General features: G+C 42.7%; 4 protein-coding genes across 6 annotated transcripts; 1 reads left to right on the top strand and 3 right to left on the bottom strand.

The window, feature by feature from the left end:
• The first annotated feature begins 13955 nt into the window (after positions 1–13955).
• Positions 13956–17471, top strand: lhx8a (LIM homeobox 8a). Its single transcript, XM_038963283.1, has 8 exons — positions 13956–14018; positions 15218–15367; positions 15683–15804; positions 16210–16430; positions 16662–16759; positions 16869–16964; positions 17051–17237; positions 17395–17471. Exons 1-8 carry the CDS (start codon positions 13956–13958, stop codon positions 17469–17471), a joined length of 1014 nt encoding a protein of 337 aa, XP_038819211.1.
• Positions 17472–34022: 16551 nt separating this feature from the next.
• LOC120020431 (choline transporter-like protein 5-A) lies at positions 34023–97009 on the bottom strand. The gene is made up of 22 exons (XM_038964091.1): positions 96927–97009; positions 58243–58291; positions 46585–46658; positions 42079–42163; positions 41074–41158; positions 40544–40672; positions 39657–39717; positions 39459–39582; positions 39255–39338; positions 38274–38386; positions 37983–38114; positions 37630–37729; positions 37432–37524; positions 37112–37199; positions 36729–36991; positions 36445–36539; positions 36247–36350; positions 35998–36071; positions 35830–35900; positions 35581–35669; positions 35404–35488; positions 34023–35104 (listed from the first exon to the last, which is right to left on the bottom strand). Exons 1-22 carry the CDS (start codon positions 96961–96963, stop codon positions 35010–35012), a joined length of 2130 nt encoding a protein of 709 aa, XP_038820019.1. The 5' UTR covers positions 96964–97009; the 3' UTR covers positions 34023–35009.
• Positions 97010–103948: 6939 nt separating this feature from the next.
• On the bottom strand, positions 103949–121009 carry LOC120020430 (epidermal retinol dehydrogenase 2-like). Of its 3 annotated transcripts, none has more exons than XM_038964088.1 (7): positions 120883–121008; positions 114036–114367; positions 111915–112046; positions 111546–111645; positions 110771–110915; positions 108952–109077; positions 103949–105177 (listed from the first exon to the last, which is right to left on the bottom strand). In XM_038964088.1, the coding sequence occupies exons 2-7, from the start codon at positions 114354–114356 to the stop codon at positions 105081–105083; spliced, it is 921 nt and encodes a 306-aa protein (XP_038820016.1). In that variant the 5' UTR covers positions 114357–114367; positions 120883–121008; the 3' UTR covers positions 103949–105080. The 3 variants fall into 3 exon arrangements, with proteins under 3 accessions (XP_038820016.1, XP_038820018.1, XP_038820017.1); XM_038964090.1 differs by having other exon boundaries at positions 120889–120982; XM_038964089.1 differs by lacking the exon at positions 103949–105177 and adding an exon at positions 107264–108045 and having other exon boundaries at positions 120883–121009.
• A 6495-nt stretch (positions 121010–127504) lies between these two features.
• On the bottom strand, positions 127505–131174 carry LOC120019867 (proenkephalin-A-like). The gene is made up of 2 exons (XM_038963281.1): positions 131037–131174; positions 127505–128050 (listed from the first exon to the last, which is right to left on the bottom strand). Exons 1-2 carry the CDS (start codon positions 131172–131174, stop codon positions 127505–127507), a joined length of 684 nt encoding a protein of 227 aa, XP_038819209.1.
• Positions 131175–144179: the final 13005 nt, after the last annotated feature.

The following is a 144179-nucleotide window of genomic DNA, read 5'->3' as shown; positions in this document are numbered from 1 at the left end:
GTGTAGAGTCATCCGCATAAAGAAAAAGACGGCAAGAACAAGCATCTTTCATATCGTTAATATACAATAAAAACAGCAGAGGCCCAAGCACGCTCCCCTGCGGAATGCCACAACTCATGGTTTTGCCTGAGACAGTGAACCATTAACCTCTACTATTTGCTCCCTACCTGCTGGAGCGCATGCTACTGGTGGGTGCTGCTATGGTGACCAGTGAGCTGAGATAAGGCGGGGCTTTACCTAGCAAAGACTTATAGATGACCTGGAGCCAGTGAGTATGAAGCGAGATGAGAGCATACAGGTCGCAGTGGTGGGTAGTATATGGGGCTTTGGTGACAGAACGGATGGCACTGTGATAGACTACATCCAATTTGCTGAGTAGAGTGTTGAAGGCTATTTTGTAAATGACATCGCCGAAGTCAAGGATCTGTAGGATAGTCAGTTTTACGAGGGTATGTTTGGCAGCATGAGTGAAGGATGCTTCGTTACAGTGACGTAGTCCCCATGCGTGACAGAACACTGAGCCAATCACGGCGCAACACTCCGTATATTCTGCTGGCTTGCCCCACCACAGAAAGCACTGAGCTAGGCTGAAACGCCTGCATTTTGGAGCTGCCTCACTCAAGAAAATGTTGTATGCGGCTTTATCTCAATTATATATATTATTTTTACATTGTTTGCAAACTGATATGTGACACGTGTTAATGCCAAAATAACATGCAAAACAGGCAAGCCCCCAAAATATGTGGGGCGCCCTGAATGATGGGTCGCCCCTGTGTGTGTGACTGCTGTCGCCGGTCTATCAGCCCTGTCTTTGTGTTTGACCAAAACTGTCTCTCCTTCAGCGCCATGGAGTGCACATGTATTATGGTCACTGTCCTTTCAGCACCTGTCACCTTTGATATGACACTGTTGTTGTCGCTATTGCTGACAGTTTCTATTGGTTAAGGTACCATAGGTTGTGTAAACAGTGTATGGTTTGGTTTTGCTGCACGCGTTATTTTATGTTGTGTGTCACATGCCGGTTCAGTCTGTGTGTGCGGCAGCCTGAAGTGCGGCCAGGCCTGTTTGATTCAGTCATAATGTCATCAAAAAGCATTCACTAGAACGAGAATCGTCCAAAAACTGAAGATATAATGTCGGACGCATTAGGTGATGCTATGTTTTTTGTTATTTTCTTGATTTTCGAGTTTGATACAACGTATTGGAAGATTTGTGGTTCCTCTGTAGGCCTAGGTCCTATATTCACAGTTCTCCACTGCCATAGTGTATGATTCTCCTCAGACATCCGTCGCTGAACTCTACCATTTATCCCCAGGTCAGGAGCACTGAGGAAGGGTGCAGGGTCAGAAGGTCAGGCAGCTTTGGTGAAATGACACGTGTAACAGATCATACCTGTCAGTAGAGGCCCAACTCAGTGGAGCAGGATAGGAATGACTGCCAGTCAGCTATGTTTGGTTACAGAGCAGCTCAAGTGTTTTCTGAAGGCTCGATCTGACATATCTATTTCAAAGTATTTTAGTAAGTCAGGTTTTAGTTGTACTTACAGTATATGCATGTCATTTTTTTATGCACCAATAAATTGTAACTACACACATCGGATGATGTCATGTTCTTAGTGTGTGTGTGTGTGTGTGTGTGTGTGTGTGTGTGTGTGTGTGTGTGTGTGTGTGTGTGTGTGTGTGTGTGTGTGTGTGTGTGTGTGTGTGTGTGTGTGTGTGTGTGTGTGTGTGTGTGTGTGTGTGTCCGGCCCGTCACGTTGTCGATTTGCTTCTCCCCATACAGCCGCACTGAGGTGAGGAGTTACACCCCCCTCCACTCCATGTTTCTCCTCTGGGGCAGCTGGGACAGGTGTCAGTGGTGCCTGCATTCCCTCTCGCCTTTGTTGTCATAGCTGGAATAATTGTGCAGATTACTGTCATCGGCCTGCTTCATGCCTGCCTTCCTCTCAAAGCTCGCCTTTACACCCTTTTCACTTGTCGTGTTTACACCTTGGAATAGGAGGGGGGGGGGGGGTAGGGTGTGTGTGAGGCAGGCATACTCCTACCTGTGTGTGTGTGTAAGCCGTCTATTTATTATGATCATGGTTCTTTCCTCTTACATCCCTACAGAAACATCCAGAATAAAGGGAGCATATAAACAAGACCTGAGATTTGTGTGGATGTATTGTGAGGGCTGATGATGCTGGTTAGTTGGTGTTTACCTTCTTCACCTGCCACAACACAAATGGCATACTTGTGGTTTCTGACACCATGACAACTATGTGGTGTGCAAGGATGTACTCTATAGTGCAAGGATGTACTGTTTTGCTTTGCATTCCAATATGTATTTTCTTCACTGTCGAAGAAGTAAATAATGTGTGCCCTATAGGGTGCTCAAGGGTGTGTTTCAGGTTTCAAGTTTTACTGTCACATGCACAAGTACAGCTCTCTCTCTGTGTTTGTGTGTGTGTGTGCTTGCACATGCACTTTGTAAATGTGTTTGAGTGTCTTGGGGAGGGGGATATGCCTCCGTGCATTTGGATAGGTGTGAATGAGACCTATGTTCTGAAATGTTCTGATCAGATATTATTCAATAGAGAGAGTATCATCACATATTCCATTCAATGCACTCAATTCACTATAAATGTGTGGCCATCTAATGTAGTCAATGAACAAAGAATTCAGCAAATCCCAAACTGGGGTAGCAAGGTACGGGAACTCGCTTAAAATACTAACCTTAACACAGTTACTGTAACAACCCTCTAAACTTAACTTAGTCTAAACACTGAAAGGAACCCTGCCTGAAGGCATTCTATATGCCCAACCACAGGCACTCCTCACCTCAGGCATGGAGTAATCAGAGCACTCCCCTGACTCTCCATGTACACTAAACTAAAATATAAACGCAACATGTAAAGTGTTGGTCCCATGTTTCAGTCAACAGCCTGATCAACTCTATGCGAAGGAGATGCATGAGGCAAAATGTTTTTTTATTAAGGTATCTGTGACCAACAGATGCATATCTGTATTCCTAGTCATGTGTAATCCATAGATTACAGGCCCTAATGAATTTATTTAAATTGACTGATTTCCTTATATGAAATGTAACTCAGTAAAAAAATATATTGAATGTTACATTCATATTTTTGTTCAGTGTAGATCAGCTCGACCCTTTCTCTCTCTGCGAATGGCAGACGCACAATGACTTAAGGCCACGGGTACACTGGACAACAAATCACTCCCAGATGAGGGCAGCTAGGCTGTGTGTGTGTGTGTGTGTGTGTGTGTGTGTGTGTGTGTGTGTGTGTGTGTGTGTGTGTGTGTGTGTGTGTGTACTACAGTACAAAATACAGTAACATTTCCTCTTTCTTTCAGAGACCCCCCGCCACCACTACTCATGGCAGGGAGATGGATGTGGGTTCACAAAACAGACTGTTGATCACAATGCAAAATTAAGAGACATACTGTAAGAACAGTCTCTGTAGTGAGAGATGCAGGCTCCACAGCCTACCTTGTGTCATCATCAACAAGCATCATTGGAAAAAATTAATTCATTGATAGATCATTCATATAAACTAGAAATAAAATAAGAGCTCCAAGAATCGATCCCTGTGAAACACCATACTTGAAAATGAGGAGCGAAATGAAGGCATCAGAAAAGGTTTAGGGGTCGATTCAATCCGTAGCGCTGAAGATCTGCGCTACAGCGTGATAGAAATGTAAAGACAATGTTCCTGCGTTAGCGGAGACTGCATTGTCTCCGCTAACACTGCATATGTCGGCTCAATCACAATACTTCTGAATTTCAATCGTGCTATAATGCTGAACTTTGACGATACAGATTGAAGGTAAACTACTCATGGCAAACATCATCAACTTCACTACATGAAAAAAATCATCACTCATACTTACTCTAACTAAGATGTCTGTTTGAGGACATACAAGCAGTTTTATTTCCAGCCCTTTCCTCTGTGTATGCGAATATCCAAGGCCTCAAAACTTGTCTCTCCCATACCTGCCCAGGGACTGCAGTTGAAAATTAGCCGGCTAGCTAATACCAGCACTTTTACTGAAACGTTGATCAATGTGCACTGTCTCTGTAAAAATAAACTCATGAACTCCTTTCAAACGGGACCATGTTCCAGCACAAGTGTAATTTAGCAGTGCGTGCGGCTGCCCCAGAGGGGCTTCCCTGGCTTACGTTCCCCAGCCTCTGTGACTAAGCCCGGGCCAGATGAAAGCAGGTTGGGCCCTAAGCACTCTACTTACATCCAGGCCTTTTCATACCGGGGCTCTGTAGCCCAGCCAAACCAGCCATTGCTCTGTGGGTATAAAGTGGGGGGCCGTAGCCCAGCCAAACCAGCAGTTGCTCTGTGGGTATAAGGTGGGGGGCTGTAGCCCAGCCAAACCAGCAGTTGCTCTGTGGGTATAAAGTGGGGCGCCGTAGCCCAGCCAAACCAGCCATGGCTCTGTGGATATAAAGCCGGGGGCTATAGCGGATGTGTAACAGTCCAGGGGTGGTTGCTGTCGAGGGGTGAGTAAGGGGGCGTAAGGAGGTATAGAATGGAACCAGAGGGGTGAGTAAGGGGGCGTAAGGAGGTATAGAATGGAACCAGAGGGGTGAGTAAGGGGGCGTAAGGAGGTATAGAATGGAACCAGAGGGGTGAGTAAGGGGGCGTAAGGAGAAAAGCAGGGCTCAGCATATGTGGGAACTCCTTCAAGACTGTTGGAAAAGCATTTCAGATTAAGCTGGTTGAGAGAACGCCAAGAGTGTGTAAAGCTGTCATCAAGGCAAAGTGTGGCTACTTTGAAGAATCTCAAATATAAAATATATTTTGATTTGTTTCACACTTTTTTGGTTACTACATGATTCCATATGTTATTTGATAGTTTTGATGTCTTCGCTATTATTCTACAATGTGGAAAATTGTACAAATAAAGAAAAACACTTGAATGTGTAGGTGTATCCAACATTTTGACTGGTATTGTATACTGAACAAAAATATAAACACAACATGTAAAGTGTTGGTCCCATGTTTAATTAGCTGAAATAAAAGATACCCACATTTTTCCATACGCACATAAATCTTATTTCACTCAGATTTTGGTCACAAATTTGTTTACATACATGTTAGGGAAGATTTCTCTTTTGCCAAGATAATCCATCCACCTGACAGGTGTAGCATATCAAGAAGCTGATTAAACAGCATGATCATTGCACAGGTGCACCTTGTGCTTGGGACAGTAAAAGGCCCCTTTAAAATGTGCAGTTTTGTCACAACACAATACCACAGATGTCTCAAGTTGAGGGAGTGTGCAATTTGCATGCTGACTGCAGGAATGTCCACCATAGCTGTTGCCAGAAAATGTCATTTAAATTTTTCTACCATAAGCCACCACCAAAGTCGTTTTAGAGAATTTGGCAGTATGTCCAACCGGCCTCACAACCGCAGACCACGTGTAACCATGCCAGCCCAGGACCTCCAAATCCGGCTTCTTCACCTGTGTGATCGTCTGAGACCAGCCACCCGGACAGCTGATGAAACTGAGGAGTATTTCTGTCTGTAGGGAAAAACTCATTTTGATTGGCTGGGCCTGGCTCTCCAGTGGGTGGGCCTACGCCCTACCAGGCCCACCCATGGCTGCACCCCTGCCCAGTCATGTGGAATCCATAGATTATGGCCTAATTAATTTTTTTCAATTGACTGATTTCCTTATATGAAATTGTTGCATGTTGTGTTTATATTTCTGTTCAATATAGTTGATAACATAGGTTCAATCAGTAAGATTTGTCTGAATGGATAGCTCACTTTACTGTTTTCGGTAAGCACAATACAATTCACATTGCTTCCTCTGTGCACAATGTGCATAGTGGGAATGTATATGTTAGTGTTTACAAACATTGTCATCATCATCAGAGCGTCATTTCTCCCTTTTCGATTTGCCACATGCAGAATGTCGTTCAGCTATGAGCACGGCATAATAATGAGCACGGCATTCCTCACATTTGCTGTTCAACCTACGGGCTCACTCTTGAAATTATCACCTTCGTTTCTCTCAACCAATGGACATAAATCTTGGTATGTATTTTTATATGTCAAACTTACCCATGTTCTCTTACTTGCTGTGTTACAGCAAAAGTTACAGACAACCCGCCACCTCCTCACCACCACCAGCTAAGTCATTGGAACTCCTGAAGCCCAGTGGTCGATGCCAGATGCCCCACATAGGGCTACCTGCCATCAAAGCATATGGCTCTGAGGATTATCCCTCAGAGATGAGGCCATTCCCCAAACTATTTCAATAAATGTTAATTGTTGCTTTTTGTCTCTGTTGTTCATTCAGTTAAGCATGTGTGCAATTGAAATAACCTTGCTTTTAGCAGCACTATGTTCCAAACAACTGAGCCATATGACAGCCACTAATTGTTCAGGAGGTCAGTAATGGTTTAGCAGGACACTCCTCTTAAGCAACAAAACAAACACCAGTTCAGAGACGGGAGGTCTGGGCACGGTTGGCAGACCCAGAGGAGCGGGCACTGAGGGCACGGTGTGTTTTGGGTCGGACTTCCACGTGGGAGTGATGTTGTATTTTCTGTTTCCTGAGGCCAGAGTGATAGTGTCTCTGTTATCGGCTCCATTTCCTACGACCACAACAGCATCCTCCAGACCCAGGCCCTGACATGAAACAAATCAGGAGAAATGCATGTTCCTGCCAGTCTGAACAGCCACGCCAAGCCAAGCATCAACATGACATGTAATGTTTATATTTTCATCCCGGTGTAACATTGTTTCAATCCTATCATCAAAGATTACATTTGCCATCACAACACAACACACAAGCCTATTTCATAAGTTGTCTTCATGTCTTTTAATCACGTCTAAAAACACCTAAATCTTCACATGAAAAGTGTTGGGCTCAGCATTGAGATGTAGAGTGAGACCTGAAACATACGCCTTGACGCCAGTGGAGATTTCTCTTCCTCCCAGAAACATGACCTCTGCAGCCCCCCTCTGCCCCCTCAGGTTAACCTGCCAAAGCTCATTACTGGAAGACAGGCGCTCCGAGGGCTCTATACCCCCAGGCCTACAGGATCATATGACTCCTGCCCAACTCCACCTTCATTTTCTATATTTTGTGTATTTGGTCAAAAATGGCAAATAGCCTCCTGTTGAATCTCCATCTTTTGGATGAACCTCTCTTCAGCAAGGCCATTCTACTGCCAATGGTTGTCTATTTTTTTATTCTTTTTTTAAATGTATTTTTATTTATTTCACCTTTATTTAACCAGGTAGGCTAGTTGAGAACAAGTTCTCATTTACAACTGCGACCTGGCCAAGATAAAGCATAGCAGTGTGAACAGACAACAACACAGACAACACATGGAGTAAACAATAAACAAGTCAATTACACAGTAGGGGGAAAAAAAGAGTCTATGGAGATTGCATGGCCGTGTGCTCGATTTTCTACACCTGTCAGCAACGGGTGTGGCTGAAATAGCAGAATCCACTAATTCAAAGGGTTGTCCACATAATTATGTATATGATAGTGTATCATAACCTAGCCTAAAGATTAGACTAAATGCCACAGATGTCTCAAGTTTGGAGGGAGTGTGCAATTGACATGCTGATTGCAGGAATATCCAACGCCCTGCCTAATATATACAGTTGAAGTCGGAAGTTTACTTACACTTAGGTTGGCGTCATTAAAACTCATTATTCAACCACTCCACTAATTTCTTGTTTACAAACTATAGTTTTGGCAAATCGGTTAGGACATTTACTTTGTGCATGACACAGGTCATTTTTCCAACAATTGTTTACAGACGGATTATTTAACTTACAATTCACTGTATCACAATTCTAGTGGGTCAGTTGACTGTGCCTTTAAACAGCTTGAAAAATTCCAGAAAATGATATCATGGCTTTAGAAGCTTCTGATGGAATGCTTTTCCAACAGTCTTGAAGGAGTTCCCACATATGCTGAGCACTTGTTGGCTGCTTTTCCTTAACTCTGTGGTTCAACTAATCCCAAACCATCTCAACTGGGTTGAGGTCGGGTGCTTGTGGAGGCCAGGTCATCTGATGCAGCACTTCATTACTCTCCTTATTGGTCAAATAACCCTTACACAGCCTGGAGGTGTATTGGATCATTGTCCTGTTGAAAAACAAATGATAGTGGGACTAAGCGCAAACCAGATGGGATGGCGTATTGCTGCAGAATGCTATGGTAGCCATGCTGGTTAAGAGTGCCTTGAATTGTAAATAAGTCACTGACCGTGTCACCAGCAAAGCAACCCCACACCTCCTCCTCCATGCTTTACGGTGGGAACCACAGATGCGGAGATCATACGTTCACGTACTTTGCATCTCACATGGTGGTTGGAACCAGAAATCTATTAAATTTGGACTCAGATTTCCACCGGTCTAATGTCCATTGCTCGTGTTTCCTGGCCCAAGCAAGTATCTTCTTCTTATTGGTGTCCTTTAGTAGTGATTTCTTTGCAGCAAATCGACCATGAAAGCCTGTTTCACGCAGTCTCCATTGAACAGTTGATGTTGAGATGTGTCCGTTACTTGAACTCTGTGAAGGATTTATTGTGGCTGCAATTTCTGAGGCTGGTAACTCTAATTAACTTATCCTCTGCAGCAACTCTGGGTCTACCTTTCCTGTGACGGTCCTCATGAGGGCCAGTTTCATCATAGAGCTTGATGGTTTTTGCAACTGTCCTTGAAGAAACTTTCAAAAGTTCTTGAAGTTTTACGGATTGACTGACCTTCATGTCTTAAAGTAATGATGGACTGTCTTTTCTCTTTGCTTATTTGAGCTGTTCTTGCCATAATATGGACTTGGTATTTTACTGAATAGGGCTATCTTCTGTATACCACCCCTACCTTGTCACAACACAACTGATTAGCTCAAGCGCATTAAGGAAAGAAATTCCACAAATGAACTTTTAACAAGGCACACCAGTTAATTTAAGTGCATTCCAGGTGACTACCTCATGAAGCTGGTTGAGAGAATGGCAAGAGTGTACAAAGCTGTCAAGGCAAAGGGTGTCTACTTTGAGGAATCTCAAATATAAATATACTTTGATTTGTGTAACACTTTTTTGGTTACTACATGATTCCATATGTGTTATTTCATAGTTTTGATATATATTTGAATTAAAAACAATAGCCATAGGTAAATGTTCTGTGCCTGTCCATCAACAAAGAAAAACCAAGACATAACTTCCTTTAGGTTTGTTATTCTTATATGGCTAATGATGAGATGCAATGATTTGAAGGGTATTGTCTCACACACAGGAATATCTGTGGACCCAGTATATCTCCAATAACACAATAGAGAGAGCCCTACAACAGACGTAACTGGAAGAAGAATTGCAATGCAAGAGGAAAGGGGGATGTGAAATGTTTTCAGACTGTTTTGAGGGAGGAAAAACAGCAGCAGAAGTCTTAAGTAAAGGATCCATTTCCTATTTTTTTTTACACTTTGATCACATATCAGCTCACTTTGTAGTGTCTATCATTCACCAGTTGTTGTATGTGTTACATTTTCTACTGTGTGTAAATGCTAGTCCCTCCTCTGACTTCTGCTTCCTCCACGTATATGTGTAACAGGATGGGGGTTTCACTATGATGGGAAATCGAAAGAGCGCCATGAACACAAGAGAATGGAGGAACCAAGTCGCCCATTTCCCAACAACGTTCTAGAATGTGGCACAACATCAGAATTCAGAGGGCCCCTCCACTCTCTTTCGAATACACAGAATTAGGATTAGTAAAATGGAGCAGACTCCCATTTAAGTCAACGTTTCAGAGTGGATACACTGGCATCCATATTTTGTGTAACACCCAGAAATCTCTGGACTGACGAGCTTTGTCCATTTTATGAATTATATTTCTGTGGTTGTACCCACCCAGAGCTCAACATGATATGCGCTTGGTGACTCACACATAGTAGAGTGAAAAAAGAGAGGCAGAGGCCAAGGAACAAAAAGGATTCAATCTTCAGCTGTGCTGCAGGACTTGCCCAGGAGTTGTGTACCTTGTACATGTTGTTTATTTAGCAGGTGCCCTTATACAGAGCGACTTAGTAAGTACTGTAGCAAAGAGTAACACCGTGCACTTTGGTGATCACTGCAGTTCTATTTGAAACCATTTTTGAGTTTGGTGTCAGAGAGGCAAACACACACTGATGTCAAGTCAATCAACAATATTCCCCCAATGTCTTTTAAATTATGTCACCTGAAATTATACACTACAATACCAAAAGTATGTGGACACCTGCTCGTCGAACATCTCATTCCAAAATCATGGGTATTAATGTGGAGTTAATGCTATAACAGCCTCCACTCTTCTGGGAAGGCTTTCCACTAGATGTTGGAACATTGCTGCAGGGACTTGCTTCCATTCAGCCACAAGAGCATTAGTGAGGTCAGGAACTGATGTTGGACGATTAGGCCTGGCTCGCAGTCAGCGTTCCAATTCATCCCAAAGGTGTTTGATGGGGTTGAGGTCAGGGTTCTGTGCAGGCCAGTCAAGTTCTTCCATACCGATCTCAACAAACCATTTCTGTATGGACCTCGCTTGGTGATCAGGGGCATTGTCATGCTGAAACAGGAAAGTGTCTTCTCCAAACTGTTGCCACAGAATCATCTAGAATTCCATTGTATGCTGTAGCGTTAAGATTTCCCTTCACTGGAAAAACAGCCCCAGACCATTATTCCTCCTCCACCAAACTTTACAGTTGCCACTATGCTTTTGGGTAGGTAGTGTTCTCCTGGCATCCGCCAAACCCAGATTCGTCCGTCGACTGCCAGATGTTGAAGTGTGATTCATCACTCCAGAGAAAGTGTTTCAACTCCTCCAGAGTCCAATAGCGGCGAGCTTTACGCCACTCCAGCTGACGCTTGGGATTGTGTATGGTGATTTTAGGCTTGTGTGCAGTGGCTCGGCCATGGAAACCCATTTCATGAAGCTCCCGACGAACAATTTGTGTGCTGACGTTGCTTCCAGAGGCAGTTTGTAACTCGATAGTGAGTATTGCAACTGAGGACAGATGATTTGTACACGCTACGTGCTTCAGCACTCGACGTTCTGTTCTGTGAGCTTGTGTGGTCTACCACTTTGTGGCTGAGCCGTTGCTGCTCTTAGACATTTCCACTTCGCAATAACAGCACTTGCAGTTGACCGGGTCAGCTCAAGCAGGACAGAAATTTGACGAACTGACTTGTTGGAAAGGTGGCATCCTATGACGGTACCACATTGAAAGTCACTGAGCTCTTCGGTAAGGCCATTCTACTGCCAATGGTTGTCTATGGAGATTGCATGGCTGTGTGCTAGATTTTATACACCTGTCACTAACGGGTTTGGCTGAAATAGCCAAATCCACTAATTTGAAGGGGTATCCACATACTTTTGTATATATAGTGTATCATAACCTAGCCAAAAGATTAGACTCAATACACCTTCATCTGAGCTTTGTACACAATGGTCTGAGTAAGAGAGAGCACTAATTTAGCAAGATGACAGTTTCGGCAATGATGTCAGGCATACATTTCTTTATCTCTCCAATGGACCCTTAACAAACTATCACAATAATAGTAGGGCGGCAGGCGGTTAGAGCCTTGCGCCAGTAACCAAAAAGTCGATTACCCAAGCCGACACGTTGAATAATCTGTCGATGTGCCCTTGAACAAGGCACTTAACCCTAATTAGCAATTGCAGTACAGGGTGCATCTATGGCTGACCCTTTAAAACAATACATTTCTCTGCACCTATTTGGTGATGTACGTGACAAAACATCAATTTATTTTTTCGAGACAATACCTTCCTCTTTACAAACTCTAGAAAACCTGTCTTTCTGTCAGTCTTTCTGTCTGTCTGTACATGATTAAATTAGGTGAATGTCCTCATATAATATACTGTAGGGAGCTCCAAGACTTTGAGAAAAGTGTTATAGAAAATGTGATCCACTATTATGAGGGAATCAATTTGAAAAAATTGTGTCATACATGTGATGGACTATACATTATATCTAACTAACTAATAACATTAACAGCGATTACCGACCAGGAAATAAAGTTCTGAAATGGGCCATTAGGTTTGTTACATGGTGAAATTCCCTGACGAAGGATTTAAATCATAGGGAGTTTACAAGTATATGTTACAAAAAAAAAAAAAAACATTTTCCCCCTGAGTCTGAAAATTGATATTTTGAACGCTTGTGGCTTTGCTGTGAAATGTCCACATAGGGAGAAACACAGATGAAGGGGCTGATATTGTCAATCACACACTTGAAAAAAAAATGAATCATGCTTGCATATTTTAATAAGCATACCGTTCATTTGATCCGATTCAGTAGGTTTCAGTAGTAGCCCAGTGAGAGGTTTAAACTGTTCGGTCTGCTCTTGTGAAATAACATATTCTAGTTAAGGTGAATCTAATAAAATTAGACATGCATGTTAACTATAGACTACCGAATGTTTAGTCTCGGCAAATTTTTCCCATGACGAAAAAAACCCATTCGACAAAATTTGGTTCAAATCGAATTTCTCAAATTATCATTTAACAACGTGAAAAATCATAATAATAATAATAATAATAATAATAGGCTCATTTGGATTAATTTAAAGATATTGGAACGTTTACATTAGGACTATCTGAAAGCAATATGTTGCTGTTAACAAATAAATACAGCCTATTTGAAAGAAAGAATAGTTACATTTACAAAACAAATAGTCTTATAAGAAAAACAATAACTTTGCAAAAACTAATCAAAGTGCGATCAAATCAAATATATAGGGATGCCTAGTTTGCACAGGCTATCACAATTTAGGGAAACGTAGGCCTACAGGAAATAATTAATATCAACAACAAAAAATTCAAACAGGATAATTCAACATTAAAACAAGATTGAGTTGTATTATGCTGGCTATTATTCGCCTAAACATTATAATAAGCATGTATTTGTATTATGAAAACGAAAAAAATTGAGTCCTACTGAAAAATCTTGGTACCATTTTTTTTTTATTCCTGCAGTGGGCCATAGCCAACATTGCATAACAACTTATAGCAGAGGCATGATGACAATTATTATAATGCTGAAGATTGCACATCTCTTTTTTAAATCAGATACTTCGAACTGTAAGCTTTCCTATTGAAAAGGGTCCCCACGCCTTTTATATATGGTTTTACTAAAGCTTTGCACGTGTTTACCATGGCAAAACAAAGAAAAAATGGGCACACACTAAATTATTTAAAAATGATAGGGGTTTCACAAACCTACTTGTATTTAGCATTTATAGGGCCCATCGTTCATTGAACTACCGTCACCATCATCAGCTGCAGGCAGCAATAAAGATGCTGAACTCAACTACGAGACAATAAACCCAATTGGGCTGCTGTCAGTTGCTCTCTGCCCAGATGCTATCGGTTAGTCCGAATGGGATGGATTAAAAACGAACTGATTGCCGCAATGCGAGTTCTTTCTTTTCTGAAACTAAGGTTGCAAACATTGGGCTATAAATTGTAAGAGCTGAACAAAGCCTAAATGACCTGTTACATTTGTTTTAGTTTATTTTCACCTTTAGCAGCAGCGTGTGAAATAAAACGAAATTATGAGCATCTTATCATGGAGGATTGTTGTATTATGTATAAATAACGAAAATAAAAAGCTATATCGACAGATGTGTTATCACCTCTGACGTATTACTGAAATACTTTCCCAATGTATAACATCTCATATCCACTGCAAGGCGGGCATATGTGTCAAGGAGGTGCGGCCAAGACAGTCAAAAGGAAAATGGAGAGGAAAAAGTTCCAACCTCACTAATGCAAAGATTGCTTTCGCTAGAGCATGGGGTTGGTGCAGCTGCCTCTGACACTGGATGGAATCTATATGGGACTATTATCCTGGTGGATTTGCGTTTTGTTCTAGGGCTACAACGTAATGTATTGGAAAAGCGAACAAATGTTGGCTTGCCCCGAGGTGGATGACATTGAAAATGGGTTTAACTCGACCTTCGACAGCACGGTATGCCTATATCCATATTAAAAGTTTGAAGAAATTATCGAGCATTCATTGTTTAGCGAATTTTTCGATATTATATGGTGCTATTAGGCCTACCATTTATTGTTTAAACATCCAACATTCGGTAAAATGTTAGGCTACTCCAAACCGACGGGCGACTGTTTCAAATTAATAATTTTAGATTTGAGCTGGCCACCCATTCGTTGTCTCTGCACAAATCAGTGCATTACCTGAGGGAGGTTGCGTTACAGGCTAATCAAAATACATGGCTGCCTGCGCGTTGGTTTGGAGAAAGCTGCCATGCTGATAACTGCCAAACAAATCTGTATGTTTGATTTGGCATTTTTGTTCAGTCATTCGTCCTGAATGTGATCATTTTACAAGAATTGCCTTTCTGCAGAGAACTAATGTGATTGACAGCAGAAATTGATAGGCGTTGAACCATGGACGTTATTTTGTTGATAAGTGGTTTAACATTTCAAGAGTTTTGGTTCATGTGTACCAAAACAATTATTAAAGGGTTCTTGAAGATGGCATTTTAGTCCTATTTTTTTCGTCGTGGTTGTCATAGCAAGCAGAAGTGGAGGTAAAGGCCATCCCCAGTGCATATTTTGACTAGTCACTATGCCTAAGGAGGGATGTGGAAGGGCATCTTCCGATTCTTTGAGTATACTTTTTTTAATTTAACCTTTATTTAACCAGGTAGCCCAGTTGAGAACAAGTTCTCATTTACAACTGCGACCTGGCCAAAATAAAGCAAAGCAGTGAGACACAAACAGTTACACATGGAATAAACAAACGTACAGTCAATACGCCGACAAGTAGCATAAGGAAGGGTAATCAAACGGGTATACCGGTAGCCTATTTTTAATAGTAGGCCTATGCGTGAAACCTTACCAGTGGAAATTGGGCCTATACCTATGCCTTCACGGGTGCCTTCATTTTACATGTCAATAAGCAGACTCGTAACCAGAGCGATTTAGTTTGTGCATTCATCTTAAGATAACTAGGTGGGAAAACCACGTCAGTCAAAACTACTTTAGATGACAAATGTATGTACTATCAGGAAAGTCCGATGGTAAAGCGGAAAACCCAGACATGGATAGGCCTGGTCAAATTTAGGCATATGAAATTGTTAATTTATGCATGGAAAAGTTTGCCTTATGTCAATCATGTCTTATTTTTCTGTTTTATATATCTAGGGCACATCGGATTACATTTTTGGAGATGAGTCGTATTCACCATCCTCGTCTTTGTCTTCCTTGACACCGCAGACGATGGCATCAGCCTCTCTGGGGAAAAGCCTTTGTACAAGTTGTGGTTTGGAGATAGTTGACAAATACCTACTCAAGGTAAGTTGCCGAGCCTATGACCGGCTTAGATATTCAACCAAGGCCTAAAATCTGTATGTACATTTTTTTTCTCCCCCAACGTCCATAAACGCATAGGCCTAGGATCCCTAAAGCGTTCACATTTTTAACTGTGACAGGATTTTTTTTTTTGACGTAGGCCTATTTGGTAAATAAAATGACGTTTTAAGTTAAGCAAAATTGTTACTATTAACATCGAATGGTGTTCACACTTGCCTAATTTTCGTGGCTAAAACTGTAGACCAGGCTACTCTTTCGGGCAAATAAATCTGTTTAACTGTTGTGGCTACATTTCAGGTGAACAACTTGTGTTGGCACGTGAACTGCCTCTCGTGCAGCATGTGCCAAACTCCTCTAGGAAGACATGTCAGTTGCTACATCAAAGACGAGGTGGTTTTCTGCAAACTCGACTACTTCAGGTAGGTGAAAAGGGAGGCCTCTTCCATACAGGGAGGGTTCTAGCGCGATTAGCCAAGTAAAACTCAACTCCACGATGTACTTCACGTCAACGGAGAGTTGAGTTTAGGCTACATCTGAAGTTGCAACTTTGACATGACATTCAATTGTTATCTAATGATGTTAATGAGACTTTCTACAAGGCAAGATAAATGGCTGTTAACCTTGGGACCTCTAGTATTTATAGCCACACCATTCATAGTAGGACTTCTCTACAGCCTTCAATTTACATTAAATGCATTTTTGGGGGACAACCTTGTATTTCTAGATTCATGATCAAATAATTTTGTTGATTTAAAAAAGTAAATGACTACCCTGCCTTTAGTGGTTTTGATCTGTAGTTTGTTTGCAATCCAACTTTCCCACAGGAAGTATGGAACTCGCTGTGCCCACTGTGGCAGGAACATGCACTCCAAAGACTGGGTGAGGAGAGCAAAGGGCAACACCTACCACCTGGCCTGCTTCGCCTGCTTCTCCTGCAAGCGCCAGCTCTCCACGGGGGAGGAATTTGCCCTGGTGGAGGAGAGGGTGCTGTGTCGAATCCACTACGACTGCATGCTGGACAACCTGAAACAGGCCATGGAAAGTGGTAAGCAACATTAAAAGGTGTGTAGAAAGAATAAGGCCTGCATTTTTAAAAATGTGTTAATTGTACACTAACTGTTTTTCTACACATGTATGATTGATGTAGCAATTTAATTTAGGCAATTTAATTATTTTGAAACAATTGCTAAATATGAGATTCTAGATTTGTCAATTAGCCTTCCTCATTTTCCTATGCAATGTGATGACCTATGTGGTCATGTGTTTACATGAAAAGGTGTTACTGTAGAGGGAGCCCCGCCATCAGAGCAAGAAGGGTCTCATCCCAAACCAGCTAAGAGGGCTCGCACTAGCTTCACCACAGACCAGTTACAGGTGAACATTTATTACTTTCCTGTCACTCCAGAAATGACTATCCTGGATGTTTGCATATGAATGATATGATTGTGTGACCATCTTACATTCACTGTATCTTGTCTGTCAGGTGATGCAGGCCCAGTTTGCTCAGGACAACAACCCAGATGCTCAGACCCTCCAGAAGCTGGCAGAGAGGACTGGCCTCAGTCGCAGGGTCATTCAGGTGAGCTCTCTAACAGTCTAGTCAAACAATTCTAGGTGTCCCTGAAGTTACAAATGAAGCTTAACCCATCCCTATTGAATGTCCAGGTTTGGTTCCAGAACTGTCGAGCTCGTCATAAGAAGCATGTGAGCCCTCAGCACCATGTGCCATCTGCAGCGATGTCGTCACTACAGCAGTCCAGTCTTTCTCCGCCTCTTATGGAGGATCTACACTACACATCCTACATACCAACAGACACACCCGTGCTTACAGCACTACACACTTACATGGATGGTGAGCAAAACCAGCACATCACAGGTTCATCTTTTTTATGTCTTGTGGGTTAAGCTTTCTTAGTAACATCTTATTAGTTTTGCTTTAGAATTCAGTGCAAAGATCTGAAATCACATTATTTCATAACCCAATGGGCTATTATGTTTGTTCTTCACAGTGCACTCTCCCTCCTCCCTGGTGTTCCAGCCTCTTTTATACCATTCCATGACACAGCTGCCAATCAGCCATGCCTGATTTTCACACCCTGCGGAACCGGCCATTACCATTGGTTAGAATGCTGAGGAGCCAATGCGATACCCCTGTCCATTAAAGGGTGGGGTGCAAAATGATCTGCTATGGGGATTTATTGAAGGAGATCAAATTCAGATGTAAAATAAGGTTAATATGTAAACTTGTTGTTGATGTATTGTACATATTGGTTGGCATTTAATTTATTTGAGGTATGTGACTGAGCACTTTGTAAAAAAATAAATGTATTAATAGATTAGTTGTACACTGAACAAAAATGAAATATGCAACAATTTCAAAGATTTTTACTGAGTTACAGTTCATAAGGAAATAAGTCAATTGAAAAATTATTTGGGCACTAATCTATAGATTTCATATGACTGAATACAGCTATACAGTGCCTTCAGAAAGTTATTCAGACCCCTTGACTTTTCCCCAAATTTTGTTACATTAGCCTTCTAAAATGGATTAAATAAAAAATCCTCAGCAATCTACACACATGAGGTAATGACAAAGCAAAAACAGGTTTCTAGAAATGTTTGTAAATTTATAAAAAAATAAACATACCTTATAACAAAGGGTCTGAATACTTATTTACATGAGACTCAATTGAACTCGGGTGCATCCTGTTTCCATTTATCATCCTTGAGCTGTTTTGACAACTTGATTGGAGTCCTCCTGAAGTAAATGCAATTGATTGGACATGATTTGGAAAGGCACACACCTGTCTAAGGTTCCACAGTTGACTGTGCATGTCAGAACAAAAACCAAGCCATGAGGTTGAAGGAATTGTCTGTAGAGCTCCGAGACAGGAATGTGTCAAGGCACAGATCTGGGGAAGCATTGAAGGTTCCCAAGAACACAGTGGCCTCCATCATTCTTAAATGGAAGTTTTGAAGCTGTCCGCCTGGCCGAACTGAGCAATAGAAGGGCCTTGGTCAGGAATGTGACCAAGAACCCGATGGTCACTGACAGCTCCTCTGAGGAGATGGGAGAACCTTCCAGAAGGACAACCATCTCTGCAGCACTCCACCAATCAGGCCTTTATGGTAGAGTGGCCAGACAGAAACCACTCCTCAGTAAAAAGGCACATGACAGCCTGAATGGAGTTTGACAAAAGACACCTAAAGACTCTGACCACGAGAAACAAGATTCTCTAGTCTAATGAAACCAAGATTGAACTCGTTGGCCTGAATGCCAAGCATCACATCTGGAGGAAACCTGGCACCATCCCTTCGGTGAAGCATGATAGTGGCAGCATCATGCTGTGGGGATGTTTTTCAGCGGCAGGGACTAGACAGGATCGAGGCAAAGATGAATGGACAAAGTACAGAGAACGCTCCTTAATGAAAACCTGCTCCAGAGCGCTCAGGACCTCATTCTCGGGCGAAGTTTCACCTTCCAACAGGACAACGACCCAAAGAACACAGACAAGACAACACAGGAGTGGCTTCTGGACAAGTCTCTGAATGTCCTTGAGTGGCAGAGACTTGAACCCGATCGAACATCTCTGAAGAGACCTGAAAATAGCTGTGCAGCAATGCTCCCCATCCAACCTGAGAGCTTGGGAGGATCTGCAGAGAAGAATGGGAGAAACTCCCCAAATACAGGTGTGCCAAGCTTGTAGCGTTATACCCAAGAAGACTGAGGCTGTAATCGCTGCCAAAGGTGCTTCAACAAAGTAAAGGGGTCTGAATACTTATTTAAATGTGTTGGTTTATTTAAAAACATTTCTTAACCTGTTTTTGCTTTGTCATTATTGGGTATTGTGAGTAGATTAAGGGGGAAAGAAACTATTTAATACATTTTAGAATAAGGCTGTAACCTAACAAACATTTGTAAAAAGTTAAGGGGTCTGAATACTTTCCAAAGGTACTGTATATCTGTTGGTCATGAATCTCTTAAATAGAAAGGTACAGTATGGGCAGGGATCAGAAAACCAGTCGGTATCTGGTGTGACCACCGTAAGCCTCATGCATATCTCCTTTACATAGAGTTGATCAGGCTGTTGATTGTGGCCTGTGGAATTTTGTCCTACTCTTCAATGGCTGTGCAAAGATTTTGAATATTGGCGGGAACTGAAACATGCTGTCAATCCAGAGCATCCGAAACATGCTCAATAGGTGACATGTCTGGTAAGAATGCAGACCATGGAAGAACTGCAACATTTTCAGCTTCCAGGAATTGCGTACAGATCCTTGCCACATTGGGCCTGTGAATTATCATGCTGAAGCATGAAGTGAAGGCTGCGGATGAATGGCACAACAATGGGCCTTAGAATCTCAACAGTATCTTTGTGCAATAAAATTGCCATCGATAAAATGCAATTGTGTTTGTTGTCTGTAGCTTATGCCTGCCCATACCCACACCACCACCACGGGGCACTCTGTTAACAACGTTGACATCAGCAAACTGCTAGCCCACACGACGCTGTCTGCCATCTCCCGGGTACAGTTGAGACCGGGATTCATCCGTGAAGAGCACAGTGGCCATCGAAGGTGATCATTTGCCCACAGAAGTCGGTTACGGCACCAAACTGCAGAATTTTTTCGGTTGTGCAAACCCACAGTTGCATCAGCTTTCCGGGTGGCTGGTGTCAGATGATTCCGCAGGTGAAGAAGCCGGATGTGTAGGTTCTGGTCTGGCGTGGCAACACGTGGTCTGCAGTTGAGGCCGGTTAGAGGTACTGCCAAATTCTCTAAAACAACATTGGAGGCAGCTTATGTGTAACGGTCTTCCTCCTCCTCTTCAGACGAAGAGGAGGAGTAGGGATTGGACCAAAGCACAGCGTGATAATTTGACATAACGAAGTTTATTAAAGTAAAGAACGAAAACCGAAAACACTTCAACAAACTACAAAATAACAAAACGACGTAGACAGACCTGAACATGGAACTTACATAAATACACGAAGAACTCACGAACAGGAACAGACTACAAACAAACGATACAGTCCCGTGTGGTAACATATACGGACACAGGAGACAATCACCCACAAACAAACAGTGTGAACAGCCTACCTTTATATGGTTCTCAATCAGAGGAAACGTCAAACACCTGTCCCTGATTGAGAACCATATAAGGCTAATTACAAATGACCTAAACATAGAAACACAAAACATAGAATGCCCACCCCAACTCACGCCCTGACCAACTAAACACATACAAAAATAACAGAAAACAGGTCAGGAACGTGACAGAACCCCCCCCCTCAAGGTGCGAACTCCGGACGCACCACCAAAAGTCTAGGTGAGGGTCTGGGTGGGCATCTGTCCACGGTGGCGGCTCAGGCTCTGGGCGTAATAAATCCCCGCTTTTTTATCCCCCTCTCAATGACCACCCTCCAAATAACCCCACCTAAATTAAGGGGCATCACCGGGATAAGGAGCAGCACCGGGATAAGGGGCAGCTCCGGACTGAGGGACGGCAGCTCCGGACTGAGGGACGGCAGCTCCGGACTGAGGGACGGCAGCTCCGGACTGAGGGACGGCAGCTCCGGACTGAGGGACGGCAGCACCGGACTGAGGGACGGCAGCACCGGACTGGATGGCGGATCCTGGCTGGCTGGCTCTGGCGGATCCTGGCTGGATGACGGCTCTGGCGGATCCTGGCTGGATGACGGCTCTGGCTGGTCATGGCTGGATGACGGCTCTGGCTGGTCATGGCTGGATGACGGCTCTGGCTGGTCATGGCTGGATGACGGCTCTGGCTGGTCATGGCTGGATGACGGCTCTGGCTGGTCATGGCTGGATGACGGCTCTGGCTGGTCATGGCTGGATGACGGCTCTGGCTGGTCATGGCTGGATGACGGCTCTGGCTGGTCATGGCTGGATGACGGCTCTGGCTGATCATGGCTGGATGACGGCTCTGGCTGGTCATGGCTGGATGACGGCTCTGGCTGGTCATGGCTGGCGGAAGGCTCTGGCTGATCCTGTCTGGCGGAAGGCTCTGGCTGATCCTGTCTGGCAGAAGGCTTTGGCTGCTCCTGTCTGGCGGAAGGCTCTAGCGGCTCCTGTCTGGCGGACGGCTCTGTAGGCTCATGGCAGACGGGCGGCTTTGAAGGCTCAGTACCGACGGGCAGTTCATGCGACGCTTGGCAGACGGACAGTTCAGACGGCGTTGGGCAGACGGGCAGTTCAGGCGCCGCTGGGCAGACGGGCAGTTCAGGCGCCGCTGGGCAGACGGGCCGTTCAGGCGCCGCTGGGCAGACGGCAGACTCTGGCCGGCTGAGACGCACTGTAGGCCTGGTGCGTGGTACCGGAACTGGAGGTACCGGGCTAAGGACACGCACCATCAGGCTAGTGCGGGGAACAACAACAGGGCACACTGGACTCTCAAGGCGTACTATAGGCCTGGTGCGTGGTACCGGCACTGGTGTTACCGGGCTGAGGGCACACACATCAGGGCGAGTACGGGGAGAAGGAACAGTGCGTACAGGGCTCTGGAGACGCACAGGAGGCTTTATGCGTGGTGCCGGAACTGGAGGTACTGGGCTGGAGACACGCACCACAGGGCTAGTGCGTGGAGGAGGAACAGGGCTCTGGAGACGCACTGGAAGCCTGGTGCATGGTGTAGGCACTGGTGGTACTGGCCTGGAGCGGGGAGGTGGCGCCGGAAATACCGGACCGTGCAGGCGTACTGGCTCCCTTGAGCACTGAGCCTGCCCAACCTTACCTGGTTGTATGCTCCCCGTCGCCCGACCAGTGCGGGGAGGTGGAATAACCCGCACCGGGCTATGTAGGCGAACCGGGGACACCATGCGTAAGGCTGGTGCCATGTAAGCCGGCCTGAGGAGACGCACTGGTGGCCAGATATGTAGAGCCGGCTTCATGGCACTTGGCTCAATGCTCATTCTAGCCCTGCCAGTGCGGGGAGGTGGAATAACCCGCACCGGGCTATGCACACGTACAGGAGACACCATGCGCTCTACTGCGTAACACGGTGTCTGCCCGTACTCTCGCTCTCCACGGTAAGTACAGGGAGTGGGCGCAGGTCTCCTACCTGACTTCGCCACTCTCCCTTTTAGCCCCCCCCCAAGAAATTTTTGGGGTTTACTCACAGGCTTCCTACCGCGTCGTCGTGCTGCCTCCATTCGCCGGTATCCCTCCTCGCACTGCGCCAGAGAATCCCAGGCGGGCTCCGGCACTCGCCCTGGGTTGATCGCCCACCTGTCGATCTCCTCCCACGTAGTGTAGCCCAGATCCTTCTCCTGCTTCCGAGCTAGCTCCTCGAAACGCCGCCTCTCTGCTTTCGCTGCCTCCAGCTCAGCTTTGGGGCGGCGATATTCTCCTGGTTGAGCCCAGGGTCCCTTTCCGTCCAATATTTCCTCCCAAGTCCACGAGTCCTGGTTCTTTGGCCGCTGCTGCTGGTTCCTCTCACGCTGCTTGAACCATGGTTGGTGGGTGATTCTGTAACGGCTGTCCTCCTCCTCTTCGTCCGAAGAGGAGGAGTAGGGATTGGACCAAAGCGCAGCATGATAATTTGACATAATGAAGTTTATTAAAGTAAAGACGAAAACCGAAAACACTTCAACAAACTACAAAATAACAAACGAACGTAGACAGACCTGAACTATGAGAACTTACATATAACACGAAGAACGCACGAACAGGTACAGACTACAACAAACGAACGAACAAACCGAAACAGTCCCGTGTGGTGCAACATACACAGACACGGACGACAATCACCCACAAACAAACAGTGTGAACAGCCTACCTTTATATGGTTCTCAATCAGAGGAAACGTCAAACACCTGTCCCTGATTGAGAACCATATAAGGCTAATTACAAATGACCTAAACATAGAAACACAAAACATAGAATGCCCACCCCAACTCACGCCCTGACCAACTAAACACATACAAAAATAACAGAAAACAGGTCAGGAACGTGACATTATGTAGAGAAATCAACATTTAATTCTCTGGCTACAGCTCTGGGTGGACAGTCCTGCAGTCAGCATGCCAATTGCATGCTCCCTAAAAACTTAAAGACATCTTTAAGCATTATGTTGTGACAACTTCACATTTTAAAGTGGCCTTTTGTCCCCCAGCACAAGGTGCACCTGTGTAATGATCATGCTGTTTAATCAGCTTCTTTATATGTCAAACCGGTCAGGTGGATGGATTATCTTGGCAAAGGAGAAATGCTCACTAACATGGATGAAAACAAACTTGTGCACAAAATTTGAGAGATCAGCTTTTTGTGCACATGGAAAATTTCTGTGGGACCAACACCTTACATGTTGCGTTTATATTTTTGTTCAGAGTGTATTTTTGTTTATGTATAAGTGTATTTATGTTTGGACACACCTCATTCAAGGGTTTTTCTTTATTTTACTATTTTCTACATTGTAGAATAATAGTGAAGATAAACTATGAAACACATGTACCCCCCCAAAAAGTGTTAAACAAATCAAAATATATTTGAGATTCTTCAAAGTAGCCACCCTTTGCTTTGATGACAGCTTTGCACACACTTGGCATTCTCTCAACCAGCTTCATGAGGAATCACTTGGCCAGGTCATCTGATGCAGCACCATCACTCTTCTTCTTGGTCAAATAGCCCTTACACAGCCTGGAGGTGTGTTTCGGGTCATTGTCCTGTTGAAAAACAAATGATAGTCTCACTAAGAGCAAACCAGATGGTATGGCGTATCGCTACAGAATGGTGTGGTAGCCATGCTGGTTAAGTGTGCCTTGAATTCTAAATAAAATCACTGACAGTGTCACCAGCAAAGCACCCCCACACCATCACACCTCCTCCATGCTTCACGGTGGGAACCACACATGCGGAGATCATCCGTTCACCTACTCTGCATCTCACAAAGACACTGCGGTTGGAACCAAAAATCTCAAATTTGTACTCATCAGACCAAAATGATATACTGTATTTCCACCGGTCTAATGTCCATTGCTCGTGTTTCTTGGCCCAAGCAAGTCTCTTCTTATTGGTGTCCTTTAGTAGTGGTTTCTTTGCAGCAATTTGACCATGAAGTCCTGATTCACGCAGTCTCCTCTGTACAGTTGATGTTGTGGTGGGTCTCTTACTTGAACTCTGTGAAGCATTTATTTGGGCTGTAATCTGAGGTGCAGTTATTTGCCAATTTCTGAGGCTGGTAACTCTAATGAACTTATCCTCTACAGCAGAGGTAACTCTGGGTCTTCCTTTCCTGTGGTGGTCCTCATGAGAGCCAGTTTCATCATAGTGCTTGATGTTTTTTGCGACTGCACTTGAAGAAACTTTCAAAGTTCTTGAAATTTTCCGGATTGACTGACCTTCATGTCTTAAAGTAATGATGGACTGTCATTTCTCTTTGTTTATTTGAGCTGTTCTTGCCATAATATGGACTTGTTTTTTTACCAAATAGGGCTATCTTCTGTATACCACCCCTATCTTGTCACAACTCAAATGATTGGCTCAAACGCATTAAGGAAAGAAATTCAACAAATGAACTTTTAACAAGGCACACCTGTTAATTGAAATGTGTGCAAATCTGTCGTCGAGGCAAAGCGTGGCTACTTTGAAGAATTTTAAATCTAAAATATATTTTGATTTGTTTAACCCTCTTTTGGTTATTACATGATTCCATATTTGTTATTTCATACTTTTGATGTCTTCACTACTTTTCTACAAATATCTATAAGTCCCTGCTAGGTAAAGCCCCGCCTTATCTCAGTTCACTGGTCACGATAACAACACCCACCCGTAGCACGCGCTCCAGCAGGTATATCTCACTGATCATCCCCAAAGCCAACACCTCATTTGGCCGCCTTTCCTTCCAGTTCTCTGGTGCCTGTGACTGGAACGAATTGCAAAAATCGCTGAAGTTGGAGACTTATTTCCCTCACCAACTTTAAACATCTGCTATCTGAGCAGCTAACCGATCGCTGCAGCTGTACATAGTCCATCTGTAAATAGCCCACCCAATTTACCTACCTCATCCCCATACTGTTTTTATTTATTTACTTTTCTGCTCTTTTGCACACCAGTATCTCTACTTGCACATGATCATCTGATGATTTATCACTCCAGTGTTAATCTGCTAAATTGTAATTATTCGTTCCTATGGCCTATTTATTGCCTACCTCATGCCTTTTGCACACAATGTATATAGACTCTTTTTTTTCCTACTGTGTTATTGACTTGTTTATTGTTTACTCCATGTGTAACTCTGTGTTGTTGTCTGTTCACACTGCTATGCTTTATCTTGGCCAGGTCGCAGTTGTAAATGAGAACTTGTTCTCAACTAGCCTACCTGGTTAAATAAAGGTGAAATAAAAAAAATATTTAAAAAACTATGTAGAAAATAGTAAAAATATAGAAAAACTCTTGAATGAGTAGGTGTGTCCAAACTTTTGACTGGTACTGTATGTATATGTGTAAGTGAGGACTTGGTGGTCTGTATATTCTTTTGGTTAGGTTTTCCTTAATGTGTTCGCTCCCGTGTGCTGGTAAGGGCACAGAGGACAGACAGGTAGGATTCCAGTTGAGGGGGTTTAATAACGCTGAAGATGCACAGGCACGGAACAGCACCGCACAGTGTATGTAGTGTGGATGAGCAACTTGCTTCAAACAAAGTGTGTGTGAGGTCTGCAAGTAAAGAGAGAAATAAAGATACAATAGTGAATGACAATAGAATCTACAATTCACATCTCATAAACAATATGCTTGGATATAATATTACTATAATGACTTAATGCTATACAGCGCAATACAACGTGACTGTACTAATTTGAGATCAAAATATAAAACATGCTGGGGGTCATTACAAACACAGGGTTAAATGTCCAAAATGACAAGACAACCAAACTAGAGCTAGCTAGCTCGCAGTATAAACTACTAATTAGCATAACCATACATATGACATTATAGTCACAGAGTGCATCTTCAGACAAACACCGGGAACATGTGAAAGATGTACTTACATATCAACAAGGATGCACACAGCTAACTGGTGGGAAAACACAAGGATGGCTGGAATTCTCTCACTTGACTACTCTGGAGCTGATCTTCTCTGAGCTGGAGATCGCCCAGCATGCTCTGCTCCACTTCACCAGTGGGCGGAGCTACAGCTCTGATATGATTAACTACAAATACTTCACAGCCTTTTGTTATTTATAGATAGATATCTATTTTGGAAGGCTGTGAAAAAATCTAAATGAAAGCCATATGATCACTGCTGAGAGGGACTGGACTTCATAGATGCGGTCTTGTTTTGACGGTCATGACAATCGTAATGCCATTTGACGCGCTTTACAGTTTAACTGACTGAATAGACTGTTTTGTTGTATGAGGCATGTGTGGGCACTCCAAAGCACAGGGCTGCGTTCAGTACGTTTTTACGTTCTAGAGCGTTCAATTGAACCAAAGCGATGCTGTAACGAACAACCAGTTGAAAAACTTTACGGATTTGGTTGTGGGTCGGGGAACACTGTCAGCATAGCCACTGCCCTTTAAATACGTCACCCATAGCTTCAAGCCACACACACCAAACGGGAACAAACGTACCTCAGTCTGTTCAAGTACGTACAATAACGTTTTGGAGAAACGTGTCGTTCAGTACAAACCGCTCTGCAACGTAGCAAACGTTCAAGCGAACTGAACGCATCTCTGGTTCTCAAACATCTCCTCCGTGACCCTCAGACGTTTCACAATGATGTTGCCCGCTTGATTAATCTACTGAAGTGTCATGTCTAGAAGGGATGCTGCTAATGTCATAGTGACGTCAACACTTGCGAGTTACATCTGAGAACTTTTGCATTTTAGCTAACCCTTTTCCCAACTTTAACCTCATTATCTAACCTGCTGTGTAAATTCTAACCTGCTACGAAAAGTCACTTGACATTAGCGGCGTCCCATCTAGTCAAAACCCTATCATCAAGCACTTAATAAATTAGTTAGCGAGTTGAATAAGGTGTGCTAGCTCTGGAGCTCCAATACATGGAATGGTCGGGGATCCTCGAGGAGATGTATTTAAAGCCCTGCTCCAAAGTATGTGTAGACGTCACATTTCTCTGATGCTGGTAGACAAGATGCTTGGGCGTTGGCACTTGCCCATGGGCAAGCATGCTGCTTGAACTTTCAGGTGTATTCTCTCCTGAATATTTTATTCTCCTCTTCCTACTACCTCTGTCTCTTTATCTGGTGACTGCGGAGCACCTCCTCAGAGTTCTAGTCAAATGCCCGTATTCCGGCACCGACAGAGATGGCCGCCTCGCTTCGCATTCCTAGGATACTATGCAGTATTTTTTATTTTATTTTTATTATTTCTTACATTGTTACCCCAGGAAATCTTAAGTTTTATTACATACAGCCGGGAGGAACTATTGGATATAAGAGCAACGTCAACTTACCAACATTACGACCAGGAATACGACTTTCCCGAAGCGGATCCTCTGTTTGGTCCACCACCCAGGACAATGGATCGGATCCCAGCCGGCTACCCAAAACAAAGGGGCAGACGGAGCGGTCTTCAGGTCAGGCTCCGTAGACGGGCACATCGCGCACCGCTCCCGAGTATACTACTCACCAATGTCCAGTCTCTTGACAACAAGGTAGACGAAATCCGAGCAAGGGTTGCCTTCCAGAGTGACATCAAAGATTGTAACTTTCTTTGTTTCACAGAAACATGGCTCACTCGGGATACGTTATCAGAGTCGGTACAGCCACCTGGTTTCTTCACGCATCGCGCCGACAGAAACAAACATCCCTCTGGTAAGAAGAAGGGCAGAGTTGTATGCCTTATGATTAACGAGACGTGGTGTGATCATAACAACATACAGGAACTCAAGTCCTTTCGTTCACCTGACCTAGAATTCCTTACGATCAAATGCTGACCGCATTATCTACCAAGAGAATTCTCTTCGATTATAATCACAGTCGTGTATATTCCCCCCAAGCAGACACATCGACGGCCCTGAAAGAACTTCATTGGACTCTATGTAAACTGGAAACCACATATCCTGAGGCTGCATTTATTGTAGCTGGGGATTTTAACAAGGCTAATCTGAAAACAAGGCTCCCTAAATTTTATCAGCATATCGAATGCACGACCCAGGCTGGTAAAACCCTGGATCATTGTTACTCTGAATGCGCCACGGAAGTTAAAGCCCTCCCCCGCCCTCCTTTTGGAAAATCTGACCACGACTCCATTTTGTTGCTCCCAGCCTATAGACAGAAACTAAAACAAGAAACGCCCGTGCTCAGGTCTGTTCAACGCTGGTCCGACCAATCGGATTCCACGCTTCAAGATTGTGTCAATCACGTGGACTGGGATATGTTCCGCATAGCGTCGGACAATAACATTGATGAATACGCTGATTCGGTGAGCGAGTTTATTAGCAAGTGTATCGGTGATGTTGTACCCACAGTGACTATTAAAACCTTCCCCAACCAGAAACCGTGGGTTGATGGCAGCATTCGCGCAAAACTAAAAGCGCGAACCATTGCTTTTAATCAGGGCAAGGCAACCGGAAACATGACTGAATACAAAACAGTGTAGCTATTCCCTCCACAAGGCAATCAAACAAGCTAAGCATCAGTATAGAGACAAAGTAGTCGCAATTCAACGGCTCAGACACGAGAGGTATGTGGCAGGGTCTACAGTCAATCACGGACTACAAAAAGAAAACCAGCCCCATTGCAGACCACGACGTCTTGCTCCCAGATAAATTAAACAACTTCTTTGCTCGCTTTGAGGACAATACAGTGCCACCGACATGGCCCGCTATGAAAACCTGCGAGCTCTCCTTCACTGCAGCCAACGTGAGTAAAACATTTAAATGTGTTAACCCTCGCACGGCTGCCGGCCCAGACGGCATCCCTAGCCGCGTCCTCAGAGCATGCGCAGACCAGCTGGCTGGTGTGTTTATGGACATATTCAATCAATCCTTATCCCAGTCTGCTGTTCCCACATGCTTCAAGAGGGCCACCATTGTTCCTGTTCCCAAGAAAGCTAAGGTAACTGAGCTAAATGACTATCGCCCGGTAGCACTCACTTGCGTCATCATGAAGTGCTTTGAGAGACTAGTCAAGGACCATATCACCTCCACCCTACCTGACACCCTAGATCCACTCCAATTTGCTTACCGCCCCAATAGGTCCACAGACGACGCAATCGCAATCACACTGCCCTAACCCATCTGGGCAAGAGGAATACCTATGTAAGAATGCTGTTCATTGCCTACAGCTCAGCATTTAACGCCATAGTACCCTCCAAACTCATCATTAAGACCCTGGGTCTTGACCCCGCCCTGTGCAACTGGGTCCTGGAATTCCTGACGGGCCGCCCCACAGGTGGTGAGGGTAGGAAACAACATCTCCACTCCGCTGAACCTCAACACTGGGGCCCCACAAGGGTGCATTCTCAGCCCTCTTCTGTACTCCCTGTTCACCCATGATTGCGTGGCCATGCACGCCTCCAACTCAATCATCAAGTTTGCAGACGACACTACAGTGGTAGGCTTGATTACCAACAATGACGAGACGGCCTACAGGGAGGAGGTGAGGGCCCTCGGAGTGTGGTGTCAGGAAAATAACCTCACACTCAATGTCAACAAAACAAAGGAGATGATCGTGGACTTCAGGAAACAGCAGAGGGAGCACCCCCCTATCCACATCGACGGGACAGTAGTGGAGAAGGTGGAAAGTTAAGTTCCTCGGCATACACATCACAGACAAACTGAAATGGTCCACCCACACAGACAGCGTGGTGAAGAAGGCGCAGCAGCGCCTCTTCAACCTCAGGAGGCTGAAGAAATTCAGCTTGTCACCAAAAACACTCAAACTTTTACAGATGCACAATCGAGAGCATCCTGTCGGGCTGTATCACCACCTGGTACGGCAAATGCTCCGCCCACAACCGTAAGGCTCTCCAGAGGGTAGTGAGTCTGCGCAACGCATCACCGGGGGCAAACTACCTACCCTCCAGGACACCTACACCACCAGATGTCACAGGAAGGCAAAAAAGAAAAAAAGATAATCAAGGACAACCACCCGAGCCACTGCCTGTTCACCCCGCTATCATCCAGCAGGCGAGGTCAGTACAAGTGCATCAAAGCGGGGACTGAAAAACGGCTTCTATCTCAAGGCCATCAGACTGTTAAACAGCCATCACTAACATTGAGTGGCTGCTGCCAACATACTGACTCAAATCTCTAGCCACTTTAATCATTAAAAATTGTATGTAATAAATGTATCACTAGGCACTTTAAATAATGTTTACATACCCTGCATTACTCATCTCATATGTATATACTGTACTTTATACCGTCTACTGCATCTTGCCTATACTGTTCAGCCATCGTTATCCATATATTTTGTATGTACATATTCTTATTCATTCCTTTACACTTGTGTATAAGGTAGTTGTGAAATTGTTAGATATTACTGTATGAACTATAAGCACAAGCATTTCGCTACACTCGCATTAACATCTGCTAACAATGTGTATGTGACAAATAACATTTGATTTGGTATGCTCGAGCTGCTGAACGAACCATCATGGTACCAAAGAGGAAGAGAGGCCCAACAAGGCAGAAAATCTGTCTCCCTCAAGCAGGTGGCGTGTTTTCGTTGTTTTAGCCCTCCAAGCAAGAACTTTTTGTATGGCGGTCAATGAGTGTTGAATTTGGTCAACAAAAAAATGTATGGTTTATTTGATCGAGTTGAAGTTTCCAAATGCTTAAGTTGTTATGAGTGTACTGATTCACTACACTCTCATTCCATTAATATGGAGTTGGTCCCCCCTTCGCGGCTATAACAGTCTCCACTTTTCTGGGAAGGCTTTCGACTAGAGGCTGGAACATTGCTGCTGGGACTTGCTTCCATCCAGCCACAAGAGCATTTGTGAGGTCGGGCACTGATGTTGGATGATTAGGCCTGGCTGGCAGTCAGCGTTCCAATTCATCCCAAAGGTGTTTGATGGGGTTGAGGTCAGGGTTCTGTGCAGGCCAGTCAAGTTCTTCCATACCGATCTCAACAAACCATTTCTGTATGGACCTCGCTTGGTGCTCAGGGGCATTGTCATGCTGAAACAGGAAAGGGCCTTCCCCAAACTGTTGCCACAGAATCGTCTAGAATGCCATTGTATGCTGTAGCGTTAAGATTTCCCTTCACTGGAAAAACAGCCCCAGACCATTATTCCTCCTCCACCAAACTTTACAGTTGGCACTATGCAATCGGGCAGGTAGCGTTCTCCTGGCATTCGCCAAACCCAGATTAGTCCGTCGGACTGCCAGATGGTGAAATGTGATTCATCACTCCAGGGAACGCGTTTCCACTGCTCCAGAGTCCGACGGCGGCGAGCTTTACAGCACTCCAGCCGACGCTTGGTATTGCGCATGGGGATCTTAGGCCTGTGTGCGGCTGGTTGGCCATGGAAACCAATTTCATTAAACTCCCGACGTTGCTTCTGGAGGCAGTTTGGAACTCAGTAGTGAGTGTTGCAACCGAGGACAGACGATTTTTACACACTACGTGCTTCAGCACTCAGTGGTCCTGTTCTGTGAGCTTATGTGACCTTTGCGGTTGAGTTGTTGCTCCTAGACATTTCCACACAATAACAGCACTTACAGTTGACCGGGGCAGCTCTAGGCAGGGCAGAAATTTGAAGAACTGACTTATTGGAAAGGTTGCAACCTATGACAGTGCCACGTTGAAAGTCTCTGAGCTCTTCAGTAAGGCCATTCTACTGCCAATGTTTGTCTTTGGAGATTGCATGGCTGTGTGCCCGATTTTATACACCTGTCAGCAACAGGTGTGGCTGAAATAGCCCGAATACTCTAATTTAAAGGAATGTCCACATATTTTTGTATATGTAGTGTATAAGTAGGTCACTTGAAATCCCGGCAACTTTGAGAACTATACCAGAGTTGTCGAGACGGCTATGCATATTAATGGAATGTGGCTAGTAGCATAGCATCTCTCTACATTGAATACAGGTGGTTGATGTCAACAACCCTCATTGAATATTTTTAAAAAGATGACAGTAAATGAGATGTATACACCAATCCAAAGAAAGGATTGGCAGGAGCTAGACAGCCCACCGTGCCACTTTGTGGACAACGACTTCCATTGTTAGGGCGGAGAGACGAGTACCTTGTCAGAATTTCCATAATCTTTGGTTGTACTCTTGATCCAGCACTGGAAATAAGGGGGCGATTCAATCCGCATTGAGGAAGTTCAGCTCTACAGCTGGGATGAAATTTAAAGGCAATATTCCCACTTTAGTGGAGATTGCATTCACAGTAAACGCTGCATATTTTGGCTCAATCGTAAATTACCTTAACATTTATATAAGAGAATCTGTAACGCCTTCTGCTTCAGCGTTTCAGATTGAATAGAGCCCTCAGAGTTGAAAAGAAACTCAAAATGAGGAAGAATAGACGGGTAATTTGGATTTATGGATTCTACAGTGATTTTGATGTTTTAGCTGCAATAGCTGTAGCTTTGCACAATATTTAAATATTGGCCATGTTTTCACACTTGTTGGTGTAAACGCATTACATGGCACATCAAATGCTGTAAGGCACATGGAACTATTCAAATGTATTTTATTTATAAAGGTCACTTCACATTCTCATTGACTAAATTTTACAAAAGAAAATCCCAAATGAAATATACATTAAATATTCATCCCAAAATGTAGAAAAGAGCATGTACATGTAATTGACATTATAAAAACATAGCACTTTTTTCAGCTGTACTACCACTGAAGTACAAATTCTACCAAAATGACATTGACATCCTTCCATTACCAGGAGTCTAAAAAGGTGTTTAGCCTAAAGTAAAAGCCTCCATTATCAACCAGCTAGGCACATTAACTAGAACCTGCAATTAAGTCGTACATAAAACCTTATGCTCAGCTAGGTAAACAGCATTTATTTTTCAATGGATCTTAAATTGCAGTGACACAGACTTATCTGAATCTCCACAGGATCTGCCATGGCCTTCTGTTTAATATAGTGGATACTTTCGTGCAGTGTTTTGTACACATCCTCTGTATTTGATAGTCTCCCCAAGTATTTGCCAGAGCCAGGGTGGTCATCCAGGTAAAAGGAAAAATCAGCACTTCAGACAACTGTAATCCACCATACAGCAACCAAAGCTATGCATAGGGATTTTTGTTTGCTTGCAGGTTTTCCTATCACACAACATACAGTATGTCTGGATTATGGAGAGTAGTCCATTGGCCAGGGAGTAACGCCATTCAGTTGTAATGAGATCCTATCAGGACCCAGAGATGACATGACTTCAAAATCAAATCCTGATTTGAAAGTGAAACCATCCGGTTTTGACGAAGTTGAAACAGTAGGATTCAATATTCATACAGTAGGACAGGAGCATATCAGATATACAGAAGCCCTTATTCGGAACAGCTAGTCCCTCCAAACATACATCAAAGGAGGTTGGTGGCACCTTAATTGGGGAGAACGGGATCGTGGTAATGACTGGAGCGGTATCAGTGGAATGGTATCAAATACATCAAATACATGGTTTCCAGGTGTTTGATGCCATTCCATTTGCTCCGTTCTAGACATTATTAGGAGCCGTTCTCCCCTCAGCAGCCTCCACTGACATACACGTACAGTGTAGTATCACACACACACACACACAATACAGGCTACCCGTGCTGTACCTGAGCCCATTTGTGGGTGTAAAGGTGACCACAGTTTCACGTTTTGACCGCAAACTGCACTGTTGACTGCAGTAGTGTGACAGGGTAGAATTTTCTCATGATTGTCCTTGACACTGTTGTTGCCTAGCCTTTAGTGGCTAAGTATCTGGAACTCCATTAGTAATGAATATTGACTGAGTAGCATAAATCAACCAGTTTGAGCATTAGCTAAAAGACAAAGTCCGCAGAACAAGTGTTGGTCAGACTACAATTTAGGGTTCTGTCAGAGTCTGCTGCACTTGTCTTTGCAGTAAGGTCCCTTGTTCATGTAAACTGCAGTTACAGTATAGCTGCTGAGGATGAATGAAGATGATAGGGACAATAGTAGTGTCCTGCAGGTTGGATATGCATAGCCTCTGATGTGTTTGGAGCAAACCAGAAGTCTCTCCCTCTCTCACTGCACCAGAGAGTTACGAGTTTGTTGGATTATCTGAACAAGTCACAGTGAAGTCTGACCACCTGACCTTGTTCCAAAAGAGTTGCTGCCTGCAAATTCCTAGTCTTGAGGTAAGGCAGTAGCAAAGTCTTCATGCCTAATAGTCACATTATTAGTCTCATTGTCCGTGTCCTGTACTTCTAATAATTATTTGAATGATCACAAATGTCATAGTCAATGTAAGAGTTCTTAGGAGGAGTCTCATAGTCCCTCAAAATCACAGTCAGTGTTCATTCTGAAGAGTTGAGAAGGTTCTTGAGTTGCAATAGTCACAGCCAGTGGTCTCATCGTCCATTAGAGACTGATATTACTTGCTAGCTGATAGACAGCATAGTGTAGGTAGCTAGTGTTCAGCTCTGTTGAGTTTAAAGCATGCTAAATATCTCAGAAGAGTAAAGCTATTAGTTTGTAGGACAGTTTTGTGTCCCTCAGTGGTGGTCAGTTTTTCTCAGAATACTGTGCAGCCCAGCGGACATGAGGAAAGGCTTCTCAGAGCTCCCATCATTCCTCTCCAAGTCCTCACCTGGAGGGGTGTATGGGAGGAGTGGAGAGAGGGATGCAGGAGGAAGGGAGAGGAGAGAGGGGTTAGAGGTGCTCAGATCGAATATGAAGCAAGTGAACAGCCATGGTGGTTTTTACAGTTGTAAAGCAGCCAAAGCATTGATATTGAGATCGACTGAATAGCCAATCAAAGATGCCAGGATGAGAGCAGGCGTATTCTTTCAGATGTGATTTTTTGCATTCAACCGAAATGAATTATCAACCAATACCACAGTGTTTTGGAAGCATATCTATGAAGAGGAATACAGAGGTTTTACTTACAGAAACACAGAAACAGTGTGTCTACACACATTGCATATACACTGAAGAATCCATGAGCAATCAAATAGGACCCGAATATCACCGTCTGCCAATGATAAGACACAATAATACACCATCAATACCCAGCTGAATGTAGGATATACCCACTGCTATACCCTTTCTATATGGGCCTCTTACCAGTAAAGGTACCCAGTAGTAATGCAAGGTCGGCACTTCTTCCTGAAAGATGGGCATTTTGTGTGTGAAGAAAAAGAATGCTATGACGCCTGCAACACACAAACAACATTGTAAATACCCACAGATACGCTTCATCAAATATTTATACCTTTGACTGATTTCAGTCAAAGAAAATATAAATTCTCATAACCTTAGACTAAAACGGTTAGAAGTCACAAGTACAAAAACAATTTTTTTGCAATGACTCACCTACACTCCCTGCTATTAGCACTTTCCCCAGGAACAGTAGGAAGTCAGTCACTCTGTCCAACACCGCCACCCTGCAGTAGAGAGGGGGGAACCCAGTGAGGTTAGCTCAGTAAGGTGTCACCAACTGGGTAGCCTAACAATCCAGCCCCTGGCTTCAGAGGGCCTTACCTGACTACGTTTCTCATCAGTAGGCAGAAGGCATCTCGAGCTGACATGCAGAAGCCCTTCCCATATATCGCAATCTAGAGTGAACACACAGACCATGGTACCATATTGAGTTACACTATAGCCTACAATTGAGTTGTGCGGTCATATTCAGCTACCCCTGACTCTGTTGCTAAATTAGCACCACTTCACACCGAGGAACAGCTATGTAAGTGTCAGTGCATATGGACCCCCACAAACCACCATACTCACCATAATGTAAGCATTTCTGTTCATGAATTTGACGAAGCGCTCTAGACACCAGAAACAGCATTTGAGGCAGCAGAGCACGAAGCGTGCTGCCATGTTATTGGCACCTGAAAACAGACCATTAGTGACGAGTTACTCCAGAGTCACATTCAGGACTAGATGATGTAATACTGTACTATACTGTCCTGAAGCCAAACTCACCTTTGAGTTTAGAATCTAGATACTCCAGGATAATTCGGGCCATCTGAACCACGGCCAGAATTAGAGCACCAAACGCAAGTGAGCCTGTGTGATACCTGTAACCCAGACGCGCACACACGCACATCTGCTTTAGTCAGTCTATCATTAATAAAAATCATCACCTCCCAAACCCTCTAAACACATAAAGAACTGGTTCAAACAACTCCTGAGTCATAATGAAAGTAACTTTTCCAGTAACCCTGCTAATCTACTGTATTTGTAGCCTGGTATGGAAGGCTCCTTACCGTATGGCCCTGCTAAATGAAGAGAACAGGGGACAGGGGGGGATGTCCTGGGGCTTCCTCCGGGCCCAGTAGTAGGAAGCAAAGGCCCCAGCCAGGGTACACTGTCCCAGGGCAATGGTGAAGTTGACCAGCCACAGGAAGATGAGCAGGTTGGACAGCTGGAGGATGAAGAGGTAGCGGTGGTAGGGCGTCTCCCCGCCGTAGAACGCAAATGTACACTGGGCGCCCGGACATGCCTTAGACACGTTGGTCTTGTTGAACGTCTGAGATGGAAATAGTGAAAATACCGGATTACCATCCATGCAAATCTGGGGTACTCAAAACCCGAGTTTCTGTGTGTGTCTGCAGGATACTTAGATTGAGTGGAGAAAAAGGGGACTTACGTCAGGATTACATGTCTTGTTTGCGTATATGCAGTTGGGCTCAGCAGCCATTACTTTATAGATGGCATCTCCAGAGGAGGCCAGGAATCTGGGTGTAACGCTGATTAAGGTAAAAAAATGTTTTGCTCTTGTACAATAATACACAATAGAACACCACTTTCTTCAATTAATTCTGTGTCTCTGTATTCCATAAGGCATTCAATACAACAACTGTATAGAATCTGGGAGTTTGGTGGTTATCGTGAACTGCACGCTAAACAAAGAAATGCAAAAACAGCGCCCTCTAGTGGAGAAATACCACACCAGTAAGAGTAAGATACACAGAGGTGACGGCAAAATAGGAGCTGCAGACGGCCAGCAGCAGGAAAGTGATGATTGGGTAGAAGAGTGTTGACATGATGTAGCTGACGGCCCTAGAGACCAGAGGCACAAGAAGATCATCAGTCATTGAAAATATACTCTTGAACTAAATGAAGAAAGTGAGAGAATGCTGAAACTGTTACTATTAGTTGACTTACTTGCTTCCCTCTCTCAGTAGAGCGATAGCCACCCGTACTCTCCTCCTCAGGAAGATAAGAATAATCAGGATAGAGGCTTCTATGGTACCCAGAGCTATCACTAACAGAGAGAGTGGGGAGGAGACAGCAGAAAGTTAGAGAGTCTGAGCCAAACCATAGTATCAATCCGAACCAAACATTTTCTCAATTTGTAATGTGTAAAGTAAATGAAAGAATGTATTACAGAACAACCATATACTTTGTGAAATGTTTTACTTTTACTGAAACGGGTCATCAGGCTAAATGCTTTGAAAGAGACTCAGCCCTGAGATAAAGCTGAGAGAGAGATCGTCATGAGAGAGGTGATGACTCACAGAAGATGAGCCATGTCTGGCTGAGCTGCAGGTAAACCATGACATCTGTCTGGAAGCCGATGTCTACGATGGTTACGTCTGCCCCGGGCTGCTGCCTCAGCAGGGAGAACTCCAGGTAACAGTGCCATATTCCTACAGAGTCACAGAAAGCAGAGGTTAAAGAGGTGAGAAGACACTGGTAACACACACGGCTACACACGCATGCACGTACGTATGCACAATTGCACACATTCACATCCACACACCCGCAAGCAAACATGTAGATACACACAGGCACACACACATACTGACCGTATGCAATGACCAGTATGACTGCGATGATGGTGAACCAGAGGAGGAGTCCGGCAGTGAAACGTAGCAGCAGGATGAATATCAGACTGACCACCAGAGCTATCACCAGACCTCTGGAAATATAATATACAGTACACTCTCTAAATATAGCATTTTACAGTACCGTAAAAGTACCATACAGAACAATTCATTGTCCATTATAATAACTCAAACCACTATCTCTGCCAGTAAGAGTTCACAAATGAAAAAGTACTATAAATACTACAGTATTACCCATTAGTGTTTTTGTAGACTTTACTGTAGTATTTACAGTTAACTGTAGTATAAATTCTGTAGTAAAATAAAAGCGTAGTATATACTATTGTAATTCATGTAGTGTTTTTGTAGACTTTACTGTATTATTTACTATAGATCATGTTTTTCTTTTCTTTGATGAAGATGTGCAGGCTACTACTGGAGAAATACTAAAAGAGCACATTTTCCATAACCTGTGGTAGGTAGGCAGGTAGGACTGGGGTCTGAACTGATAGTTCATAGCTACTATTCTTTTCTATAACCTGTAGGGAACACAATATATGGGCTATACTTGGCATTTAGGTTTCTCACTTATGGGTGGCACAAATTGGGAAATAGGGGAGGGGAATGTGCAGGTTATATGCAAATTCAATACTGAAGTATTTATTATCGGGTTTTTGCGGACATTACTGTAATATTTTTGTGGATAATACTGTAGTGTTTAGTAGATTATATACTAAGTATTACACACGATAGAGGGATACTACAGCATGTAGTAAAGTATTCTACAGTTTACTACAGAATTCTATAGTAAGTACTGAAGTATTCTAGTTTTCATGTAGGTTCTTACATTAAGATCCAGTTCCATGAGGCGGCGTAGTCCTCCACAATCTAAAGTATTCTACAGTTTACTACAGAATTCTATAGTAAGTACTGAAGTATTCTAGTTTTCATGTAGGTTCTTACATTAAGATCCAGTTCCATGAGGCGGCGTAGTCCTCCACAATCTTCATCCCAACCTCCTTAGCATCCACCAGACCTGTGATGCCACTGCAGGAGACAATACTATTCTAAAACTGCAGTTCTTACAGAAATGTCTCTGTGTGTTTGTGTGTGTATGCATGAACACGCACATCAACATGTGTGTGTGTGTCGGTCTTTGTAACTCACTTGGCAGCGTCTCTTAGTTCAGTCACACTGCGGGCTGTGTCCAGGGCATCTTTGAAGTGGGTTCTTTTGGCCACCGTCAGGGTTCCATTCAGAGTGATGAAGTCAGGAAAACAACGCTGCAGGACTAGTAGACAAGACAATTCAGTACCATCACTTCACAATTGCCTGCCAGTTGCCGTCTCTCCCCCCTGTACTTACATGGTCTGCTAGGCACGATCATCGATGGACAGTCCTCGTCTCGTAACACTTGTGCAACGGGCTGAAAATAAAAATCAAAGATCAAGATGTTGCATTCAATGGAAACACAGTTCACATCCTAACAGTATCCTGGCTACACACTGCCTTTGAGAACCAGTATACTCACACATCCTAACAGTATCCTGGCTACACACTGCCTTTGAGAACCAGTATACTCACACATCCTAACAGTATCCTGGCTACACACTGCCTTTGAGAACCAGTATACTCACACATCCTAACAGTATCCTGGCTACACACTGCCTTTGAGAACCAGTATACTCACACATCCTAACAGTATCCTGGCTACACACTGCCTTTGAGAACCAGTATACTCACACATCCTAACAGTATCCTGGCTACACACTGCCTTAGAGAACCAGTATACTCACACATCCTAACAGTATCCTGGCTACACACTGCCTTTGAGAACCAGTATACTCACACATCCTAACAGTATCCTGGCTACACACTGCCTTTGAGAACCAGTATACTCACACATCCTAACAGTATCCTGGCTACACACTGCCTTTGAGAACCAGTATACTCACACATCCTAACAGTATCCTGGCTACACACTGCCTTTGAGAACCAGTATACTCACACATCCTAACAGTATCCTGGCTACACACTGCCTTTGAGAACCAGTATACTCACACATCCTAACAGTATCCTGGCTACACACTGCCTTTGAGAACCAGTATACTCACACATCCTAACAGTATCCTGGCTACACACTGCCTTTGAGAACCAGTATACTCACACATCCTAACAGTATCCTGGCTACACACTGCCTTTGAGAACCAGTATACTCACACATGCAAACAGCTTACATACATGGTACATGCCTTTGTTGGGTTGTTGAATCCTGGTTTGCAGAACTGCCTGTAGTAGTCCCAGGGCGCTGCAGTGATTTGGTATTGCAACTGCACATCTGTATAGGTGGAAAATTTGTCCGGGCACTTGGAAACACACATCTGTTTGGAAACACACACACATACACACATTTTTATTAAAAGTCAGTAAGATGATATCATAGGAGGCTGGTGAGAGGAGGACGGCTCATAATAATAGCTGGGATGGAGTAAATGGAATGGTATCAAACTCCTGAAGAAGGCCGAGTGATGCCGAAACGTTGGTGATTTACCCAATAAATTACTGGGAGTGCGACTATATTTATTTTTAATATCAAACTCATGGAAACCAGGTGTTTGATACCATTCCAGTAATTCCGCTCCAGCCGTTACTATGAGCCCCAAGGTGAACTCATACTGTGGCTGATATGACCCCCATGTCTGAACAGCCACTACATTTGAAATACTCCATTACTCTGTTATTCTCTCTATCTGATATCACTTGACCAATATGTTATGAATACCTGAGTGGTCGGGCACTGTAGGTTGATGAGGACAGCAGGGTTGGCACATTTCAGGATGTTGAAGTAGAACAGTGTGGATTTTTTTCTATAGCAAGAACAAACATGGACACGGTTTAGAACTGATACAGTACTACCACTAGGTGGCTGTGGAGCACAGAGGACAGATTCAGAGAAAAGCCCTCGTATAGTCTGTCATACAATGATGTTAAAAAAGACAACCATCTCTCCCCTTCCGTTCCTAATATCCGTCTTAATTTTTGTAAATTGTAGCCTGTATGCTCCAGTGTTTCAGTATAATGGGTGAGAGAGTGATGTAGTCTCTTCTCTACACGTGTTTCAGGCTAAACTCCATCACAATCCCATAATCCTGGGAGAAAAACACAGTGCTAATTATGAGCTGCTGAGATCTGAGGGCTCTAGCTAGCTGGGAGTAAACACACTACTCCCTATCGCATAGCCCGGTCCCACAAACAGCCTTATCACAGCTTTACAGCTGTCGATAAAGAACAAATCTTCGCCATGGTTACAGCCTGTCAATCACGCTTGAGTTCTATGAGGGGAATTCAACACCGAGCAGTTTAGTGTGGGGATGCAGTATTAGACTTTGGATTCACTGGGTTTGATTTCACTGACAATGGGAACTGTGTGTGGGGGTGAGGTGCCTTTTAAATTGTAATGGTCAAATGGTCAATTTAATAGCGTTGAAGTACTTAGTGCTTAGATAAAGAACCAGCCAATGGTTCAGAGGACCACACTAGGCTAATTGGAAGTTAAAGTTAACAACAGATCTAGGATCAGATGATCCTTAACTGAATTCAGGGGGATGAAAAAGTATCTGACGCTGTATCAGTGATAGGCGAAACCTCTGGCAGGTGTGTTAATTGGCAGGTAAGCACCAATTAATAGCAGCAAATAGGGCACAGGGGAATTATCATGACCTCAAAAGGATCTACGGCCTATTCAGTACTAATGGTATGCTAATCACTCACTACAGTAATTACTCACGCGTTTGGAGTGCCCTTCTGCCCACAGAACTGTCCGTAGCTGTCTGTAGGGTAGATCACCTTCCTGGGGTCACCTTGTAGCCACGCTGGAGAAAAAAAAAGAACGAGTGAGAGAGAGAGAGACACGGAGACACAGAATGAGAGAGAAAGAAGCAGAGAGATCGAGAGAGAAATGGAGAGAGAGAGAGAGAGAGAGAGAGAGACACACACAAAGAGGGAGAAAGAAGAAGATGGAGAGAGGAAGCGAGAATAAATCATCCTCTTTTATCTCTGTTTTCTAATACCGAAATAAAATAAATATAGATGAAAAGTCTGGATAGACTGAAGTCTTATTCCCACTCCCTGAATCAAACGGTTCAGTTTCTTTTGTATTGGAGAATCTCAACGTGTTCTTCAGCTCCTCTGGCAGGGTTTTAAAGACGAGGTCATTGTGTGTCTAACTGCTGCTCTGCTGTAAAAAACGCAATCACACTTCTCATTCCAGAGGCTACTGCTCTTCTAAGGCTTATTTTCTGCATCGTTTACAGCATTGTTCAGGAAGCATACAGGAAAGGAGATTTTGCTTTCTAAGACACCATGTGTGTATGTGTGTGTGTGTGTGTGTGTGTGTGTGTGTGTGTGTGTGTGTGTGTGTGTGTGTGTGTGTGTGTGTGTGTGTGTGTGTGTGTATACGTGCATGTTTGTCTTTGTGTGTCAATTCGTTTTGATCAATAGTAGTACCTTTTCTCTATCAATGAGAGGCTGTCAGTGACTACCTCAGTCTAACAGTCTGACTGACTAAAGGAATCATTAAGGTAGTATTCCAGAACCATCCGATTCTAAATTGAATGCTTCTGTACAGTATCTGAAACTTAGTGAGTGCTAACGACAGACTTATAAGGAAATATAGAGATGGATGGGCATGTGCGGACCTAGCCCTGTTGATATATGGTATGGTTGCAGCTGCTCTACAAATCAAAGCGAATCAGTAATTATGCTGAATAAATCATACACTGAATGATGTTAGAATTAATCTTTCTAGTATGGTCAAAGTTTACTGTAAATCAGCACAGCCAGAGGATTTCCCCCAAACCACACAAGATGACTCTGGGATGAGAGATAAATTGTGTGTGTTTTAGTGATGCCAGCTGTTTGTTCATCCGCATCTGCCCACAATTCCTAATAACCCATCCGCAACCTCTTGACTATATGTGATAAAGTTCAAATCTGAGGACCGCACCTGACCCTAACCCGCTAATAGGGCGATAGAAAATGCACTGTTCAGTCAGAGACGGCAGAATAATTTGACAGGGGGTGCAGTATTTTTGTTGTTGTTGCCGGTTTTAAGGAAATTAAAAGCAGTGAAAACGACCCAACATGTTTCTGATAAGATTTCAGTTTCGGCTTGGATGCATATTTTGTGTGGTAGATATACTATCAGCTTTTATGATGCTGATAAGATAGCACCTTTACAGACGGTCCCTAACATTCTGAAATAAATAAATAATATTTCTCCACTCCTGTTCCTGTGTCAATTTACATTTGATGTATACATTTTACTGCAAGAAATGCTTAATTCGGCAGGAGTTAATATTAAGACAATGTGAGAGGTTATAAACCTCCAGTCAGTGTCCAGATTTCAGTTTCCATTTAACCCATCAGAACAGTAGGTTAGAGTTCCTTGATGTGCTATAGGCCTTTTTGAAGTCCCGTTTTGTGACTGTCTAATATATATATTGCCTCACAATCATCACACACAACAGCCTCTATCATCCTCTTTTACCACTTCACCAAATCTTTACCAAACATTACTTTTCTGGGCCCTCATTCCCTTTCTTTTCAACTCTCCATTTCGTAGCTTTTCTCTTCTTGAATTAAACTCTGACATTGTCATTTTTGCCTCAGTGGATCGACATTAAGATTCTGCCCAAGTTCCCAAAAGCATTTGGCGATTGGCGTGTATTTGGCACACGTACGTACAGTAAGACAATAAAGCTTAGGCTTACGCACTAATGGCAGATCAAAAATTACGAGAAAAAAAACCCAATGTAGCCTATAGATATGAATTGCACAAGAATGATACATTTATGGACTTTTAATGCATTGATCTTTTCTCTTTATTCAACCCGCTTGCTACCCACCCGCACTTCATCCATACAATATTTTATGACCCTAAACCCGCCCGCGGATATAACCACAGGGACTGCAGGTTATGAGTCAACCCGAAAATCCTGACTGTGTGTCTGTGTGTGTATGTGTCTGTGCAAGAGAGAAAGGCTAAGGCAGAGAAAAGAAAGAAGATTGAAGAGAGTGTGTGTTCCTGAGAGGATGAAGTCATTATGGATGTTTGTGGGATGTAGAGGGGCTTGGAGTGGAGTAGATTGTAGTAAGGTGTGTGTTGTGTGTGTGAGAGATTTTGCACGTGTGTGTATTTTGTGTGGGTTTATGCATATGAAGGAGGGGGAGGGGGGCTCTCCTCTCCTGATGGCATGAGGTCATTGGTAGCTGGCAGGCGGTATGAAGAGTTAAGAGTGACTTCATCATCACTCCAATATCAAGCTCTCTAAACGCTCTATTGGTTTTGACTGCCAGCATCCCTACTGCTCTTTAAAGAATGAGATCACACTAAAATATGAGACCAGAGCTCCACACGCCTTTACCGAGGTGAACTCATACTAAAACATGAGATGGAATGGCCGTGGCATATTGAAAAATAATGAACTCATACAAAAATATGAGTCTATAGCGCTGTGTTGCAGCAAAAGGGGACAACTTATATTATAATGGGTCTGTATGGCAAGGTTAAATAATGATATTGGAAGGAATAAGGCCAGATCGGCAATTAAAGGTCATGGGTAGCTGATGGCCAGTAAGTTGCTTCTATGAACTTGAATCAGCTGCATCAAAGAAGGGTTAGGATTGGGATGCTTCTCATCTCAATGTTTCAGAAGCTGAATATATCAACAACAACAAAAAACTGATGCCTGCATTCACTTATTCTGAAAATTTGAGGGATTTATTTGTGTGCTGACTTGCCAAGGCCATTCTCTGGTTGAATTTGGCTACAGGACTAAATGTATGTTTTTATAGTGTGCAACTAAGCACTGCAAGTTAGGTTTTGATTGAATGAAGCTCTACGTTGTCAAAGGCAATGTCACAGTAGGAAACGTTCCCTTTTTCAACAGAGACCCCATGTTGCGACTGTCAAAAGGCCTGAACCAAAAGGATTTTTGAACAATGGCTTCTCTCTTCTCTCTCTGCCTGTTCTTTTCTGAATATCACTTTATTCAACACTGACCAGATATCAGTCATAACCCAACTCTACTACAAGAATCAATACACAGGATTGCTGTATTTTCCCTTTCTGCGTTTTATCCTTCTCTCTTTTCTCAACGATACATCTTCCTTTTATTGGGCTACAGTTGGGCATAGGGAGTAGGGCTGCCTATAACGTTTGCACCTAGTGGGAATGGTACTATAAGGGGAACAATTGATTGCATTAATGAGTAAGTATTCACAGGGGGGGGGGGGGGGGGTCCGCTAACAGGGGAAATTGTAGAGTACAGCATGCATAGTAAATAGCTGCTTCTATTCAATTTTGAAGCAACTTTATCTTCAGTGCAGTCACTCCTAAACCTACACTTTTAATTCTTTAGCTGTTTACCATTTCTGAGATCATTACTATGAGAAAACGTACACAACTTTTGAAGCAGAACCAATCACTGAGCGATGGATTGATCTTTAGCAGAAGAGGGGAGAGAGGGAGTAAAATAATAAAGAGATAAGAGAGGGAAGCCCAGAAGCGCTTCATAGAGCTGTGGGAGGAACATGAAAACAGTCATTTCTACCATCTTCAGAGGTGATGTGAACCCAACGTCTTCAAACTGTCTTTGAATAGAACAGATGCTACACACCTCTCGCTCTCTCTTTGTATCTCTCTACAGCACAATGTATGATCTGTAGCTATGTTCACTATCTCACACTTGCTACTTTCTTTCTTTGCTACTCTTTCTTTCTTTCCATCTCTTGTTTCTCTGACACAAACACACCCTTTCTTGTGTTCATCTTACTACTCCGCCATCTAACTACGTAGTTAGAACCGACTGCTATTCGGGTTTATCTTTCTCTAACATGGTGGTGAGTATTGATGGTGGGATTTCAGAGCCCTCTGATCAAAGGTTCATCTACTGACTCCCACTCAGGGGGACAGTGTAGTTGGGTTTGGGCCACTGTGGCATTATCATTGCTTACAATTAAAATGTCTAAACACAACTCATGTAGCATCTCCTTTTCATTGCTTGTTTACACTGTTTTGAACGTAACAGAACTTTGACTCCACTAGGACGATGAAATAAAGGATAATACTTGTCTCACATTGGCATCATTTCTAGACATTTGGGAATGCGAGACAGCTGGACATCGAGTTTTGTCCAATGCATGTAGACCTATACATCATGAAGAGTTGTGAGTTCCCATGTATAGACATCCTTCCACTGTTCTGGTAATATAGTGGTTATGGTCCACTCACCCACAGCCCCCAGTGCTATGTATCCAAGGATGACGATGACGAAGATCACACAGCAAAACAAGTCTGTGCAGCTTCTGTAGAGAGGGAAAAAAAACAAAGGGAGAAAGAGGTAGAGACAGATAATCTCAATTGCACACTACTTCTCAATACCCATTGGATGAGAAAGCAAGAGGTCCCTCCCTCTGACCTTCTTCTCCAATGGGTTTTGAGAAGGAGGCAAGGGGAGAGGATCCGAGGAGTATGCAATTGAGATTCTCCCATTGAGATAGGGAGAGAGAGAAAGAAGAAGAAAAGGTCAATATCCTTGAGGCTTTCAACATACCCTGAGAGAGAGAAACGAGAGGACAGAGAGATAAATACACACCAAGGCCTTGCTCATTATTCTGGTAAAGATCAAAACAGCTGCAGAGGGGACCATGGTGATGAGATATTAATATTAACCTCAACAATCTGCTGCTATGACTCTCTCTAGACACATCACATTCCCATACTCTTTCCCAGGGTTTGGCAATCAGAATGGCTCTTGCAGTGTGTATACCTGTGTGTGGCAAGTGCTTACATCTTTCTATCCAACCGGGGACGGGATAGTGTCACATATCCACAAACAGTAGTGCGTGTGTACACATGTGTGTGTGTGGGGGGGGGGGGGGGGGGGGGGGGGTGTATATGTTGTGTACACATGTTCCGATCCTTATTGTCAGCGTGGTTTCCAGGAAAATCCGCGACCTACAGTACCAGTCAAAAATGGGACACACCTACTCATTCAAGGGTTTTTCTTTATTTTTACTATTTTCTACATTGTAGAATAATAGTGAAGACATCAAAACTATGAAATAACACATATGGTATCATGTAGTAACCAAGAAAGTGTGAAACAAATCAAATTATATTTTATTTTTGAGATTCTTCAAAGTAGCTGCCCTTTGCCTTGATGACAGCTTTGCACACTCTTGGCATTCTCTCAACCAGCTTCATTTGGTAGTCGCCTGGAATGCATTTAAATTATCACGTGTGCCATGTTAAAAGTTCATTTGTGGAATGTCTTTCCTTCTTAATGCGTTTGAGCCAGTCAGTTGTGTAGTGACAAGGTAGGGGTGGTATACAGAAAATAGCCCTATTTGGTAAAAGACCAAGTCCATATTACAGCAAGAACATCTCAAATAAGCAAAGAGAAACGACAGTCCATCATTACTTTTTGATTTTATTTAAGTTTATTTCACATTTATTTAACCAGGTAAGCTGGTTAAACAAGTTCTCATTTACAACTGCGACCTGGCCAAGATAAAGCAAAGCAGTGCGACACAAACAACAACAGAGTTACACATGGAATAAACAAGCGTACAGTCAATAACACAATAGAAAAAGTCTATATACAGAGTGTGCAAATAGAGTGAGGAGGTAGGCAATAAATAGGCCATAGTAGAGAAGTAATTATAATTTAGCAGATTAACACTGGAGTGATAAATGAGCAGATGATGATGTGCAAGTAGAGATACGGGTGAGCAAAAGAGCAGAAAGTAAATAAAAACAATATGGGGATGAGGTAGGTAGATTGGGTGGGCTATTTACAGATAAACTATGTACAGCTGCAGCGATCGGTTAGCTGCTCAGATAGCTGATGTTTAAAGTTAGTGAGGGAAATATAAGTCTCCAGCTTCAGCAATTTTTGCAATTCGTTCCAGTCACTGGCAGCAGAGAACTGGAAGGAAAGGCGGCCAAAGGAGGTGTTGGCTTTGGGGACGACCAGTGAGATATGCAGTGGGGCAAAAAAGTATTTAGTCAGCCACCAATTGTGCAAGTTCTCCCACTTAAAAAGATGAGAGGCCTGTAATTTTCATCATAGGTACACTTCAACTATGACAGACAAAATGAGAAGAAAAAAAAATCCAGAAAATCACATTGTAGGATTTTTTATGAATTTATTTGCAAATTATGGTGGAAAATAAGTATTTGGTCAATAACAAAAGTTTCTCAATACTTTGTTATATACCCTTTGTTGGCAATGACAGAGGTCAAACGTTTTCTGTAAGTCTTCACAAGGTTTTCACACACTGTTGCTGGTATTTTGGCCCATTCCTCCATGCAGATCTCCTCTAGAGCAGTGATGTTTTGGGGCTGTTGCTGGGCAACACGGACTTTCAACTCCCTCCAAAGATTTTCTATGGGGTTGAGATCTGGAGACTGGCTAGGCCACTCCAGGACCTTGAAATGCTTCTTATGAAGCCACTCCTTCGTTGCCCGGGCGGTGTGTTTGGGATCATTGTCATGCTGAAAGACCCAGCCACGTTTCATCTTCAATGCCCTTGCTGATGGAAGGAGGTTTTCACTCAAAATCTCACGATACATGGCCCCATTCATTCTTTCCTTTACACGGATCAGTCGTCCTGGTCCCTTTGCAGAAAAACAGCCCCAAAGCATGGTGTTGGTGGTTTGCATCCAAAGAACACGGTATGGTGTTCTTTGGATGCAACTCAGCATTATTTGTCCTCCAAACACGATGAGTGAGTTTACCAAAAAGTTCTATTTTGGTTTCATCTGACCATATGACATTCTCCCAATCTTCTTCTGGATCATCCAAATGCTCTCTAGCAAACTTCAGACGGGCCTGGACATGTACTGGCTTAAGCAGGGGGACACGTCTGGCACTGCAGGATTTGAGTCCCTGGCGGCGTAGTGTGTTACGGATGGTAGGCTTTGTTACTTTGGTCCCAGCTCTCTGCAGGTCATTCACTAGGTCCCCCCGTGTGGTTCTGGGATTTTTGCTCACCGTTCTTGTGATCATTTTGACCCCACGGGGGGTGAGATCTTGCGTGGAGCCCCAGATCGAGGGAGATTATCAGTGGTCTTGTATGTCTTCCATTTCCTAATAATTGCTCCCACAGTTGATCTCTTCAAACCAAGCTGCTTACCTATTGCAGATTCAGTCTTCCCAGCCTGGTGCAGGTCTACAATTTTGTTTCTGGTGTCCTTTGACAGCTCTTTGGTCTTGGCCATAGTGGAGTTTGGAGTGTGACTGTTTGAGGTTGTGGACAGGTGTCTTTTATACTGATAACAAGTTCAAACAGGTGCCATTAATACAGGTAACGAGTGGAGGACAGAGGAGCCTCTTAAAGAAGAAGTTACAGGTCTGTGAGAGCCAGAAATCTTGCTTGTTTGTAGGTGACCAAATACTTATTTTCCACCATAATTTGCAAATAAATTCATTAAAAATCCTACAATGTGATTTTCTGGATTTTTTTTTCTCATTTTGTCTGTCATAGTTGAAGTGTACCTATGATGAAAATTACAGGCCTCTCTCATCTTTTTAAGTGGGAGAACTTGCAATTGGTGGCTGACTAAATATTTTTTTGCACCACTGTATATACAGAGAAAAGTGTCGGCCTGAGAATTTAACCCTGTGGTACCCCCATAGAGACTGCCAGAGGTCCGGACAACAGGCCCTCCGATTTGACACACTGAACTCTGTCTGCGAAGTAGTTGGTGAACCAGGCGAGGCAGTCATTTGAGAAACCAAGGCTGTTGAGTCTGCCGATAAGAATGTGGTGATTGACAGAGTCGAAAGCCTTGGCCAGGTTGATGAAGACGGCTGCACAGTACTGTCTTTTATCGATGGCGGTTATGATATTGTTTAGTACCTTGAGCGTGGATGAGGTGCACCCGTGACCAGCTCGGAAACCGGATTGCACAGCGGAGAAGGTACGGTGGGATTCGAAATGGTCAGTGATCTGTTTATTAACTTGGCTTTCGAAGACTTTAGAGAGAGGCAGGGCAGGAAGGATATAGGTCTATAACAGTTTGGGTCTAGAGTGTCTCCCCCTTTGAAGAGGGGGATGACCGCGGCAGCTTTCCAATCTTTAGGGATCTCGAACGATATGAAAGAGAGGTTGAACAGACTGGTAAATGGGGTTGCAGCTCTTTCAGAACATCTGCTATCTGGATTTGGGTGAAGGAGAAGCTGGGGAGGCTCGGGCAAGTAGCTGCGGGGGGGGCGGAGCTGTTGGCCGGGTTCGGGGGTTGGGGTAGCCAGGCGGAAAGCATGGCCAGCCGTAGAGAAATGCTTATTGAAATATTCGATTATCATGGATTTATCGGTGGTGACCGTGTTACCTAGCCTCAGTGCAGTGGGCAGCTGGGAGGAGGTGCTCTTGTTCTCCATGGACTTTACAGTGTCCCAAAACTTTTTGTAGTTAGAGCTACAGGATGCAAATTTCTGTTTGAAAAAGCTAGCCTTTGCTTTCCTGACTGACTGAGTGTATCGATTCCTGACTTCCCTGAACAGTTGCATATCGCGGGGACTATTCGATGCTATTGCAGTCCGCCACAGGATGTTTTTGTGCTGGTCAAGGGCAGTCAGGTCTGGAGTGAACCAAGGGCTAGTTTCTGTTCTTAGTTCAACATTTTTTGAAAGGGGCATGCTTATTTAAGATGGTGAGGAAATTATTTTTAAAGAACAACCAGACATCCTCGACTGACGGGATGAGGTCAATATCCTTCCAGGATACCCGGGCCAGGTCGATTAGACAGGCCTGCTCGCAGAAGTGTTTTAGGGAGCATTTGACAGTGATGAGGGGTGATCGTTTGACCGCGGACCCATAGCGGATGCAGGCAATGAGGCAGTGATTACTGAGATCCTGATTGAAAACAGTAGAGGTGTATTTGGAGGGCAAGTTGGTCAGGATAACTTGAGGGTGCCCATGTTTACGGATTTAGGGTTGTACCTGGTGGGTTCCTTGATGATTTGTGTGAGATTGAGGGCATCTAGCTTAGATTGTAGGACTGCCGGGGTGTTAAGCATATCCTAGTTTAGGTCACCTAACAGGACAAACTATGAAGATATGTGAATTGATTGCCCCTCATCTATGGTGTCCAGGGCACAGCTGGGAGCTGAGGGGGGTCTATAACAGGCGGCAACAGTGAGAGACTTATTTCTGGAGAGATACATTTTTTAAATTAGAAGCTCGAACTGTTTGGGCATAGAACTTGAAAGTATGACAGAACTTTGCACGCTATCTCTGCAGTAGATTGCAACTCCTCCCCCTTTGGCAGTTCTATCTTGACGGAAAATGTTGTAGTTGGGTATGGAAATCTCCAAATTTTTTGGTGGCCTTCCTAAGCCAAGATTCAGACATGGCAAGCACATCAGGGTTGGCGGAGTGTGCTAAAGCAGTGAGTAAAACAAACTTAGGGAGGAGGCTTCTGATGTTGACATGCATGAAACCAAGGCTTTTTCGATTACAGAAGTCAACAAATGAGAGTGCCTGGGGACACGCAGGGCCTGGGTTAACCTCCACATCACCCGAGGAACAGGATAAGGGTACGGCTAAAGGCTATCAAAACTGGTCGTCTAGTAAAAGGAGCAGATTTCTGGGCGTGGTAGAATAGATTCAGGGCATAATGTGCAGACAGGGGTATGGTGGGGTGCGGGTACAGTGGAGGTAAGCCCAGGCACTGAGTGATGATAAGAGGTTGCATCTCTGGACGTGCTGGTTATACTGGGTGAGGTCACCGCATGTGTGGGGGGTGGGACAAAGGAGGAATCTGAGGCATGTAGAGTGGGACTAGGGGCTCCACTGTAAACTAAAACAATGATAACTATCCTAAACAACAGTATACAAGGCATATTGACATTGAGAGACATAAAGCGAGGCATAAAGCAATCACAGGTGTTGATTGGGAGAGCTAGCTAAGACAACAACGGGTAAGACAACAACAGCTAATCAGCTAAGACAACGACAACAGGTAAAATGGCGATGAATGGGCAGAGATGGTCGGTTAACTACACACAGGCCCTGAGTTCGGGGCTAGGGCCGACAGATAAACAAAAAAAATAAACAAAATGGAGTACCGTGATAAATGACCAGTCCAGCAGGCATCAACTATGTAGACAACTGATCATAGGGTCCAGTGAACAGCAATAGATGGAACAGGGAAGCTGCGGGGTAGTTGTTACTACGCTAGCACGCCGTTTAAATTTAGCAGGCCAGGGTAAGTAGAGTTCTTGTTGGCTGCTTGAAAGAAAGACCCAGAGCTACCTCTGCTGTAAAGGAGAAGTTCATTAGAGTCACTAGTTCATTGGAATTGCAGCACAAATAAATGCCTCAAAGAGTTCAAGTAACAGACACATCTCAACATCAACTGTTCAGAGGAGACTGCGTGAATCAGGCCTTCATGGTCCAATTGCTGCAAAGAAACCACTACTAAAGGACACCAATAAGAAGAAGAGACTTGCTTGGGCCAAGAAACACGAGCAATGGACATTGCATGGAGGATGTGTGATGTTGTGGGAGTACTTTGCTGGTGACACTGTTGGTGATTTATTTAGAATTCAAGGCACACTTAACCAGCATGGTTACCACAGCAATCTGCAGCGATACACCATCCCATCTGGTTTGCACTTAGTGGGACTATCATTTGTTTTTCAACAGGACAATGACCCAACACACCTCCAGGCTGTGTAAGGGCTATATGACCAAGAAGGAGAGTGATGGAGTGCTGCATCAGATGACCTGGCCTCCACAATCCCCTGACCTCAACTCAATTGAGATGGTTTGGGATGAGTTGGACCGCAGAGTGAAGGAAAAGCAGCCAACAAGTACTCAGCATATGTGGGAACTCCTTCAAGACAGTTGGAAAAGCATTCCGGGTGAAGCTGGTTGAGAGAATGCCAAGCGTGTGCAAAGCTGTCGTCAAGGCAAAGGGTGGCTACTTTGAAGAATCTCAAATATATTTGTTTAACACTTTTTTGGATACTACATGATTCCATATGTCTTATTTCATAGTTGTGATGTCTTCACTATTATTCTACAATGTAGAAAATAATAAAAATAAAGAAAAACCCTTGAATGAGTAGGTGTGTCCAAACTTTTGACTGGTACTGTATCTAGCGTCATGTTTAATATATCTTAATCAGCTTATATGTCAATCGAATGCATAGAAACCCCTGCCTGGCTTCCCAGTTGACTACTTAGAGAGCACTGAGGTAATGCCTGATTAAACAGACCATGACTGTCAGGTTGTGTGTTCAAGGAATAGAGACCAGGTTGTGATTGGCAGCACTGGAACAGGACTCTTAGAGGGTCATGTGTGTCACTGAGGTTATATTGCGGCGTTAGTGAGAGGCCTGGTGTTAAGCTGCACAGCGGGCTTTCACAAACATACAGCCCAACGCTCCCTACTGCTCCCCAGCGCTCAATAATTCAGCCTTTAGCTGAGCTCAGGCAGCACTTTCCCCTGGTCTAACAGAAATGCATAGACACACAGAACTGTACACAAACACACACGGTGAGCAAGAATGTGAGGAGTGGTGGGACAGGTTGAAGTTAACTCTGTCTTTCCTAATCAATCAAAATCATTGTTCCTCTCCTTCTCCATGCGAAATAAACCCTCCTGCCTCCTTGTTGATAGTAGGTCTGTCTGGACTAGTCAGTGTTTTCCTGCTCTGTTTATGCAGTCGTGTCCTTTCCAATCCTCTGGAACGACCCTGCTTGATGCTGAATCTGCTGCGCTGCACATTCTGTCCTCTCCTCTTAACTCTCATTCACCAGCTGTTGAGCAGAGTTAAACACACTGACATGAGAGCAGAAACCTTGGCTAAACGCAGGCAGGGAGAGATGGAGGAGAAGAGAGAGTGTGTTTGTGTGAGAGAAAGAGAGATAGTTGTTCTAAAAACCCGGAGGACACTCAACAGGGCTGTGCTGTTTGCTGAGTCGCTGTCATGGATTCAAATTTCACAGGATAGTTTGGAAGGAAAGAAACAGTCAGTGAGAATTGATGCGACCTGGGATTCAATAGCCTGACACCCGATCTGTTCGTGCTCTTTTGCCAATTTGTAGCATTGAGTGACAAGCAGTTGGAAAGAGAACAAACAGATCTGAGATTCAATAATCGACTGGTTTAATCTACGGCCATCTCTAAAATCACTTCATTAAACGACTCCATATCTCTCACTCAAAATAGACATTGAAGAGACGGAATTAATTTCTAGTTTCTAATTAAAACCTCTGATACATTGATCCTGCAGGACTACTTTATGTCTCTGAATTGGAACTCGGTTAAATGATTCTAACTATGGCTGTGAACGGTAATGAGAAGTTGATTAATGATTCTAACTATGGCTGTGAACGGTAATGAGAAGTTGATTAATGATTCTAACTATGGCTGTGAACGGTAATGAGAAGTTGATTAATGATTCTAACTATGGCTGTGAACGGTAATGAGAAGTTGATTGATAATTCTAACTATGGCTGTGAATGGTAATGAGAAGTTGATTAATGATTCTAACTATGGCTGTGAACAGTAAATTGACAGCTGGTGAAAAATGGTCTTGAAATTATACCTGCACAGAACAATAACAGTTCAATATTTTTGTACTGTATGACTTCAAAACAGATAAACTACTTACATATATTTCTATGACTTTAAAATACCAAACGTTCATCAAACAGGCTAGGTTTTTCTGCATTCTCTATTTGCGCTAGTCTACTGTAAATGACTGGATAAAACAGAATAGACAAGATAAACAGACTAGCCATAACTTTGCAACTACCAACAAACTGCAAGTAGTACGTTTGCCACGGGTCTCTTTAGGACAAAAGATAAACAGCATTTACTGATGAAAGAGCAAGCGACTCAAGCAGGTGTCTCCAGGTGTGAGTCAGCAAGTCTCTCCTACATATGCCTCCTACTGCGTTAGAGGTGAAAAGGGCATTGAACTGGTAAAGCTGGCAAACCAGCACTCCAAAGCAGCAGCCTCACTGCTTTAACATAACAACTAACTTGGTAGGTTCCCATCCACATCCAGATGGATACACCGAGTTGTGTCTGCAGCTTTGCAAAAACTCTAGAATAGTTTGTCATCTGGGGAGGATCTCTGTATTGCTGGAACAAAGCCAGTGTGTCATCAGTAGTTCCTTTAGCTAATAAGATATCAACTGAGGCCTGGAATTACTGCTGGGGTGAAAACACTGATACAGAGAAATCCTAAAATAATCAAATAGAACAAGATAAAAGCTGGATGCCCGGAAACTTACGGTGTAGCTATAAAACGTTTTGGTAATTGAATTATTTGTGTGTAATTTTTGTCACCAAAAGAGCTTCACAAGCAGCACCACACACACACACACACACAAGCAAAATCTATAATTACATCTCTGCAGCTCCCTGCTCTGACTAAGGGAAGCGTTCAATAGAAGATCAGAGGAAGTGTTAAAATGGCAGAATGAATTTCTTCTCTCTGGGAATAACAGCAATAATCTACCACGCCATTCCCCTGATCACCAATTAACAACATAGAATCCCCACAACACAACTCCTTCAGAAGAGTCCTATAACAAGACCCATCCCTCCACCCACTTTCAACACCAATACACTGCAATCCTCACAACACAACAAGCCACTCCAGCCTCTTTTATTCAGCCACTCTTTTCTCCTGGATGGGTTTTGTCAGTGAGGTCTAATTAAGGATTTAAAGGGTCCTCCTCATTTCTTATTTACACATCCAACTCTGCTCCGCTCCCCGCCACCCATCTCTGTCTGGGTTAGTGGGGCTCTTCTAGCCAACTGACCTGGTTCCAGTTCTAGCCGGTTTGAACTGCAGCCACACTGATTGCAGCCAGTTACCGGAGTTTCTAATAGCCATCGATTTCCTCCCTGTTTTTCTCCCTCTTTTCTTTGACATGCTTTTATCTGTGATGCTGTCAGACAGGAGAGGGGGGGGGGGGGGGGGGTGTGTTCTCTCTCCAGCTTCTCTCAGGTTTAATGCTCTGTCTATGAGATTGGTAGGGAAGGGAGGGTCTGTATCGTCGATGAATGTTGGCTGGAGAATCTCAAATGTTTGGGTTTGGTTTATAATGGAATGGAGGTTTGGTTACTGCTTCTGACTGTGTTGTTGTGATGTAGTGGCAAATAATTGTATAACATGGATGGTATTAGAATAGATAAAGAACATTTATATCTCTATGGGTAATAGTCTGTCTGAACATTTTGAAACACCAAATCCTATTATTGAATACTGTGGAATAATCTTCAGTTATGTCACCAAATAATAATCTCTTATATTACCTGAAATGTAATTGGTCGACACTGGGTTAAGCACAACTGACATTTCAGAGGGTCTGTATGAGTTTAGGCTTAGCTCACAGTAAATATTAGCTTTAAAGTTAGTAGCTATAGCCTATAAATGTAATTTCCATGACAGAGTCATTTTCATTTCAGTCAGAGATTAGAGCAGACCATGGGCTCTGTCTCAAATCACACCCTATTCTCCGATTAGTGCACTACTTTTAAAAGGGTAAGGGACGTTGCCCTTAATTCATTTACATTTTCTATATCAAAATCAGACTACTGTCAATATAGCAAAGGGACTAGCCTGCCAGCAGGGCAGTTCCATGGTGACTACAGCTCTCTTGTGAATGTGTGTCTTTAACATTGATGTGTAGTATTAAAAGTTGTGTAGTACATCACCAAAGCCTTAAAACATGTGTACTACAGTACATCATCAGTGGGACAGCCCTTTGGCAGCACACTCTCCTTTCATAATGACTCCTAGCTATTGGGTGTGTTCGAGTAGTAAGACTAACGAAGCTGACTGTAGACGAAAGTCGATGAATGAAGTCTGACAGCCAAAAGTCAGACACTGTTGTGGTTTTCAAACAGCAAGGCTCAGATCCGCATGGCAGTGTTACCATAGCTGCTATTGTTCATAAACATGTCTTTATAAATGTTTAAAGAAAAATGTTCAATACTCCCATATCATACACTCACTGAAAACATAACATGTGTGCAAATAATTGGTTAGAGAGAGGTCTCAAATATAACTTTCATTTGTAGCCCCTGTAGCTTTAGAATTCTGGCAAAGTTGGTTCCTGTTTCAGTCATGTCTTTGATCACGTTCGCGTGGTTCAACAAAAAACACCTTAATGAGTGGTTGACAAATAGCGCCTCCCACAATGCAGGTGATGGCTGCATGGTGCAGTTACTGAGAAGCAACTACAGCGACTTCATCTAAAACTGCATGACCTTTGATCACATGTTTAGTCCATGCAGTCGACATTGTAGGCGCAAGTCAGAACATTTGTATCCCCATAATGCAACACACTTTGAAAGTTGGTGAACAACGATGGTCACTGACTAGACAAAATGTATCCGCTCGAACGTGCCCATTGGCAGCAGTGTATTGAAGAGGTAGCCTTGCAAGCCGCCTGATTTTGCAAGCTGACATTAATGTTCGCTGGCTGGATCAGGCGGCTTGCGAGGCTAGTGAAGAGGCACTGAATCTATATGAAAACACTCACTGTCTGGAAATGGGATTACACATTCAAATCTTAATTTTACCCTGCTTCTCACAGCAGGAAAATAATCCTGCAGCAACAGGAAAAGTGAATTATTATGTGGATTATAATCCACGGACATTTTTACAGGGGTTGATACATTTTTCGTTAGAGCAAGTCAAGTCTGAAATTTTCAAGTTGAAATTACTAACTTTTTAAACCTTGAATACACTACAATTTGCATTTCCTGTTGTGCAGGAAAATTCTATGCGACAACAGAGTGATCAAATTAAGATAACAAATCTGTAGCAACAAGCCCTCAGTCCCAGCAATGAAACAATCAAGACGCACAGTTAAACTGTGATAATGCAAAAGCAAAGTGAAACATTACCTGTTGCAGATTGGTCCTCTAAATGTTGGGTCAAACTTGCGTGGTTCTCCTGAAGAAGAGACATTTCCACATTAGTCAAAGTGATGAAGTGATACGAAGAATAACGATACGAAACATGATTAAGCAGGTGTCAGCTAAGCTAACTCAATGGCCGAACAGCAAGACCCAAAGCATGAATGGGTCCATAGACAAGGAGTGTAGAAACTCGGTAGGGGAGTGTACTGGTCTTTGAAAAATAAATTATAATAAGATTGAGAAGTTCAGGACCAGAGTTTGAAATGATTGATTGAATTGATTTGAAAAAAAATTTAGTACATACGGGCGCTCCAGCCGGTGACGCCTCCACATACAATTTAAGAAAATCATCAAAGATAACACAATGAAGCTTAAACTCTAACTGCCTGTAGCTCAGGCCCTGAAGCAAGGATATGCATATACTTGGTACTATTTGAAAGGAAACACTTTGAAGTTTGTGGAAATGTGAAAGGAATGTAGGAGAATAACACAATAGATCTGGTAAAAGATAATACAAAGCAAAAACCAACCGTTCTTTTGTATTTTTTTGGTACCATCATCTTTGAAATGCAAGTGAAAGGCCATAATGTATTATTCCAGCCCAGGAGCAATTTAGATTTTGGCCGCTAGATGGCAGCAGTGTATGTGCAAAGTTTTAGACTGATCCAATGAACTATTGCATTTATATCAAGACTGCCCAAATGTGCCTAATTTGTTCATTAATAACTTTTCATGTTCAAAATTGTGCACTCTCCTCAAACAATAGCATGGTATTCTTTCACTGTAATAGCTACTGTAAATTGGACAGTGCAGTTAGATTAACAATAATTTAAGCTTTCGGTCAATATCAGATATGTCTATGTCCTGGGAAATGTTCTCGCTACTTACAACCTCATGTTAATCGCATTAGCCTACATTAGCTCAACAGTCCTGTGGATGGGACACTGATCCCGAAGAAGTTTTTAAGAGATTGAAGCAGAGAAAGAATTTGTGTTTCTGGGCAAAAAATTACTTCACTGTGGGTTGTTGAAGGTGACTTTCTGAGTTTGTGTTTTCACATTTTCACTCAGGTGTATGAACAATTTTTTCTCCTCTCTGGTTTCTGTCATCTTGTCTGAATAATGCAGTTGGATTTTGCAGTGTCAGTTTTTCCCCCCTCCTTATTTTACCAGGTAAGTTGACTGAGAACACATTCTCATTTCTGGCAACATTCTCATTTCTGGCAACAACCTGGGGACTAGTTACAGGAAATGAATGAGCCATTTGGAAGCTGGGGATGATTAGGTGGCCATGATGGTATGAGGGACAGATTGGCAATTTAGCCATGACACCAGGGTTAACAACCCTACGATAAGTGCCATGGGATCTTTAGTGACCACAGAGAGCCAGGACACCGGTTTAACATCCCATCCAAAAGACAGGGAAATGTCCCCAATCACTGAAATGGAATATTTATTTTTGAGAGCAGAGGAAACAGTGCCTCCTACTGACCCTCCAACACCACTTCCATCAGCATCTGGTCTCCCATCCAGGGACTGACCAGGTCCAACCCTACTTAGCTTCAGAGGCAAACCAGCAGTGGGATGCAGGTCGGTATGCTGCTGGCTAGTTTGTTCACTGAAAATCTGGCACTTAATTATTTCACCCCCCCCCCCACACCAATCAAATTGTGTTGAATGAGCAAAGCATAAACAAAATATTCAGTTGATTGGCAGGCCACATTTTGCAGAATGAGTACCTAAATTCAAGTTGCCTTTAAAATAACTACTGCCATGCAGTACCTAAACTTAAACTACAGTATACATGCTTACTGCTGTCCAGCTACCGTCAAACTACTCCCCCGGATAACCAGCATCTCCAACAGCATTCACTGTGAAACAACATGAACTCTGACCCAAGATGGAGTAGGTAACTGAATAATCCACATTTCTCAAGATTAAGTGAAAGCTTGTGTAAACTACAGTACAGTAACTCTCAATAACTGTCCCAGTTTGTGCATCGTCCCTCCAGTCTGCTAAGCAGAGGGAACAGAAATAGGCCAGATAGTGTTACTCTAATTTCTTATTTATCACTCTTTCATAAACGGTTACATCCATAAGGGTATCAAAAGAGAATAGGCCGCTGTGGAGAGTGTGGGAGTTGATTATCAGGTTTTCCTGGCAAGGATCCTAGATCTCTTTGTATGTCACTGTGATCTTTTCAGAATATGAGAAGGATCAAGAGATTTTCCTGACGTGACCTCGACAGACATTCATATTCACAAAGAAAACGAACACTCTTTCTCTGTCCGTCTCTCCTCCTATCCATCTTAAAGCCACTCTCCCTATTTTCCTTTCTTATCCATCTCAGCCAGTCTCAATACCTCAGGCTTACCTTGGAGTGGCTGTCAGCAGCAGAAATCGATTTGTCTAGCCTAGACAGCTGACCCCCTGACCAAACTGCTTCGGGGGGGGGGGCTGCGCATGAGTCTGTGTGCACTTGCATATATATATATATATATATATATGTGTGTGCATGCTTATTCATTTGTGTGTGTCTGAGCGCATGTGTGAGTATTCGTGCATGTGTGTAGAGAAAGAGCAGCAATATTGTGTTTCCTCCAGTCAGGCAAGACTACAGCGAAGAAGCACGGTGACTATTGATCGGATGTGCAGGTCCACACCCTGCCAAGTGCCTGCTGGCTTGGCCCACAGACCCATATCATCCTTGGATTGATATTTGTATGTGGCTGGGGAGAGAGCCTATACAGATTGACAAGAGTTGTAGCAGAAGCACTGCAACAAGATTTCAATTTCCATAATACAGTGCCTTCAGAAAGTATTCACACTGCTTGTGGTGTTACAGTCTGAATTTAAAATGGCCTACACACAATACCCCATAATGTCAAAGTGAAATTATGTTTTTTGTAATTTTTTACAAATGAATTAAACATTTTAAGCTGAAATTTAAGTGAGTCAATAAGTATTCAACCCCTGTTATGGCAAACCTAAATAAGTTCAGGAGTAAACAAGTCACATAATAAGTTGCATGGACTCACTCTGCGCAATAGTGTTTAAAATTATTTTTGAATGACTACCTCATGTCTGTACCCCACACATACAGATACTTGTAAGGTCCCTCAGTCGAGCAGTGAATTTCAAACACAGATTCAACCACAAAGACCAGGGATGTTTTAAAATGCTTCGCAAAAAAGGGCACCTATTGGTAGATTGGAAAACATTTAAAAAGCAGACACTGAATATACCTTTGAGAATGGTGAAGTTATTAATTACACTTTGGATGGTGTATTAATACACCCAGTCACTGCAAAGATACAGGCTTCCTTCTTAACTCATTTGCCGGAGAGGAAGGAAACCACTCAGGGATTTCACCATGATGCCAACGGTGACTTTAAAACAGTTAGAGTTTAATGGCTGTGATAGGACAAAACTGAGGATGGATCAACAACATTGTAGTTACTCCACAATACTAACCTAATTGACAGAGTGAAAAGAAGGAAGCCAGTACAGAATAACAAATATTCCAAAACATGCATCCTGTTTGCAAGAAGGCACTAAAGTAATGCTGCAAAAAATGTAGCAAAGCAATTCACTTTTTGCTCTGAATACGATGTGTTATGTTTGGGGCAAATCCAATACAACCCATTACTGAGTACCACTCTCCATATTTTCAATCATAGTGGTGGCTGCATCATGTTATGGGTATGCTTGTAATCGTTAAGGACTGGATAATTTCACAGGATAAACAAAGAAACGTAATGGAGTTAAGCACAGGCAAAATCTGGTTCAGTCTGCTTTCCACTAGATACCGAGAGATGTCCTTTCAGCAGGACAATAACCTACAAGGCCAAATGTACAGTTGCTTTCCAAGAAGACAGTGAATGTGCCTGAGGGGCCAAGTAACAGTTTTGACTTAAATCTGCTTGAAAATCTAAAAACATTTGAAGTCCTGAGCAGGTTTTCATCAAGGAGCTCTCTGTACTTTGCTCCATTCATCTTTCCTTCGATCCTGACTAGTCTCCTAGTCCCTGCCTCTGAAAAACATCTCCACAGCAAGATGCTGCCACCACCATGCTTCACCATAAGGATGGTGCCAGGTTTCCTCTAGACGTGACACTTGGCATTCTGGCCAAAGAGTTCAATATTGGTTTCATCAGAACAGAGAACCTTGTTTCTCATGGTCTGAGAGTCTTTAGGTGCCTTTTGACAAACTCCAAACGGGCTGTCATGTGCTTTTTACTGAGGAATGGCTTCTGTCTGGCCACGCTACCATAAAAGCCTGATTGGTGGAGTGCTGCAGAGATGGTTGTCCTTCTGGAAGGTTCTCCCACTCTCCACAGAGGAAATCTGGAGCTCTGTCAGAGTGACCATCGTATTCTTGGCCACCTCCCTGACGTAGGCCCTTCTCCCCCGATTGCTCAGTTTGGCCAGGCGGCCAGCTTTGGGAAGAGTCGTCGTGGATCCAAACTTCTTTCATTTAAGAATGGAGGCCTCTGTGTTCTTGGGGATCTTCAATGCTGCATAAATGTTTTGGTACCCTTCCCCAGAAATTGGGCACCCGAGCGGCGCAGCGGTCTAAGGCACTGCATCTCAGTGCTTGGTTAGAATCCAGGCTGATTCACAACCGGCTGTGATTGGGAGTCCCATAGGGCAGCACACAACTGTCCCAGCATTGTCCGGGTTTGGCCGGTACACGCCGTCATTGTAAATAGAATTTGTTCTTAACTGACTTGCCTAGTTAAAGAAAAGGTTACACATACAGTTGAAGTCGGAAGTTTACATACACTTAGGTTGGAGTCATTAAAACTAATTTCTCAACCACTCCACAAATTTCTTGTTAACAAACTATAGTTTGGGCAAGTTAGTTAGGACATCTACTTTGTGCATGACACAAGTAATTTTTCTAACAATTGTTCCAGACAGATTATTTCACTGTATCACAATTCCAGTGGGTCAGAAGTTTACATACACTAAGTTGACAGTGCATTTAAACAGCTTGGAAAGTTCCAGAAAATGATGTCATGGCTTTAGATGCTTCTGATAGGCTAATTGACATCATTTGAGTAAATTGGAGGTGTACCTGTGGATGTATTTCAAGGCCTACCTTCCAACTCAATGCCTCTTTGCTTGACATCATGGGAAAATCAAAAGAAGACCTCAGAAAACAAAATTATAGACCTCCACAGGTCTGGTTCATCCTTGGGAGCAATTTCCAAACGCCTGAAGGTACCACGTTCATCTGTACAAACAATAGTATGCAAGTATAAACACCATGGGACCACGCAGCCGTCATACCGCTCAAGAAGGAGACACGTTCTGTCTCCTTGAGATGAACGTACTTTGGTGCGAAAAATGTAAATCAATCCCAGAACAATAGCAAAGGACCTTGTGAAGATGCTGGAGGAAACAGGTACAAAAGTATCTATATCCAAAGTAAAACGAGTCCTTTACCGACAGAACCTGAAAGGCCGTTCAGCAAGGAAGAAGCCACTGCTCCAAAACCGCAATAAAAATCCAGACTACGGTTTGCAACTGCACATGGGGACAAATATCATACTTTTAAGATTAATGTCGTCTGGTCTGATGAAACAAAATTAGAACTGTTTGGCCATAATGACCCTCGTTATGTTTGGAGAAAAGAAGTGAGGTGTGCAAGCCGAAGAACACCATCCCAACCATGAAGCACGGGGGTGGCAGCATCATGTTGTGGGGGTGCTTTGCTGCAGGAGGGACTGGTGCACTTCACAAAATAAACAACATCATGAGGAAGGAATATTATGTGGATATATTGAAGCAACATCAAGACATCAGTCAGGAAGTTAAAGCTTGGTCGCAAATGAGTCTTCCAAAAGGACAATGACCCCAAGCATACTTCCAAAGTTGTGGAAAAATGGCTTAAGGACAACAAAGTCAAGGTATTGATTGGCCATCACAATGCCCTGACCTCAATCATATAGAAAATGTGTGGGCAGAACTGAAAAAGCATGTGTGAGCAAGGCCTACAAAACTGACTCAGTTTCATCAGCTCTGTCAGGAGGAATGGGACAAAATTCACCCAACTTATTGTGGTAATGTAACAACGTTCGTCTGAGGAAGAAGGAGAGGACCAAGGTGCAGCGTAATACGTGTTCATGACTTTTAATAATACTGAACACTAGAACAAAAAATAACAAAACGGAACAAACGAAACAGTCCTGTCTGGTGTAGACACAAAACAGGAAACAACTACCCACAAAACACAGGTGGGAAAAGGCTACCTAAGTATGGTTCTCAATCAGAGACAACGATAGACAGCTGCCTCTGATTGAGAACCACACCCGGCCAAACACATAGAAATAGACAACATAGAACAAAAACATAGAATGCCCACCCCAACTCACGCCCTGACCAACCAAAATAGAGACATAAAAAGGATCTCTAAGGTCAGGGCGTGACAGGGAAGCTTGTGGAAGGCTACCCAAAACGTTTGACCCAAGTTAAACAATTTAAAGGCAATGCTACCAAATACTAATTGACTGTATGTAAACTTCTGACCCACTGGGAATGTGATGAAAGAAATAAAAGCTGAAAGAAATAATTCTCTACTATTATTCTGACATTTCACATTCTTAAAATAAAGTGGTGATCCTAACTGACCTAAGACAGGGAATTTTTACTAGGATTAAATGGAATGTGGAATGTGAAAAACTGAGTTTAAATGTATTTGGCTAAAGTGTATGTAAGCTTCCGACTACAACTGTATGTGCCTCGACACAAACCTGTATCGTAGCTCTACGGACAATTCCTTTGACCTCATGGCATGGTTTTTGCTCTGACATGTACTGTCAACTGTGGGACCTTATATAGACAGGTGTGTGCCTTTCCAAATCATGTCCAATGAATTGAATTTACCACAGGTGGAAAAAGTCAAAGGGTCTGAATACTTATGTAAATAAGGTTTTTCGGTTTGTATTTTTTATAAATTTGCAAACATTTCTAAAAACCTGTTTCCTCTTTGTCATTATGGGGTATTGTGTGTAGATAATTGATCAAATAATTTATACCATTTTAGAAATAGGCTGAAAAGTAACAAAATGTTGAAAAAGTCAAGGGCTCTGAATCTTTCCGAAGGCACTGTATCATTGTGCATTTATTCCTCCTGTTATTCCTCCATTTATCTTTTTTTTTCTCTCTGCATTGTTGGGAAGGGCCGTAAATAGTCTACACCTGTTGTTTACGAAGCATGTGAAAAATAATATAATTTGATCATTTCCTGGTACGGACGCCATGTTGTTGCCAAAAGATGACATCATTGTTATATGGCCTTATGATGAAGATATCAAGTATAATGTTACCTCTGTCTAGAGGCATGTTTGTTCAGCAAAACCCTCTCTGCAACACAGTACATGTGTTCAGTGCTGAGGACCTAGTAAACACACCCAGTCATTCAGGCCCTGCATGGTTCAGGCTGTGTCACACAGTGTCACTCAGTGACTTTAATCCTGACTCTTCTGTAACAATCCCATTAGCAACACCATGGCAACAATCTGTGCTGGTGTCTCCTAAATCCCTGTTTAGTTTGGCCTGCCGCACTTGTTTACATTAGCCTTATGTTCCTCAGTACAACACACAAGTCAGGGGTACAGGTCAAAATGGAACAAGCAAGGTCTATAGGCCAAGCTAAGTGAGACTATCAGGGGTGTGAGACACACCAGTCTTAAACATCTTGATAAGACAGTGGACCTTTACAGCCAAGGGAGGTGACAGTAAGGCAGGCTTGCACAACAAGGTCTTCAAGTGCATGTTTGTTTACTTACAGTGATTTATTCGTAGATGTCCAGATCCCACTGCTGCCACCAAATTTAAGACAGTGGACTATCATACAGGAAGGCCTGTCAAGTTACAGTACTTCAAGTTAGTATTTGGTATGAGTTCCCTCTCAGTTCTACTTACCTACCTGCTTTGAGTCTCCCCACACCTCACGCACCACACGTTCCCCAGCACATTAACTACCAGGAAGTCTCCCCACACCTCACGCACCACACGTTCCCCAGCACATTAACTACCAGGAAGTCTCCCCACACCTCACGCACCACACGTTCCCCAGCACATTAACTACCAGGAAGTCTCCCCACACCTCACGCACCACACGTTCCCCAGCACATTAACTACCAGGAAGTCTCCCCACACCTCACGCACCACACGTTCCCCAGCACATTAACTACCAGGAAGTCTCCCCACACCTCACGCACCACACGTTCCCCAGCACATTAACTACCAGGAAGTCTCCCCACACCTCACGCACCACACGTTCCCCAGCACATTAACTACCAGGAAGTCTCCCCACACCTCACGCACCACACGTTCCCCAGCACATTAACTACCAGGAAGTCTCCCCACACCTCACGCACCACACGTTCCCCAGCACATTAACTACCAGGAAGTCTCCCCACACCTCACGCACCACACGTTCCCCAGCACATTAACTACCAGGAAGTCTCCCCACACCTCACGCACCACACGTTCCCCAGCACATTAACTACCAGGAAGTCTCCCGGGTTTAATATTGCTTTAATTCCCTGGCCTACAATAAAAACACACATTAGGACTATTATTGCTTGTCAGGAGCAGCCCAGAGGAATCACAGCGCCTATGTTCCTCCTGCAAGCAGATTGCTGTGTAGCGGTGTGCAGAGAGGATGATGAGGAGTGGTTCTGCTCTGGGCTGGCCAATCTCATGGTCAGACGCTCACAGTTAAGTGGGTGCTAAGGGTTCTCACAGCTAAATGGTCACGGTCAGACAGATTGACCGTGGGTGGAGTTGTGCGGTCGAGTGGTCAATTGAGTGTAATGAGATGTGTTGACTGTAGCGCAACAAGAGTAGAAGATGCAGTGACACAGCAATTTCTACCTGGCGCAGCACAACACACCAGTGCTGCAAAAAAAATATATAATAATAATAATGTTTTGTTGTTGTTGCAGTCTTTCAGTTAAAAACATTTCCGGGACATAAGCCTCAATGTTTTTTTCTTCACAGAAGTGCAGCTCCCAATACGGTAGTTGTGGTTGTTGCGTTTCATGGTCAGGAGGGGTTAACCAAGTGAGTTAACGGTCGTGAAGGCCACAGGACACGCTGTCTACGACTCCGGGTTAACAGATGCTGTTGAAAGTTAATGAATGAGGGAGAGACGTTGACTTTCACTACATACCTCAACAGCTATTTAAAAGACGTCCGCTTGTTAATGTGTGGTAGCTAGCTTTAAAGTGCAAATTGCTGAAGTTGGAATAGATGCCCAACATCTCTAAGATAGCTTTCACACATGACAACATTCCAAGTAGGCCTAATGAACATGTAGCACTTTTATCCCAGGTCTTTTACCAGAGACACTGACGACAGGACTACTGCAATGGCTCAGTGCTACAACAGTAAAACCCACTTACAGCTAGCTACCTACAGCGGAGATACAGAGAGACTTGATATTGTAACAAAGACAGAGGAAGCTCATTCCAGTGTGTTGGTCTCCCCTCCCAGTACAAGCAGTGATAGATTGAGGTGCTTTGTTCCAGACAACCTGAATCAAACACCAACACCCAGCGTCAATGACTCTCCATCTACAGAAGCCAGATGGGCTCATTCAATCATAATAACACAGTGAGGTAGAGGAAAAACACTTAGTCCTGTCTTAGGGTGGTTAGAGCTCTGAGCTGTCTCCACTTCCGGCCCTCTGAAATATATCACACACAAGCAAGCAAATGTACGCAGGCACACACAGACAGACATAGCTCCATTGAGATAGAGATACGGAATTACATGTTTAAAGGTGTTGCTGTACTACCATGATCAACTCTCAAAGATTGTCATCAATCGACAATGTCTCTGTACTTAATCAAAGAACTGAAATTGGAACATTAAGTTTGCAGTTCAATGGTTTGTTTGCTTGGAAGCTTTGTTCGTAATGGATCAAAAACTAGCTTGTTGTGGAATCTGCAATAGTGGAGGAAATGAGTGTAGAATTGCTATGGGGAGCAAAAAACATAAGTAGTCGAATAGTGGAGGTAGTAGAAATTAAAGTTCTAGAAACACGACTGAATAGTGGAGGTAGTAGAAATTAAAGTTCTAGAAACACGACTGAATAGTGGAGGTAGTAGAAATTAAAGTTCTAGAAACACGACTGAATAGTGGAGGTAGTAGAAATTAAAGTTATAGAAACACGACTGAATAGAGGTTGGTGGTGTTAGGATAATATTCACAGTCCATCAGTCTCAAGTGGCTCCATGTAAAATGTGTGATTTAGGCATTATAAACTGTTAGCCACCATAGACCCTTTCCCCTCTATTTTCTAGTGCCTTAACAAGTACACTTTCTCAAGTGTGAATTTAGAGCAGGTCTTGCTGTGTGGTATATAGAGGGTGATACACCCAGCTGTGTTTGTAATAACAGTTTTCCTTTCTCCTGCACCAAACGTGAGGGAGTATAATGCTGGCTAACAATTCATTTTACATGGAAGGTAACAGTCTCTCTTGTCATGCTGGCACAGGACGTCTTACACATCAATAACGGAGTTTCATCTCTGCTGATTTGGGGGCTTATCGCTCTCTCTTTTTATTTCCCTCTGTCACTCACTCACTCTTACATACACTATCTATAGTATTTCCCTCCTTCTTGGCCTTTATTTCCCTCTCCCCTTCTCTGCTCCATGCATTTATTTGGCTTCGGAGTTTCATCCACACAGTGGGGTATTCTGGGTAAGAAGAATAAATGAGAGGTATCCATCCATGACGACGGTTCAGTAGGTATAAATATAAACTGGACCTAACTCATCTGACACCTGCAAGGCAGGCACTCAGAGCACTGTGGGGTAGCTGTAGTCCCAGACCCCCTGAGTTTATCCACGGCTGGGCAATACAAATGGATACAGTGGAGGTTAAAAGTCAGATACTTTCACCTTCGAAATCAAAGCAGGGTCAGAGTTCAAAAGCATTATCTGGACCATGGATGGACAAGATGGCCACCTCGATGTAACACCACACTTTTAGAAAATCGACAACTATAAGTAGTCTTATTGACTGAGGCTCACTGACTGTACAGCCCATTGACTGCAGAACACACTGGCTGTATTAGTGCCTTTGTAAGCAATCCAGTCTATGTTTGTGCTAATTGTATCAGTTGGCCTCAAGTGGAAACAGGCGAAGTTGGCTGTCACACTGAATATCACCTGCTAATGTATCTTGAAGCCTCACGTTTCAGCCAGGAAGAGTATGTCAAGAGCAATGAATGTAGAGAGACAGAACCAGACTAAGAGAACTTGAAGGAAACGTCCAGGTATAAGTCATTTTATACTGGATCACCATTACCTTGAAGTGTTTGACATTTCTATACATAGCAATTTAACCCTTGACGATTACCCAGACCACGCTTGGCTTTTAGTTGCTGTTTCATAAACAGTGTCCAAGTTGATGAGACAACTCCGGATGACATTGACAAGTTCTGTAGAGACTGAGGCTGTCCCAATATGAACACCATATCCATAGGGCCATTTTAAAACTGCCTCTACAGCTCTAAGGTAGAAAAAAAAGACAGAAGAAAACTAATCGTGAGAAAAACACTTGAGAGATGGAGCTCCACACAGTAATGGGATCTAGTTTGTTAGCAAGTATTAAAGTTTAATATGATGCAGCCTGTTCTAAACTAGGTCACATCCACTGGCTGTGTAGATCATTGCTATGGCAGAGGGAGAAAATATACTACTCTCTATCTTTCCTTTTCCCTTCCTCTCATATCCTCACAGACACGCAGTGTCAGTCATAAGAACAGAAGTGAACATTTTGCCTTTTCTGGGAACGTTTATTTTAAGGTTGCAAGGATGTTCTGAGAATGTTTTACTCTGTTTCCTTGAAAGTTGTATTAATGCTCTGAGAACTGAAATGATAGGTTATTTTGAGTTTTTTGAATAACTTCCTTAAACATTTGACTGGATGTTTCAATAAGACTTAACACTGCTAGCTTACTTTGTGTAATTATTTTTTTACTCCAAGCACAGCTAGGACACATGGATTTTTGTGTTTTTTATGGAAAGTTTTCTAAGCATTCTCAGAACATGACTTTAAATAGAACCATGAGGAAACCTGTAAGAAAACGTTATGCTGATGTACTTAAATTCCCACAGAAGAACGTTGTTTCTTAACGTTCTATGAACTATTTGAGAACATTCCCAACGTCAAACCAGTTGGAGAATGTTCCTAGAACATGACCAAAATGTAAATTAAATGTAACCATGTTTGAACTTTTAGGAAACGTTCTGTTTAAGTAATGAAATACCAAGAAAATTACTTATTTTGTCAAGTTCCTTAAATGTACTGAGAATGTTCAAAAGCCAAGTAACTATTTTGCACCATTCCCAGAAAGTTGTGGGAAGGATGTATGAAAAATAACCATAGGACAACCACTCTCTAACCAAGCATATGGTTCTCAGAATGTTATGTGCTAGCTAGGACAGTATGTGTAGCCCTTTAAACATTGATTGTTGTCAAGTCACGTTACAAAAAAAGATGCCGGATCCCTCCATATTTCATCTTTTCAAATATCAACGGATGACAAGCTTCTGAGTTTTCATTATGTCGATAACAGTGCCTTGATTAGACATAATGGGCAGTGCTCTATTTGACATGATACAGGATCATTAACTATCAGTCATTAGGCATTGATTAAAAACCATCAATTACTGTGTATAAAACATTAAGAACACCTGCTCTTTCCATGAGAGACTGACCAGGTGAATCCAGGTGAAAGCCATGATCCCTTATTGACGTCACTTGTTAAATCCACTTCATTCAGTGTAGATGAAGGGGAGGAGACAGGTTAAAGAATGATTTTTAAGTCTTGAGACATTTGAGACATTGATTGTGTATGTATGCCATTCAGAGGGTGAATGGGCAAGACAAAAAATGTAATTGCCTTTGAACGAGGTATGGTAGTAGGTGCCCAGGCGCACCGGTTTGTGTCAAGAACTGCAACGCTGCTGGGTTTTTCAAGCTCAACAGTTTCCTGTGTGTATCAAGAATGGTCCACCACACAAAGGACATCCAGCCAACTTGACAACTGTGGGAAGCATTGGAGTCAACATGGGCCATCCCTGTGGAATGCTTTCGACACCTTATAGAGTACATGCCCTGGCGAATTGAGGCTATTCTGAGGGTAAAAAGGGGGGTACAACTCTATATTAGGAAGGTGTTCTTAATGTTTTGTTCAGACTCACTCAATCATTCACTACCAAAGCATATACTCATATTTGTACACATGCCTTAGCCAAGTTTAAACATGTAAGCTAGAGCACTGACATCTCCTTGTCTGGGTCTCCAGTGTCACGATCGATGTGACAGAGCTGAGGAAAGAGAATCCCTCAGCAGGCAGGTTAATCTGAACAAGTAGGGAGGTCTCCAAGACAACCTAAATCAGTGTCACCACTCCCTGAAGTGGTAGGCTTCTACTGTAACTCTGTCTCTGTCAGTCTCTTCTTCATTGACTCATTTCCAGTCTCCACTGTCCTCCTGTCTGTCTGTCCTTCCGTCCGTCCGTCCGCCCGTCCGTCCGTCTTTCCGCCTGTCCTCCCGTCAGTCTGTCCGCCTAGCCTGTCCGCCATGTGGGACTCCAAAGAGAATTGACACGGTTGTGTCTCAGCTTATTGTGCATAATATAGTAGCTAGTTACAGAGTTACAATAACCCTTCATTCTGCTATGGGCTGGTGGTTATAGCCTGTTCAGATCCGATCAAATGAAGGCACTGTCACGGCCTGCCTGGGGCACCTATAGTATTTATAAGGGATATCTACAAAGACTATTTCTGTATAAATAATCAATCTGGTGGAAGGCGAATGCAACTAAGAGTTTAACTGGACCAAGTATGTGCACAAAGGCAAATATTTGCTCACAAATAAATATTTGTTTAGATAGAATTAGAGAAAGGCAAATTATCCAAAATACAAAACTAGAGAGCCTAGACAAAGTAAACATGGTCTTTCAAAGACATCTTCTTGGTTGTATCTGAGTGTAATAATTTGAGTGCCTGGGAGGTAAATGAGATGAACACATATAGTCTTAAAGTAATAGAGAGTGAGTGGGTGGCAGTGTAGCACACAAAACAGGATAGATATGGAGTTGATCTTCACTGATACAGTGTAACAAGATTGTGTGTGTGTGAGTGAGTGATACCCTCCTACACAAACCTGCTGAAGACTCCACTCTCTTGTATTTTCACAGTTAAACATTGTATCATTACTTCCCGAGGCCACCTGTATGTAAAATACATGCACATATGACTGTTAGTCGCTTTGAAATAAAGCATCTGCTAAATGGCATTTATTATATTAGAGAGAGATTCAAATAATGTTTTGTCAAAGTGGAGAGCACCCATGGCCTTTCTTTAAATCAGCAGTGTCATATCATATTACCCTCGCCCACACTACAGCATGACGCACACATACAAATCTGAACGAGACCCTCTGCACAAAACAAATCAAAGCCCAATTAGGCACCAGATTGCTGCTTAATTTCTCTCTTTTCAACAGAAGCCTGGTAATTAGAAACTGCAGTAGCATCTAAGCTGCTGAAACAACAGCTTTTCGCATAAAAGGATGTGAAGATTTATAAAGGGGGTGCTGGATGATTGAGAAGGAGGACAGACAGTGCAGTGAGCCTTGTGGTTGGCAACTTGTCCAACCATTTGTGAGATGTGTCTATGTTTCTCTGGCATCGTCACTCAAAATGTGTATACACAAGACAGAGGCGTGTGTTTGTGCGTGGATGTGCATACGTCTGTGTTTCCCAAAGCCAAGAAAGTGTTGACAATCTGAAACATCAGCAACTCCAGCTCTCACTTACATCATCCCTGTCAATCATACAGGCTTTCACCCAGTTCAACACGAATGAATTGAAAGTCAAAGTCTTGAGACAACCTAAGTGAAGAGATAACCCACTGGACACACACACAGGTTGAATCAACGTTGCTTCCATGTCATTTCAATTAAATTACATTGAACAAATGTGGAATAGACGTTGAATTGATGTCTGTGCCCAGTGGGAAGACAGTGACAGGTAGGACGTAGATCACCATCTGCTGTGTTTTCATCGGCCTGCTGAGGTTTGATTGCGAATGAGAGCTCTGGTTCGGCTGCAGTGTGTGTCTCTGTTCCAGCTTGGGGCATCGCTGGGTGAGAGAGGTCGACTCAGGAGAGAAAGACAAGGCCTCCAGGGCTTCGGAAGAACACAGACAGACAGACAGACAGACAGAGACAGACAGACAGACAGACAGACAGACAGACAGACAGACAGAGAGCGACAGAGAGCGACAGAGAGCGACAGAGAGCGACAGAGAGCGACTGTCATCGCGAGCCTTTGAGACCGTCTGACGCAGAACGAAAACAGAGATGTAAGGAGATGGGGCTGGCTAGAGGAGTTTTGAATAATAAGAAAAACACAGAACAGAAACGATAGTGTAAAAAAAATAAAATGGGAAGAAAAATGGCAAGCGGAGTATCAGATGTATCAGAATGAAATATATTGTGATTATTCTGAGGAGTTGGGAGAATAAAGAGGGAGACAGAAAGGAGAGGCTATTCCATAAAAACGAAGGCTCTGGGCCAGTCAAACTCTCCTGATGCCAACTGGTAATGTTATACAAAATCTAGCTGGAAAACATGTGATGAAGTCAGCTTGTATTTGTGTGAAAAGGAAATGGAGCACTTTGTTAGATACAACACCTTATTTTACATATATATTATTATGCGTTCCCCAGGGTGAAATGAATGTACTCCGTAGTTAAACATTTAGCAATCAATTTGTAATAAATGGCACACACACGCAAAGTCACACATAGCAATAATGACACAGTTATGCAATTCTAGAAAGTCATTCAGTGCAAAGAGTATCTCTAATTGAACCGCTATCGATTTTGTGAAAATCAAAGCAATTTCTTATTGCACAGAATGTGGCAGTGTCATTAGATTACTCTACTCAGAGCCTCCATTTCACTCATTTTGGCATTCTCATTATTAGCATGCACTGAAAAGAGGCCATTACTGTAACACAAAGCACCATCCTCAATCAGCAGTGAAAATCTATTTTGTTCTCTGTGTACGTGTGTAAGCCCTGCACTACCAAGGGTATTTGAATTAAGAGTAGGATGCATACTCTGCAAAGTTACAAAATATGCTTTTCTTCCAAAATAAGTCAGATAGCATCATCTAGACAGAGACATATAGTGTATGTAAAAATGTATAAAACAAAAGTATGTGGACACCCATTCAAAAAAATAAAAAATAAAAAATAATATCCATAGACAAACATTAGCAGTAGAATGGCTTTACTGAAGAGCTCAGTGACTTTCAACGTGGGACCGTCATAGGATGCCACATTTCCAACAAGTCAGTTCATAAAATGTCTGCACTGCTAGAGCTGCCCCGGTCAACTGTAAGTGCTGTTATTGTGAAGTGGAAATGTCTAAGAGCAACAACGGCTCAGCTGCGAAGGCCAGAAAACGGGACCGCCGAGAGCACAATAACTGTTTGTCAGGAGCTTCATGAAATTGGTTTCCATGGCCGAGCAGCCTCACACAAGCCTAATATCACCAGGCACAATGCCAAGTGTCGGCTGTAGTAGTGTAAAGCCACCACTGGACTCTGGAGCAGTGGAAACACGTTCTCTGGAGCGATGGATCAGGCTTCACCATCTGGCAGTCTGGCGGATGAATCTGGGTTTGGCAGATTCCAGGAGAACACAACCTGCCCCAATGCATAGTGACAACTGTAATGTTTGGTGGAGGAGGAATAATGGTGCAAGGCCCCTTAGTTCCAGTGAAGGGAAATCTTAACACTACAGCATACAATGACATTCCAGACGATTCTGTGCTTTCAACTTTGTGGCAACAGTTTGGGGAATGCCAATCCGGTTTCAGTATGACAATGCCCTTGTACACAAAGCGAGGTTCATACAGAAATGGTTGTCAAGATCGGTGGGGAAGAACTTGACTGGCCTGCACAGAGCCCCGACCTCAACCCCATCGAACACCTTTGGGATGAATTGCAACGCCGACTGCGAGCCAGGCCTAATCGCCCAACATCAGTGCCCGACCTCACTAATGCTTGTGTATGAATGGAAGCAAATCCCCAAAGCAATATTCCAACATCTAGTGGAAAGCCTTCCCAGAAGAGTGGAGGCTGTTATAGCAGGAAATGGGGGACAAATTCCATATTAATGCCCATGATTTTGGAAGGTGGATGTTCGACGAGCACGTGTCCATATTCTTTTGGTCATGTAGCGTATTTCAATATATGTCTCTGGCATTACGCATGTAGACAGAAACCACAAAGCAGAATAGAGTATTGCACCTTCTCTGTCACTGTCCATTCTCAGACAGCCCTGACCTTTAGAGCTGTGAGTTTAGTAGTACACTGGAGCGCTACCTCTGGTGATATAACCAAAGATATCCCTCTGCAGTATCTGTCAACTCCACACTAAGGTCACCTCCAATACTGACATACAGTACTGTCTCCTCTCACCTCTAAATAGGGTTGCAAAGGGTCGGAAACATTCCGGAACTTTTCCATGGGAAGTTTGGGAATATTGCTTACATTCATCAAAAGAAAGTTAGCTTATAACAGTGAACCTTTGTTGTGGGATACACATAAGGCAATTCTAGGTCTTGTGGCATATTTTGGTTAAACTATCTCCAATTCAATGGAATTGCAACACTCTGCATGCACAGTGCATTCTTCCATCACATGTACAGCTGAGTCTCAAGAGCTTGCACACTAATGAGATGCTATTGAACCCACACTATTACACTGTCTGAGCAAAGGACTACATGTTTTCTGGTAAGTTTTGATTACAATACTGGGTGGGGTGAATATATTTTATATGGCATAGATGATGTTTTGTTAACTAGTAAATAGTCACGTACAGCAAAGTGTTTTTAAATAATTTCTAACTTTTTAACAATTTCTGCTAGTTCGTTTTTTCTACCATGTGGGTTTTAGCTTGCTTGAGCCTGCTAACTGAAGAGTGTTAATTCACCTGTTTTCATACATGTTAAAACATTTATCTTACAAAGGAGTTGTTTAATCTAACTGCTTAACTATTTATCTGTACATGGGGGTTTTTTTTACATTTTTTTTTCTAATCTTTACAGGAAAATGCCATGGGCACTGTCTGATGTGTGGAGACATTTCACTGCAGCTAATATAGAAGGAAAAGCTGTGTACATTGGCAAATACTGTGCCAAATTATAATGGAAGAATGCAAAAAGGTGCAGAATCATCTGGGCAAGTGCATCAAGTTCTCTCAGCACTCACAACCTCTGACAAAAGTCCCTCTACTTCTATTTGAGGTGAAAATGATGAATCAGACACCTTATCGATAGCAACAGCTCATGGTCCTCCTGTAATCAGAAGTGTTTTGACTCAATGGAGGAACGTAGTCAGAGAAATGCTGATGAGTTTCTTGCTCGAGCTGTGTATGCAACTGGTTCACCTCTGATGCTCACAGGCAATATGTATTGGAAGAGATTTCTGAATGTTCTTCGCCCAGCATACACCCCTCCAACCAGACATGCTTCATCTACTCATTTGCTGGATGCAGAGTTCAAGTGAAGGTCAAGCAAATCATAGAGAAAGCAGACTGTATTGCAATCATCTCTGATGGGTGGTCGAATGTTTGTGGGCAAGGAATAATTAACTACATAATCTCCACCTCACAACCAGTATTCTACAAGAGCACAGACACAAGGGACAATAGACACACTGGTCTCTACATTGCAGATGAGCTGAAGGCAGTCATCAATGACCTTGGACCACAGAAGGTATTTGCACTGTTGCCAGACAATGCTGCGAACATGAAGGCTGCTTGGTCTAAAGTGGAGGAGTCCTACCCTCACATCCCACCAATTGGCTGTGCTGCTCATGCATTGAATCTGCTCCTCAAGGACATCATGGCACTGAAAACAATGGATACACTCTACAAGAAAGCCATGGTATGGTTAGGTATGTAAAGGGTCATCAAGTTATAGCAGCAATCTACCTCACCAAGCAAAATGAGAAGAATAAGAGCACTGTCCTGTTTGACGGTCTCCTGGAGAGGAAGGAGTCTCTCCAAGAAATGGCCATATCACAGTCTGCTGATATGGACAGCCCCATCAAGAGGATCCTCCTGGATGATGTATTTTGGGAGAGATTGGTAAGCGGCCTGAAACGCCTGAAACCTATAGCAGAAGCCATTGCACGGATTGAGGGATGACAATGCCATCCTGTCTGATGTTCAGACTCTGCATGTGTAACGGATGTGAAATGGCTAGCTAGTTAGCGGGTACGCGCTAGTAGCGTTTCAATCAGTTACGTCACTTGCTCTGAAACCTAGATGTAGTGTGCCCCTTGCTCTGCAAGGGCCGCGGCTTTTGTGGAGCGATGGGTAACGACGCTTCGTGGGTGACTGTTGTTGATGTGTGCAGAGGGTCCCTGGTTCGCGCCCGTATCGGGGCGAGGGGACGGTTTAAAGTTATACTGTTACACATGCAGATGTAAGAGAAGAAATCCGTACTGCCCTGCCCACTTCACTGTTGCTCCAAGCAGAAGAAACTGCAGTTCTGAAATACATCAAAAGGTGTGAAGACTTCTGTCTGAAGCCCATACACACCGCAGCATACATGTTGGACCCCAAGTATGCTGGCAAGAGCATCCTGTCTGATGCAGAGATCAACAAAGCCTATGGTGTCATCACTACCGTGTCTCGCCACCTTGGCCTGGATGAGAGCAAGGTTTTTGGCAGTCTGGCGAAGTACACTCCAAGCAAGGGCTTTGGGATGGAGATGCTATATGGCAGTCGTGCCAACATATCATCAGCCACCTGGTGGAAGGGACATTGTGCCTCCATCACCCTCCAAATCCCACCAACATCAGCCGCCTCAGAGTGCAACTGGTCCTTGTTTGGGAACACACACACACACACCAAATCATGCAACAGGCTGACCAATACAAGGGTTGAAAAATTGGTGGACATCCGGGAAAATTTGAGGCTTTTTGAGCCTGCCAATGGGCCATCCTCAACAAGGTTGGAAAGAGACAGTGAAGATGAGGCCTCAGAGTGTGACGTTCAAGGAGGTGGACATTGAGGAGGTCCTGGGAGAAGACATGGAACCTGAGAGGAAGACAACCCAAGCTTTAGTTTCTAAACTACAATTTTACAGATGTATGTTGAAAACGTTTATGGGAGATGCGATGGATCATTGGGCATCATTCAATATTCCCTTTCTTTTGTTGTTCAGTGAAATCATCCCATGTGAAGAGTCAACTAATTTAATTAAAGTTTAAATCATAACTAAACATTTTTTTTCTTCTATTGTAAGGATTTAATCATTTGTAATTATGTCTACTTATGATGAGGTAAAAGGTTTAATGTTTGTCTCAAATGATATGGTAAATAAACTCCTCTCACTGTCAACTGCGTTTATTTTCAGCAAACCTAACATGTGTAAATATTTGTATGAACATAAGATTCAACAACTGAGACATAAACTGAACAAGTTCCACAGACATGTGACCGACAGAAATGGAATAATGTGTCCCTGAAAAAAGGGGGGGGGGGTCAAAATCAAAAGTAACAGTCAGTATCTGGTGTGGCCACCAGCTGCATTAAGTACTGCAGTGCATCGCCTCCTCATGGACTGCACCAGATTTGCCAGTTCTTGCTGTGAGATGTTACCCCACTCTTCCACCAAGGCACCTGCAAGTTCCTGGACATTTCTGGGGGGAATGGCCCTAGCCCTCACCCTCCGATCCAACAGGTCCCAGACGAGCTCAATGGGATTGAGATCCGGGCTCTTCGCTGGCCATGGCAGAACACTGACATTTCTGTCTTGCAGGAAATCACGCACAGAATGGCTGGTGTCATTGTCATGCTGGAGGGTCATGTCAGGATGAGCCTGCAGGAAGGGTACCACATGACGGAGGAGGATGTCTTCCCTGTAGCGCACAGCGTTGAGATTGCCTGCAATGACAACAAGTTCAGTCCGATGATGCTGTGATACACCGCCCCAGACCATGACGGACCCTCCACCTCCAAAATCGATCCCGCTCCAGATTACAGGCTTCGGTGTAACACTCATTCCGTCGACAAATGCAAATCCGACCATCACCCCTGGTGAGACAAAACCGTGACTCGTCAGTGAAGAGCACTTTTTGCCAGTCCTGTCTGGTCCAGCGACGGTGGGTTTGTGCCCATAGGCGACGTTGTTGCCGGTGATGTCTGGTGAGGACCTGCCTTACAACAAGCCTACAAGCCCTCAGTACAGCCTCCCTCAGCCTATTGCGGACAGTCTGAGCACTGATGGAGGGATTGTGCGTTCCTTGTGTAACTCGGGCAGTTGTTGTTGCCATCCTGTACCTACAGGTGTGATGTTCGGATGTACCGATCCTGTGCAGGTGTTGTTACACGTGGTCTGCCACTGCGAGGACGTTTCAGCTGTCCAAGCTGTAGCGCTGTCTTAGGCGTCTCACAGTACAGGCATTGCAATTTATTGCCCTGGCCACATCTGCAGTCCTCATGCCTTCTTGCAGCATGCCTAAGGCATGTTCACGCAGATGAGCAGGGACCCTGGGCATCTTTCTTTTGCTGTTTTTCAGAGTCAGTAGAAAGGCCTCTTTAGTGTCCTAAGTTTTCATAACTGTGACCTTAATTGCCTACCGTCTGTAAGCTGTTAGTGTCTTAACGACCGTTCCACAGGTGCATGTTCATTAGTTGTTTATGGTTCATTGAACAAGCATGGGAAACAGTGTTTATTTAAACCCTTTACAATGAAGATCTGTGAAGTTATTTGGATTTTTACGAATTATCTTTGAAAGACAGGGTCCTGAAAAAGGGACGTTTCTTTTTTTGCTGAGTTTATATCCAATGCAAAAAACATCTACACTTAAATGGTATTAATTTCTATACATTTCAGTTAATTCCCATATATTCCCGTTAATTCCCATATATTCTCGTTAATTCCCACGGAAGGTTTCCACTTCTGAATATTCTCCAAAATGTGCAACCCTATCTCCAATACTGATATACAGTACAGCCTCATCTCATCTCAGCACAGAGCGTAACTCACCTCCAATAATAACATACAGCACCATCTCCTCTCCCCTCCAATAATAACATACAACACTGTCTCCTCTCACCTCCAATAATAACATACAGCACCATCTCCTCTCCCCTCCAATAATAACATACAACACTGTCTCCTCTCACCTCCAATAATAACATACAGCACCATCTCCTCTCCCCTCCAATAATAACATACAACACTGTCTCCTCTCACCTCCAATAATAACATACAGCACCATCTCCTCTCCCCTCCAATAATAACATACAACACTGTCTCCTCTCACCTCCAATAATAACATACAACACTGTCTCCTCTCACCTCCAATAATAACATACAACACTGTCTCCTCTCACCTCCAATAATAACATACAACACTGTCTCCTCTCACCTCCAATAATAACATACAGCACCATCTCCTCTCCCCTCCAATAATAACATACAACACTGTCTCCTCTCACCTCCAATAATAACATACAGCACCATCTCCTCTCCCCTCCAATAATAACATACAGTACTGTCTCCTCTCCCCTCCAATAATAACATACAGCACCATCTCCTCTCCCCTCCAATAATAACATACAGCACCATCTCCTCTCACCTCCAATAATAACATACAGCACCATCTCCTCTCCCCTCCAATAATAACATACAACACTGTCTCCTCTCACCTCCAATAATAACATACAGCACCATCTCCTCTCCCCTCCAATAATAACATACAGTACTGTCTCCTCTCCCCTCCAATAATAACATACAGTACTGTCTCCTCTCCCCTCCAATAATAACATACAGCACCATCTCCTCTCACCTCCAATAATAACATACAGCACCGTCTCCTCTCCCCTCCAATAATAACATACAGTACTGTCTCCTCTCACCTCCAATAATAACATACAATACTGTCTCCTCTCACCTCCAATAATAACATACAGCACCGTCTCCTCTCCCCTCCAATAATAACATACAGTACCGTCTCCTCTCCAATAATAACATACAGCACCATCTCCTCTCACCTCCAATAATAACATACAGTACCGTCTCCTCTCCAATAATAACATACAGTACAGTCTCCTCTCACCTCCAATAATAACATACAGTACCGTCTCCTCTCATCTCCAATAATAACATACAGCACCATCTCCTCTCCCCTCCAATAATAACATACAGTACCGTCTCCTCTCCAATAATAACATACAGTACAGTCTCCTCTCACCTCCAATAATAACATACAGCACCATCTCCTCTCCCCTCCAATAATAACATACAGTACCGTCTCCTCTCACCTCCAATAATAACATACAGTACCGTCTCCTCTCATCTCCAATAATAACATACAGTACCGTCTCCTCTCCAATAATAACATACAGTACAGTCTCCTCTCCCCTCCAATAATAACATACAGTACGGTCTCCTCTCCAATACGGACAGAGTACTGTCTCCTCTCCCCACCAATAATAACATACAGCACAGTCTCCTCTCACCTCCAATAATAACATACAGTACCGTCTCCTCTCCCCTCCAATAATAACATACAGTACGGTCTCCCCTCCCCTCCAATAATAACATACAGTACGGTCTCCTCTCCAATACTGACAGAGTACCGTCTCCTCTCCCCACCAATAATAACATACAGCACCGTCTCCTCTCCAATAATAACATACAGTACCGTCTCCTCTCCAATCCAATAATAACATACAGCACCGTCTCCTCTCCATTACTGACAGAGTACTGTCTCCTCTCCCCACCAATAATAACATACAGCACCGTCTCCTCTCACCTCCAATAATAACATACAGTACTGTCTCCTCTCCCCTCCAATAATAACATACAGTACAGTCTCCTCTCCAATACTGGCATACACTACTGTCTCCTCTCCCCTCCAATAATAACATACAGTACTGTCTCCTCTCCAATACTGGCATACACTACTGTCTCCTCTCCCCTCCAATAATAACATACAGTACCGTCTCCTCTCCCCTCTAATAATAACATACACTACTGTCTCCTCTCCCCTCCAATAATAACATACAGTACCGTCTCCTCCAATAATAACATACAGTACTGTCTCCTCTCACCTCCAATAATAACATACAGTACTGTCTCCTCTCACCTCCAATAATAACATACAGTACTCTCTCCTCTCACCTCCAATAATAACATACAGTACTGTCTCCTCTCACCTCCAATACTGGCATACAGTACTGTCTCCTCTCACCTCCAATAATAACATACACTAGTGTCTCCTCTCCCCTCCAATAATAACATACAGTACCGTCTCCTCTCACCTCCAATAATAACATACAGTACTGTCTCCTCTCACCTCCAATACTGGCATACAGTACTGTCTCCTCTCACCTCCAATAATAACATACAGTACCGTCTCCTCTCACCTCCAATAATAACATACAGTACCGTCTCCTCTCACCTCCAATACTGGCATACAGTACCGTCTCCTCTCACCTCCAATACTGACAGCTACTCTCTCTCCTGCTACTCTGTGTACCACAACACCTGTTACAGAAATGTGAAATTCCAAACACATCCACAGTATGCAAACGCATGTAGAATCAGGCATGAATGCAGGAGCATAGATCAGGCACGCACATACCATCCCTGAAACACACTCCCACCCCCATCCATGTAAACTCAATGGCAAGAAGGGGGGCAGTGGACCCCTGGTGTGTCTGGCAGGTGGCTCCAGCAGCCCAGGACAGCCTGGCCCCCTGGGGTGCCTCGTTCCTGGGTATCCTCCACGCTCCGCCAGCCTTCTCTGATCCACCCCTGGGGGAATCCCCTCCCCGGCTAGCTCCCATATTCCCACTGCCTCCTCCTTTTGACTTTGTGATGACTGTGATGGTTAACTCCAGAGAAGGCATGTCCAACTGTAGCCTGACACTTTCCTCTTAAATACATTTCTCCTCCCTTTGACTTTCCTCACTCGCTGTCTCCCCTGTCACTCTGCAGAATAATACCACTGTAATCCAAAAGTTCCTCATTTCCTCATTGGTTAAGTTACAACTTGCCCATCACATTGAAATAAGTAATTTACTCAAATAACTATTAGACATCAGACAGAAAAGAAACGTGACGTAACACCAAGCACAAGATTCAGTCAGGACGCAGCCATCACAGAAGGGTGTATAGTCAACAGCTTGTGCTGTAACCATATCCATAGAACAGTGTTATTGTGACCAGCTGCTTAGTAACCGATGACAGTGTCTGTAGGTGAGAGACCTGAGGGGCTGACGGTTGTCTGTGTGTTACTGTTAACACATTGTGGCATCCCATCGAGAATCCTGTCCTCTTGTATGAATCTACATTTCACTCGATTAATCCCTCTCACTGTCAATTAGCTTCTCCACAAGCCAAGCAAACACGCATGGTTACTAATGACTGAACAGGCATACACACATACACAGTTACTAATAACTGTACTCGCACACTAACAAAAGTTACCTCCCTTACAATCCAAATGTCACTCAACAAAACCAAGACATGCAAACGCCAGCATCAGTCCAACATGTACTGTAGGCCTACCCTCTCTACCTAACACAGACAACCAAACTGTTAGTATGGATATGGCCTACCCTCTCTACCTAACACAGACAACCAAACTGTTAGTATGGATATGGCCTACCCTCTCTACCCAACACAGACAACCAAACTGTTAGGTAGAAAGGGTAGGCCATATCCATACTAACACAGACAACCAAACTTAGTATGGATATGGCCTACCCTCTCTACCTAACACAAACAATCACAGTCCTCCAAAACCACACCAAAAATGCCCCAGCATACAGAACAGGGGTCGGCAACAAAACCGTCCCACGAGTGGCCCCCCCAAATTTTTAGCTATCTTAAAATGACCATGAAATCAGCTAAAAATGAGTTTAATTTAGGAAATCTGTTAAATAATAAAAAATTAAAAAAGAGAACGGTATGTGATCATGTCTCAATGTAATCAAGGTAAGAATTTAGTGTAATTTTCAAATACAATCTCTTTTTGGTTGTGGTCAATTTGCAGTGTACAAATTATTATAATAAGGTTCCGGCCCACGACCATGCGATCCGACAAATCAGCCAGCGGCTGAATCTAGTTGCCTGCCCCCGCCATAGACAAACGAACCCATCTAAGAACCCATTACAGTTCATTCTAATCTACACCGCTCAATAAAACCTTATGAAAGGGAGATCCTCTTCTTTCTGGGTTTACCTACACACAGACCTTCAATCCACCTCGCTAAATTTCTCCAGAATCCCTGTGAAATCCAGCAAACAAGACAGCTAATAGCTGTTAATGAAGTCAACACTGAGCTTGACACTCCCACTTAGTAGCTGAACGTCAGTGGGAGTTGTCACTTCAAAGACCCAGAATCTGGAGTCCAGATTGATTAACCGATTTAGAATGTCTTAGATTCTACGGATTTATAATTTCTTAAATTCTACTGATTTAGAATGTCTTAAAGTAGACAAAGACAAAGCTAAATTAAGCTGGCCTGTCTGGGAGAGAGAATATGTTGAAGAACATGCATGATGGGTTTCGGGGGCTTATACAGTGGCGCATTTATTTTTGCCTGTGGATGTGCGAGTCCGTGGGAATAACCTTCATTTTCTCAACAAATTAACTAATTTCACTTCCATAGATAGAGATTTGAGCGAACATGCATGTGCATACAGAATGCACAACACGGATGATAGTCTACACAAACACAGCATCTCTCACGCAATTAACTTGTGTTTACCTTACAGTAAGATAAAGTAGCTACTAGTTACTCTCCAAAGGGAAGTTAAACAAACAGACTGCTGTTTACTCTGAGTCAAGCCTACAGGGAGTCTTCCAGCATGTACACTTGATGAAGGAACAATCACAGCGGTCCAGAACAACAAAAGCATCCAACTACAAAACAAACAACCCAGCAATAGATTTAAGACTGTTGTTGAGAATCATAAGAGAGAAGTGTTGAAGTATGGGAAAGTTCAGTCATACACACTGCTCATTTATGTATTAAATGCCACCCCATACAGAACGCTACTCCCCCCCCCCCCCCCCCCAAAAAAAGAGGAATAGTCATTTGAGGACACTACTATTTTCAATGTATTTACTTATGTAATTTCACATGGACCATGCGTATTAACATAACATTTCCAGTTACACGTCAGTGTAAAAGTTCTGAAGATATCGTAGTTATTCAGTTCATGCATATTCCCTGTGAGGATGAACTGTCAGTCATCTGTAACTCCCTGATACTGGTCCCTTGTTATGCATGTCAATGAGCAAAGAGGGGACAGAGGCACTAGGAGACAAACAGACAACAGAAAGCATCCTCAGTGAGGTCCTTCCAAACACGCCTCTCAGAGAAACAAGTCAAGTGTACAGTGTAATGGGAAAAATCTAAATTATGCAAATTGCTCTAGCAATAGCTCACATCCATTTTTCTGAATAGTGGTAATGTATACTGAACAAAAATAAAAAATGTAAAGTGTTGGTCCCATGTTTTATGGGCTGAAATAAAAGATCCTAGAAATGTTCCATATGCACAATCAGCTTATTTCTCTCACATTGTGAGCACAAACTTGATTGCATCCCTGTAAACTTAAACGTAAAACGTTAGTGAGCATTTCTCCTTTGCCAAGATAATCCATCCACCTGACAGGTGTGGCATGTTGAGAAGCTGATTAAACAGTGTGATCATTACACAGGTGCACCTTGTGCTGGGGACAATAAAAGGCCACTCTAAAATGTGCAGTTTTGTCACACAATGCCACAGATGTTTCAAGTTGAGGGAGTGTGCAGTTGGCATGCTGACTGCAAGAATGTTCACCAGAGCTGTTGCCAGAGAATTTAATATTAATTATCTCCCATGTCGTTTTAGAGAATTTGGAAGTCTGTCCAAACGGTCTCACAACCACGCGCAACCACGCCAGCCCCGGGGCTTCATATCCAGCTCCTTCACCTGCGTGTCACACCCTGATCTGTTTCACCTGTCTTGTGTTCGTCTCCACCCATCACCAGGTGTCACCCATTATCTCCTATGTATTTATACCTGTGTTTTCTGTTTGTCTGTTGCCAGTTCGTCTTGTCCTGGCAAGTCCTACCAGCGTGTTCCCTGTGCTCTTCTTAGTCTTCCCAATTCTGACCTTTCCCGACCACCGGCCTGTACCTGCCTGACTCTGATTACGACCCTTTGCCTGCCTTGACTACTCTTTTGCCTGCCCCTTGTACTATAATAAACAGACTCGTACTATCCGCCTCCTGTGTCTGCATCTGGGTCTTGGCTTGAGTCCTGATACTGTGGGATGGTCTGAGATGAGCCACCCAGACAGCTGATGAAACTGTGGCTTTGCACAGCCGAATAATTTATGTACAAACTGTCAGAAACTGTCTCAGGGAAGCTCATCTGCATGCTTGTCATCCTCACCAGAGTCTTTACCTGACTGCAGTTCGGCGTTGTAACCGACTTCAGTGGGCAAATGCTCACCTTCGAGGGCTACTGTCACGCTGGAGAAGCGTGCTCTTCACGGATGAATCCCGGTTTCAACTGTACCGGGCAGATGGCAGGCAGTGTGTATGGCATCGTGTGGGCGAACGGTTTGCTGATGTCAACGTTGTGAACAGAGTGCCCCATGGTGGGGTTAGTTATTGGGCAGGCATAAGCTACTGACAATGAACACAATTGCATTTTATCGATGACAATTTGAATGCACAGACATACCGTGAAGAGATCCTGAGGCCCATTGTCGTGCCGTTCATCCGCCGTCATCACGTTTCAGTATGGAAATGCACAGCCCCAATTCCTTAAAACTGAAAATGTCCCAGTTCTTCCATGGCCTGCATACTCAGACATGTCACCCATTGAGCATGTTTGGGATGCTTTGGATCGACATGTATGACAGCGTGTTCCAGTTCCTGCCAATATCCAGCAACTGGCTGCGTTTCAAACTCAAAGTAGACAGCCCTCGGCCCTAAATCCTCAGCCCTTGGGGGAATCCCCGCAGTCATGTCGTCGGTCCAAATTATTAGCCAAGCAAGGGAAGTTTGCAACGTAAGCCCCTCAACCCTTGTTTTTAATGGAGTTTGCGAGTGTAAAATTATGTTCACTTTGGGCCTGAAACGCCCCATAATTTAATTTGCGATGACTGTACATCCGCTAAGAAAAGTCAGGCAAAACCTCAACGTCAATATGGAGTCAACATACCAGTGTAAGTAAAAAACTAATGTAAATAAGTTAGAAATTGTGCTACTAAAGCACAAACACGTCTCAAAAGTAATGATGTTTTTGTTTGGTTAGCTTTTGGAAATTGTAGAAATAAAACAAAATGTTCCTTCTTTAGAAGTAGCTAGGCAGGCTAACGTTAGTAAGCTAATTAATTTGCTAGCTATCATACAGTAGGCGTATATTATTAATGATATAGTTAATATACGTAGACATGCAATCATAATTAACTGTAGCGCATATAAAGCACCCACAAGCTACTGGTGGCTGAACACACAATCATCGCTGGATGAACGAGTTATGAATTTCCAGGCAAGGGCAGTCCATTTAAAAATCATTCCTTCCTCCCTTGCCCTGCAAGTGTATACTCGTCAGACGTCATCAGAAGTGTCCACTTAATTTGAGGGCTGAGGGGATAGGATGTGTCTTTTAAGTGTTTGGAACGCAGCCATTGAAGATGAGTGGGACAACATTCCACAGGCTACAAATAAACAGCCTGATCAACTCAATTGCGAAGGAGACGTGTCATGCCGCATGAAGCAAATGGTGGTCACACCAGATACTGACAGGTTTTCTGATACACGCCCCTACCTTTTTTTTTATGTATCTGTGACCAACAGATGCATATCTGCATTCCCAGTCATGTGAAATCCATAGATTAGGGCTTAATGAATTTATTTAATTTGACTGAATTCCTTATATGAACTGTAATTCAGTAAAATCGTTGATTGTTGCATGTTCCATCTATATTTTTGTTCAGTGTACAGTAAATAGGGGCCAGAATATATGCCTGTTTTCACAGACTACATGTCGGTGGAAGTGTTTGAGGGCTATTGGTGTGGTGTTGTCAATGATGTGTGTGTGTTGATGTGTATTTGCTGGCAAGGCCTTATCTGTCCTCAGACAGTGATTTGTCGGAGGACAGAGATAATCCCGGCCTGTCACCCAGAGATAATCCTGCCTGTCCTGCTCCCTCCGTCTGAACACACATCACCTGGGAGAAGGTGTCTTACACATACATGCATCATGTTCTCACTCTTTCTCTCAGAAACCATCCCTCCCCAACTCATCTTGTCTTAAAAACGATGTTCCAAAGACAATCCCTCACATCGACACATATCCTACACCAGGGATGGGCAACTGGTGGCGCCTCCCATTCGTAGGCCAGCAGATTAGTTTCCAAAAACACTCTTGCCAGAGTTGGTAAAGCTGTCAAGGCAAAGGGTGGCTACTTTGAAGAATCTCAAATATATTTTGGTTACTACTTAATTCCATGTGTTATTTCATAGTTTTGATATCTTCACTATTATTCTACAATGTAGAAAATAATACAAATAAAGAAAAACCCTTTAAAATGAGTAGGTGTGTTTTGGGAGCCTTCCCCAGAGCTGTGTCTCAACACAATCCTGTCTCGACGCTCTACAAACAATTCCTTTGACCTCATGGCTTGGTTTTTGCTCTGACATCCACTGTCAACCGTGGGACCTTATATAGGCAGGTGTGTGCCTTTCCAAATCATGTCCAATCAATTGAATTTACCACAGGTGGACTCCAATCAAGTTGTAGAAACATCAAGGATGATCAACGGAAACAGGATTCACCTGAGCTCAATTTCGAGTCCCATAGCAAAGGATCTGAATACTTATTTACCTAAGGTATGTTTATTTTTAATAAATTTTCTAACATTTCTAAAAACCTGTTTTCGCTTTGTCATTATGGGGCATTGTTTGTAGATTGATGAGTAAAAAAATTATTTGATCAATTTTAGAATAAGGCTGTAACGTAACAAATGTGGAAAAAGCTATCTGAATATTTTCCGAAAGCACTGTATGTCTTATGTTGTACACTTCTTTTCATAATTTTTTATTTAATGAGAGATGTATTTCATAATTGTTTGGCTTTAACACTTGTTCTTTTTGGGGGTTGTGTGAATGTCAGGATAATTTAATGGCACGTTTCATGCTGGACATGCCATTGCCAGTCAGGATCTCTAGTCTCCACCGAGTGTTGTAAACACCCCATGGTTCCTCTTCTCCAACAGTCGGTGGAGAAACAAGTTTGAGTGTTCAGAGATAAAACAAATTAATCCGACTGGCATGGAAGTGCCTAGAGTCTTCAGAGGTGTAAGGATAATTAGGAGTCTGAAACTAGGGAATTTGGTGCAGTGATACTCCTTTTGTTTCTAGCAAGAAAAGGAATGGCTTCCCACTGTGATAAGTAGCTATCACCAGTCTGTGATTAGTAGCTATTGGCAGTGAGAATCTCAGTGTGTTTCATGCTTTAGTTTTTATCTGGGGGCTCTGTAAATCCTTTAAGTTTAGGGAGTGAGGATGAAAGGTAAAGATTTTCTCTATTTTTACAGAGAAAAAACAGCTTGCAGCTCATTATTAATCTGATGATAACAATTGTTATCACAACCAATTACTGTATACCATACATGTCATACTGATCTGCCGTCATAGAATCATTACCGTACAGTCAATAACATACCAAAGAAACAGAACTCTGAAGTATTGTCTACTATAATCATGTAGGATCAGTGCCATTCAGCATCCTTGGAACATCTCTACCTAACCAGAACCCTTACCTGACCCTAGCCATTACCATTTTAAATGTCAACTTTAATGGGGTAGGGATGTCTCAAGGATCTTTCCAGACTGACAACTTACAAGGTAAAGACATAAATAAATGTGTAACCACAAATGAAAACTGTCATTTGACAGTTGCAAGAAAAGAGAGCACTAATAGACAATGCAAACAAACCAACCTGTTGTACAGTTATATTCACAAGGACAAGCGATTCATGTCCTGTCTTTGTTCCATAAACCATTTTCCATTTGTGTGTGTTGCCTGACTTCTCACGATGACTTCCACCCATTTGAGGGTAACCAGGTGTAAAATACAGTAGAGATGGATCATCCTTTACTACACAGACATTTAAAAAAATCTATTATTGATGTCACCTCATAAAAATTTCAATTCCTAAAACACTGAATAATTCAAGACTTTTATTCTCTAGCCTCACCTAAAATATGTTCATTCACATCTGTGATTTTACCATTTGGTGAGAAGTTTACAAGCATAATGAGGAGATGTTACTGACTGCCACACATGAATAACCAAGAGTAGGGTTGCAAAATTATTTCCCAAAATTCACAGGTTTTCCAGAATAACTATTTCCTGCCCCCCCATCCCCCTTAGAGTTGTTCCTATTTTGTTGCATTACAACCTGTAATTTAAATTGATTTTTCTTTGGATTTCATGTAATGGGCATACACAAAATAGTCAAATTGGTGAAGTGATTTTTTTTTTTTTACTTCGAAAAAACTTCAAAAAAATGGAAAAGCAGTGCGTGCATATGTATTCACCCCCTTTGCTATGAAGCCCCTAAATAATATCTGGTGCAACCAATTACCTTCAGAAGTCACATAATTAGTTAAATAAAAGTCCACCTGTGTGCAATCTAAGTGTCACATGATCTCAGTATATATATATATATATATATATATATATATATATATATATATATATATATATACACTGCTCAAAAAAATAAAGGGAACACTTAAACAACACAATGTAACTCCAAGTCAATCACACTTTTGTGAAATCAAACTGTCCACTTAGGAAGCAACACTGATTGACAATACATTTCACATGCTGTTGTGCAAATGGAATAGACAAAAGGTGGAAATTATAGGCAATTAGCAAGACACCCCCAATAAAGGAGTGATTCTGCAGGTGGTGACCACAGACCACTTCTCAGTTCCTATGCTTCCTGGCTGATGTTTTGGTCACTTTTGAATGCTGGTGGTGCTCTCACTCTAGTGGTAGCATGAGACGGAGTCTACAACCCACACAAGTGGCTCAGGTAGTGCAGCTCATCCAGGATGGCACATCAATGCGAGCTGTGGCAAGAAGGTTTGCTGTGTCTGTCAGCGTAGTGTCCAGAGCATGGAGGCGCTACCAGGAGACAGGCCAGTACATCAGGAGACGTGGAGGAGGCCCTAGGAGGGCAACAACCCAGCAGCAGGACCGCTACCTCCGCCTTTGAGCAGGAGGAGCACTGCCAGAGCCCTGCAAAATGACCTCCAGCAGGCCACAAATGTGCATGTGTCAGCATATGGTCTCACAAGGGCTCTGAGGATCTCATCTCGGTACCTAATGGCAGTCAGGCTACCTCTGGCGAGCACATGGAGGGCTGTGCGGCCCCACAAAGAAATGCCACCCCACACCATGACTGACCCACCGCCAAACCGGTCATGCTGGAGGATGTTGCAGGCAGCAGAACGTTCTCCACGGCGTCTCCAGACTCTGTCACGTCTGTCACATGTGCTCATGTGCTCAGTGTGAACCTGCTTTCATCTGTGAAGAGCACAGGGCGCCAGTGGCGAATTTGCCAATCTTGGTGTTCTCTGGCAAATGCCAAACGTCCTGCACGGTGTTGGGCTGTAAGCACAACCCCCACCTGTGGATGTCGGGCCCTCATACCACCCTCATGGAGTCTGTTTCTGACCGTTTGAGCAGACATGCACATTTGTGGCCTGCTGGAGGTCATTTTGCAGGGCTCTGGCAGTGCTCCTCCTGCTCAAAGGCGGAGGTAGCGGTCCTGCTGCTGGGTTGTTGCCCTCCTACGGCCTCCTCCACGTCTCCTGATGTACTGGCCTGTCTCCTGGTAGCGCCTCCATGCTCTGGACACTACGCTGACAGACACAGCAAACCTTCTTGCCACAGCTCGCATTGATGTGCTATCCTGGATGAGCTGCACTACCTGAGCCACTTGTGTGGGTTGTAGACTCTGTCTCATGCTACCACTAGAGTGAGAGCACCACCAGCATTCAAAAGTGACCAAAACATCAGCCAGGAAGCATAGGAACTGAGAAGTGGTCTGTGGTCACCACCTGCAGAATCACTCCTTTATTGGGGGTGTCTTGCTAATTGCCTATAATTTCCACCTTTTGTCTATTCCATTTGCACAACAGCATGTGAAATTTATTGTCAATCAGTGTTGCTTCCTAAGTGGACAGTTTGATTTCACAGAAGTGTGATTGACTTGGAGTTACATTGTGTTGTTTAAGTGTTCCCTTTATTTTTTTGAGCAGTATATATATATATATATATACACACACACCAGTTCTGAAAGGCTCCAGAGTCTGCAACACCACTAAGCAAGGGGCACCACGAAGACCAAGGAGCTATTCTAACAGGTCAGGGACAAAGTTGTGGAGAAGTATAAAAAAATATCAGAAACTTTGAACATCCCACGGAGCACCATTAAATCCATTATTAAACAATAGAAAGAATATGGCACCACAACAAACCTGCCAAGAGAGGGCCACCCACCAAAACTCACAGACCAGGCAAGGAGGGCATTAATCAGAGGCGTAACAGAGACCAAAGATAACCCTGAAGGAGCTACAAAGCTCCACAGCGGAGATTGGAGCATCTGTCCACAGGACCACTTTAAGCTGTACACTCTACAGAGCTGGGATTTACGGAAGAGTAGCCAGAAAAAAAGCCATTGCTTGAAGAAAAAAATAAGCAAACACATTTGGTGTTTGCCACAAGGCATGTGGGAGACTCCCCAAACATATGGAAGAAGGTACTCTGGTCAGATGAGACTAAAATTGTGCTTTTTGGCCATCAAGGAAGATGCTATGTCTGGCGCAAACCAAACACCTCATCACCCCGAGAACACCATCCCCACAGTGAAGCATGGTGGTGGCAGCATCACACAGTGGGGATGTTTTTCCCCATCGGCAGGGACTGGGAAACTGGTCAGAATTGAAGGAATGATGGATGGCGCTATATACAGGGAAAATCTTGAGGGAAACCCGTTTCACTCTTCCAGAGATTTGAGACTGGGAGGGAGGTTCACCTTCCAACAGGACAATGACCCTAAGCATACTGCTAAAGCAACACTCGAGTGGTTTAAGGGGAAACATTTAAATGTCTTGTAATGGCCTAGTCAAAGCCCAGACCTCAATCAAATTGAGAGTCTGTGGTATGACTTAAAGATTGCTGTACATCATTGGGACCCATCCAACTTGAAGGAGCTGGAGCAGTTTTGCCTTGAAGAATGGGCAAAAATCCCAGGGGCTAAATATGCCAAGCTTATTAGAGACATACCCCACTATACTTGCAGCTGTAATTGCTGCAAAAGGTGGCTCTACAAAGTATTGACTTTGGGTGGGGGTGAATAGTTATGCACTCGCAAGTTATGTTTTTTGGTCTTATTTCTTGTTTGTTTAACAATAAAAAATATTTTGCATCTTCAAAGTGGTAGGCATGTTGTGTAAGTCAAATGATACAAACCCCCTGAAAAAAACTATTTTAATTTTAGGTTGTAAGGCAACAAAATGCCAAGGGGGGGGTGAATTCTTTCGCAAGCCACTGTTAGGAGTTGGGAAGACAGCACAAACAGATCTGTGAACATGGCTAGTTGAAGCACACAGAATTTGGCCAGCTTGTCCTGGGTCAATAGCCTCACAGCCTTTTGGATTTAATGTTTGCGGTTCTCTAAAAAAAACAACTGGAATGATGCAAAGCCAGAACAAACTGCAGTCAATGGACTAAATCCCTGTGGCTATTACAGTAACTATACTACAACACAGGACTCAAGCAGTTGATATGGTCTGCAAAAGTGTGTATTTGGTTGGTCTGTATTGGTTGGTTTCTAATGTCTTAAGCATATTATCTCTTGAAATATGCAGTGTCCTCTCATTGGAATTGAGCCTTTATTCTCAAACAAATGTTTCCGGTCATTCATTTCCTCACGGATCATCATTATCTTCATTTCAATGTGGACACACACACACACACAACCACACACACACACACACAAGCAAGCTTTAAACTGTGAGAAGACAGAAATGAAAAACAGGAACAGAGACAGAGAAGCAGCAGCATGCAGAGAAAATATGTTCTTCAGAAGAAAGAAATCTTTCAGAAGAGATAGGAGCCTTTGAAAATCATGAGGAACCACACAGCTACCGTATACAGCAACCATTAGGAGGACTGTCAGCAGTTTCCCTCCCGCACACACCGTTGCCAGGGAAGAAACTAACAGATTAAAACCACATCTCTGGATCAGAACGACGCAGCAGAGACACCACGGGGGAGCTGCTTCATTATTCATAAGCCTTTGTAAACAGGGGAGAGAAACTTCTCCAAGTACAAAGACACACTGGCCTACTCTCTTCCTCGCTACACTGCACCACCTCCAGCCCTACACTGTAGTCACCTAGGAAATGACACCCAAGCCAGTGATGTCGGTTCTTTGGAGTTTTTAGTGTCACCAACCGGATACTGAATCCTGGTCATCAGTGCGAATCGAGACTGTGTTAGTCCATTGAACTAAAGCCTTGAAACTGGGATGCTTCAGGTCTCAGGCTAAATCTGCATGGGCAAGAGAGGAAGTGCCAGGCTTTGGAAATGGAACCCTGATGAAATCACTGTCAGCAAACAGCTTGACTTTGACTCAAGGACCACAGAAAGAGTACCAGTGCTTTACACTCCATGTAAATGTGTGAAACTGATCTGTGGCCCGTAACACACCCCAGAATAGAGCTGGGACGATAAACCGCAAATTATCGATACCGACCAAACATCAAGGACATTTTACTGATAACGATAAGTAGCCTTTACTAGAGGAATGTTAAGTTAGAAATAGAATAAGTCTGCTAATATGGACTAACGGGACAATGATAGTCACAACATTGAAAGTAGTAGTAGTAGTTTTAGGGGTAATATTTAAAAAATAACTGGTGCACATTAATGTTACACTTATCTTTGAATTTACCGTTATCATGATAATTCAGCCAATATATAGTGATATAGATTTGTGTCTATATCGCCCAGCTCTACCCCAGAACACATTCACACACCTCACCGGCACATCTGCACTGCTTCAATGCCTTCAACAATGGATTGTTCAAGTGAGAGAAAACCATTTCCCCACTCTGCTAAGGAATGAGGCATTCGGGCCAGTGAACATAATACTGGTTTATACTGGTCTGGTGCACAGCCAACTCTTTCACTCAAATGGCAGACTATACACATGCACACCAGAGGCTGGTGGGAGGAGCTATAGGAGGACACTCTCATTGTAATGGCTGGAATGGAATGGTATCAAACATATCAAACATACCAAAACCACATATTTGATTCCGTTGCATTCATTCATTCCATTCCAGCCATTACAATAAGACCATCCTCCTACAGCACCTCCCACCAGTCTCCTCTGATGCACACCTGACAATAGTTCAGATTATTTTGACTGAGCAGAATGATACTGCATTCCAAAAACAGTGCAGGTTGCTGTACCCAGCGGGCACTCCAATACCAATCGACTGTGTCACAGAGAGCCTGGTATTCAGTAGAGCAGAGGGAAATATCCTGTAATTATGAACAACACAGCAACAATAGCCAGTAGACTACAGTGTTTCGTGGTGGCTTAATGTCCTTGAAAACCAGAAGTAGACTAGGAATGTTTTTTGTGAAACGCATCAGAAAATAGAGAAGGTAATTTTAATGTTGACAATAACAGAAAATCTTTCTTGCATCATCTTCAAATTCTCTGCGGACTTAAATGGGTATAGACTGCCTGTGTGTTTTGTGCTCAAGGTTTAGTGCGCAAAGGGCAACAGTAAAATAATTTGGATCGTCTAGTTATAAACTCAAATACAGTCATTGGCCTATAAAAGTAGCCCAAAAAAATATGAATAGTGTTAAATACAGAGGGTTCCGTTACAGTTCACTGTCAGATGAGGTTGCAGTACAGTTGCCATCCTGCATATATACGGCGCCGAGATTTGCCCTGTGCGCGAGCGGCACACGACGTTTTAGCAACAAAGTTGCATCCCCGGCAATATGCAGGCGAGCGGCTCGTGCCATTGGTTAACCTCCACGGCTTCGATTCGGTCGGCGGACCAAAATAGCAAAGCGAAGTTAATGCGGAGTTGAAGATTTCACACAGGGTTATGTCATAGCTAGCATTCATCATGTCCCATAGACCAACATTTCCTAATCAATGTATTTGGATGGCTTGTGGAATGCTCAAGGAGTCTCGAGAACGCGCTAGAATTAGTGGTCAAATTAACACCAAAATACCCTGATACAAAAATAGACTTAAAATCCCCTTTCCCTGTTGCTTTGACAATATTTTAAAAACTATTTCCCCTTATGCCATAGAAATATCATGTGCCAGCCCGGTAGGATATCTGAGTGTACAATTTCTTACCTATGCTATTGCTACATACGCTGATAATGTGCCATATTTATTTAATAACAGACCCCATCAATGTGACACACTTTACTTCAATGAGCCTAGGTTAGGCTACTCACCGTAATAAAGGGAAGAGACGTCCGTTTTTCTTGCCATTTCACTGTGGACGGTAGAATTGTCTGGTGTGTAGTGGTGCGATGGCATGGATGTTGGGAGTCAATGAACACTCCCGTATTTGGCTCCAAGTTTATAGGAAAAGTCCTCTCACCTGTGTGAAGCTAGCCACAATAAGGATTAGCCACAATTGTGGAATTTGTGGTTCGCCTTCAAAATAAAGGTCCCTCATTGAAAGCGATTCAAACGGATACCATATGCCATATTTTGACAATATAATGAATGCTAAACAAGGTCGGAATGTTATATAATTTCCACAAAATAAAATAATTGGGTCATTCCTTCCAAATGGAGTCTTTTCTGTCGCCAGGAAATATCACTACTTATTTAGTGTAAAATAGTGTAAATTGTGGATTCCAAAAGGATTTCAATATAAGGTAAGGTGTCCTTTTACCTTAAAACCACTAAATATGAATATCGAAACGGAATTTTATGCATTTTGAACAAGTATTTTATTTCAGTTGATGTAGGAGTTTTTGCCATTTCCCCAGGTGTTATTTGTCAAGTTCCACAAGAAATAGAAGCCATAAAATATTTAAAATACAGCCTTACCTATGGATCTTGTGTCCATGAAACGGGGTATCAGCCTACTCAGTTACTCCAACAGATTACAATTCTGAAGCTTTTATACAAATAATGTCGTAGCTCTTTGTGGGACTTTGTGGGACTGTGAAACCACATAGTAGGTTTACTGGTGATCTTTTGTGTCTCATTTCACAGTGGTTTCAGAGTCCTACAATAAGAGCTAGGATGCTAACATTTGTGAAAGCTCTTCACAGCTGTGTTCTGTTGGTGTCACCAAGATCCATAGGTAAGGCATGCAATATTAATGTTCAATACGTACAATATGCTCGAATAACCTGCACATTTGACTCGGTACCCCCTGTATATAGCCTCGTTATTAACATTTGTTAATTTAGTAAATTTTTTCTTAACACTGCACTGTAAGTAAGCATTTCACGGTAAGGTCTACTACACCTGTTGTATTCGGCGCAGGTGACAAATACAATTTGATTTGAATACTGAGGTGATTTCCCACAGTTAAAGTTCGCTAATATGAGCTACAACGCTAATATTTGTGTAAACACTTCACGGTTGTGTTCTGTCAGTGTCACTGAGTAGGCTCATGCCCCGTTTCATGGACCCAAGATCCATAGGTAAGGCATTACAGTGCATACAGTATGCCCCCAATGCAATACTAAAGTATAATACATCCACAGTGTGATTTCAACAGATTTTTGCTTTTTTGTGTTTTGTTGAATTGATACACTCACCAGCCAGTGTATCACCCAAGTCACAGACATTTTTCTCTGCTACCGCATAACAAGCGGTACCGGAGTGCCAAATCTAGGACCAAAAGGCTCCTTAACAGCTTCTCTCCCCAAGCCATAACTGCTGAACAATTAATCAACTGGCCACCAGACTATTTACATTGACCCCCCCACTCCATTTGTTTTGTACACTGCTGCTACTCGCTGTTTATTATCTATGCAGTCACTTCACCCCTACCTACATGTACATGGTCAACCAACCTGTACCCCCGTACATTGATTCGGTACCGGTACCCCCTGTATATAGCCTCGTTATTGTTATTTTATTGTGTTACTTTTTATTATTTTTTACTTTAATTTATTTGGTAAATATTTTCTTAACTCTTCTTGAACTGCACTGTTGGTTAAGGGCTTGTAAGTAAGCATTTCACTGTAAGGTCTACACTTGTTGTATTCCGCGCATGTGACAAAAAGTTTGATTTGATTAGGTACACCACCCCGTTCACGCAAATGGATTGCTCCCTACAAGACAGTGAGTCACGTGGCCGTGGCCGTGCTGTATGAAGCAGGCAGACAGTGAGTCACGTGGCCGTGGCCGTGCTGTATGAAGCAGGCAGACAGTGAGTCACGTGGCCGTGGCCGTGCTGTATGAAGCAGGCAGACAGTGAGTCACGTGGCCGTGCTGTATGAAGCAGGCAGACACTGAGTCACATGGCCGTGGCCGTGCTGTATGAAGCAGGCAGACACTGAGTCACATGGCCGTGGCCGTGCTGTATGAAGCAGGCAGACAGTGAGTCACGTGGCCGTGGCCGTGCTGTATGAAGCAGGCAGACAGTGAGTCACGTGGCCGTGGCTTGCTATATAACACAGGCAGACAGGCATCAAGGCATTCAGTTACTGTTCGATTGAACATTTGAATGAGTAAAACAAGTGACCTAAGTGACTTTGAGCGTGATATGATCAATGGTGACAGGTGTGCCGGATCCAGTATCTCAGAAATGCCCACCCTCTTGGGCTTTTCACGCACATTGTCTACGGTTTACAGAGAATAGTGTGATAAATGAAAAACATCCAGTCAGCGGCAGTCCTGTGGGCAAAAACAGCTTGTTGATGAGAGGTGGAAGGAGAATGGCAAGAATTGTGCAAGCAAACAGGAGGGCCACAGACAGACAAATAACGGCGCAGTACAACAGTAGTGTGCAGAACAGCATCTCGGAACTCACAACTTGAGCCTTGTCAAGGATGGGCTATTGCAGCAGACGACCACACCGGGTTGCACTCCTATCAACTAAAAACAAGAAGAAGCGGCTCCAGGGGGCACGCGATCACCATCACTGGACAATTGAGGAGTGGAAAAACTTTGCCTGGAACATGACAGCGAGTTCAGTTTACTAGAGTGGTCTGTGCAGTCCCCAGACCTCAACCCAATTGAGCAGCTTTGGATGAGATGGAATGGGTTGTTCGCAGCATGAATGTACCACCTTCCAATCTGCCATCGCATCAGCATGAACCAACATCCCTTTTGGACATCCCTCCCCCTGCTACTAATTTCCCTATTTAGCCCATATCCCAATGCCCCAGGGCAGTGATTGGGGACATTGCCCTGTGTAGGGTGCCGTCTTTTGGATGGGACGTTAAACGAGTGTCCTGACTCTCTGGTGTCACTAAAGATCCCATGGCACTTATCGTAAGAGTAGGGGTGTTAACCCCGGTGTCCTGGCTAAATTCCAATCTGGCACTCATACTATGTCACCTAATCATCCTCAGCTTACAATTGGCTCATTCATCCCCCCTCTCCCCTGTAACTATTCCCCAGGTCGTTGCTGTAAATGAGAATGTGTTCCCAATCAACTTACCTGGTAAAATAAGGATTAAATAAAGAATATGAATCTCTGAATCTGGAACATTTCCAACACCTGTAGAATGCCCTGAAAAATCCAGGCTTTTCTGGAGGCAGGTCTGGCCCGATACTAGATGGGTTTACCTAACAACATTAAGACATTGTTCAGCATTATCTTGTTCAAATGTGGCATTATTCCACTATTTGTATCCATTTGAATCACTTTCAATGGGGGACCTCTATTTTGAAGGCTAACTGCAAATTCCACTATTGTGGCTAATCCTTAATGTGGTTATTTTCACACAGGTCCTCCTCACCTCTCCCTCCTTTCTCCCTAAGGATGCATGCACATACATAGCTCAGAGAGCCAATTTATGCCTTGCACCTCTCAAATTTTGTAACAATGCGGAGAGCTCAGTATAGCTCTGCATTGACATAATTGGTTGATGGTAGGTGAGGGCGGGAGGTCCTGTATAAAACACAAACTCACTTCCTTGACAACAGCTCTGCGCTGCTCAGCGAAGGTTAAGAAGTATGAATGCCCTGACCTCAGAGGCCACATCACCATAAAGGCGCTGCACGGTCAATCTGTGTCGGCCGTGCAGCATTTACGGTGATATGGCCTCTGCAGAAGTCAGGGCATTCATACTTCTTGCACTTCACTAAGCAGTGCAAAACTGTTGTGAGGGAAGTTCTCAAGGAAGTGACTGTGTTCATACAGGACCTCCCACCCTCACCTTGTCAACCAATCATCAACCAATCATGTCAATGTGGAGCTATACTGAGCCCGCCACATTGTTACAAACTTTGAGAGGTGCACCGCGATGCGGTATGGAGCTATTCCCTCCGCAAGGCAATCAAACAAGCTAAGCGTCAGTATAGAGACAAAGTATAGTCGCAATTCAACGGCTCAGACACGAGAGGTATGTGGCAGGGTCTACAGTCAATCACGGACTACAAAAGAAAAACCAGCCCCATCGCGGACCACGATGTCTTGCTCCCAGACAGACTAAACAACTTATTTGCTCGCTTTGAGGACAATACAGTGCCACTGACACGGCCCGCTACCAAAACCTGCGGGCTCTCCTTCACTGCAGCCAACGTGAGTAAAACATTTAAACGTGTTAACCCTCGCAAGGCTGCAGGCCCAGACGGCATCCCCAGCCGCGTCCTCAGAGCATGCGCAGACAGCTGGCTGGTGTGTTTACGGACATATTCAATCAATCCTTATCCCAGTCTGCTGTTCCCACATGCTTCAAGAGGGCCACCATTGTTCCTGTTCCCAAGAAAGCGAAGGTAACTGAGCTAAATGACTATCGCCCCGTAGCACTCCCTTCCGTCATCATGGAGTGCTTTGAGAGACTAGTCAAGGACCATATCACCTCCACCCTACCTGACACCCTAGACCCACTCCAATTTGCTTACCGCCCCAATAGGTCCACAGACGACGCAATCGCAATCACACTGCCCTAACCCATCTGGACAAGAGGAATACCTATGTAAGAATGCTGTTCATCGACTACAGCTCAGCATTTAACACCATAGTACCCTCCAAACTCGTCATTAAGCTCGAGACCCTGGGTCTCGACCCCGCCCTGTGCAACTGGGTCCTGGACTTCCTGACGGGCCACCCCCAGGTGGTGAGGGTAGGTAAAAACATCTCCACCCCGCTGATCCTCAACACTGGGGCCCCACAAGGGTGCGTTCTCAGCCCTCTCCTGTACTCCCTGTTCATCCACGACTGCGTGGCCATGCACGCCTCCAACTCAATCATCAAGTTTGCAGACGACGCTACAGTGGTAGGCTTGATTACCAACAACGACGAGACGACCTACAGGGAGGAGGTGAGGGCCCTCGGAGTGTGGTGTCAGGAAAATAACCTCACACTCAATGTCAACAAAACAAAGGAGATGATTGTGGACTTCAGGAAACAGCAGAGGGAGCAGCCCCCTATCCACATCGACGGGACAGTAGTGGAGAGGGTGGAAAGTTTTAAGTTCCTCGGCGTACACATCACGGACAAACTGAAATGGTCCACCCACACAGACAGCGTGGTGAAGAAGGCGCAGCAGCCCCTCTTCAACCTCAGGAGGCTGAAGAAATTCGGCTTGTCACCAAAAACACTCAAACCTTTACAGATGCACAATCGATAGCATCCTGTCGGGCTGTATCACCGCCTGGTACGGCAACTGCCCTGCCCATAACCGTAAGGCTCTCCAGAGGGTAGTGAGGTCTGCACAGCGCATCACCGGGGGCAAACTACCTGCCCTCCAGGACACCTACACCACCCGATGTCACAGGAAGGCCAAAAAGTTCATCAAGGACAACCACCCGAGCCACTGCCTGTTCACCCCGCTATCATCTAGCAGGCGAAGTCAGTACAAGTGCATCAAAGCTGGGACCGAGAGACTGAAAAACGGCTTCTATCTCAAGGCCATCAGACTGTTAAACAGCCATCACTAACATTGAGTGGCTGCTGCCAACATACTGACTCAACTCTAGCCACTTTAATAATGGAAAAATTGATGTAATAAATGTATCACTAGCCACTTTAAACAATGCCACTTTATATAAATGTTTACATACCCTACATTACTCATCTCATATGTTTATACTGTACTCTATACCGTCTACTGCATCTTGCCTATGCCGTTCGGCCATCACTCATTCATATATTTTTATGTACATATTCTTATTAATTTCTTTGCACTTGTGTGTATAAGGTAGTTGTTGTGAAATTGTTAGGTTAGATTACTTGTTAGATATTACTGCATGGTCGGAACTTGAAGCACAAGCATTTCGCTACACTCGCATTAACATCTGCTAACCATGTGTATGTGACAAATAAAATTTGATTTGAGCTCATTTTGGCCTCGGCATCCCTCTGGAGTCTCCGCAATTGCGTCACACCATCCATACGGCGCCTCTGACCACATACGCAGATCAAGCATAAATTGGCTTTAAATGCTGCACGGCCAACGCAGACGTTGGATTGACCATGCACTGCCTTTCAGCATGCACTGTTTAGAGCATGTAACATCATCAAGAGAGCCAAGGAAGGGATGTATGGTTATTGCGCACTTTAAGAGAATAACCTTAATCACTTATGATTTGCATTGTGAAATGTCTGTTCTGGAATACAGTATTCCCACATAAATGCTTTAAACTATCAATGTCTATGCAATACAATTTTGTGCAAGAGAAAAAAAAATTGGTACCAGACTAGAATTTTTGTTGCACTGTATTTCAGGCTGCTAGGCTTCTGAGGGTTCCAAGAACGGTCTATCCCCTCTGTATGACACCAGTGACCTCTAGTGAACAAAATGTAGTATTGCAATGTCCCAAATAATCTCACCTACACTACATACAAGACTATGCAAACATACACCAAGGTCAGCATCAGTTGAACATTATTTCACATCAGTTATGATAAAACAAGATCAGTATCAGTAAGTCAACTGTACTTCACATCTAGATAATATTGCAATTCTCTCCAGATAAGACAACAAACTGAGTAACAACTGAAGGGTCAGGAGGTTAAATCAGATGTTTAAAAGATTATCTAATACATCAAATCTCCCCCAGATGTATCCATTGTATTTGGAGACATCTGGGTTTGAATCCAACTGTTGTCATTCACTAGCCTGGCTGACTTGCAGACTGATATGGTACACAGCGAGGAGTGATGTGCAGCCTTAGTCAGGAAAGTCATTGCCAGGACTAGAAAGGGTTTTAAGTTCTCCACAAGATGGCGCTATGATCACACAATCACCAAGTAACCACATTTAGTACCTTGTCAGGGACCATTCCAGAACCGCCGGAGCAATTAAAAAAAAAAAAAAGCCAGACATTAGACTTTGATTTCAAACTTTTTACTATTAATAAATGTCTCATGACATTTGGCTTTCAACACAAACACGTAAAAATGGATAATGTTCAGATACCAACAGTTACACACATAACATAATGCTAAAAGAGCGATAATTAATATGTAACATGACACATGGTTGAAATAAAATGATTAGCTCATATTGTCATCTCTTCAGTGTCAAAGGAAAACATATTCATTTAACCAATAAACAGCTCAGTTGTTCAAATATAAAGGGTAGGTTCAGAGGACAAATACTGTATATGCAAACTATTTGATACATTTCCAACTAAACAGAAATGTATTTATCCTAACCTTCCGATCCTATGCCTAGCACTTCTGTACAGAGCCATTGAATGCATGTGCATTATTACTTCATTGATGATCCTATTGACAGTAGAGTAAACCGTCATCTGGCTGCTGTAGACTTAGCCAACTTCACAAAACTAGTTCAGTACACACAGGTAATGATGCTTTACATGAGTTTCCTGAGCTTCTCTACTAGGCCGTTTCTAATGTGTATTGTGCATGTGTGCGCATGAGGTAATCTAAAACTCTGATGACAACATTGCAGTATACTGTACCTCCATACTACTCTACTGTGAAGTTGACTTCAATTCAACATCTGTGGTTCTGGTTACCACTGTGGGTGAAACTGGTTTGACCTCAAAACAATGGACCTTATAAAACAAAAGAACATTTAAAAAAATTAAAAAGTGAGTCAACAATAATAAAAACCTTCCAATTTTCCTTTAGGCCAAAAAGAGGACGTATTCCACTGAACGTTACAAGAGTGAAATAGCTACCAAATTTAGCAATACTTACGTGTCAGTGTAGTGAGCTAACACCATATGTTTATGCTACAAAAATACCATGTTACATATCATCTTTTTTTTTTTAAGGTAATACATTAATTATTTGATTACCAATACAGCCTACACATATCATTTGTCTGCAGAGTTAAACTAGTACATAGGCTTTTCTTCAATAACTAAAATGAATTATAAACAAGAATAAAACATGTAAAAAGAGAAACAAATACAGAAACATGACAGGCACTATTAATCTCCTTTGAGGCACTAATATTAGAGTATGTTGTCTCTTTTTTTCTCTCTCTTCTCTACTCCACCTTCTTGACGCGTCCTTTGAAAGCATCCATAAAGTTGAACGCTCCCAGATACATCCCCAGCAGAATCCCAAGCTTGACGGGCATAATACTGTGGTGATAAAAACAGTCAATTAGGCTACATATTATCAATGATCACTGCAATGCGCAATTTATAGCTTATTAGAACAAACATCGTCTAGAAGAGAAAATGAGTCCAAATTACTTCTTTGGAACTTCATTAGAACCAACTACATTAAGTGATCAAATCTGATAGTTAGGCTAGTAATATATTATGTTAGTTAGGCTAACTGGTAATCACAGTGGGACTAAATTAAACCCCTTAATTAAAGAAGAAAACACTGATGAAAACCCAATAAATTATTCAGGGTATAATCGACGCTGTTTGAATGTCTTCCGGTCCAGTAACAAATCTTATTTCAAAGGGCATAACAACCTCATAATTGCACTACTTAAGATGTTAATAAGAGAAGCCATTTCATGCTTTAATCATTTCGTCTAATTGGTGGCGAGTGATTACGTCTACTGTATTCGTCATGGCTGTATTGTGTTGTATTCGACATGAAGCTAACGACTCACTCTTTCATTCAGACTCATTCTCAAAGGCCTCAAGGAACTAAAGTAGCCATGGAAATCATTCCAAATCAAGACTTCCAGACATACTCAGCCTGTTCAAATTTCTAAAAGCCCTCTTTCTCAAGGACATTTCCATAACACAAAAAGCCCTGTGTAGATTTAAAATGTTGAGGTTGCAGATCATTTGTAAACTGCAGTCCTAATCAGGTGTAGGTCTGAATAAATCTGTGTTGTATCCAGCTAAATGTAGTCTTGCAGTCCACTCAACCAGGTGCTTCTATAACAGCAACTGCTCATTGGCATCCGTATTTGACATAAATGCATAAGTAAGTGCTTAGCAACAGCCCAAAGGCTGGCAGATGGCGATAGAGTTATTTCCATCTTACCGTTCAAACGCATTGTATGCAGCCGGTAACAGACTTGTATCCTCCTGGGCTGGTTCGTAACTAAAACATTATCCATTCAGGCTGCAAAGGCATCGACTTCCTCCTTAACTAGATTTAATGGCAGGAAGGGCGGAATACATGCATACTTTCTTTATGAAAACACCCTTTTCCACCACCAAGCTAAAGTGGCAAATGCCTAGGAATGCTAGTCTCAGGTGTTACGTATCGCGTTCAGCCAATCAGGTTGCAGCAGTGTGGTTTACCCCTGACTGAACTCAGGGTGCAACAGGAAGTAGCATTAGCCACTAGCTTGGTGGTGGAAAATGAGTACGTTCTTTGAAACACCATATCTTCTCAGTTTGTTTCCTCCTTCTCGCCATTAAAATGTAGGAAATCGACACCTTTGCATATCTTCTCAGTTTGTTTCCTCCTTCTCGCCATTAAAATGTAGGAAATCGACACCTTTGCAGCCGGAATAGAACATGTTTTAGGTATGAACCGGTCCACGGGAATACGAGTGTATTGCCAGCTGCATACAATGCGTTTGGACAGTAAGCTGGAACCATCAATTCCAGATCAATAGCGCCATCTGCCGGCCTTTGGGATAGCTTGGTAAGCATTTACGGGTACCTGCCAGCCTTATGGAGATACAAAGGCAGCCTAATTCTCATCTTTTTCTCCACCAATTGGTCATTTGGACAACACCTCAAAACTTTTCAAATAAGATATTTTTCAGAGCTGATCGGATTTGGCAAAAGACCAAATAGTTTAAAAAAAGATCAGAATTCAGCTTACTGTGCAGCCAAATACAAGGTGTTGTGATGTCACGTTGGCAGAGGGAGGACATTGATGACCTTTTGATAGCCTTCAAAAATAAATTGAAAAAGTGATTTTTTTAATGATATGATCGATGCAATATGCCCTGGGGTGTATCCAAGCGTCCCTGACATTACAACAGAAACTGTTTCCCCATTTCTAGGGGCATGTTCAGGAGGGTACAACATAACAAAAAGTTCTGATAGAAATGTATGGTGTAGATAAGAAAATATATGATTGTCATACAATGAGAATCATACCAGCTGTGTATCAGGTTGTTTCCCCTCATTAAATACACCCCTGTAACAACTGTGTTAGCCCTGACTAGGTTTACACTGGGTATGAGTGAGGGCTTGCTGAATGATTGTAGAGTTTAGACTAACAGATGACTTCATCCCGTCTTACAAAAACACGTTTTTTATTATAATACTTGAAGTAGTCACATATCCAGATGGGATTTACAATTATGGCCATATAAAAAGTTGAAGATACACCCAACCACAAAAGTGCATTTCTACATACTGTAACAGGTATTTAATTAATGCGCAATGCCTCTAACAATGGCATTAGGCCCAAGTGAAACATTCAAACAGCTTTGACAGATTTTCGTAATGCACTAGTCAAAAACAAACAAACTCCCTTCACTCTCACTAGTTCCCTAAAATATGTATCTGTATGCAAATTAATCAATGCACATGTACAATCCTTCTACAGGGCTTTGGGTGAGGTCTTTGTTTCACAAATAAAGTGACAGAATGTACCTTCAATACTAGTGATAATGCAGTAACACTATGCAGATTGAATTCCCTGATACCTCTGAAAATGTAATGCTGACAATTTACCTCAAGCTGTTGGATAATGTAAATGTTATGCTAACAGAAATCACCTCGGTGCTCTCTCTTAACAGTGTGAAATGTAGACATAACCATTAAATCTACATTTTGCTATCGGTAGCCAGTGATGCTGATGCACGAATGGCTTCGTATGTTACAGAAAACACAATTCACACCCTGAGGGTGTGTGAGTTTGTTGACCATAGGCATGGGTTAAACGAGGGTCAGAGTGCAAGGGGCTCAAGTGAAGATCAGTGCAGCTTAAGGCTTGTTGTCTCACAGTGCTCTGGGTTCTCGAAGGCACCCAGGTACTTCCCCAGGAGAGCTGCCTGCTTCCACCTCAAGGAGCTATGAGGACACGGTGAAGGGAGGTCAGCAACTTTATAAACACTCACATCACCCTTTGTGCATTAACCATCTAAGATTAATAACCATCCATAGTGGATCTGAAGTGACATTTTCAACCAGAACCTGTGATCATTAATGTGCCCCCAAATAACCACATTGTGTCACAATGTCTTAAGATACCACATGTACTTGAATGTATGTTAGTGAAAAAAATATAACAAGTTTCTTTGAACTATATCAGAACTGACAGCCTGCCTGATGTAGTGAAGTAACAAGCTTCATAAGTGCTCACAGTTTAGCCTGGCAATGCATTCGTCCATAGACAAAATACTAAAGCTGTTGCTTGGCAACCGAGCTCAAATGCTTGGGTCCACATATACCAACAGTATAAAAACACTGACTTAAAGCTTGGGGTGGTTTGGTTTTTCTACAACTGCTAGTCACTAACCAGATATTTGTCTGTCCATCCTTCCTCGTCAATTACTACAGTATTTACTACAGTAAATAATTCACCATCCTGTCCGAGACTTGAAGACTCACTAACAGGCTAGTTTGGGTCAGGAATAGTAAAAACAAGCTGTAAAAAGTGACATCTAGGGAAGATGTGGATTATGCTAATTGAAAGACTTGAAAGTTAACTTGTCAGGGAGGGAGGCTAGAAAACTAGACCGAGTGCACCCTACCTGGGCATATAATAGTGAAGGAAACCGTTTGTGACCAGGGGTATGACAATACTGTGCATTTTGAGCATGTAACCATTTCTGAGTATTGGAATGGAGTGACTGACAGTGTCATTGTGCGTGTTTGTGCAGCAGATCTCTGTGATTGAGGCAGTGCGACAAATAGCTAAACCCAGCATGCTATCCCATCATGAAGTGTAGAGTGGAAGAACATGAAGGAACTCACTTCTTCAGGCATATGACAAGATACATGGTCTTTGGGAGCAGAAGGTAGACCTGGTCAGTTAAAATGGCTTCAATGATCTTGTTTGCTACATAGTCTGGATCCAGGATGGGCAACAAGAGAGGCCACCTGTGGGGGAAACAATTTAGTTTACCTACTAGCACAACTGTAGCCAGTCCATAGTATGTAATGCTTCTTGTGTACATTACACACTTCTATGTTTGTTGTTGATAGTGATAAATTATACAACGTGTGGGTATAATCCTGGATGCTGATTGGTTAAAACCCCCATTGCAGTCGGTATGGTATCTATTCCACAAGTTAAATCTATGACGTTCAAATGCCTATTTACTATGTTCCATCTCACTTCGCAATCCACTGTTTTATCAGCCCAGCCAGGCAATTTATAAACTTGATCTCCACTATAAAAAGCCTCTATACATGATCTACCATTTATTTTATACTAGCATTGATTTTTGAACAACGGAGATTTGTATAAACCTTGCTGTCAGTCTACGACATTTGCAACATTGTTTCAATATTGAAATTCGATCTTCAGCTGTCCCATAATAATGAACGTGTCGGGAGGAGACAGACATGCATCTTTTCTCAGCCAGTGTAAATCATGAATCAGCTGGCATAATTTTTATGTATGTATACACAATGAAATGTCAATAGAAACAGCTAAAACAAAATTCAGCGAGTTTGCCGTCTTTCCAGCTTCAATTTAAAGTGATCGTGTTAGCTGTGTTGTTGGCTAGCTCCTCTGAACAAGTGTCCTGACGAGAGAGCAGATTTCCTATGCCAGGTGAAATTGCGCATCATTAGCTCATTGTTATGGATGTATCCAAATAAATGTCACTAGAAAACAGATTAAAACAAACGCAGCTACTTTGCTGTTATTCTGGCTGCACTGTTTGACGTTACTGTAAGTTAGCCGTAATTGGCTAGCTAGCGAGCAAGCAAGGGATAAAAACGTTGCCAGACCGTTCTAAATTTTCCATTGCCATACTAACGACTGGGTCGCGTCCTTAGATACAGAACAAAAAGACTGAACTGGGTCGCGTCTCCGGCAACCGAACCGATAGAACGAACGACCAGCCGGCTGGGGTAGGAACCCTAGATTTGTGTCAGGACTATATCTTGTGGAAGGATGAAATAGTATGAATAAATTAATCAAAATTACGTTAATGAAAATATGTCAATCATTATTTGAATATGTTGGTAACTCGTAGTATAAAAGTGATAATGCCTTTGAAGCCAGTGTTTGGAAGATATATTGGAACGATTTGCCTAACACCCCTGCCAATATATCCTCCAAACGCCGGCTTCTCTGGCATTATCACTTAATTGTACCATAGGGTTAGCAATTTTGACTAGCAACGTTGAGTATCAGTCCACATACTTGACCTATGTGCGTGACCTTTTATACATAGTGTTGGGACAATAGGCATTAGTAACTCACAAGCACACAGCTCAGAGGAAGTGTCCTATAACTTTTGTAAGTCCTGCCACAACACAATCTATTTTGCCCTGTCAATGCTGAGACAAGGTCATTCAAAAGAACCAAACACAATTTCAAAGGTTTCTCGTAGAGTGTCAAAGAAACAGAACTGACCCTGGCATTTAAAGGGATTGCATATTAAAGTAGTTTTCTACATGGATGCATACCCTTTTAGCAGGATTCAATCTCAAACTTTTAATGAGAAACTTTATTAAAATATATGCAAAGAGGATAACCCTTTATAAAAGCATTAAATATAATATGACAACTTTAAAGTCAAATTAAATCCTGTATAACACCTTATGGCAGATAACTTACTTAGTATTGCAGCCATCGAACATGCCAGTATTGATGAAGAATGGACACACTATGGTAGTCTTGACTCCATCCTTCCCAGTAGCCAGCAGCTCCAGAGCCACAGACTCAGCAAAGCCAATAGCAGCAAACTTACTGGCACAGTAATCTATCAGGAGAGAAACATGTATTTGCAAACAGTTTTAGAGCAGGTTAAACAAAGGTCTCTACAGCAAGATAATGTTTGTCTATACTAAATTGTGAAATTGCATTGGCAATGTCAATGTTAATTAAATGTTGAAATAGACTATCCTTGAACCATTTTTCAGTCCATCTACCCCAGTCTGTCTTTGGAACCGTCAACTACAGTACAATAGTATAATAAGTTACACATTAAACCTCTACCCCATTCGAGGTCGACTGATAACATCTGTATCGATCAGCTCCACGATAGGAATCTGATTGCATAATGTACTGGCCAGAGTTTACAGCATAGACAAAGGTAATGTTCTGCACAATGGCTTCAGGGTGTGTAGCACTGTTGGGAAAAGGACCTGTAAGCATTTCACTGTTAGTCTACACCCGTTCTTTACGAAGCATGTGACAAATAAATGTCCTTAGATTTTCTGTGCAGGCTTTTTTTCTTGCATTGCACCAACACCTGATTAAGCCAGTCATCAAACATTGATTAGCCATCAGGTCTTGGTGCTGGACCGGAACAAAAGCCTGCACCTCCTGTCGCTCTCCAGGTCCTGTATTGAGGAACATTGGAGTAAGTCATGCATAGTGGGTGATTTACCTGCTAGCCCATTGACACCAATCAGACCAGCTGAACTGGCAATGCTGACCAGATGACCGTGGTTGTTGGCAGTCATCGCTGGGAGAAACGCTTTATATGTCTAGAGAGAAATTAGCGGTAGAACTTATACAATGAAATAAGAATCAGTACACAGATCTGTGTTCATTTGATGGGTGTGGGTGGAATTGACACTACAAGGGACATAGGCCTACAATGAGGTTAAAGCCATCAAATTTTTATAAACATATTGGCGGATTTAGGATAATGCTTTCACATTTAAAATGCCTGCGCTGACCGACAAAGACAGCAAGTGAGAGAAACCAGACAGGACAGTGTAGCAGATATGCACTAGTCATTTCATTTGCTCACCCAAAAGTGTGCCATGGTGTTAACTTCAAAGGTTTTCTCAATGAGGGAGTCTGGTGCATCCATGAACTTCCTGCCCGTGACGATGCCTGCGTTGTTTATGAGAATGCTTACATCCCCCACCTCTCTCTTGACCTAAACATAGACATGTGTTAACTTACCACAATACTTCAAAAACACACAACATATTTTTGTTTCCTACATCCTGGCGACTCACTTAAGGTAAGGATTATATAACATTGTTGCTGTGTAATTATGGACATGGGTAACAGGTTGGACCTGGGGGGGTATTTTAAGAGGGACTGAACTGGTCGATTTCCCATGTGTTTTTCTGTTGCTCAGATTTCAGTCTTGGGGTTGTGGTTCGATGTGTGTGTTATCGTACCCTGGCAGTTAGTGTTGTTTGTCGCTCTTGAGACACCATCGCAACAACATAGCCAATAGCATACCACTTCCTCAAAATATTCAGAATGAATCAAGAAATCTGTCATTCATTGACATTTTTGCCAAGGACGTTTTAGTCACAATTGGGGTTTGGTGCAGTATTTCTCAAGTTCAAAAATGTGCATGAAAGCTAGTAGTGCACTGTAGACTATCAAGTCTGCTGCTGCACAGGACAGCAAGCTAGCAAACTATCGCAAATAAAGCACAAGCTACACGCCGTTTATCAGTGCCAAAAAACAATGAAGCTAGCTAGTAGTAGCTTGCAGGCACATTGAGCAGGGAAGCCACATTAACTAAAATCGGCTTATCAAGTCACTGGCGAGTGCGCTAAGGTACTGTTATGTTTTTACAACTTTCTCACTATCTATTATCTGTCTGGCACAATTTCAAAACAGTGGCAGACTCAGTGCTCAACTTGGGCAGGAGGGCATAGAACTCTGTACCGGCACCTCATTTTCTACTGATTGAGTTCCTGCACCTCTTATAGAATATTAGCTAAAAAGTATAGTGGAGTTCCTGCGACTTAATACAAAACGGTACCGTCACCCATAATGAGTAGCCTACTGACTCCTATTTCCGTCCAAGTCAAGCACTGGGCAGACTCAAGTGAACACTATCAAACACGTGAACAAGTGGCCACTCCACAAAGGGCTTAGGGGACAAGTGATATTTCAACATTACATAAGTTAACATGTTGCCAACGTTAACAAGTCCGAGGCGCTGTGTAATGTGTCTCACCATCTGTGTTCTGCCGTACGATTGGATAGTGCGCAATCAGCACATACATGACAATTCTCCCTGCGCGTTACTATCCCGTGTTAGTGGGCATGATTGAACTCAAAACCCAACCTCATCAGACCTGACGAACTCCATTACACAAATCTCAGTTTTGGAATATACTGACTTCAACCAAAATGACCAAACTTCCATCCTACTGGACAAAGACAAAAATGGTATCCACGAGTTCATCTGACTATGGGGAAGAAGATAAAGGGCCTCATCGCCAAAATCCCTACGTATCCATTTAAAAAGGTTGTCAGTGTTTCTGATAAGGTTGACAATTACCTTCTGATGCATGGATTTGATTGATGTATTGTTCTCAAATTAACTAATGGCAAGAGCATGCAGCCACTCAAATCAAACTTTATTTGACACATGCGCCAAATACCACAAGTGTAGACTTTACCGTGAAATGCTTACTATACAAGCCCTTAACCAACAGTGCAGTTCAAGAAGAGTTAAGAAAATATTTACCAAGTAGACTAAAACAAAATGTAATAATAAAAAGTAACTCAATGTAAAATTGTCCGGTGGCGATTTTATTAATTGTTCAGCCCACTTTCTTCAGTGTGCGTGTTCACTACACGACAGGATCAATTACATTGATCTCTTGCACTAAATGATGGCAGGTTAAACTAAGGATTCTGTGACTTTTCCGCTGGGAGAGGACTGTCGATGGTTTATTATGCATGTATGAGCTATACATTGACACGAGTCCAAAATGGAAGGCTTTAAAAAATTAAGCCGTTTTCAACCCACCGGAATCTCTATTTAACATCACTGCCATCCAATCACAGGAGAGCATAAGGCTTGCTGAGAATTACCCAACAAAGCAGGAACACTAATTCCGCAAAGTATAGTCTTGATGGAAGACTAGTTGATAAGAATCAGGTGGATTACCTTGTCAGCCACTCTGTAGACGTCGGCCTTGTCACTGCAGTCACACAAGTAGTAGTGGACCTTAGTCGCCCCCTTCTCCTTCACTAGCCTTGACGTCTCCTTGATGCCCTCCTGGTTGATGTCCCACAAGACCAGAGAAACGCCCAGGGGGGCAAACTTCTCAGCCATGAGCCGGCCAATGCCGCTGCCCGCCCCAGTGATGAGGACGATTTCACCGGTGACATTTTTGTTCTTGGGAGGGATGAACAGTCGGACAAACGCCTCCATGTTGTAATAGATCGACATTACAATCACTTGAAGGGTTTCCAGGAGGAAATTCATTTTGCTGATCCCTGGAAAGACAGTTGTCACAATTAAAAGTTAATTTGTTTGCCAACTTCTGTTTGATTTGATTTAATTGTTTTATGCAGGCTTATTTGTTTGTCTATTGAATAGATTGCAGACGAGTGTTTTATAGCCAAAACTGCAGTTTAGTGTTCTGCTTTTGTAGTTGTCAAATACATTTCTGTAGCCTATAGGATCAGCATTGTTTGATCTGAAAAGGATAACTTTCAAGTGATAATATAATGCAAGAAATGCAACTAGGCTATTCATGAAATCACACGACAAACTCAAAACACACAAGTTTGATTGTGATGTAAACAAAATGCATTTGCACTGAATTAGGGCTGGGCAATGGACAAAATATATCACGATATTGAAAAAAAAATTGATGACGGTACTTAATGTTTTTGAAGAATAAAAAGTTCTACATTTGCTTTATGAGTAACGCGCGACCCTAGGTTGCTAAGCGACTTCAAAATCAGTCTTCTCCATTCTCATTATTTTATACGGTTCTATTCAACCCAAAATCATTTATACATTTCCTGCACTCATTTGAGATCATTTCCACGTAGGGCTGCACAATATTGTCAAACCATCTAGGCCTCATTTTGAACCAAATGTTGCAATTGCAATTTGACTTGCAATTTAGAGCAAAACACTTGGAGGATAGAATGGTATTTCAAATTCTATAGTTGGACTATAATAATGGGCACTTTGAATACAGTGTTTGACATGGCAATGAATGAAAATGCCACGGGGAGGAGTTATTGTGACAGGGTAGACACCAAAAAGTGTTGACAAGTGTTTCCTAGGGGAGCCTATAATCTTTGGCTACATTTTGAATGTTCTGAGAACATTCAATGTAGCAAAAGATTATAGGGTCTACTTCATGTAGCTAACATTCTTACATTGCGTATTCCTCTGATTTAGAAGACAGTTGCACAAACATGCTGATCCAGGTCTACACCAACACTGGTATTATCAGGCTGTATAGCTAATTTGCTCTGATTCAGTACATTTATTAGCTAGCGATTAGCGGCTTTACATGATTTAGGCCGAACTTGCTAAGAAAAGACAAACTAGCTGTTGGCAGATGTAAGACAAACTAAGTGTAATTATAGAACGCTAGTGGATTTATATTAAAACGCTAAGTGAAACCAGCATTGTCGTCATCAACATTGTTGCATGCGCTGCATTGACCATGAAGACTGAAAGCAAGAGCCTGGTGGTCCAGGAACAACAAATGTGCTCCTTGAGTGAAACTAAAAAATGGACATTACACATGCCGTATCACATTTAACAAACCAAATATTAAAATACCGTTATAGAAGGTAAAGTAAAAACCCAAACCGGTCCGTGCATCAATACCGGTATATTATAAAATACGGTATACCGCCCAGCCCTACATGACAGGCCAGAGTGAATACAAAAGTATCAAAATATAAATGTCAGCATTTCAAAATGTATCCAAATTTTACCGACACAAAAGGTAGGCCTGAGGTTTCCATCAAATTGGCGACAGATTTTAATGCGAATATTCTAAAATCCTCATTAAAAAAAAAATATGCCAGAGGGGTGTCTCCATTAAACTGTGCATGATGACGTAGTGCACATAATTACTTTTGCAGTTAAAAGTTACATTTTCAACTCTGATCTCTGACAAGGCTTTTGACCATTACATGAAGTTGATGCAAAGAGTCAATACTTGCAGTGTTGACCCTTCTTTTTCAAGACCTCTGCAATCTGCCCTGGCATGCCGTCAGTTAACTTCTGGGCCACATCCTGACTGATGGTAGCCCATTCTTGCATAATCAATGCTTGGAATTTGTGGGTTTTGTTTGTCCGCCCGCCTCTTGAGGATTGACCACAAGTTCTCAATGGGATTAAGGTCTGGGGAGTTTCCTGGCCATGGACCCAAAATATCGATGTTTTGTTCCCCGAGCCACTTAGTTATCACTTTTGCCTTATGCTCCATCATGATGGAAAAGGCATTGTTCGTCACCAAACTGTTCCTGGATGGTTGGGAGAAGTTGCTCTCGGAGGATGTGTTGGTACCATTCTTTATTCGTGGCTGTGTTCTAAGGCAAAATTGTGAGTGAATCCACTCCCTTGGCTGAGAAGCAACCCCACAATTGGTCTCAGGATGCTTTACTGTTGGCATGACACAGGACTGATGGTACCGCTTACCTTGTCTTCTCCGAACAAGCTTTTTTCCAGATGCCCCAAACAATCGGAAAGGGGATTGAGAAAATGACTTTACCCCAGTCCTCAGCAGTCCAATCCCTGTACCTTTTGCAGAATATCAGTCTGTCCCTGATGTTTTCCTGGAGAGAAGTGGCTTCTTTGCTGCCCTTCTTGACACCAAGCCATCCTCCAAAAGTCTTCGCCTCACTGTGCATTGTCTGTCACACCTGCCTGCTGCCATTCCTGAGCAAGCTCTGTACTGGTGGTGCCCCGATCCCGCAGCTGAATCAACTTTAGGAGACGGTCCTGGCGCTTGCTGGACTTTCTTGGGCGCCCTGAAGCCTTCTTCACAACAATTTAACCGCTCTCCTTGAAGTTCTTGATGATCCGATAAATGTTTGATTTAGGTGCAATCTTACTGGCAGCAATATCCTTGCCTGTGAAGCCCTTTTTGTGCAAAGCAATGATGACAGCACGTGTTTCCTTGCAGGTAACCATGGTTGACAGAGGAAGAACAATGATTCCAAGCACCACCCTCCTTTTGAAGCTTCCAGTCTGTTATTCGAACTCAATCAGCATGACAGAGTGATCTCCAGCCTTGTCCTCGTCAACACTCACACCTGTGTTAACGAGAGAATCACTGACATGATGTCAGCTGGTCCTTTTGTGGCAGGGCTGAAATGCAGTGGAAATGTTTTTGGGGGATTCAATTCAATGAATTGCAATTCATCTGATCACTCTTCATAACATTCTGGAGTATATGCAAATTGCCATCATACAAACTGAGGCAGCAGACTTTGTGAAAATGAATATTTGTGTCATTCTCAAAACTTTTGACCACGACTGTACAATGCGGGTATAGCCTACATCAGGGATGGGCAACAGGTGGCCTGCGGCCTCCCTTTTTTTAGGCATGCGGATCAAAAAAATATTAAAGAAAATCAGTCGGGTCTCAACCAGGGCTGTGGCGGTCACGAAATTGCATCAGCTGGTGATTGTCAAGCAAATAACTGTCGATCTCACAGTAAATTGGCATTACACATTTAGCATCTCCTGGCTTCCTAAAACCCACTGATGCAAACCTTTAGAGTATCTACATTTTAAAAAGTATAATAAATCCATATAGCCTACGCCTTCACAATAAATCCATTATTTATTTTAGACAGATCTGAAGAAACATGATATGAAGAAAATGTAGTCTATTTCAGAAGAACAGAATGGCATACTCTGAGTTGTCCTTATGTTATGTCCTGATCTGGCTATGGCAAATGGCTGTGGGCTACACTAGTTCATTTAGCTGACAAGATTTTCTTAGAATTCCGTGGCATTATTTTATATTATGAAGAATACAATTGAACAAAGCTGAATAAAATAAAGGATATTTTCTCCAAACGATTTGAGGGAGTGCGCACATGCGGCTATTCTGTGTTGAGCAATGAACAAAGAAATATGTATTCCTACACACTTCATAAGTATCTAATTCACAATTTGATAATGCCTAAGATTTCATGGCGGCATTCTCTGTGTGGCCATAATGCACCCTAAAAAAAAAAACATTCCTATGGTGGCCAGTGGCCGTTGTGCCCTTGGCCCAGAATGGTGCGTGCTCCGAAGCACCTCCCACTAACATGGCTCTCCATCAAGTGGTCGGGTCTTTCTCACAGGCTACAAGTGAAGACAGACATCGGGGAAGCAACTGCGCGCGTCCGTATCCAATTTTTTTAATTTCACCTTTATTTAACCAGGTAGGCTAGTTGAGAACAAGTTCTCATTTACAACTGCGACCTGGCCAAGATAAAGCAAAGCAGTTCGACACATACAACAGTTACACATGGAATAAACAAACAGTTAATAATACAGTAGGAAAAAAAGTATACATATACACAGTGTCTGCAAATGAGGTAAGGGAGGTAAGGCAATAAAATAGGCCATAGTGGCGAGGAAATTACGATATAGCAATTAAACACTGGAGTGATAGATGTGCAGAAGATGAATGTGCAAGTTGAGATACTGGTGTGCAAAATAAATAAATACAGTATGGGGATGAGGTAGTTGGATGGGCTATTTACAGATGGGCTATGTACAGGTGCAATGATGTGTGAGCTGCTCTGACAGTTGATGCTTAAAGTTAGTGAGGGAGATATAAGACTCCAGCTTGAGTGATTTTTGCAATTCGTTCCAGTCATTGGCAGCAGAGAACTGGAAGGAAAGGCGGCCAAAAGAGGAATTTGCTTTGGGGGTGACCATGAAATATACCTGCTGGAGCGTGTGCTGCTATGGTGACCAGTGAACTGACATAAGGCGGGGCTTTACCTAGCAAAGACTTGTAGATGACCTGGAGCCAGTGGGTTTGGCGACGAGTATGAAGCGAGGGCCAGCCAACGAGAGTGTACAGGTCGCAGTGGTGGGTAGTATATGGGGTTTGTGTGACAAAACGGCTGGCGCTGTGATAGACTGCATCCAATTTGCTGAGTAGAGTGTTGGAGGATATTTTGTAAATGGCATCGCCGAAGTCGAGGATCAGTAGGATAGTCAGTTTTACTAGGATAAGTTTGGCAGCATGAGTGAAGAATGCTTTGAGGTGCATATTGAAGATATTGGAAGAACTGTCCACATTTACTTTGTCAGCCAACAAGATAAGTAGGCCTAACAAACAGCAAAAGCACTAGCCTATGCCAATCCACTATCCCCCATAGTACAAAAGTCAAACTATTCTATGCGAGAAATAAATATTCCAAACATAGATCCCAAATTAATACAACTGTCCCAGACTATTTCATCCCACAACCACTAGCATAAAAAAAAGGTTTATTTATAAGTTTGTAGTCTTAACATCTGGCACAATTGCCAGAAAATAGCCTAACATATTTTTTTGAAGTTCTTCCAAGTGTTTCTTGCACAGAGATTGAGATCCTCTTTTCAACACTCAACCTCTATTGTCGGATTTGTCTATAGTTAATCGACATCCATTGATGGAAAATTCTGGAGAGTTTAATAAGGGCAATTAATATTTTAACTTGCGACATATTCTTCACCTCACAATTATTTTGATTGAAAACCGAATTTGCTGGTTTTTAGGGGTTTTCACTCTTAATTTTAGCTAGACCTGGCAACCCTAATCATTGTTAACGGTTGGAAAAATGATAGAGAAAGGCAAGGGACAGCAGCAAAGTCCTGTATGGCAAAACTTCGAGAGGTTAAATTGGTAGAGTAGCAGGAAATGTGTTATGAAACTTCTAAATCTTTTAACAGCCCCATGGCAAAATTTGTAAAATTGCAAATGCTAGGGCTGGCACTGACTTCATTTTTATTTGTAAAAACAGCAGCCAAGACTCAATCATCATGTCACCAGAATAAGACCCTCTATTTATTGGAAAGGAGCATCAAGATCATTACCGTGCACTTTCACCACCCTGTGAAGTTCATAACTTAATTCATCTGTAGCCTAATAAACTACATCCTTTCCCGAGTCGTAGTGGAAGGATCACACACATGTATCGTGTGACTCCAAATTCACTTCGATATGATGGTTTAATATATCAAAGATGGTCTATAATATATCAAAGATGGTCTATTATATTGACAAGATAGTCAAGTGACCGCTCTAACAATGGAAATACATGTCCTCAAAGAAGGAAAGCAGGCGAGAACAGGTGGGACCATTCTAGACAATGCTACGCGTGTGAACAGGCCATATAGATAGATGGCTCATCTTTGTAGCCCTCAATGGCAATGTCCATACTAATGAGTCCATCTCTCTATAACAGGCACAACTGATTAAAAGTTGTATTTCCACAGTTGCCAAAATGCCACGTGCGTCCACTTATAGCAGGGAATACCAACCTAACCATTGCGAAACTTCTATTCGATGAAATAAGTCTCACGTAGCAAATGATCAATTACATTTTTTTAACCCAAATGCGACACTGACCTCCATACAAACATTCCTCACTTCGTGGACATATTTTAGTTTGAGTAAAGCCTCTTCCACTCTGAACATCAAAATCTGTGCATAAAGGCGTTTCCGCCGTAATTTCCCAGATAATACATTTAGCGTATTTTGTCGACATTTGTCAAGTTTACCGACAAATTCAATGTTTCCATCAGACCCGTCGTGACACTAACAGACACGTCCTTGACTCACATTAAAAATTCTGGATGTAAACCTGGTTTCTTAATCAGCTTCAACCTTACATATTTTGTAACAACTATCGCTTCATTACAACACTGTAAATTCGGGTCTGTTAACGACCTGTGCACTCGCGAATCAAAGCAAAAAAAGACATGAACTGAAACAGGATTTTGTCTCCTTATGTTGAGATGTCTTCGGTGACGTTACCTGCACCTTCAGCGTGGTTTATTCGTTGCTTTTCCCGTCGTCAAATGCCTGAACAGTGCAGCCGACTTTCCTTGAATTGAGCTGGAGCCTGGTTATGTAATGTCACATGACACCCAATCAAAGCCACTGATCAAAGCCAGAAAGGAAGTGAGGCCCAACGGGGGAAAATCTGTCTCCCTCCAGCAGGTGGCGTTTTTTCGTTGTTTTGCCCACCAAGCAAGGAGTATGGACGTCAATAAAAGTGTTGAATATTATTTATTTAACTAGGCAAGTCAGTTTAATAAGAACAAATTCGTATTTACAATGACGGCCTACCAACAGGCAAAATGCCTCCTGCGGGAACAGGGGCTGGGATTAAAAATATAGGACAAAACACCGATCACGACAAGAGAGACACCACAACACTACATAAAGTGAGACCTAAGACAACAACATAGCATAGTAGCAACACAACATGACAACAATGTGGTAGCAACACAACATGGCAGGATCACAACATGGTTGCAGCACAAACATTATTGGGCACAGACAACATGCAAAGGGCAAGAAGGTAGAGACAATACACCACGTGAAGCAGCCACAACTGTCAGTAAGAGTGTCCATGATTGAGTCTTTGAATGAAGAGATGGAGATAAAACTTCTAGTTTGAGTGTTTTTTGCAGCTCACTGCAGCTCACTGAAAAGAGCGACCCAGGGACTTGGTCAACGAAAAAATAATGGCTTATTTGCTACGTGAGGTTTATTTGATTGAATAGAAGTTTCGTAATGCTTAAGTTGTTACAAGTACGCTGATATAAGTAGGGTACGTGACATCACGGCAATTTGAGAAAAAAAACTTTATATCGGATGAAGCTAGTAGCATCGTATCTCTCCATTGAATACAGGCGGCTGACGTCAACAACCCTCATCGAATATTCAAAAATGATTGGGAGTTAGACAGCTCGCCCATGTTGCTTTGTGGACAAAGACTCCCATTGTTAGGGCACCAAGACTTGTATCTTGTCAGTATATCCATGTTCTTTGTCAAAACTCGAGCTCTGGAACTACACATGGAATTATGGGATTTATTGATGTTTGTCATTCACAAGTGCCTGCAGACTATATTTTACAACATTATTTAGATAGTTTCTCTTGTAGAATGTCAAAACAAAAATTTTCACACAGAAAAAAAATGACCGACTACATAATCACATGGTACATAACAATTCAAATTTTCTGAAGCATAGGCCTAATGTGAGATTAATGAGGGTTGACAAGACATTCCATGAATAACAATTGATTCATTAATTAAATTCATATAATATTTGTATATAATATTGTATTTTCCCTCTATTCTTTAAAAAAATGTACATTCCAAATATAAACTTATACATGCAAACAACAACTTACATACACACACAAACAATGACTACATCTCATCTTCCCAGACCCCCATGCTCACACCACCATCCCTATTGCCATTATTGTTTGCCACTTGGCCTTAAATGATACCAATTTGTTTTTCTCAGTCGCTCATAATATTTCAGTAATGAATTATTCGATTTTTCCATTGTGTCAATGAAGGCTGATTGATTGACATTCAAGTTTTTAGTATATGTTTCTTCAAGATGGGGGATATATTTTGACAATACATTATGGACCACCGCTCTTTCAATTACATAGATAGACTGACCAGGTGAAAGCTATGATCCATTATAGATGTCACATGTTTTTTTATTTTTTCATTATTATAAAAAAAATGTTGTACCTTTATTTAACTAGGCAAGTCAGTTAAGAACAAATTCTTATTTACAATGATGGCCTATCCCAGCCAAACCCAGACGATGCTGGGCCAATTGTGCGCCACCTTATGGGACTCCCAAGCACGGCAGGATGTGATACAGCCTGGATACAGCCTTTATTTTGTTAAAGCCACATCAGCGTAGATTAAGAGGAGGAGACAGGTTAAAGAAGGCTTTTTAAGCCTTGAGACAATTGAGACATGGATTGTGTATGTGTGCCATTCAGAGGGTGAATGGGCAATACAAAATATTTAAGTGCCTTTGAACTGGGTATGGTAGTAGGTGCCAGGTGCACCGGTTTGTGTCAAGAACTGCAACGCTGCTCTTTTTTAAGTTCAACAGTTTCCTGTATGTATCAAGAATGGTCCACCACCCAAAGGATATCCAGCTAACTTGATACAACTGTGGGAAGCATTGAAGTCAACATGGTCCAGCATCCCTGTGGAATGCTTTTGACACCCTGTAGAGTCCATGCCCCGACAAATTGAGGCTGTCCTGAGGGAAAAGGGAGTGGAGAGTGCGCAACTCAATGACAGAGTTAATTAAGAAATGAACATCCTATCATGCTTAGGTTCATGTATTATTTTGGCTACCTTGGTTAGATCTCAGTGACTTTCAAAGAGCGGTCTCAAAGGAGCATAGGCGGTTTTCTGTGTGTGTGTGTGTGTGTGTGTGTATGTATGTGTGTGTGTGTTCAGATCTCAACCCAATTGAACACTTATGGGGGTTTCTGGAGCGCCTCATGAGAAAGTGTTTTTCACCACCATCAACAAAACACCAAATTATGGAATTTATCATGGAAGAATGGTTTCAGACACTTGAAGAATATATGCCAAGGCGCATTGAAGCTGTTCTGGCGGATCGTGGTGGCCCAACGCCCTATTAAGACACTTTATTTAGGCAGTTACCTGTTTTATACCACAGCGTAGTTGAATACTAGTTTCTGATTGGCTAGAAGGGCATTATAGAATGGACATTAAGTAAGGGATAATCAACGAGGGGCTATGCGTTGTATGGAAAGTGTGTTCCACGACGTGCTAGTGGAGTGGAACTGACCTTCCACGGAGTTGCATTATATTCCAGAGAACCCATAGAGCCTCGAGTTGATTATCCCTTTTATACCACGACTGCATGTAGAAATGTGTTCATTTGCAGGTAGAAATGTGTTCAACATCCACTGAAGTAGCTAGCAAGTTTACTAGTTAGCTAGAGTAGTTGCCGTGGTAACTAAACAAACAGACTTGCTAGTTTAGCTAACCAAACCATCAGTCCTAGCTTGCTATTGTCACGCCCTGGCCTTAGTATTCTTTGTTTTCTTTATTATTTTAGTTAGGTCAGGGTGTGACATGGGGAATGTATGTGTTTTTGTATTGTCTAGGGGTTTTGTAGGGTAAATGGGTCAGTGACTTGTCTAGGTGTTTGTATGTCTATGGCTGCCTAGATTGGTTCTCAATTAGAGGCAGCTGTGGTTCATTGTCTCTAGTTGAGAGCCATATTTAAGGCAGTCATAGGCATTGGGGTTTTGTGGGTAATTGTCTATGTTGAACGTTTGTTGCTTGTCTATGCACTTACGTCATTTAGCTTCACGGTCGTTTTTTGTTTAGTTTGTATTCAGTGTTCGTTTCGTGTTTTCCCTTCTCTAAATAAAAGAGAATGTATTTTGCACACGCTGCGCCTTGGTCCTCTCTCTCACCCATAGACGATCGTGACAGCTATTATGAAAATCGAATTCAACAATACCAATATTCTATTCAATTCGACTTTTGCTTTTAAAGGCAGCTTAAACAAAACATGCACAAATTAACTAGCCATTGAATTCTACCGTGCAAATATACCATGCGTTATAGGGAAATAATACATTCTCTAGAATGCCCTTCAAGCCAATTAGAAAGGACTATTCAACAACACACTGGTATATTCTGGTTGCTAGCTGGCTAGCTAACATGCAAGGGATAAGAACATTGCCAGCGAGCATGGCAAAGGAACATAAAGAACGAACGACTGGGTCGAGTCCATAAATATTGAACTATCAGGAATCAAGGTAAGGCCCAGGTGCAGACTGTGTCAAAGTAACAATGTTTATTACAGCAACAGGGGCAAAGGTACAGGACGGCAGGCATGCTCAAGGTCAGGTCGGGCAGAGGTCGGTAATCCAGAGGTGGGGCAAAGGTACAGGACGGCAGGCAGAGTGGTCAGGGGGGCGGGTACAGGGTCAGGACAGGTAAGGATCAAAAACCAGGAAGACGAGAAAAGAGAGACTGGGGAAAAGCAGGAGCTGAATACAAAAACGCTGGTTGACTTCACAAACAAGACAAACTGGCAACAGACAAACAGAGAACACAGGCATAAATACACAGGGGATAATGGGGAAGATGGGCGACACCTGGAGGTGGGTGGAGACAATCACAAAGACAGGGGAAGCAGATCAGGGTGTGACAGAACTAATCAAACAAACGACTGGGTCGTGTCTCTAGCAACCAAAAGATGAGAAAGTATGAAGTTGCTTATATAAATTAAAATATCAACGACAACATTTTATTTATATTCGGTAAATGTGTGTGTTAGTAATGTTTTCTTTGGCAACTGTGGTATAAGCGGGATAAACGCCAATGTTCTGTACATAGAACCCCACAGTGGAGGTGGCATAAGACCCATACAACCTAGCGGTCAAACAGGGAAATGGTTCCAATCGTTTTTAAACCATTCATTTTTCCTATAGGGAATTTTAGAAACACTTAAAATAAGGGCTGTGTTTCGTGTAGGCTTACCCTGGCGTGACGTTTTGATAACATGTAAATCTCTCTCGGACAAGGTGACTTATCAATATATTCAGCTCTATTTACTCTCAGATTCGAAAATGCTAATTAGCATCAAAGTAGGCCTCATGCAAAACTACAAATCCCTGCAAGCTCCTGCACGTCATCTCTAGCTGACACCTTTGCTAACAGGTATTGTGTCAATTTAAAACTTGCATGAGACAGTTCACAGAATTGTCAATTTAAAGAAATGTAGCCAAATTATGAATTACTACATTTAGCTAACAACAGAGATTCTTACCTTTGCCTCGATTCGGCAGTCTCATCCAGATCATCATGGCATTTGTAATTCTTTATGATTGCCAAATTAGTAGCTAATTAGCATTTCATTTTTGGGGGGTAAATACAGGCGAATGTACTGATAAGTCACCTTGTCCTAGTGAGATTTTCAAAACGTCATGCCTGGGTAAACAAACACAAAACACTGCTTTTATTTTAAGTTTTTCTAAAATCCCCTTTGGGAAAAAATGAATGGTGGAAAAACGATTGGAATCATTTTCCTGTTTGACCGCTAGGTTTCATGGTTATTTATGCCTATTACTGTGGTACTCTATTACCTTGGAAAAATTACCTACAGAAAGGAACTCGGCTCCGCCTCCTCCCCGCTGCGTCGTCCATTATTTCCCAAGGTAATGTACAAAACATCAGCGTTTATTCCTTACATTATGTATGTATCTGCCAACATTTTGGAAGTTAATGGCTGTGGATATAGATATGGCGGTGCCTTTGGAAACAACTACCATTGAGAAGTGAAGTTAGAGAAATTAAAGATATAAATTAATGTGTCAGACAGGAGAGGGGGCTATTTATCCTGTTTTGTAGATCTAACTTGTGAGTCATTTAAAATACTGCCTTATTGTTCTGAAGAGCATTCTTCATATAAACCTCTGGGGGGAAATTAAGTTAAGCAAAATATCAATCAGTAAAGTTTTGGTAGTCTGAGACGTTAGGGAGCTAAGAAACTAAAAACTGTTAATATGTTGCGCTCACTTGAGCAATCTGTACAAAAAAAGATAGACATAGGGCTGAGTGAAGCTGAGTGAATGCGTCAAATAAATACAATCCTCACCATTAACACCAGAGTTATTATCTCAGGTGGGCTTGGCAGAGGCAGGAACATTGGCTCCACTTCCCAAGCAGAAAAACACATCAAACAGCCAGTGGAGTCCACTTATTTCTGCAGGACACATGGGTTTATTATGTTTCGTACAACTAATTGGTCTGAAATGCTGCTCTGTTCTCAATAGAAAGAAGAAAAAATGAGGGCATTTATCGACTGAAAGCAACATGTTTCAACATCAGCATACTGGGATAAGTGTGAGCACGGTGGAAAGAGCAACATGGTTATTATAATAACAAAAGCGACCGACACACTGCCATTAGATAGATAACTACAACACACTGGTATAGCAGTACTTAGAGTAGGGTACCTCCATGTTCCAACAACAAAGCAGATAACATTGATGGGCCCTTCAGTTCCAAAGACCAAACCACCAATGGGAAGGCCACAATAGCCTACTCCCCCATGGTTACAGCCTTTTGTGATACTTTGTGGTGGAAATGGAAGCTTCAGAAAATGTTCTATGGCCACTTAAAGGGATAATTAACTTTTTTGAAGCTGTAGCTTATTGTAATTTTACCTCGCCAGGAGAGTCTGGCCATTACTAAATAACCAACTAACAAACTTAAAAATAGTTTGGATGACAGTTTTTAAGTGGAAACTCGACTAACATTTAAAAAAAGTGAACTATCCCTTTAAAAACCAGTGGCAAGACAAAGGGAAAGAAAACAAACAGGTCATGCCACGATTGGTTTTCCACACATGCCCCAGCCTCGTACACCACAACGAACACAGGTTATTTTATAAATAACCAAAACCATAAAACATACAGTACTCTTTTTTTGTCACATTAAACCAAATCAAACAAAAAGCATGACAGTGAAGCTCTACAACGGAACAAGAATGGACAATCTAATCAACATTGAGAGTCCAGACTCAGGAGAGGTTGGAGGAGGGGCTGACCCCTAGTCCATGAATCCTCCATATCTCTTCTGTATTTCAGCCAGGGGGGAGTCACCCCGCTCCCCCTCCCAGGAGCGTTTCAGGAGACCCCCCTGGTTCTTCTGATCCTCCAGCCACTCAGGCCTTCCCACCCTCCTCATGAAGCCCCCGTAGCGCTTCTTCAACGGCCTGCCCACCCCCTCCAGGCCCCCCAAGTCCCCCCCTCTTCTCATGAACCCCCCATAGCGCTTGGCCACTTCCCTATCCCTCTGGCCCTCAGCCTCTGCATTCAGAATCTTCAGGATCTCCAGACGGATGTCCTCTTCCTCAGCCACCGGGTTGTTCTCTCCTCCCTGCACTCGCCCCTCTACGGGTGAGCGCCTCCTGATCATGAACCCTCCGTAGCGCTTCATGAAGCCACCATACTTCTTGGCCAATTGGTGCTGCTGGCCCTGCACCTCTTCCTGTTTGACGTCATCTACTACGACGCGCTCCTCCTCCAATAGGACGTCTTGGCAGAGGCGGAGCTTCGTGGTGTCCAGGCTGCCCTCACATTCTATTGAGCATGTCTGTAAAGACAGGAAGGGAAGAGGAACCTCAAAACACAGAGGTGGATCAGCGGCTCACAAACCCATACCATACTGGAAATCTAGTTTCATTGGAGACTTGTCTTTATCAAGGGGCTCATGGTACACAGCCGTGAAGCAGCAATGGAAAGAAAAAGTATGTGAACCCTTTGGAATTACCTGGATTTCTGCATAAATTGGTCATAACATTTTAAGTCACAACAATAGACAAACACTTTGTGCTTAAACTAATAACACACAAATTATTGTATTTTTCTTGTCTATATTGAATACATAATTTAAACATTCACAGTGTAGGTTGAAAAAAGTATGTGAACCCCTAGGCTAATGAATTCTCCAAAAGCTAATTGCTAATTGCTCCAGCTAACCTGGAGTCCAATCAATGAGACGAGTTGAAGATGTTGGTTAGAGCTGCACTGCCCTATTAAAAAAAACACTCACAACATTTGATTTCCTATTCACAAGAAGCATTGCCTGATGTGAACCATGCCTCAAACAAAAGAGATCTCAGAAGACCTAAGATGAAGAATTGTTGACTTGCATAAAGGTGGAAAGGGTTACAAAAGTATCTCTAAAAGCCTTGATGTTCATCTGTCCACGGTAAGACAAATAGTCTATAAATGGAGAAAGTTCCTCACTGTTGCTACTCTCCCAAGGAGTGGCCGTCCTGCAAAGATGACTGCAAGAGCACAGAGAATGCTCAGTGAGGTTAAGAAGGATCCTAGAGTGTTAGCTAAAGACTTACAGAAATCTCTGGAACATGCTAACATCTCTTTTGACGAGTCTATGATACATAAAACACTAAACAAGAATGGTGTTCATGGGAGGACACCATGGAAGAAGCCACTGCTGTCCAAAAAAACCCATTGCTGCACGTCTGAAGTTCGCAAAAGAGCACCTGGATGTTCCACTGTGCTACTGGCAAAATATATTCTGTGGACAAATGAAACTAAAGTTGAGTTGTTCGGAAGGAACACACAACACTATGTGTGGAGAAAAAAAGGCACAGCACACCAACACCAAAATCTCATCCTAACTGTAAAATATGGTGCAGGGAGCATCATGGTTTGGGGCTGCTTTGCTGCCTCAGGGCCTGAACAGCTTGCTATCGTCAACGGAAAAATGAATTTCCAAGTTTATCAAGACATTTTGCAGGAGAATATAAGGCTATCTGTCCGCCAATTGAAGCTCAACAGAAGTTGGGTGATGCAACAGGACAACGACCCAAAACACAGAAGTAAATCAACAACAGAATGGCTTCAACAGAAGAAAATACGCCTTCTGGAGTGGCCCAGTCAGAGTCCTGACCTCAACCCAATTGAGATGCTGTGGCATGACCTCAAGAGAGTGGTTCATACCAGACATCCCAAGAATATTGCTGAACTGTAACAGTTTTGTGAAGTGGAATGGTCCAAAATTCCTCTTGACCGTTGTGCAGGTCTGATCCGCAACTACAGGAAACGTTTGGTTGAGGTTATTGCTGCCAAAAGATGGTCAACCAGTTTCACATACTTCACATAGGTTCACATACTTTTCCCACCCTGCACTGTGAATGTTTACATGGTGTGTTCAATAAAGACATGAAAGCATATAATTGTTTGTGTGTTATTAGTTTAAGCAGACTGTGTTTGCTAATTGTTGACTTAGATGAAGATCAGATCAAATGTTATGACCAATTTATGCTTAAATCCAGGAAATTCCAAAGGGTTCACATATTTTTTCTTGCCACTGTATTGACTGGAGTGACATTGTTTTGCAATAAAAAAGGCATATTTTACATATAAAGTAGTGTTTAATTAAACAATATTTAACAGGGGATACAACAAGTCAAATTCTGGTGCATGAATACTCTGGGTGTGGCTGCTACTCTCGCCAATGTCGGAGAGACACGGTTGGATGTATGAACAAATTCATTCTATTTGCCTATTCCAATGTGATGTTTATGCTCTACTCGTTTTAAGTCATTATATTGAAACAGATGGAAAGACACTTATCTGGTGCATTTTACCACTTTTTAGAATCACAGTTAATGAGACATGATGTTCCTCAAAGCCTACATCTTTAATGCCTCATAAACATGTATTTTTATGTCTGAGCTGTCAAAGCAGAAAATAGTGCTTTTGTATAGCCTACATATAATTCTAAATACATTATCTGATAGAAAATAACTTCTCATATGAATGTTTATTTTATTGGGGGAATTTGAATGATATGAAAATATGCTATCTACCAACATTTTTATTGAGGCTATATTGAACCACCAACATGCTGCCCCCTGATGGAGATAAAACATACTAAGGGCCACAAATAAAGACAGGTTTGATGGAGATACTGAATTTATGCCATTGTGGTAAGATTTTAGACGTTTTGTTCGATGTTGAGCATTTGGGATAGGCCAGTACTATTGAATGGATAATCAGACATTGATTCAGTCACTCCTCAATTGCCTTTAATAGCCTACATTTCAAGAATCGAAGTGACAAGGCTCCCTTGAAATTGATGATGCGCAACAGTCTTGGTTTTACTACAGGCTATATGTAATAAATGAAACCAAATCCTCATCTAATTTCAAAACTTCATGAAGCATGGCAAAAATAAATGCCTCGTGGTCTCATGTTGTCGCCAGTTAGACCAACAACACAAGTACCTAGATTAAAATCCAACCGACATTAATCATTAATGTCATATTGATGCAATTGACATTATGGGTTGCCTAATTTAATTGGTATTACATTGTCTACGTGGATCAAAATAAATGAAAATGAGTTTAATAATGTCGTGTTTCAAGTATACACGCACCTCATGGAACATTGCCTATCCATTGCGTCTTTTGGTGACCAAAAAACACAGGTGCGTAGCCTACTGCGTAATCTTTCCCTACGAACAATTTAGACGCGGGAAAAAGTATCACCCCGTTACTTTACTCTAAATATATGCTTTAAAACATGTCCAAAAGTACTTGACCTACCAGAGTGGTAATCGCCGTCTGATGCCCACGTAGACGGTTGAGGCAGAGCGCACAGTTCTTCTCGCAGTCCGCTCCGACCGTCAGCGCAAAATACGCACCGAGAAGCAGTATCCGTAGTGAGTTCCCCGGCACAGCCATAGACTAGAGAAAATATTTTGGGCAGAGAAGCCAACACATATCATCGATTAGAATACGTTTCTGATTAAGAGTTTTACTTACTGTTAATTTCTCACGAGGTGATACAACATGGACAATACGAAAAAAGCCACGTATGTGCCCAAGTGGAAATTAAACTCAGTGATCTTCTTTCCAAAGTAACAAAGTTGCCAAGAAGAAACAAACCAAGAAAAGCCAATACTTGCCTCTGTTTTTCTGTTTAGTCCAAGTCCTGTTGTGTTGCTGTAGGAACTGTTGATTGTGAGGCTTTGTAACAAATATATTACCCTCTTGCCGTTAGAAAAAAAGCACTTGCGATTGAGCCAATCAGCTTTCTCTGAAGTCGCACAGCTGGACAAGCTTGTGGGTCACGAAGCCAAATACTCAGGAGGATGCTCAAAATGTATGCTGTCTGAGTTAAGTTCATAACGCAATTTTTGTGTCTTGATAGGTATAAGTACTTCTCCAAAAACGTCATCATAATGTATCCAGTCGTCAGAAGAGAATTTCACGCATAAATGGACGCAATTCCTTAGATTTATTTTACCTTAGATAATAGGATATTTGTGAAATTGTACTTTGACATGTATTATAATATGCTTTGTGTTTGCATTTAATAATGGAGTAAATATGTTAATTTACACAATGAAAATGTTCACTAGATAACAGAGTCAATAAAATGACTTCTCAGTCATAAAACATGAGATGATGATCCTGATGCTATCACACTAGGTTCTGTCATAAGGTAGGGTGCTAGACATTACAGCTGAGACATTCACAGACACACTCATCTTGCTCTGAGAGATTATATCACATAGAGCCAAGAGTTAGCACCTGTATAAGATACTGAATATGCACCTACATAAAACATAAAAGTCAAGATGAATCATGAAGTTAATATTTGATTGTGTATTAGCAATCTCTTCAGTCAATATATGTTTCACATAGGGATTTGTTACAAAAGCGTCCATTGAAATATGTCTAATTGAGTCGTTAGAAAAAGTTTCCTTTTTCTAGAATTTTCTTCTAGGAACCATATCTGTAGAACAGTCCTAGTCAGTCAAGGACTGATCGTTTTGTATTGGGCTGAATGTAGGCCATCATCTCTCTTTTAATTAAAACTGTCTTGATACTGGTAACAGCCTTGTTAACTGTGAAAGTGTTTGTTGGGAAAGAAGAGGCAGATAAAGTTGAAAGCGGTCAGTTGCCATAATGATGGTCTATAGCTGTCTTGTCCTTATCACAGTTTGCCCAGTGAGTAAACAGTCAAAAGGTAGAGGACAGGTTGGGAAGGAATTAAGCAATTACTTTCACCTCTGATGATTGCTGATGTTGCCTCTGTCTAGGGTATTAATGGACCTGAATACTATAGTTCATAGAGACCAGAAACCCTCGACCCACTCCAATTTGCATACCACCCCAACAGATCCACAGATGATGCAATCTCTATTGCACTCCACACTGCCCTTTCCCACCTGGACAAAAGGAAAACCTATGTGAGAATGCCATTCATTGACTACAGCTCAGCATTCAACACCATAGTACCCTCAAAGCTCATCAATAAGCTAAGAACCCTGGGACTAAACACCTCCGTCTGCAACTGGATCCTGGACTTCCTGACGGGCCGCCCCCAGGTGGTAAGGGTAGGTAACAACACATCTACCACGCTGATCCTCAACACAGGGGCCCCTTAGGGGTGCTTGCTCAGCCCCCTCCTGTACTCCCTGTTCACTCATGACTGCACGGCCAGGCACGACTCCAACACCATCATCAAGTTTGCCGATGACACAACAGTGGTAGGCCTGATCACCGACAACAACGAAACAGCCTATAGGGAGGAGGTCAGAGACCTGGCCGTGTGGTGCCAGGACAACAACCTCACCCTCAACATGATCAAAACAAAGGAGATGATTGTGGACTACAGGAAAAGGAGGACAGAGCACGCCCCCATTCTCATCGACGGGGCTGCAGTGGAGGAGGTTGAGAGCTTCAAGTTCCTTGGTGTCCACATCACCAACAAACTAACATGGTCCAAGCACACCAAGACAGTCGTGAAGAGGGCTCGACAAAACCTATTCCCCCTCAGGAAACTGAAAAGATTTGGCATGGTACCTCTGATCCTCAAAAGGTTCTACAGCTGCACCATCGAGAGCATCCTGACTGGTTGCATCACTGCCTGGTATGGCAACTGCTTGGCCTCCGACCGCAAGGCACTACAGAGGGTAGTGCGAACGACCCAGTAAATCACTTGTGCCAAGCTTCCTGCCATCAAGGACCTCTATACCAGGCGGCGTCAGAGGAAGGCCCTAAAAATTGTCAAAGACTCCAGCCACCCTAGTAATAGACTGTTCTCTCTGCTACCGCACGGCAAGCGGTACCAGAGCGCCAAGTCTAGGTCCAAGAGGCTTCTAAACAGCTTCTACCCCCAAGCCATAAGACTCCTGAACACCTAATCAAATGGCTAACCAGACTATTTGCATTTCACTGTTGTATTCGGCGCATGTGACTAATACAATTTGATTTGATTTGATAACTGTGTTTAAAAAGTTAATCCTATTGAAGTGATATGAATGTGCATGCTGTTGTGTGAGGCAATGCCAATGATTATGCAGATAATGATATTGATGACAATGACGATAATGACGAAGGTGAGAATGATGGTGACAATGATGAAGACTAGTCCTGGTTGAGTCAGTTTATGTAAACGCATGGTGCTATTACACCCACATTACAGCACTCAGCTCTCCTGATGAGATCGGCATGTCAGATGGCACCCGTAATAGCTGTTGTTTCATATAAATGTGTTATTTTTCCTGGAGCAAGGGAAGCCAGTGGGCCAACAGGCTGGGTAGATGACATACCACTGTGCAACAATATGGCTTCCCATGTCCTCTGACTCCTGATATAATTATATTCTAGAACCCTAATGGAAGTCTCAGTGGTTGGATGGAATTAATGGTATGAACCAAGAAAAAATTATTTCAGTCTAGCTATTACCTTGTAGCCTACACAATTTTCTTAATATTTTTTTTCTTCGTTCAAAACTATGAACTACAAGCTTAATCTATAACCTCAATTGAAATAGTTATTCCCTTATTTTTGCAATTTGTGTGTAATTTTTGCGTGTATGAAAGTCCACTCCAATCCAGTGATATCTGATTTCTAAACTAAATACAGTGTAGCTCAACCGTGCGTGATGTGTGTGCGCCTAAACATTAATAGTGTAGGAAATCCTTGTTAAGCCTTTCACAAAAATGTCCACTGTACAAACAAACCATCCCTGATGATGACTACTAATATTCAAACACATCCCTGTTTACAATACAACATGTGTTCACAGCATCACAGGAAATGATTCTCCTGGCAACACAGCTTCTAGGAACCTACTCAATATGAGGAGTCTATTAGTTATGGGAAGTAAATACTCTGTATGCGTTCCACATGGCACCCTATTCCCTATGTAGTCCACTACCTTTGACCAGGGCCCTCTGGTCAAAAAGTGAACTATATAGGGAATAGGGTGCCATGTTGGAGGCATCCAGAATGACACCATGCTAAACAAGATCAGATATCAGTTTTGACTGCATATCCTGGATGCTGAGCCATATGATAATGAGGGTTTGCGGTTGTGAAACCATTAGGATTTACCCAATCCTGTGTCATGTTGCATTTGATCATTGTGATCCCCTTTAAAGGTGATCTGTAGTATTAGCTGTAACAACAATTCCCCCTTATATAAGCTACTGTCCATCTTTGAGTTGTGGGCTTTTACGTCAAAGAGACCATAGTACTGGTCTCTGCTCTATGCTGCCGCTGTTATACGATTTACATATGCAAAATTATCAAATTACTCATCTGATTTAAAAACAAAACCCTTGGTTTTCCACTCTGATGGGAATGATAGGTTGTGTTATATGCCCACACATTGTAAATGTCAACCTTTGTTTTCTCATCATCATTTTCATTATTTTCATCATGTTCATCTCTTTCTCTCTTTCCAAATTGCTGTCTGCTATTGTAGAATGCTACATTGTTATCAAAACAATGAAAAGATGCATCATCCTGTTTCTCTGCAAAAGAGCCTATTACGTACACTATGCAGGATGGGCATGAATGTGAATAAAGGATCTTTGTTGGAGTTTAGTACATCAATTCCAGAATCCAGATTAGACCCTTTCTTTCTTTCTGTCCATAAGTCCCTGTCACCCCCTTCTCTCATTACCTCAGTAACTTTGATTTTAATGTAGGCCATTATTCAGTATTCACACTTTATGATTAAATAAGCTAAAAGAACAATAAACACAGCATCTCATCTCGCAATTAAAATGTCAGACAATAGTCAGGCTCTAGTAAAGTGCAGTGATGGCCTGAGCAAGCAAACCTTTAATATTCTCCCATATTCAATTTCCTGCGGTGTGAGAGAAGCAGGGGGGTTCAACCTGGTAATGACTGTGTAGGTAAGACTGGAGCATGGAGAGATGACAGGACAGTTAATGACTGTGTAGGTAAGACTGGAGCATGGAGAGATGACAGGACAGTTAATGACTGTGTAGGTAAGACTGGAGCATGGAGAGATGACAGGACAGTTAATGACTGTGTGGGTAAGACTGGAGCATGGAGAGATGACAGGACAGTTAATGACTGTGTAGGTAAGACTGGAGCATGGAGAGATGACAGGACAGTTAATGACTGTGTAGGTAAGACTGGAGCATGGAGAGATGACAGGTCAGTTCATTTACTGTGTAGGTAAGACTAAAGCATGGAGCGATGACAGGAGAGTTAATTTACAGTGTAGGGAAGACTAAAGCATGGAGAGATGACAGGAGAGTTAATGACTGTAGAACCCTGGCTCTCTCTCTCACATGCACACACGCATGCACAGGAGCATGCACATCAGTGGAGGTTGCTGAGGGGAGTACGGCTCATAAAATGTCTGGAACTGAGCTAATCGAAACCATGTGTTTGATGTATTTGATACAATTCCATTTATTCCCCTCCAGCCTTGACCACAAGCTCGTCCGACCCAATTAAGATGCCACCAACCTTCTGTGGTGCACACACACACACACACACACACACACTGAAGAGACTGCAGGGTGCACGTAGGGAACCAGGTGCACTCTAACATGTACGTAGGTCTGCTGAACTGTATGGAGTCCCAATGCCAGAATATTGGTTCATTTGAGTCCTTTATTGTCATTACACTAGTACCTACACATGGATGTTCTAGAGTTGTATGAGTTGCACTCTCTGACTCCCTCTGACTAAAGACAAACGAGACAGATGAACTCTACCCTTCCACCCCAATATAGCACAGTACAGAGGAGACATATTGTCATCCCAGTTTGGTTTGCATGTTAAATAGGGCACATTGTTGAAGTATTCACCATTTTCATCAGCAAAGTGCTTCGCTCAAGAGCAACTGTTTTTCCTGAAGAGAGTTTTTACTACAGATGCGTCATATGATTAGTCATCAAACAGCCTGTTCTATCTAATCAACCACTCTGCACTGTTCCCCTGCCCAGTGTTTAATAGAATATGATCATCTCTGATTACTATAATGGTAACTTAAAGCTGCAATCAGCAGTAGAAACAATAACAATGCTTTTTCCCCTGCCCATATTTCGTTAAAAAGCTGAGGGATGGGGCTGGAGAAATTGAACCACTCAAATTCATAGACAGAGTTATGGATGCAAGCACTGACCATCCATGATATCATTTAACATTTAACATTTAAGTCATTTAGCAGACGCTCTTATCCAGAGCGACTTACAAATTGGAAAGTTCATACATATTCATCCTGGTCCCCCCGTGGGAATTGAACCCTGGTCCCCCCGTGGGAATTGAACCCACAACCCTGGCGTTGCAAGCGCCATGCTCTACCAACTGAGCCACACGGGACCAAAATTAGATTTGAATCATGTTTTGAGGCTATATGGTGTTTGTTTACATTTACTTTGTTTACAAACATTGGAGTAAAACATGCTTATATTTTGAGTTCTGATGGGGTACAACAGTTGAACTAAGCTCATGAGGCATTTATTCATATGTTATATTCTTCAAGACTCAATGGGTACATATCATGAATTTATAAATCCAAAAAGGAATGTAGTGAATGTATGCTGATTGTCCCTTTAAATATCCTGAAAACGATCCATTTCTATCTAAGGCGTATGATTTGTATAATTGCAGTAACCTCAATTGCAGTCTTAATAGGAACCTTATTTAGTTATACCTTAATGTACTAATTCAAAGTTCAACATTTACATAAAAGACTGGACAATAACAAATCTGCATGCGTACAGGACACAACTGTGTAGGCTTTACGTTTGGGTCACCGCAGAAGATTGTCTGCGAAAGGGAATGTGAAACACTTCATTAACAGAAAGAACATGGTTAAGGGGGATGCTTAAACAGAGTCAGCACGACGTCCTGTATGTTTTTCATCTAACTGCCTGTTGAAATTCAGATGTTGATTTAGAGTCTAGACTCCAGAGCTTTGTCCTAGTTTGAAGATATGTATTCAGCAATAACCCACTCAGTAATGAAGGAATGTCAACGTGACTTACGTGACACTGACTGATTCAACTCCCCCACTCTAACAGAATGGGAAACCAAGATGCCATTTGAGTGAGAAGCGAAGGATTCGATTTTGGGGTTTGTTTTTTAAATCCTGAAAATCTATTTGGGGTTAGCCACACTTCGAGAAAGCCTGTGGCTTTGCTGAAGGTTTTTCAGACACACATCTCACTCATGTATTATTCAATGTTGGTGCATTCAATCATTTTTTCAAGTTCAGGAGAGTCATGGACACCGAAATACATAGGTATGGATGGCTAACATACATTTATTTTACAATGACACACAATTTAGAAGACTCAAAATGCACTACCACTCAAGCTTTTTAAGGACAAACCATCAAAGAAACAAATCTGTTTCAATGAATAAACATTCTACAAATCAATAAAAGCACAGAAGCATGTTGTTTGTTGGGATCCATCAGTGATATCCCATCTACTTTCATCAGGCACAATCGTGCTTTGATATGAAATGGTTTTGTTGGGTCATTTGATGTCAAACTGTAATAGATGTTACCCATTGTCCAGACTACCGCCGTAAGTCGGTCCCTCTCCTGGTTCGGGCGGTGTTCGGCGGTCGACGTCACCGACCTTCTAGCCATCACTGATCCATTTTTCATTTTCCATTGGTTTTGTCTTGTCTTTCATCACACCTGGTTCCAATCCCATCAATTACATGTTGTGTATTTAACCCTCTGTTTCCCTTCATGTTCTTGTCGATGATTGTTTGTTGTATGTATTGGTGCTATTATTTTCTGGTGTGCGACGGGGTTTGTACAAACTTTCATTATTTTAGTATATGTTGGTTTTCGGAGTTTGTGAGTACTTATTAAACGACTCCGTTTATACCAAGTTCGTTCTCCTGCGCCTGACTTCCCTGCCACCAGCACACACCCATTACACCCATTGTGTCATCTCTCTTGTTTCTGCTGGACCTTATCTGCTATACATATAGGCTAGCTAAGTGATGATTGTCAGTGTAGCATTACACTCTACCCATGTTTTATGCTAAATGCATTGCCATGGCCATTGGTTTAGGGAGAAACTACAGTGCAATCGGAAAGTATTCAGATCCCTTAACTTTTTCCACATTATGTTACATTACAGCCTTCTTCTAAAATTGATTAAATAAATAAAAAATACTCATAAATCTACACACAATACCCCATAATGACAAAGCAAAATTTCTTGGGGCAAATGTATTAAAAATAAAAAACAGAAAAACCATATTTACATAAGTATTCAGACCCTTTGCTATGAGACTCGAAATTGAGCCCAGGTGCATCCTGTTCCATTGATGATACTTGAGATGTTTCTTGATTGGAGTCCACCTGCGGTAAATTCAATTGATTGGACATGATTCGGAAAGTTATATAAAGTTCCACAGTTGACAGTGCTTGTCAGAGCAAAAACCAAGCCATGAGGTCGAAGGAATTGTCTGTAGAACTCCGAGACAGGATTATGTCAATGCACAGATCTGGGGAAGGGTACCAAAAAATGTCTTCAGCATTGAAGGTCCCCAAGAACACAGTGGCCTCCATCATTCTTAAATGGAAGAAGTTTGGAACCACCAAGACTCTTCCTAGAGCTGGCCGCCCAGGCAAAATGAGCAATCGGGGAAGAAGGGCCTTGGTCAGGGAGGTGACCAAGAACCCAATTGTCACTCTGACATAGCTCCAGAGTTCCTCTGTGGAGATGGGAGAACCTTCCAGAAGGACAACCATCTCTGCAACACTCCACCAATCAGGCCTCTATAGTAGAGTGGACAGATGGAATCCACTCCTCAGTACGGTGAGTACAGTGATGCATGGTGGTGGCAGCATCATGCTGTTGGGATGTTTTTCAGCGGCAGGGACTAGGAGACTAGTCAAGATCGAGGCAAAGATTAACGGAGCAAAGTACAGAGAGATCTTTATGAAAACCTGCTCCAGAGCGCTCAGGACCTCAAATTGGGGCAAAGGTTCACCTTCCAACAGGACAACGTCCTTAAGCACACAGCCAAGACAATGCAGGAGTGGCTTCGGAACAAGTATATGAATGTCCTTGAGTGGCCCAGCCAGAGCCCGGACTTGAACCCAATCGAACACCTCTGGAGAGACCTGATAATAGCTGTGCAGCGATGCTCCCCATCCAACCTGACAGAGCTTGAGAGGATCTGCAGAGAAAAGTGGGAGAAAGTCCCCAAATACAGGTGTGCCAAGCTTGTAGCTTCATACCCAAGAAGACTCAAGGCTGTAATCGCTGCTAAAGGTGCTTCAACAAAGTACTGAGTAAGGGTCTGAATACTTATGTAAATGTGATATTTCAGTTCTTTATTTTTGAACACATTTGCAAAAAAAAATACTGTTTTTGGTTTGTCAGTATGGAGTATTGTGTGTAGATTGATGAGGATTTTAAAAATCCATTTCAGAATAAGGCTGTAACTTAACAAAATGTGGAAAAAGTCAAGGAGTCTGAATACTTTCCGAATGCACTGCATCCCAATTAGATTTTCAGATTTTCACACCTCAAAAGCAGTGTGTATAGAGTAGATAAGGGGTCCCCAGAGCCCACAATACCTGCTGCTTTCAGCTCTTGCCTCTTTAAAAGTGGTTGATTTAGACCTGAGAAATCAGATGTGTGAGCTCTTTGCCATGTCTTAAAAACAGAATTGCCCATAATGCATCAAAGACGCAGGGGTCCGTACACGTCTGAGTGGATAAAACATTAAAACATGGATTTGAATCACTAACATGTCTTTAAATCTATATTTACATGCAACACCAAATTAGCAGAAGGCTCCAGGTTTTTCTGGAAACAAAAGTAAACTTCTGTCAAGGCAAATCCAAATAGGGTGACCTTTATGAGATGAATTGGAATAGCGAGGGGCTACAACCTTTGGTTAAATGGGAACCCTCCTATATTAACCACTTTGACATTTGGTAAGGTTAAGTGTCAGTCTGAGCCAGAGACTGTACCCTGAGCTATGGCTGCCGGATAATTACCACACTGCATAATGAGCAATTACACTAAATGAAATTAACAAAAGCACCGGTCAGTCATCATATGGATGTAATTATCGTCATGCCAAGCCGTACAGCCTAATTGTTTGCATAACTGTTAAGTGTAAAATAAATATTTGTTTAGATACTTTTCGTAAACACATTGAGCGCTAATTGTAAGTATTCATTAGGTCTGAGTGTAAAAAATATATATAATGGTTCCTGAAATATGTGAACCAACTCAGAAATCTAACCTTGCTTGATATAACCTTTAAAATACCAACCGTGTCTATAATCATTAGGGATCCAATAATAAAATTGTTTTTCAAAGATGAATAACGACAAACAACATTGTTGCCTAAGTGTTTTTGTTTTAGAGCAATTTACCTGAAAGGTACAGATCAATGTTGTTCTCAACTGACCAAGGGAAACCGGTATAGATGTGGGCTCTTAATTTGAGCCAGTTTGATACAGCAGGAAAATAATCCTGCAGCAACAGGAAATGTGATTTATTTTTGTGGGTTATAATTCATGGACCTTTTTGTAGGGGTTGATAGATTTTACATCAGGGCAAATCAAGTCTGAAATGTCAAACTTTGGAAGCTTTTTAAAACTCAAATACACAGCAAGTTTGCAAAATTCTCAGATACAAAAGATTGATCAAATGAATATCCTACATCTGTGAATGTGTAAATGATCTATGAGTAATGACAGTCATCCTCATCTCGGAATGAGACCTGTCAAACGGAACTATGGATTTGAATAAATCTTCTATCAAGAGTGATTGGGCTAAAAAACTTCACAGAACATTTCTCTATTCATTTATACACATGTAATTGCTGGGTTTGCTTTCTGCAGACTCAGATGACTACGTTTCTCGATCTCCATCTTTTCACCCACTGTTTGAATATATATGAAGAGGACAATCTGTCACTGCTTTCTGTCTCTCAAATAGGTACAATTACTGAAACCCCAAGACAAGACTTGATGGCTTAAGCACAGCCACCATCCATTTATTTCCCAATTTACACATCGACAAAGACAACTTACATATGTACCAAGACTGAAGGGTTCTTGATAACGCATTCCACTGTCAATTTAACACACACAAAAAATAATTGTGTTTGAATAACAGTGATTATGGCTAGAGTCTGATTTCTTATTTTAAATGGAACATAGGGCAGAGAACATCATTCTGCGTATTATAAACATCTTTGACCGGACACAACAAATTCAAGAGGTGGAGGGTGAACTCTTCAAAAAAAGATTATATCTAGAACCTTTCCACAGAAGGTTCTAAATGGAACCAAAAATGTTCTTCCTGGAACCCAACAGCATTCTTTAAAGGGTTCCCCCACGGGGAAAGCCGAAGAACCCTTTTAGAACCCTTTTTCCAGAGTGTAGATAATGGTAGAAAACACTTCTAAGCCCATCTACAAGGCAGAGTGCAAAGTGCATTCTGGTGAGGGTCTTTGGTTTGGCCAGTAGGTCAAAAGGACCTGACCTGATCTGTGATGCACTGAGGAGCCATACTAATCCTCTCCAGAGAAAACACATGCATTTTCAGACAATGATTAATGACATGAGTCAAATATAACGTGCAGTGCCTTGCGAAAGTATTCACCCCTTTGGCATTTTGTTGCCTTACAACCTGGAATTAAAATTGATTTTTGTGGGGTTTGTATATTTTGATTTACACATGCCTACCACTTTGAAGATGCAAAATATGTTTTATTGTGAAACAAACAAGAAATAAGACAAATAATAATAATAATAATAGAGCGTGCATAACTATTCACCCCCCCCCCCCCCCTCAATACTTTGTAGAGCCATCTTTTGCAGCAATTACAGCTGCAAGTCTCTTGGGGTGTCTCTATAAGCTTGGCACATCTAGCCACTGGGATTTTGCCCATTCTTCAAGGCAAAATTGCTCCAGCTCCTCCAAGTTGGATGGGTTCCACTGGTGTACAGCAATCTTTAAGTCATACCACAGAATTTCAATTTGATTGAGGTCTGGGCTTTGACTAGGCCATTCCAAGACATTTAAATGTTTCCCCTTAAACCACTCAAGTGTTGCTTTAGCAGTATGCTTAGGGTCATTGTCCTGCTGGAAGGTGAACCTCCCTCCCAGTCTCAAATCTCTGGAAGACTGAAACAGGTTTCCCTCAAGAATTTCCCTGTATATAGCGCCATCCATCAGTTCTTAAATTCTGACCAGTTTCCCAGTCCCTGCGAATGGAAAAACCTCCCCACAGCATGATGCTGCCTCCACCATGCTTCACTGTGGGGATGGTGTTCTCGGGGTGATGGGAGGTGCTGGGTTTGCACCAGACATAGCGTTTTCCTTGATGGTCAAAAAGCTCAATTTTAGTCTCATCTGACCAGAGTACTGTAACGGCTGATTTGTGTAGGGATCGGACCAAGACGCAGAGTGGAAAGTGTCCATAATTTATTATAAATAAACTGAACACTAACATGAAACAAAATAACAAATAGAATACAACCGAAAAACAGTCCCGTGTGGTACGAATACTGACACGAAAGACAAACACCCACAAACACACACGTGAACCCCGGCTGCCTAAGTATGATTCTCAATCAGGGACAACGATTGACAGCTGCCTCTGATTGAGAATCATACCAGGCAGAACGCACAAAACCCCAACATAGAAAACAACACATAAACAACCCACCCAACTCACGCCCTGACCATACTAAATAAATACAAAACAAGAGAAAACAGGTCAGGAACGTGACAAGTACCTTCTTCCATATGTTTGGGGAGTCTCCCACATGCCTTTTGGCGAACACCAAACGTGTTTGCTTATTTTTTCCTTTAAGCAATGGATTTTTTTCTGGCCACTCTTCCGTAAAGCCCAGCTCTATGGAGTGTACAGCTTAAAGCGATCCTATGGACAGATACTCCAATCTCCGCTGTGGAGATTTGCAGCTCCTTCAGGGTTATCTTTGGTCTCTTTGTTGCCTCTCTGATTAATGCCCTCCTTGCCTGGTCCATGAGTTTTGGTGGGCGGCCCTCTCTTGGCAGGTTTGTTGTGGTGACATATTCTTTCAATTTTTAAATAATGGATTTAATGGTCCTCCGTGGGATGTTCAAAGTTTCTGATATTTTTTTATAACCCAACTCTGATCTGTACTTCTCCACAACTTTGTCCCTGACCTGTTTTGAGAGCTCCTTGGTCTTCATGGTGCCGCTTGCTTGGTGGTGCCTCTTGCTTAGTGGTGTTGCAGACTCTAGGGCCTTTCAGAACAGGTGTATATATACTGAGATCATGTGACACTTAGATTGCACACAGGTGGACTTTATTTAACTAATTATGTGACTTCTAAAGGTAATTGGTTGCACCAGATCTTTTTTAGGGGCTTTTTAGGGGCTTCATAGCAAAGGGGGTGAATACACTCACCACTTT

The sequence above is a fragment of the Salvelinus namaycush genome, chromosome 25 (assembly GCF_016432855.1).
Source record: "Salvelinus namaycush isolate Seneca chromosome 25, SaNama_1.0, whole genome shotgun sequence".
In the NCBI taxonomy this organism is placed as follows: Eukaryota; Metazoa; Chordata; class Actinopteri; order Salmoniformes; family Salmonidae; genus Salvelinus; species Salvelinus namaycush.
The sequence above is the reverse complement of the archived record's forward strand: the minus strand, read 5'-3'. Positions and strand labels throughout refer to the sequence as shown.

Bases quoted from the DNA above. Each gene is read 5' to 3' on its own strand.
- lhx8a (XM_038963283.1), top strand. From the start codon at position 13,956: ATGTTGGCTTGCCCCGAGGTGGATGACATTGAAAATGGGTTTAACTCG. The intron at 15,368-15,682 runs GTAAGTTGCCGA...GCTACATTTCAG, and splicing joins TTGACAAATACCTACTCAAG to GTGAACAACTTGTGTTGGCA. The intron at 15,805-16,209 runs GTAGGTGAAAAG...ACTTTCCCACAG, and splicing joins TGCAAACTCGACTACTTCAG to GAAGTATGGAACTCGCTGTG.
- LOC120020431 (XM_038964091.1), bottom strand. From the start codon at position 96,963: ATGGCAAGAAAAACGGACGTCTCTTCCCTTTATTACG. The intron at 58,292-96,926 runs GTGAGTAGCCTA...TCTCTTCTTCAG, and splicing joins CGTCTCTTCCCTTTATTACG to GAGAACCACGCAAGTTTGAC. The intron at 37,525-37,629 runs GTAAGTCAACTA...TCTGGTCTCTAG, and splicing joins CTACTGAGAGAGGGAAGCAA to GGCCGTCAGCTACATCATGT.
- LOC120020430 (XM_038964089.1), bottom strand. From the start codon at position 114,356: ATGAATTTCCTCCTGGAAACCCTTCAAGTGATTGTAATGTCGATCTAT. The intron at 111,646-111,914 runs GTGAGCAAATGA...ATTTCTCTCTAG, and splicing joins ACACCATGGCACACTTTTGG to ACATATAAAGCGTTTCTCCC. The intron at 108,046-108,951 runs GTGAGTTCCTTC...GTGTCCTCATAG, and splicing joins CTTGTCATATGCCTGAAGAA to CTCCTTGAGGTGGAAGCAGG.
- LOC120019867 (XM_038963281.1), bottom strand. From the start codon at position 131,174: ATGGCTGTGCCGGGGAACTCACTACGGATACTGCTTCTCGGTGCGTAT. The intron at 128,051-131,036 runs GTAGGTCAAGTA...CTGTCTTTACAG, and splicing joins AGACGGCGATTACCACTCTG to ACATGCTCAATAGAATGTGA.